Source organism: Aquarana catesbeiana, linkage group LG05 (assembly GCF_042186555.1).
Source record: "Aquarana catesbeiana isolate 2022-GZ linkage group LG05, ASM4218655v1, whole genome shotgun sequence".
Classification (NCBI taxonomy): Eukaryota; Metazoa; Chordata; class Amphibia; order Anura; family Ranidae; genus Aquarana; species Aquarana catesbeiana.
The window spans coordinates 367705955-367846906 of NC_133328.1; the positions used below are offsets into that span (position 1 = coordinate 367705955).

At 42.0% G+C, this 140952-nt stretch overlaps 2 protein-coding genes across 2 annotated transcripts; both read left to right on the forward strand.

Moving 5' to 3' along the window:
- Positions 1 to 33227: 33227 nt before the first annotated feature.
- On the forward strand, positions 33228 to 47710 carry LOC141144867 (serpin B6-like). The gene is made up of 4 exons (XM_073630954.1): positions 33228 to 33345; positions 35430 to 35572; positions 36887 to 37054; positions 46926 to 47710. The coding sequence occupies exons 2-4, from the start codon at positions 35552 to 35554 to the stop codon at positions 47328 to 47330; spliced, it is 594 nt and encodes a 197-aa protein (XP_073487055.1). The 5' UTR covers positions 33228 to 33345; positions 35430 to 35551; the 3' UTR covers positions 47331 to 47710.
- A 12331-nt stretch (positions 47711 to 60041) lies between these two features.
- Positions 60042 to 118421, forward strand: LOC141144868 (leukocyte elastase inhibitor-like). Its single transcript, XM_073630955.1, has 7 exons — positions 60042 to 60193; positions 62120 to 62295; positions 69265 to 69405; positions 87444 to 87561; positions 90181 to 90323; positions 111519 to 111686; positions 117938 to 118421. The coding sequence occupies exons 2-7, from the start codon at positions 62128 to 62130 to the stop codon at positions 118340 to 118342; spliced, it is 1143 nt and encodes a 380-aa protein (XP_073487056.1). The 5' UTR covers positions 60042 to 60193; positions 62120 to 62127; the 3' UTR covers positions 118343 to 118421.
- The last annotated feature ends 22531 nt before the right edge of the window (positions 118422 to 140952 follow it).

Consider the following 140952-nt stretch of genomic DNA (forward strand, 5'->3'; position numbering starts at 1 on the left):
TTTTTGATGATGAAGCAAAATGCCTAACGCTATTCATGTTTGGATATCCAATATTACTCCCTCCTGGATGAATGTTTTATTACGCTTAGGCATTGTTACTGTAATGCGCCTAACTGCTACTTGTTAACATTTCTACTTTATTAATGCTCTTTGGTATGGACATGATCAAAAATATCTTCAAGTTCTAACACTTCCTTGCACTACCGTGTCTGCCTGTGTTCCCTGATTGAAACAATTTTTTTCTTTATTTTTTGTCTTTAGAGGAAGTGAAAGAATATCTCCCTAATGGAAAGCAAAGGGCAATAAGAATCAAAAACTTAAAGTGAGAAACCGCACTAATGGTGGAACAAATCTTATCTTATATGAATGTTAGCTGTAAGCACGCTATGCGATATTTACCATAGCATACTAATCAGTAAACCATGTGCTGCGCTTTAAAGAGGAAGTAAACCTTCCTGTAAAATTTGTACCTATCGGTAAGCCTAGAAAAAGGCTTACCCATAGGTACTGTAAATATCTCCTACACGTGCACCTTTAGGAGATATCTACTGTATACTGCGCCGATGATGTCATCGGCGCATGCACTCTCAAGGAACAGCCACCCGTGCAGTTTCTTCAGAAGCGTGTGCCTTGACCGGCAGGTCATGCGCAGGAGTGACGTCAAGCGGCTCTGGCCAGTCACATAGCTGGGATCCATGGCCCCGGAAGTAAGACAGGCGAAGATGGATGCGGGAAAGACGCAGGCTTATTTTGCAGGTAAGTGTCACATAATGTGCTAGTATGCAATGCATACTAGCACATTATGCCTTTACTTTGCAAGGAAGAAAAAACAAACAGTCAGAGTTTACTTCCTCTTTAATTATTAAATATGAAAAACGCCACCGTGCTAGATAGCAGTGTAAAGAAAGTCCACATTACAAATCACAAAGATCCCAATGTATAAAATGTCCAAAAATTACAAAGTGCACTTGAAGACAAAGTGTATTCCATGCCAGTGAGTCTACTCCACTGCAGATATTTTGATAATCAGCCAAAGATCTGGGGATAAAGGTACAACATCCCAAGAATAAACAAAATATTTTTTAATTGCATGGATGGAATTTTTTTAAGGTGCCGAACGAAGCAATATACCAAGATATTGAAATTGTAAAATCACCAATTTTATTATAAGGCCATTTTGATCATAAAAACCATCATAATGAAATTCATGCGGTCGTAATGTGTGTACAGTAGTTTCCGCTCAACATGTTTCACCATTCAGTGGCTTCCTCAGGTGACTTTTGAAGCATTGTACAGAATATAATTTTACTACAAATAAATGGTGAAGTCGCCTTATAAATTGAACATATAAGTTGTATTTGAGATGCTTAAACACTAATGTACAAACGTTAGCACAATCAGCGTCATAATTAATAAGTTATCTGATAGGCCATCTTACCCCAGGTGCTCACCAAGATTAACCACTTGCCATCCGCCATATAGCAATATGACGTCGGCAAAGTGGTTGCGATATCCTGACCGGACGCCATATGACGTTCGCAAGATGTCAAGCCGCTGTGCGCCCCCGGGGGCCTGCATCGCGGCGATTGTTGCGGTGTCAGTCTGATCTAGGTAAAGAATCTCTGTCATGTGATCAGCCGTGCCCAATCATGGCTGATCACGGTGTACACAGGAAGAACCGTTGATCGGCTTTTAGTTACTCGCGTCTGACCGACGCGAGTAGAGGAGAGCCGATCGGCTGCTCTCCTGACGGGGGTCTCTGATTGTTTTATCAGTGCAGCCCCCCTCGGATGCCCGCCCAGGACAACCAGGATGCCGCTAGGACTACCAGGGATGGCCACCACACTGGACCACCAGGTATGCCACCCACCAGGGAAATGTCAATCAGTGCCCAGGCAGCTGCCAATCAGTGCCAGTGAAAAATGCCTGCTAGTACCACCAGTGATGCCTATCAGTGAAATCCAGTGCCAGCCATCAGTGCTGCCTTTCAGTGCCCAGCAGTGCTGTCTATCATCAGTGCCGTCTATCATTGCCACCCATAAGTAACCATCAGTGCCATCTCATTGGTGCCACCTCATCGGTGCCGCCTTATCAGTGCAGCTTATCCGTGCCCATCAGTGAAGGAAAAAACTTACTTATTTACAAAATTTTATAACAAAATTTTTTTTTTTAAATTCGTCTTTTTTTTATTCGTTTAGCAAAAAATAAAAACCACAGAGGTGATCAAATACCACCAAAATAAAGCTTTATTTTTGGGAACAAAATGATAAAAATTTAGTTTGGGTACAGTGTAGCATGACCCCGCAATTGTCATTTAAAAAGTGACAGCACTGAAAGCTGAAAATTGGTTTGGGCAGGAAGGTGCGAAAGTGCCCTGTATTAAAGTAGTTAATATACAATAAAATGATGGAACCGAAAAGATTGCAGTTAGGAATATCAGTTTGTCATAGGAGGAATACACCCACTGTGGGTTCCTGAAAAGAAGAATAACAATAAGCTAACGCAAAATTAAAAAGAAGAAAACGCTGAACCAACCTGTGAGGCCGCTTAAGGGACAACACAATGTTATATTTTTTTCTCTCACAAAATATTACAAACCCACCGTTTTTCTATCACATCTAATGATCTTCTGTATAGTGCTTCACAAGTCTCCTGAGGAAGCCACTGAATGGTGAAACGTGTTGAGCTGAAACTACTGTACACACATTACGACTTCATGAATTTTATTATGATGATTTTTATGATCAAAATTTCTTTTAACTTTGGTATATGTAAAATAAGATTTGATGTTACAATTTCAGAATCTTGGTATATTGCTTCATCTGGCACCTTAAAAATCCCATCCGTGTAATTAAAAAATACTCCACACAGTCTGTGACTGGCAGAAATCTGCCCACACCATGTTATTGCTAAAAAAAAATAACTTTTTTCATTTTAAATATATATTTGTATGACAATTTTTAAAATCCCATTTATTGATATTTTACTCTATATAACAAAAGCTATTTTTTTTTTTTAGAATTTACAGTGCAATTATCCATAGACAGAAAGAGAAGGGATACTGTAAATTAATCCCTGTGTATTTAGTATCACTTTAACATTTGAGTGTTGGGCCAGGTTATTTGTACCTCACATGCATGTATTTTTATATAATGCATATTTTGCTGAATCCAAAATCACTTTTTTTTTTTTAAACATCTAAATTGTGTCTTATTCCCTATAATCTAATCAGAACATGATTAGCTAATAAAGTGCAGGTACTGGTAATCGGTAGTATTTATTGTGGATCTGTAATCATAAGCATATAAAGAGGAGCTCCCTCCCAAAAAATTAAGTCAGCAGCTACAAGTACTGCACTTACCTGTCCAGGAAGCCAGCTGTGTCCTCACCCGAGCCAGTTTTTCAATCAGCTGTTAGATGCTGGTGTCCCCATTTTGACAAAAGGAAACTGGCAGTGAAACCTTACGGCTTCACAGCCAGTCTACTAGTGCGCATGTGAATGGGCTGGCTACGGGGGAAGGGGGGGTGGCGAACTGAGCTGGAAGTGGGAGCAATACCTGTCAAAACCAGGTGCCAAATGTGGCAGCAGACGGGGGGAGGCAGACAAGGGGAATGTCCTCTTTTTGGGTGGAGCTCCGCTTTAAGGAAAGTACTGTTTCATTAAAAGTTCATACGCTATTAAACAGAGCAAGTGTCACCATCAAAATGCTTGCATCTTAGGCTCCACGTACACGGGACGCTGAGGCAAAGTCCTCTGAACGATTTTTTTTTTTTTTTTACACCTTGAAACCTTGAAACCGGCGTTTAAAGAGCTCGTTTAGCCGCGTTTGCATGCTGCGCTTAGCCGTGTTTAATGGAGTTTTACCACGTTTGTGTCTAGAAAGGTTTAGTTAAGATAACATCATAAGACCCTCCCCAAGCTCCAAAAAAAAAAAAAATAGGGCACCTTTAAAAATGCTTATAAACGAAAAAATGCTGCTGGACGCCGTTATCGCCTTTAGCCATGTTTGGCATCTGAAACGTGGAAATCTTCGGCGTCTGAGCCCATTTTTTTCTTTTCAAAGAAACGCTGTTCAATGCAACTGCCTATAAAAAGGCAATAAACGAGACTGTGTCACATAGGATAACATTGAATGAGTTCAGGGGCAGTTGAAAAAAGTGTCCAACTGCCTCTGAACGTACGTTTAGCAGCATCCCGTGTACATGGGGCCTTAAGCAGAATGATTACTATTCCCTATCCTTTTGCAAAACATTGAGCAACTTTGAGTGACAAAGGGAAGTGAAAATCACACTCTAATTACGTTGCAGAGCTTTCTGTACAATAAATAACAGTAATTAATAGTTTTGGTGCACTCAAGCAACTCACCAGGATAACTCTCCTGCTGCAGCGAACCATATGAACTCCAGCAGTTTTCCAACATATCTGTACACTCTGCTAGAGGATACCTAGTGGAGAGTTCTATCAGAGCAATCTACAAGGGTCTCTAGATGTTCCTTACTCAATTAGCTGCATGCAGTGAAAGTAGATCATGGTGGTGGAATGTGAGCAGACAACAGAATAGCAGGATGGCAGCAGGGCTTTTCTCTAGTTTTGCAATCCAGAACAAATACACAAAGCAATAAAAGTGCAGCGCAAAAAACTTGAGAAAAAATAGAGTCCTTAAAAGGGCATATATTTCTCTTCTGTAAACTTTCTTCTTGTTAAAAGACAACCCACATACTTCAGCATTACTGAGCAAGTTGACTGCTTACCAGATGGAAAGTCAAAGTAGGCATAATTACCACCGATGCTGGGGATACTTGGATCAGCTGATCTGACAGTCTGAAATAATGTCCGGCAGCTTTTCCTCCAATGCGATAGGTGATACAGTCACTACAAGATGCGGTAAAGCAGGAAAAAAGGAAGGGACATCTAAGAGCGTTCCATATGACTCAATATATTTTATTAACTTAAATGGATCGGAATACAATCCATAAAAAAGGTAGCGCTATTTAAAAACATCCACGAGCGGAGATAAACCAGACTGTTCGCATCCGAACAGCTGTGAGATGACAGCGGGTGACGTGAGACTCCGCCCCCGTACGCGGCGTTACGTCCTATGGACTTCGTCAGCAGGGGTGGAGTCAGGCTGTCACCCGGGATCTTAAATACTCGCCGACTGTCAGCAAGAAGTGTATCTTAGAGCGGAAGCGGAAGCGCAATTCCAAATTTTCCTGAATGGAGACACTTGCTGGGAATGTAGCAGTAGATAAACTAACGCTAGATTACAAATAGATTGGTTACTAAAGGCATAAGTATACCGTTTAGCTATATAAATAGTAAAATATACTGGTCGAATTGGTTATCATACATTTATACCAAAGACATAGGTAAAACATTTGGCTATATATATAATAAACATACTGGTCGGAATAGTCACCCGCTGCCATCTCCTATACATTACAGCAACACTCAATGTACTATAACAACAATTGCATTAAGACAGCACACGGCGTTATTATAAAGTTACTTAAAAATTGCATATTACAAAACGTGCAATAAAACTAATAAATATAAATAGCAAAAGGATTTAAAAACTACACTCATTTATCAGAAATAAAACAATTAAGGTCGAACTCAACGTTCAACCCTCTAGGGACTCCCACTTTTGTTAAATGAATCCATAGAGACTCTCGGCGACTCAATTGCCTAATAAAATTTCCGCCCCTCCAATGTCTCGAAACTTTTTCTATACCCCAGAAATGCAATTTCCTCGGGTCCCTGTTGTGGCATAATCTAAAATGTTTCGATACATAATGTGACTTTAAACCTTTTTTAATATTGTTAACATGCTCCGCTATACGGACACCCATTGGTCGGGAAGTACGTCCTACATATTGCAGCCCACATTCGCACTGCAACATGTACACTACTCCCACCGTATCGCATGTAATTAAGTTCTTGATCTGATAGGTTCTATTGGTGGCGGTGGCATTAAATTCCTTTCTTTTCTTAACATTAAATTTGCATTGCCTACATGCTGGGCATTTACCACAAGCGTAGAATCCCGACATGAAGCCAAAGATTCTACTTTCTTTAATCACCGGAGGATCAACCACACTTGGGGCAATGATATCTCTCAAGGTAGGTGGTTTCCGATATACAAATCTGGGACGGTCAGGAAGGGTAGGACCTAAAACATTGTCCTTTTTCAGAATATTCCAATACTTAAGAATGATCTTTTCAACCTTCTTGTGTTGGATGTTATAGTCCAAAATTATTCTGTATTGAGGATTCTGTTGTTCTGTGTTCATAAGTTGACTCCTATCCGAGTTATTAACTAGGGAAGATCTATCCATACTACCCACTTTTTGGACTTCCTCTGCTATGAGAGACCTGGAATATCCCTTCTGTAGGAATTTTTCTGCCATATGGTTAGCTTGTGAAAAATAATCATCATCCAGATAGCAGTTTCGCCTTAGGCGAATAAACTGCCCTCTGGGGATGTTAAGCAGCCATGAGCTGTGGTGGCAGCTATCAAGGGGTATATACCCATTCCTATCCGTGGGTTTACAGTAGTTCTTGGTCCTAAAACCCCCCTCGTGTTTAAAAATCTCAAGGTCAAGGAAGGCTATGCTGGAAGCATCAGCCTTCCATGTGAGACAGATATTCTTAGTATTCCCGTTAAGCCGAGACATAAATAGCTGGAGACTAACCATGTCCCCCTCCCAAATCAAGAAAATATCATCTATATATCTTTGGTAGCAGACCAGTTGTGTCGGTCTGCTACCAAAGACAAAATCCTCCTCCCAGAGAGCCATAAAAATATTCGCGACGCTCGGGGCGAAACGAGCGCCCATGGCAACTCCGAGTATTTGCAAAAAGAATTTACTGCCGTACCAGAAATAGTTCCTGGCAAGGCAAAACTCCAAAGCATTCAGCAGAAAGTCCTTTAATTTAGCTGGCAGGTCAGATTTATCAAGAGCCCATTGTACTGATCTAATAGCATCGGCATGACCAATTATCGTGTAAAGTGAGCTGACATCAGCCGTCACTAATAAACTATTATCTTTACACGGTATCTTCTCAACCACTTGTATGATATGTTTGGTATCCTTTAGAAACGCTGTGGTGTTAGACACCAAAGGTTTCAAAAAATAATCAATATACTGACCCAAACGTGCCGAAACAGAGTCAATGCCGTTTACTATAGGCCTGCCTGGGGGTACTGAGGGATGTTTATGAATTTTAGGAAGGAAGTATATGATAGGTCTTCTACAAGCACTAGGGTTGAGGTAGGATGCCTCCTTTTTATTCAACACTCCCCTGGTTTTACCTAACGAGATGAGGGACTCCAACTCTTCTTTATATTGGGTAATAGGATCCCTAGTCAGAATTTTATATGTCTTCCCATCTGATAATAAACGTTCCATTTCTTCCTGATAATAAGCTTTACTCATAATTACTAGCCCCCCTCCTTTGTCTGCAGGCCGGATTACTACGTTCTTGTTTTTCTCCAAAGAACTGATACCTTTCTTCAAAAACGCAGGGTCTCCTACTTTTCTGATCTTCATTACCTCCAAGTCACTAATGACCATATTTTTAAAGACTTCCACATGTTTATGGTCATTTTTTGGAGGATTGAAGACCGATTTATTAGCGAGGTTAGAATGTATACTAGGGGGAACCATAGGACCTGTTAGGGCAGATCTCTCTCCAGGTTTAGATAAGAAATATCTCTTTATATTCAGTGTCCTCACAAACTTCTGCAAACTGATGTATGTTTTAAATTTATTAAGATTACATGCCGGAGCAAATTTTAAGCCCTTATCTAGGACTCTTAATTCTTCATCCGACATGTCTATGCCACTGATGTTAAAAATACCAGTCCCTAGTGGGATTTTTGTTTTTTGTGTTTTACGTCCTGCTCTTCTCCCTCTCTTTGTCTTCTCTTTCTCCCTTGTCTGTTTCCTGTTGGGGTATAATCCCCTCGATCTGACCATTGGGGTAGAGGGTTCTCTAAAAAATGATTCTGATGATACTCATCATCTCTCAACAGGGGAGCAAAACGATTATTCATAGGGATAGGAGTTCTATCATACTGGTAATCATAATACGAATTTTGTTCAGAGTGCGGATGATAACCTCTGTCTGACCAGTTATTATTATAATTGTTCCCACCCCTGGGGGTACGTGAGGGACCCGTATTATCACCTCTATAGCTTTGGTCCCGTGAAGGTGGGTGTGGTGGGTAGATCCCTCTATCTGTCCCTCTCCTGGGGGGGTAACCTTTAGATTTCTTCTTAAAGTTATTAAATCTCTTAGGGACAGCACCTTGAGGTACATAAGGTTGAGGTTGAGGGGATTGAAAAAGTCTAGGAGTACCTATTGGTAATGAGTTGGGGGCTGATTGTGTCAAGGTGGTGGGTATCGGTGCTGGAGATGGCAATTTAGATTGCCATTTAAACACTTCTCCCCTAGTAAAATCACCTGAATCTCTAATAAATTTACTCCTCTTTTTCTCCTGTGCCTCTTTATCCCATTTTATCATTTTATTTTTCAATTCTCCTGATAACCTAGGGAAATCTGAGTGATTCTGAGATGGTTCTAATATATTTTTGAGGTCAGTGATCTGTTGATCTAATAATCCCATTTTTTTACGTTTCCTAATCAAAAGGAACTCAATCAATTCTAATCCTTTGTTATTGAAAAACTGGTACCATTCCTGTGTGAAAATCTCATCAGTAAGACCGTCATTAGGGGGGAGATCCCACCGAAGCCTTCTGGGTACCATTTTAACCTTAAGATAATGTTCAAAAAACACTGTATCCCACCATGTTTTAATTTTTTTATCAAACAGGTAGCCTAATTTTCTAAAATTAGTTGCTAAATCATCTGATGTTTTGACAGGAACAGTGTTAGAGAATATCTCATCCAATTTTACCTCTCTCTGATCGAGAAAGGAAGATACCTCCATGAATGCAGCTGATAGGAAGGTGAAAAATGAATAGCTATAACCAAAGATATGTACAATCAGCGCAAACAAACAAAATCAATCTAATTGCAAGCTGAACACTAAAGGGTAAACACCAAGCCCAAATGACATAATATACAAAGCAATAAAAGTGCAGCGCAAAAAACTTGAGAAAAAATAGAGTCCTTAAAAGGGCATATATTTCTCTTCTGTAAACTTTCTTCTTGTTAAAAGACAACCCACATACTTCAGCATTACTGAGCAAGTTGACTGCTTACCAGATGGAAAGTCAAAGTAGGCATAATTACCACCGATGCTGGGGATACTTGGATCAGCTCACATCACCCGCTGTCATCTCACAGCTGTTCGGATGCGAACAGTCTGGTTTATCTCCGCTCGTGGATGTTTTTAAATAGCGCTACCTTTTTTATGGACTGTATTCCGATCCATTTAAGTTAATAAAATATATTGAGCCATATGGAACGCTCTTAGATGTCCCTTCCTTTTTTCCTGCTTTACCGCATCTTGTAGTGACTGTATCACCTATCGCATTGGAGGACAAGCTGCCGGACATTATTTCAGACTGTCAGATCAGCTGATCCAAGTATCCCCAGCATCGGTGGTAATTATGCCTACTTTGACTTTCCATCTGGTAAGCAGTCAACTTGCTCAGTAATGCTGAAGTATGTGGGTTGTCTTTTAACAAGAAGAAAGTTTACAGAAGAGAAATATATGCCCTTTTAAGGACTCTATTTTTTCTCAAGTTTTTTGCGCTGCACTTTTATTGCTTTGTATATTATGTCATTTGGGCTTGGTGTTTACCCTTTAGTGTTCAGCTTGCAATTAGATTGATTTTGTTTGTTTGCGCTGATTGTACATATCTTTGGTTATAGCAATCCAGAACAAATGCCTGGACAGGCTAAACTATAATGTCTTTAACGGGGCTCTGTCTTTCTTCCTTGCTTTGTTGCATTGTGTTGGGAGAAAATCCAGCAGTCCCACTCAGTAGAATAGTGTTTTTTTTTTTCATTCATTGAGTCAGCGCATTAATACATATTGCTGTGCCCTACTCCAGGCAGGCAAAAAAATGATCCTTGCATTGACACCCCCCCCCTCCCCACAAACAAGCGAGTATGGTCTAACTGTTTAGCTGTGGTTTGTTTTTGGGGTGTGTGTTTTTTGTGTTTTTTGCTCTTTTGTTTTTTCTAGTGCTTGTGTTGCGGCGCTGTCGAAGCACTTTGCACCATTCATTTCAATGGGCAGGACGTTTTGGGAACGGTGTGTACACCACTCCTGCCCTGCCCCAAAGATCCTGCTTGCGGGACTTTTTTTTTCCCATCCTGCAAGTGCACCTCCCCAGTGTGAAAACACGTGTCACTCTCCCCATTCACAGATTGTGTTGCATGCAGTGTAATCAATGCGTGGGCTTTTCGCAATTGAGGAGGGGTAATGCCTTATTCCTCATTCCAGCAGACTCCCTTCATCTGTGCAACTGGTTCCCCGATGCCTCTTCTCTAACACACTCCAGCCATGTGGTCACACTCTGACATTATCAAGTGCAGTGCAGGGCCAATAGTCTTGCATAATAGTTGTACATAAGGACAGTAAGGGCTTAGATCGGAGAGAAATGGAGAGGGCAGATATTTGGAATAAGGTAAGTAGGTATAGAAGAAAATCGGCCGCACACCACCAGGAGCTTGAATGAAGTATGATCCTTTATTCACGTATACCAAAAATAGACCGGATAAAAGGTAGACACATTTCACACGAACCCAATGCTTGTTCAACAAGCACGTTGGGTTTGTGTGAAATGCGTCTTCCTTTTATCCCATTGTATCCTGTCTACTCTTGGCATATGTGAATAAAGGATCTTCCTTCATTCAAGCTCCCGGTGGTGTGTGGCTGATTTTCTTCTATACCTGTATTTGCACGGTCGTGAGCCAGGGCCGGCACCCACATTGAGTAATCAGCCATCCATTCACCTGAGCGGTGTATAAACTCTGACATTTTAAGGTAAGTATTACACCGTGTTCCTTTATCCCAAGGGTAGATTTTTTTTTTTTTATAGGGGTTCCTGGAGTTCAGCTTTAAGGCCCAGTCAAAGTCACAGATATGCATACAAATATGCAGTCAGATAGAACTTGTACTAACAACCTTTTATGTAAAAAGTCTTGCCTCTGTTTTACTAAATATGACTGTGCAGCTCAACAGGCATCAGATATAGACCCACTGCGCTCACTGACAGACAAATTCTGATGCATGCCCTCTCTACAATGCAGGTCTGTGCTCTCACTCCTCTATGCCAGCAGAGAGCGCTTGGTAAGAGGAGCAGAAAGTAGCATTTTCAATGAGAGAAAGATGCAACAAGCAAGGAACCAGCCGTTAGAGTAAAAGCATGATAGACCTCATTTGGGTTCCTCAGCCCCTGACATGCCACATTTGGCATGTCATTTTTTTGGGGGGGGGTGTACCCTCTTTTTAGTGGGACTTCCTGTCCCACTTCCTCCTTCCTGTTCTCGTCCGCCTAGGGCGAGAGGAGGAGTCGCCTAGGCGGTCGAGAACCCTCCCTGCCAGCGATCTTCTGGGACACAGATCCTAGAAGATTGTCTGGCCAATAGCAGAGCGCAGCGCGACTCGCTCATGCCCAATGCGTGCCCGGTCATGAAGCCGTAAGCTGTCATGGCCGGGTGCCCACAGTTGCTATGACGGAAAGGAGGGGGAGAGGAGCGAGGCTCCGGGCGACCGCATCGCTGGATCGTGGGACAGGTGTCAGTTTATTAAAAATCAGCAGCTATGCTTTTTTAGCTGCTGACTTTTAATAAACTAAAAACCAGGTGGAACTCGCTTTAACCACTTCCCATCCTTAGTACGTTTATAAACAGCCTAAGGTTGAAGTGGTTATACTGGGATCATGACTGCTATGGTATTGTTTTTACCCCCAGCGATCTTTTTCCAGTAACAGTAATCCGAGAGGCTCTACAGCCGCTGGATTAATTTTACAGATGGAGGAAGGGTCCTCCCCTCCCCCACCGCCACCTTTTTACTGGTTTCTCCCATGTAATCAGAGTTTTGGTAAAGATGCCACTGGTGGCATCCGGTTCCGGGCACACAGTGAGAGGAACTGATGTTAAAGCATCAGATCAAACTGATCTCAATTTGATCTGATGCTTTGGAGGCCAAAAGAGATATCTGGTGTCTAACAGACCCAGATCACTCCATAAAGAGTACCTGGCACAGCCCATGCTATCACAAGGGATGTTGTTCATCCCTTATGATAGCAATAAAGTTGATCAAAAAAAATTTAAAGGTATAGTGTTAAGAAATCAAAATTGAAATAATCATACTGCGAACTTCAGAGCAATTCTAGCACCAGGCCCCTTGTGTAACTCTAAACTGGTAACCTGTAAGGGCTTTTAAAGCGTCACTTATGGAGATTTTTAGGTACTGTACTTTGGTTCACTGGGCATATGACATTTTAAAGCGTGACATGTTTGGTGTCTATTTACTTGGCGTAACATTGTCTTTTATATTTTACCAAACAATTGTGTATTATATTGTGTTTTTGCGCATAAAAATTCAAGTGTATCTTTTCCAAAACAATTGCGTTCGAAAAATGGCTGTGCAAATAGCATGTGACATAAAAATATGCAACACTCAACATTTTATTCTTTAGGGCCTCTGCTTAAAACAAATGTAGAATATTTGGGGGTTCTAAGTACATGGTTGATTTTTACATGTAGGAGAGAATGGTCATAATTGGCCCGGACTGGAAGTGGTTAAACGTGTGTCATTATTCACATGGTTGTTTAGTGAGTCAAGGCTTTTTCTCCGCAGTTGGAATTAAAATCTTATGGCTGAAGCCAATTATTATAGAATACACCAGGAAGTTTGTGTTTATTCTGTTTTGTGAAACGGGCATAAAATATTGATGCAAATAGCTTTTCATTGATTTTTCACTAATTCTGCAGGCTTGAAAAAATGGACTCTCTCAGTGTAGCAAATGGCTCCTTTGCTATTGATCTCTTTCGGAAGCTGAATGAAAAGGATAGAAAATTCAACTTGTTCTTCTCCCTGTTAAGCATCTCCTCAGCTCTGGCAATGATTCATTTGGGAGCCAAAGGAAATACTGCTGCTCAAATGTCAAAGGCCTGTGTATAATTATGCAAGAATATAGCCAATAAGTCTGTTACAGAGCACAGATACACACACGTACACTGACCACATAAGAGATAATTGCTCTGTGTAACTACAGTATAGGATTGTGTTTCTGGTTTTGCAAGGACACTTTCACACTGTTACTCAGTCTGGATCCATGTCAGTTTTTCAGATGGATCCATACTGAACCACAATGTATGTCTATGAGTGTGCAGATGTAAATGGACAAGCATGGCATATTTAAGAAAAAAATTACAATGCAAGGTACTGTTAAAATAGTAATACCATATATGAACTTTTATTACCTCAAAGTATGTGCACATGAACTTTCATCTTTATATTGTCAGTGTGCGCTTTTTTTTTTCCTTTTGTATACCATGCTATTAATGAATGAAAAATACAGATAAATTATAAAATGATATAGAAAACTTAAAAGCATGTTACACTCATATTTAGGGTGTAACATGTCAAATACTGCTATGCACCTGCCGTCAGAGTTGCCTTCTCTGAGACAGCTGGCAGGGGATCTTGTCCCTGCATCCAATGACACATTTTGAACATGGTGCTCTGCCTGCACAGCTGCATCATTCATTCACATTAATCTGTGACTGAATAAAAACTAAGTCCCATCAGCCACTGCTGCAGCCAGACTTGTAGTATCACTGAACTGCAAGCACGCTGATCAGCATGCTTGTGGTTGATTCACACTGCCTACAGCTCAGGAACTGTCTGTCTGTACAGAGGTATCGGCAGAGAGCTCTAGGCAGTGCCTGACCTAGCACCCACTGATCATGGGTGCAATACTCTGCAGACTCTATTGAAAAAAATATTACATTCAAATTTTTTTCCTGCAAAAATATGTCCATTTATTATTTTTTCCACATAGGTGAACTTTTAAAGGCTAAGGCTAAGTTCACATTTTTTTTTTCTAAAATCCAGCTCCCCTATGTACCAATATACCATTAATGCACCATTAATGCACCTCTGTTGCACAAAAATACAAGTTTTATTTTATTTTGAAGAAAAGGGCTTTCCTCATCCATGGCTATATTTCTCATATCACTTCAGAAACTCCTTGGTATACAGACACAGACAGACTAGCCAGTAAGACACAGGAAGGAGTCTACCAGCTGACCTCATTAACACACCTTCACCCATCATCTGTTTTCACAGCACCCCTGGCAATCCTCCATACATGCATTTGCCTGGCTTCCCCAGTGTCCCTTCAGACGGGCTCAGGCTGCATGCTAAATTCCCTGGAGCCACGTGAAGCCCACGGGATGCCCCTGATGTAGTGTAAGAGCCTGCCTGATTGGATACAGAGTGATTGGATTGATTGTGTGCCCTCCTATTGTATAGTTTTGGTAAATCTAAAGGAGATTGTGCAATCAGCTTGTATAGTGTATGGCCACATTTATACACCTAAAATTACCTAGTTGCGCTTTCAGTGTCGTTAACTGTTAACGACTCACCAAACACAGAAGCAAACACACATTTTGCCACAAACAGGTGACAAATGCAGTAAAAAAAAAATGCAAAAATGTCCCATGAGCTACTTTGCCAGGTGTAGCGCTGCCCCATTCGTGTCACTGGAAAAGTGAGCCAAAAAACATGCGCTCCCACTACTCTAGGTGTAAATGGGGCCTGAAAGTGAAATTGGTGCATTTACACAAGAACAATGACGCTCCGTTCACATCTGTGTGTTTCCAAACGCATGGCAAACTGCAAAAAAATTCATGCTTTGCCATGTGTTTCAGAAATGTTGCAAATGTGCATCGTGCTTGTGCTGTCATTACATGTTAAAGGCTCCCCAAGTTTGGAAAATGCACCAAAAACTGTTAACGCACCTTGCTTCACTCCAAAAAAAGTTCTGGAGCTTCTCTGGGGCAATTTTTGCGTGTAGAGCAGCCCAATCAAGTGAATGGGCTGCCCTATGCGTGACGAGTAGAAATGCTCCAAAACACCCAAAACAAACGCATACGGGAATATGAGTTTTCAGTACGTGGAGATTTGACCGTGGCCTGACAACTGAGTTTCTGTCCACTCCCTCCTATGCTTTATGCAATCTGTTTGCATAATCTCTGTAAAATTTTCTTTAGATTTACCAGAACTATGGAATAGAGGACACACACGAAAAATTAATTCAATTTGTATCAATTCAGACAGGCCCTCGCACTACATAGCTGATAAGAGATATAAAGGAGATTGTGCAATCAGATTGTATAGGGAGTATGCAGAAGGTAGTATTGTAATGAAGGAGGTGTGGTCCAGAGTGATGAACACACCCTATCACGCCCTCAACAAGGAATTGAAGCCTTCTGGGAGATGACCTAAAATGAAATGAATGCTGATAAAAGCTACAGGAAGTGATGGAATCTGAAAATCAGTTCAAAAATACAAATAAACTGAAACGATATTAAACCTGTGGATAAGGTAAGTGAGAGAAAAGCACATTGGAATGGCTGGGTCAGAAATGGCATTGGAAATCGCTTCTATTTATTCATGAAAAGTGAAATTCTTCCTGAAATGGTGAACTTCTCCTTTAAAGTAGAACTATAGGCATTTTTTTTCTATTGTTAGAGTAAGGGAGGGTTATAACCCACCCTTGTCAGTTTTTTTGCCATCTGCATCCCAATGGGGAGATTTACCTTCGCTTCCTGTGACTTTTTCCATTTCCGTTTACATTTAAGAGAACATTAATGCCCCGTACACACGGTCGGACATTGATCGGAAATTCCGACAACAAAATCCTAGGATTTTTTCCGACGGATGTTGGCTCAAACTTGTTTTGCGCACAAAGTTGTTGGAATTTCCGATCGCCAAGAACGCGGTGACGTCAAGCACGTACAACGAGACTAGAAAAGGCCAGTTCAGAACCAAGCGCGGCACCCTTTGGGCTCCTTTTGCTAATCTCGTGTTAGTAAAAGTTTGGTGAGAGACGATTCGCGCTTTTTCAGACTCGTGGCTTTCAGATCGTTTTCTGCCGTTCAGTTTGTGCTTGTGGGTTTGTATCTGCTCTTCAGTGCGTGCAAGCAAGTTCCGCGTGACTTAGTCATTGTGTTCTTGTTCGTTCGTTACTGTTTTTCAGGTCGCTCTTCACAGGCCTTGCTGTTCTTCAGTGCGTTCTGTTACTTCGTTCTGAGCAGCCGACCGTTTTCTAGCCATGTTGCGTATGCGTACTCCTCGTAGAGTTCGTGCTGTGCGGGGGCTTGGTGTTGGGGTCCTGACCTTGACACAAGTCCAGTCCATGAACAGGGTGGGGAGGAGTTCATGGTCCAAGAATTGGTTGCTTCAGCGTGACCAGTTCTCTCATATGCCTTTGCTCCGTGAGATCCGTGAGAATAATCCTGATGATTTCAGGAACTTTCTCAGGATGACAGACCCCGTGTTTCACCGTTTGTTGGCTTCGCTGACCCCTTATATTAGCAGGCAGGATATCTGCATGAGGCAAGCCATCACTCTGGAGCAGAGGCTCGTCGCTACCCTGCGGTATTTGGCGACAGGGAGAAGTCTGCAGGACTTGAAGTTCTCGACAGGCATCTCCCCCCAGGCTCTGGGTATCATTATCCCAGAGACCTGTTCTGCCATCATCCAGGTCCTGCAGAAGGAGTATATGAAGGTAAGATTTTTATCCTTTAATATCACATTTTATTGTATTTAATGTTTGCTAATATCTTGTATTTCTTTCCTCATTCCCTAATTACCATGATTGTAATATGTTGTGAATGTCCCCTTTGTCCTCATGCATGCTGGTTTTTTAGGTAATTAATTTTGTAGGTCCTTCATACAGATTGTCCTTCACTAACCTCCCCAACATGGTCTAAGGGCCCTATATTCACCTCATGTAGTCACTTAACAATGTATTTTATCAGCTCCATAGTAGTGCTTTACCCCAAACACCCCCTAAAATGCTTTGAAATGTAATTTGTGCTTTAAATTCAGGCAGAGTGCCTGAGGCTTTTTTTTTGTGGTGTCCCCAAATCATTTTTAGTAACCCTCCCTCCCCAACTGCTAAGTCACCTGATACCAATGCTCTATCTATCCTCAATCATCTATCTGCTGACTTTGCCAAACCCATACACACTATACCCATCTCTTTTGTGGTGAGATTTATGGATGAATTCCCCAAAGCATGTAGTGCAAGGGCCTGCCTATATACTTTCCAATGGTAGTGTTTAAACTTTTTAGATCCTATTATTATCTTGATAGGTAATAGCAGAATCTCCAAATGTGCTCAAATGTGTACAGTGTGTATTTATATCTTTGTATTATGACACTTCTTACCTGTCCAGTGGGCTGCCAATAGTGTAACTAAGGAGGGGCTGTTCCAAGTAATACCCTGTATTTAGGCATTCATCTCTCAATGAAGTGAAGAGGGTTACCTGTCCAAGAATTCCCCACCCCCCATAATGTTAGAAATGGCCCATGAGAGGGGGGGGAGGGGGAATATGATAGGTGCACCTTATACTTTGGTGTTGTTAAATTCCCCTTAATAAATGCTATCTGGAGGTTGCCCCAGAATGTTTGTGCCTAATCTGCTTGCCATGTTTCTGAGCAAAAATATTAATATTTATTTTTTTTCCTCAACAGTTTCCTTCCACGCCACAGGAATGGCAGACTGTGGCCTCCCACTTTGCCCAGCGGTGGGACTTTCCTAACTGCGGAGGGGCAATTGATGGGAAACACGTCCACATCATCCCACCACCCAACTCGGAGTCGTACTATTTCAACTATAAGGGTTTCAATAGTATTGTGATGTTGGCGGTGGTGTCGGCTAATTACGACTTCTTGTATGTGGACGTGGGGAAGAATGGCCGGATGTCCGATGGTGGAGTCATCCCCCAGACGGAGTTCTACAGGCGTCTCCAGAATGGCAGCTTGGACTTGCCAGCTCCAGAGGACAATGTGGAAGGACTCCCATTTGTGTTCGTTGCTGATGAAGCGTTTGCGCTGGGGGACCATCTTATGCGGCCATTCCCGATGAGGACCCTCACCCCAGAACAGAGGATTTTTAATTACCGGCTGGCCAGAGCCTGAAGAGTGGTGGAGAACACATTTTGAATCTTGGCCAGCCGGTTCCGCCTATTTCTGACACCTATCCATATGGCGGAGTATAAACTTAATCATATAATCATGGCGTGCTGTATTCTCCATAACTTTTTATGGAAACATTCGGCCAACTATGCTGGCTTAGTTGGGCCTGAGGCCGGAGTGATCCCTGAAACAACACTGACAGCGCTTGAAAGCGGCCGTCCTGGCTTGCCCTCCCTGAGTGCCCGTGATGTCCGGTTACGATACCTGGAGTTCTTTGCGGGTAGGGGGGCCATCAATATGCCTGCAAATTTGTGAAGCCTTTTTCAAATAAAAAAGCAAAAAAAAGAAATTCTTTGTGGACATTTACTGCTTGTGTTTGTTTTAGCTGAGCCTGACAGCAATGTGGGGAGTCCTGTAAATTGCATGATTGTGTAACCTTATACAAAGCACTGTTGGCTGTTATACACTAAAGGCGTATACACTTTTTATACTACAAGTGCTTTTGAAACTGCAATGAAAATGCTCTACGAAAACAGCAATTACATCACCACAAAAGTGTTGTAGCGTTGAGACAATAATCCACACATTCTTGATTAACAAACTTTTTAATACCTGCACAATCACATGTGCATTTAGAAACGGTTTTTAGAACAAACCAACATGTTTGTTGTATAACAATTTTTGGGGTGGCATTATCAAAAATAGAAATGTCCATTTACGATAAAACAGGCCTGTGTAAAACCAACAAGAAAGACAAAAAACTTGAACTTACAAAGTTCACATATGGTAAAACCTGAAGGCAATATCAGACATGAGTATTTAGGAACTGTGTTTGATATTGCGTTCAGATGGGGTCAAATCACCCCTTGAAAAGCCAAATTTGGAAGATGCACACCAATTTACGAATGTCAACATGTGCTAGCTGCCATCACGGGGGATCAAGGGACATGTTTTGGGGGAGCAAGCCCTTCCTCACCACTACTTTATTATTGAGGAAGGGGTTGCACCCCCAAAACGCGTCCATTGATCTCCCGTGATGGCAGATAGCACATGTTGGCACACTGTGTGCATCCTCCAAATTTGGCTTTTCGAAACATTTCAAAAATATTTTAAACATTGTACCAAACAAAAGTGATTTTGTAGGGTATTAAATTCGCCCCAAAACATCAATGATGTTATTATTTTTTTTAATCACATCATTGATTTTTGTCTTGATGTTCTCCAATTCTAAATTACACCCCATGATCTCCCCGATCAGGATCTGGGCACTTTCTGATGTGAAAGGATCTCGATCCCTAACAACGCGATCACCTAAAAAGAGAGAAACCAAACAAAAACAGGTATCAAAAATCTGCCAGCATCCATCTCTTACCTGAGTCTGTGGTCGCAGACACTCACCTGTTGTGGTGCCAATTTCAACCACATCTTCTTCCTCCTCCTGCTCCACTTGAGTTGGGGGTATTTCACCTTCTTCCACAGGTGGGGGGTCTCTGGTCTCCTCGGATGAGGGGTGTCCTCCGAGTCTTTTCTCCCCTATGTAAAACAAAAATGGTATAATTAGCACACAGTGATTTGATGGCAGAACTATAAATAGGAAACATTGCTTGGAAGTGGGGTACAATTGTCAATTTTAGCAGAGTTCCAAGATGTCGCTTGTTTATTGTCCTTTGTCAACCTGCAATACTTTACCTGTTTAGTACAAGCTTCACAGATGGAGACCCCCCTATAGTATACACTGGAGCACCTGTGTGCACCCCCTAATAAAAATGGTGTTCTTGTGTCCCACACTAGTGCTCCAGCGTCCAGATGTGAAAACAGCTGCTCAGTGTCCTCTCCTTACACAGAATCTAGTTTGCATTTCATTCTAGTAACAAACCCATCTACACAACCAAATATTTTGCATCCAAGTAGGCCCTAAAAAATGTAGGAAAATGCATATGGCCTAAACAATGGTGTTTTAGAGGGCGAAAAAAAAAATGTTTGATACGAACGAATAATGGGCCCATGAACATTAAAATTGACATTTTAAACTGTACAATTAAGAAAAGCATATGGAGCAGCACGAATGTAATAAAGACGAAAAGAATAGGAACACAGCACAACTACTTACTTTTTTGCAGCACTCTCCGGATCTTTCGGTACTGCTCGGGCTCTCTTAATTTTAGGTCCGACCACCGCTTCCTGAGCTGATCTTTCGATCGTCGTACCCCGAAATTCCTGTGCAGACTTTTGACCACTTTCGCCATGATCTTGGCCTTTCTGATATTGGGGTTGGGGTAAGGCCCATACTTCCCGTCATAGTCGGCCTTCTTCAGGATGTCCACCATCTCCAACATCTCCCCAAAGGACATATTTGTGGCCTTAAATCGTCTCCTTCTGGATCGGGACGTGTCCGGATCCGGGCTTTCCTCCTCCTCCTCCTCGTTGCTATAATTAGCACGCACCTGCTCTGACTCCACCATGTGCTCTTCACCCACTGCGCCGAACGAAAAGGGGCGGGGAATAGACTAGAAAGAACGTCAGGGGCGGGCGGAGTTACACGTACGTACGATCTGTGAGCGGACGAAGGAGCATTGGACGCGCCGATCGTAAGAACGAAGGTAAGAGACAAACTTGTGCCTATACTGCTTCTAGATTGAGGCCTATATTGTAACAAGATTAGGAGAGTTTTGTCTGACATTAGGCTTTGTCTTGTGTTGTGTCTTGCAGTGACCATGGATAACTTATTAAAAGATAATGACTTCATATCACTATTCATTGATATGTTAAGGGAGCTGCCATGTCGGTGGGAGATCAACAACCCACATTACAAGAACCAAACAAAGAGGAAGGCAGCACTGGATAAATTGTGGGAAATTGTGAAGCAGGTGATCCCCACGGCAGATATCACATTTTTGAAGATCTTAATTGGTGGCCTGAGGAGCACATATGTAAGGGAGCGCCAGAAAGTTCAAGATTTGCAGAGATCCGGAGCAGCAGATGACATCTATGTCCCCAGGATGTGGTACTATGACAGGCTGCATTTTCTGGCAGGCCAGACTGAACCCAGGCCATCCCTCTCCAGTCTTCCTTCCACGCTTCCTTCCCCTCCAGCTGAGGCTTCTGACGCCCAACCTGGGCCTTCCAGGCAACAACATGTGGAGGAGCCCAGATTGAGCCAGGTATAGCATTCCTCTAAATATTGCTGGTTGTCCAATCAATGATGTTAACTAGATGTTAGTTTGGAGTACTAATTTAGGATTGTGATTGATGATGCAAAAACTAAAACCATGTCCCTTTTTCGTACACAGGGAAGTATCAGCCAGGAGGTGGCCGGGCCGAGCCGCCTGCCTGATATGCCGGTCCCTCCCCAACACCTGGAAAGAGAAAGTGGCAGGAGGAGGAGTGCCCTAGAGGAGGCTGCCATAGGCCTCTTTTGGAGGGCTACAGAGGCCCTGGGAGCACCACACACCGTGGAGGAGGACATTGCTGCTATCATTGCCTCTAAAATGCAGAGGATGGAGGAGGGACAACAACTCATGTGTGAGTCGCTCATATTGGAGGCTCTTAATAAAGGTATGAGGGGCCAAATTACATCTCAGACACACCTTTGCGAACTCACAGATGGTCCTCCTCCTCCTCCTGCAGGTCCTCCTCCTCCTTCTCCTCCTCCTCCTCCAGGTCCTCCCAGTCCTCCTCCTCCTCCAGGTCCTACTCCTCCTCCTGCCACATCTCCAACAGCACAGCCACAGCCCGGAATGAAGCGTGGAAGGAAGACCACAAAGTGAGGACCCTGGATCCAGTCTGGTCGGCCAAAAGATGCAGCCTCTTGTGGTACCACAGCCTGGGGACACAGATGTCATCTGCTGCTTTCCGGGTCTCTGGGACTTCTGGACCAGACTGGCCTCCCTTACATATGGACTCCTCAGGCCACCAATTTTGATGTTCAAGAATTGATGTCTGCCCTGGGGGTCCAAGGCTTCGCTAATTTCTCATGTTTATCCAGTGTTGCCTCCCTCTTTGTTTGGTTCTGAGCCCTTAATAAAGGAATTTTGTTTTGAATTATACTTGCCTATGTGTGTTTGACTTCAAAAAGGACAGTTGGTTTGTGAGGATTCAGGTAAATTTCAAAAATACAATGTGAAATTAACAAGGGACACCAACAACAAACAATCTCCTTGAGATTAAATAATAAAAGATATCAATGGTGTTGTGGTAACTTGACACACAAAACACACACAAAAATAGTCTGTAGTAAAAATAAAAATAACATTAAACAAAGATCAGCCTTGGAAAAAATACAAACATAAAATCCAAACCAAAAATGGCTTTAAATCACAAAAAAAAGAAAAAAAAAAAAAAAAAGAAATTCTGTCAGATGTGACAAATAACAATATATTCCGGGAATCCCAAGAAAAAAACACAAAAATAAGTTTGTGAGAAGTGTGTGTGAATATGAGCAGCAAAACTACTTAATTCTTGTCACATTATAAAGAAGAAGAGCGTGTGCTGTATTAAACTATTTTTAACATTGCAGCGTGAGGAAAGTGCTGTATCCATTGCGAACGCTAAGTTTACCAGACCGAGCTGTTCCGTGTCGGAATTTCTTCTGAGCATGCGTGGCACTTTGTGCGTCGGAACAGGCCACACACGGTTGGAATTGACGCGATCGGATTTTGTTTTCGGAAAATTTTATCTCCTGCTCTCAAACTTTGTGTGTCGGAAAGTCCGATGGAAAATGTCCCATGGAGCCCACACACGGTCGGAATTTCCGACAACACGCTCCGATCGGACATTTTCCATCGGAAAATCCGACCGTGTGTACGGGGCATAAGTGTTGGGTGTACAGGTGAGAGAACAACCTTAGTAGAGGCAACTTGTAAAGGGTGTCTTGAGAATATAGGTGTGCTACAATTGTTATATAGACAGAGCTTCGTTTACCTTGGAAGATGCTCATTGGACCTCCAAAGAGTGTATTTAATAATTCCCAATAAATGCATTCCACATTTGCAAATATTGAGTAGCAAGGGATGCAGTCAATTTGAGATACCTCCTTGCTTCAACTGAGTGCAAGTACCATGCTCAGCAAAGACAAATTGTAACATTTTATATGAGAACGAGCCATTAGTCACCCTTCGCATCCCATAAGATGCTGAAATTGGAAAGCAGTGAAATATAGGGGGCTCCTTGAAATTTTTTAAATACCCCATTCAATTTCATGGGATGCAGTCCTGAATAAATTCATTAATATGTACGCCCAGATACTTAACCACTTCCCGCCCGACATAAAGCAATGGCTTCATAAGAAGTGATCATGATAACCCGCGATCGCGCACGCCGATGATTGATGTGGTGTGTCAGTCTGACACACCGCATCTCCGATCTGGGTAAAGAGCCTCTGACAGAGACTCTTTACCACGTGATCAGCTGTGTCCAATTGTTCAATCACAGCTGAACACAGTGTAAACAGGAAGAGACGTTTATCGGCTTTTCCTCCACTCGCGTCTGACAGACGCGAGTAGAGGAGAGCCGATCGGCTGCTCTCGTGACAGGGGGAGGGGGGGTGTCTGCACTGATTACCAGCGCAGCCCCCCCCAGTATGCCCACACAGGACCACCAGGGATGCCACCCATGGCCACCAGGGATGCTGACCATGGATGCCCACTAGGTATTAACTTTAAAGGTATCAGTCAGTGCCCATTCTAGATGCCAATCAGTGCCCAGCAGTAAAGCCTGCCAGTGCCTCATCAGTGCTGCCTATCAGAGCTATCTATCAGTGCCCCCTACGAGTACCCATCAGTGTGGCATATTAGTGCCACCTCACCAGTGCCCATCCATGCCACCTTATCAGTGCCTGTCAGCGCAGCTGCACATAAGCGCCCATCAGTGAAGGAGAAAAATTGCTTATTTACAAAATTTTATAACAAAAACAAAGAACTTTTTTTTTGTTTGTTTAGCAAAAAAAAAAAAAATCCCAGTGGTGATCATATACCACCAAAAGAAAGTTCTATTTGTGGGAACAAAATGATAAAAAATGTATTTGGGTACAACGCAGCATGACTGTGCAATTGTCATTCAAAGTGAGACAGCGCTGAAAGCTGAAAATTGGTCTGGGCAGGAAGGGGGGGAAGTGGCCAATATTGAAGTGGTTATCTTCTGAGATTACATTAACCCCTTGCCTACCGGCTCACGCCGATATACGTCGGCAGAAGGGCACGTACAGGCATATTAACATGCCTGTACGTTGCCCTTTAAGACGCGGCATTGTGGGCGCGCGCGCCCGCCACGAGTTCCATGAGTGTGATCGCGGGTCCCGCGGACTCGATGTCCACGGGGGTACCTGCGATCGTCTCACGGAGAGGATGAATGGGGAAATGCTGATGTAAACAAACATTTTCCCCATTCTTTCTAGTGACAGGACACTGATCACAGCTCCCTGTGTCACACGTAGCCCCCCCCCCCACAGTTAGAATCACTCCCTAGGGCACACTTAACCCCTGCAGCACCCCCTAGTGGTTAACACGTTCACTGCCAGTCACATTTACACAGTAATCAGTGCACTTTTAATCGCATTGATCGCTGTATAAATGTGAATGGTCCCAAAATAGCACCAAAAGTGTCCAATCTGGCAGTCATGATAAAAATCGCAGATCGTCGCCATTACTAGTAAAAAAAAATTATTAATAAAAATGCCATAAAACTATCCCCTATTTTGTAGACGCTATAACTTTTGCGCAAATCAATCAAACGCTTATTGCGATTTTTTTTTTTTTACCAAAAATATGTAGAAGAATATGTATCGGCCTAAACTGAGGAAAAAAAAAATTTATATTTTTTTGGGGAAGTTTATTATAGCAAAAAGTAAAAAATATTGCTTTTTTTTTTTTTTTAAATTGGAGCTTCCTTTTGGTGATATTTGATCACCTCTGCGGTTTTTATAGCGCAAAAAATAAAAACCGCAGAGGTAATCAAATACCACCAAAAGATAGCTCTATTTGTGGGGAAAAAAAGGTCATCAATTTTGTTTGGAAGCCACGTCGCATGACCGCTCACTTGTCAGTTAAGGCGACGCAGTGCTGAATTGCAAAAAATGCTCTGGTCTTTGGGCAGCCAAATGGTCCGGGGCTGAAGTGGTTCATATGGAACATATGATCATTTAGCTTGTCTGGCAGGGGATCTCTGGGAATAAGTACAGACTTATCCCAAATAATAGAGCTGAATATTGCCCAAACCCCTCAATTAGAGACCCTGCATGTTCTAGGGAAGATGGAGTATCTGTCAAAAATAAAAAAAGCTCATCACCGGCATGTATGACCACTTTGCCTTTTTTCACTAAACTGAACTATAGGGGAGAAAGGGGATATCCTTGGTGAGTGCGCCTGTGCAAAGCAAAAATAGTGGAATACATTCAATTCACTGTTAACGTACACCTGGGGAAGTGTGTGTGTATCAGAACCTTACCCACCTGAGATAATTGGGACCAAATCCAAATTTACCAAGAATTGCCCAGAGACAAATTCCACTGAATTCTACAAAAAATGCCTTTGCCACTTTTAGGGACAATGGGGCCCTGTTAACACCATTTTCCACAGGGAACGCTAAATTTATAAGACTCTATGAATCTTCTGGACAAGGGTGTTACTACCAGAGCCAACCTGGTGACTGAAGCCTAATATGTTGACATCTGTAAGAGGCAGTGAAATTGGGCGGTAGGGGTCAGCCAGTTGTCTTGGGCAGTCGGGCATGATAAGTGCGGCGGTGGGGGGGGACAGTTGCAACCACCGATCTCCCTCTATAGCTTTTAGTGAAGCAGCTGTATGGTCTTGCCCACAGTGCTGCACCTCAGTTTCAGGATCTTGGCAATCTTTTTATAGCCTAGGCCATCTTTATGTAGAGCAACAATTCTTTTTTTCAGATCCTCAGAGAGTTCTTTGCCATGAGGTACCATGTTAAACTTCCAGTGACCAGTATGAGAGAGTGAGAGCGATAAAACAAAATTTAACACACCTGCTCCCCATTAACACCTGAAACCTTGTAACGCTAATGAGTCGCATGACACGGGGGGGAAGGAAAATGGCTAATTGTGCCCAATTTGGACATTTTCACTTAGGGGTTACTCACTTTTGTTACCAGCGGTTTAGACATTAATGGCTGTGTGAGTTATTTTGAGGGAACAGCTAATTTACACTGTTATACAAGCTGTACACTCACTACTTTACATTGTAGCAGTGAAGTGTCATTTCTTCAGTGTTTCAATATGAAAAGATATAATAAAATATTTACAAAAATGTGAGGGGTGTACTCACTTTTGTGAGATACTGTAGGTTCTCTTATGATGTCAACATGCTATTTGGACCAACAAGCATCCTGTGCTGTCCCCTTGAATCAGTACTGTTTCTGGAAAAATTATTATGCACTTATTGGAGTGTTGGTGCCTCCAACTTCTTTTGAATTTGAGTACAGAGTACAAAGTAGAAGCTTATCACTGCTTAGATTTGGAAACGTATGCAGCTTCTGCGTTCAGTATTTTTTTTCTAGCAGTTGCATCCCCAACCCTGACAGTCCTGACTACACTTATGACGTATACCTCTATAATAAGACTTCATAGCATCCCACAAAATGCCAGCTGAGGCAGGGGGATTATTAAGAGAAAGAAATGTAGTTAACCAAGATACAATTAATTGGTCCATAACATTTAGCCACAATGAGTTTGTGTCATTAGTTCTTCAAGGGACATTTTTGAATATTCAGGTCTGCAGTATGAGTCAAATAGTCGGATAGGTCAGTTTGGTAAATTCAGTTTGGTCAATAGTACCTAAAGTGAGGTCTAGTCTCAACAGTTATAGGATTTTGAATAACAGGTGAACTGAGTTGTCATGGCTTCTCGTTCCTCGAAGAACGAGAAGCTGCCTTCAAAACTAAGCATCTTTGGCACTACATCTTCTGGATTGGCGCCCTGTTGCTGCTGTGGAGTTGCCCAGGAAGGAAGCTGGCGAGATTCCCTACAGAGTCTCTTATGGGACATCCCTTGAAGTCCATCTCACATTTCTCTCTACTAAGCCTGTTTTGACCCCCCTGAATAAGGGCGGTCGCAGGCTCTCTGGTAAGCCTTTACTACTTTATCACCAGGTGGTGGGCAGCACTGCCGGTGGATTATGGATCAAGATTTCCACATGGAATGATCTCTGGATTTCACCTACACCATATTTAGAACTTTTATTTGCCTTTATTGCATTTGTTTTTTATCACCTATGGACTTTGGATTGGTTGTTCATTTATCAGTCATTATTTATTGTCATTTATTATTGTTGTTTAGTTTACACGTAATTTTTTAATCAATTTTTTCACAATTCTTTTTCACTTGTAATACTTGTCCAGCGCTGCACTGTTTTTTCCTTAAATCCATTTCTTGTGCCCTTGTATTGGGGTTATAGTGTCCAGCAGCAGGACCTCCTTCACAGTTACTTTATTATATTTTAATTTCTCATGCATATAATCTTTTTGAGCACCTAGCGCAATTCTTTTTTCTTTTTTTCTTTTTTCCTAGTGTAGGACATGAACAAAGTATGGTACATAGCTTAATATCGGCGTTTAGCGAAAATGTTGCAGGTATCTGCACTAAGTTGCGTCTCCTGCAAGCAGCTCACAGAGGGACAGAAATGTTAGTGCTCAAATACAGTAGTGTTGTTGTTTTTTTTTTTTGTTTTTGTTTTTGTAACCTCATTCAACCCTTAACACTCCATGACAATAATCTAACCATAATAAACATCACACCAAGAGCACAATACAGATGAGAATTCTATCTGCCAAAACAGTGCATAGAAATCTCAAATTATATGACCACAGCCAGCAAGTATAGATTCAAAGCAAAAGTCAAATGGACAGAAGAAACAGAACAAACAAAATCAATATAGAAATGGCCAATCTCCCAGGGACCGGAATCTTCCAAACCCCAGTCAGCCAAAGAAACAGAATACATCACCATGCAGGAGTGGGGAGTGGGGGGGGGGGGGGGGGGGCTTTAATGCCTGACGACAGATCATATAGTCGATCATAACTGTATAATAGTCCAGACACTGAGCATGGCTGACATAGTTCCAAGAAACAGAGCTGTCCCACAGCCTGCAGTATTGCAGGGTTAGTAGAGACATGCACCATCTGATGCACAGAAGAAAGGAAATAAAACAATGGCATGGTATGGCACTCCCAAGATGGTAGATTAAAGAAAAAAAAATAAGTAATTTAACACTCCAAGTCAGATGCCACCATACTGACAGATGATCAGTGTAGAAATACATAGTCAAATAAAAATGCGAAAACCTTTTTCAGCAGTAACAAAAATTATTTTAAATGATATCTGTCTTAATAGGAATAGCACACCATAGTAGCCCCACAACATAAAAAAGTGGGAAATAGTAGGGAAAGCGCCCGTTTCCCCATACTTTCATAATTTTATTTACATTTCATACACATTCAGGGTATGCCCTCTTTTAGGCATACTGACCAGCTAGGCCAAGGCACACCTCAGGTCTTGGTAGTTAGGATTGTCTCATTTCCAAGTGAAGACTGTAACTACAAGCGTACAAAGACATTATGGATGTTTTTTCCTATCCAACCAAATTGAGTGTCCCCATTTGGAATTACTCTAAATTTCACAGGGCATTGCATAAAAATTACATATTAAATTTTTATTTTTTTTTAGAAGTTTAACACCTTGAAATTTTTTGTCCCTCTGTCGTTTCATATCTTGTGAAAAATTGGGAAAGAGCATGACCATGGAGTCATTAATAAAAATATTATTTTAATTTTCTGGCCCTTTGCAGTACAGCTTACTTGTCTCCATAATTTTACCACTTCAATACAAGGCACTTTCGCCCCTTCCTGCCCAGGACAATTTTGAGCTTTCAGTGCTGTCGCACTTTGAATGACAATTGCGCGGTCATACAACACTGTACCCAAACTAAATTTTTATCATTTTCTTCCCACAAATAGAGCTTTCTTTTGGTGGTATTTGATCACCTCTACAGTTTTTATTTTTGCTAAACAAACTAAAAAAGACCGACATTTTTGAAAAAAAATGAGGAGTCACTGATATGTAGAATTGATGGGCACTGACAGGCAGCACCGATGGGCACTAATAGATGGCACTGATTGGCCAGGTAATGACAGGTGTTAATGCTGGGCACTGATTGGCACTGTGATGGACACTGGCACTATGGTGGGCACTTTATTGGGCACTGGCAGGGGGTTATGATGGGGCACAGATTGGCAGCTTATTGGTACATTTGATGGGGGCTGTGCTGATAATCAGTGTGCTGGTTATCAGCACAGACCCCCCTCTCTGACCGATCGGCTGCTCTCCCTGTCAGCGCGATCCGAGGAATGCCGTTTACCAGCACTTCCTGGTTCACGAGATTATCAACTGTGATTGGTCACAGCTGATCACGTGGTAAGAAGCCTCTGTCAGAGGCTTCTTATCACGATCAGAGATGCGGCTTGTCAGACTGAAACGCTGCACTCGCGATCGCCGCGCTGCACACCGGCATGTTATCCTGCTGGACATCATATGACGCCCAGTCAGGATAACAGAACCACTTCCTGGGCGTCAATCTGTTCTAGGCTAGGCAGGAAGTGATTAAAGTATAACTAACTAAAGCCAAAAGATAAATTAGAACGCCTATTAGAATTTTATTTCTGTACGTGTCCCTGTTAGTGAGATTCACCCTCCTTCTATTTGTCCTATTTACTGTTATCATTGAAAGTGAAAGTAAAATAAATAAATTTTGGGTTGTCCCCAGAATAGTGTTAGAGGGAAAATCTTCCAATGGGGACACTAGTTCTGATGACCTGGGGGCCCCAAACTGACAGGGGTTATAACCCTCCCTTACTCTATCCAAAATGGGGGAAACAAAAGTTTTGTGTATAGTTCTACTTTATGAGCAGGACCAGGGCGGGTTCATGGGAGATTGCCAGGAGGAAGAAGACGCCCTGTGTACCCGTTCCACCAAAAAAAATGTAAGAGCTAGTGAGTCTCTGCCAATGGTATACAGTAGCCATTTGCCAAAGAACTCAGTAGGACAGGCACAAGCAATGTAGAGGGCTTGTAATCCTGTAACCCAGTAGCTGAAAAGAGCAATGCAGGGAAGCAATCAGTGATTTGGAGCTCAGGCAGATGACATCACAATGTATATGAGAGTGCAAAATGCCAGGGGTGGGGGTTTGAGGCAAACACCCCGGGGACTTTTAAGGTGCTTTTAAATGTATAGTAGACACAGAAGGTAAATGAATCTGTACAGTATATTTTATAAAAAATCTATAATTTTTATTAGAAATTTGTTTTTAAAACCATATGTCCTTACAGATAAGACATCATCATAAAAATTAATACAAAAGTGGACCAACAATTTAACCCAATCAAGGGCACATAAAGACTGAGCTACTTAATTCCATGACAATCTGCCGCTCGACATGTTTCTCTCTAATGTGAGCTTCTTCAGGAGTTTGTGGCAAAGATTGTAGTAAGCTCTAAACAGTAAATGGAAAAAATTATTATAAGAATTGATGTTATATCAATTAACAGTGCAGAGTGCTAAACCAATGAGGTTCAATAGGACAATAAATCAAACATGTACAGAATAAACAATCATATATTGTAGAGCAAAAACAAAAAACAAAATTGAGAGTCATTACGATTGATAAATCTTACCAGGCTGTCGTGTTCAGATAATGCATTAAACTTGAAATGGCTGAAAAACTGCTAAAGCATTTTCATAGTAATGGGCTCATAATATGGGTTCCCTTGTCTTGGTATGGCCACAGAGGGATATAAAGTTTTGTATAATCCTTAAACAATAGAATTGTCAAAAGTTAACCAAAACATAGATGCAATAGGCATTTTAATTAGCCTATAGCTCACGGGGAACTTATTACCTTGATAGAACCAAGAGATGATTGCTCAAAGTGAAAAACACCTGCCAGCAATTGATGGAGACAATAACCAAGATAGATTTATATGTAATAGGATGGGAATGGTGTTGGATAATGTAGACTGTGCAGAGAAAGAGATCCCTTCACTGCAACGGCTTCTAAGTAAAAACAGTAAAAGAAACAGCAGTTAGAAAGACTTCGTAAGTGCAGCTGCTGTCACACAGAGACAGGGCTGCAGATGAAGCACTTACTTGTGACTATCCGAAGGCAGATACGCTTAGGAGCAATCTGTACATTCCCTGTGATGTAATGCCTCTAGCAGAGCAGTGTGCGGTGTAACGAAACGCCTTTATAAGCCCCCCATCCTGGAGGCGTCTGACCTCACTGCCGGCATGCGGACGTCCATTGAGAATGCCTAGATCGCGGCTGATATGGGGAGCGCAGTGGCGTCGAATCGACGTCAGCTGCGTGCGTGATGACTAATGCGCATGCGCATATCGATGTTTACTCACGGAGCCTAAAGACGCCAACGGCACCATCTTGGAAAGGGGCAAAGTAGATGGCAAACACATCAGTGTCCATGCCAAAACGCTAGACATACTGGAGAGTGACTAAAAGTAATTTGATTTAATTTGATTTAGAATGTAGCCGGCCCAAAAGGTCCACACAGCAGCGGCATCAGACAGAAAAAATAAAATAAAATAAAAAAAAGTGTGTGTGTGTGTATGTATATGTATGTGTATATATATATATATATATATATATATATATATATATATATATATATATATATATATATTGCAGTTTCCCTCCTATGTTTGTTCAGACATTGTGCTATGGTTTACATCAGCGGTCCCCAATCTTTTTGGCACCAGGGACCAGTTTCATGAAAGACAAATTTTCCACAGACTGGGGGTGGGGTGGTTTGGCCAGTGGATGGGGTAGTATAGCCTGCCACCAGATGCAGTCACTTGCCTATCACTGACAGGGTTTTCATAGGAGTCTCTGCTAATGATCTGTATTTGCAGCCTCTGCCACTCCCCAGGGCTAGCATCACCACCTCAACTCCCCCTCAGGCACTAGTTTCTCATAAGGAGTGCGCTCTTATGAAAATCGAATACAGCCACTAATCTGACAGGAGGCAGAGCTCAGGCGGTAATGCAAGTGGCTGTAGGGGGTAATTCACACAGTTTGCAGCAACAGACATTTTGCTGCATTTTAAAACCTCTGTCACCACAAGGACACACAGCATACAATTGTTTGTCTCCCATTCACCCTGCAACGCAGCCTATGGCTACACTACAATGCAAGTATGATGCCTTTTATCGCAGTGCTGAATCTCATGGCAATGTGCTACTGTACATTGCCATGAATGAAGTGTACATTATGTACGCTTCGTATAAAGTTTGTACAAAGCAAAATAAAAAAAACACCTGGGTGGCATGTGATACGCTGAATCGTGCACCACACTGCCCCTTACCGCAGCTGGCAACAATTAAATTAATCAACAAATTTAACAATTTAACAAAGCACTCCGGCAGCTCTCCATTTCCTTGTGAATTCACGAATACAGATCAAGTCTCCTGCTGTGCAGCCCAATTCCTAACAGGCTGTGGCCCAAGGATTGGGGACTTCTGGTTTAGATAACGTGGAAAGTTTGTATTCTCTGTAAATAATCTTAAGAGATTAATACATATCTAGGGTTTTTTTTAATTATATAAATATATTGACTAGGCCCATATGCATTTTTTTCATAAGCTACATTTGAATAATCTTGATCTCTCGACTGCAGTACAGACAGAAATATTTCTTCGGTATTAGAGTATGGAAAATTTCAACCCCTGCCAACCTTTTTTGTGTCTCTGTTGTATATATTCCCTGACTTCTTGTCAGTAACACCATGGGTCACTGTGACAGTAAGTAAGGGGCAAACTCTCGAATGCAGCCTCAGATAGCAGTATAAACTGCGTTCTAAACATTCCTTGCTGTAGCCCAAAAAAATTCCCACTCAATATATATTTTTAAAGCCAAAGCATAACACCTTTTAACTATGTCACTGAAAAAGTTTGTCTTTTTGGTTAAGTGGTAACAGTAAATTTTATTCTTCCTAGCTTTGCCTGAACTAGAATACTTTATCTTCTTCTGCATTGTTGCAATTAATGATGTTTAATTTTTCAGGATTTTCTTGGATCAACTCAGAAACACTATCATGCAGATTCACAGGCTGTAGACTTTTCTGGAAAGGCAGAGGACTGTAGAAAAGAAATTAATACCTGGGTGGAACAAAAGACAGAAGGTGGCAAAAAATACTTTGGTTTATAATCATATTTATGTTTACAGATTATGTCCGCACAAACATTTTGCTCATAAAATATATATACGGTATGTAAAGTGGTAATAAACCTAAAGACAAAGATTTACTGTATTGAAGTTTACCAATCCCTAAATGTTTTGGCTGCATTAGTTTTCTTTTATAATTTTTTTTTTTTTTCTGTTTTATCATTTACTTACTGATCCGGTCAGAAAGTTTGTTCATTTTTAGATATTTTTAACGCCCTGCTTCTCAACTTTTTGGAGCATGCAATAAAAAAAGCCGGCATGATTTTTCAAATTGCGCCACACCAAAACGCATGGTACTGTTGTACTCTGCATTTTAGCGCATGTGCATTTGCTAGACGCGTGGGATGCCATTAGGAATTAATGTCACCAGTGCACGTCTGCCCCCCCCCATGTCCCCTGCTAGCACAGATCACCCACCTCCAAAATCCTTGCGCCTAGCACAAATAGCCCCCCAAACCCCCAAATACCTGCTCCTAGCACAAATTCCCCTCTCAAAAATCCCCTCCTAGCACAAACCCCCCTCCTAGCACAAATGTGGGCTGCGCTCTCCCTTCTGTATGTATATAGGAGATGACGAAGGAATGCTGTCAGATCAGAACTGTCCAGGGTTTGATTACCACCCCCTACACAGCCTGCACCTGCTCCCAGCACCCTCCTCTGTGCTTCTATTTGTAGTCCTGTTGGCAACCCAGTAAGCTGTGCGGATTCCTGACATGTCCTTAGCAGCCTATGATGTTATGGTTGGTGGGATGTGGGCAGGTGACCGGCACAGCTTTCTAGGTTGTTGACAGGAGTACAAGCAAAGAGGAGAGAGCTAGGAGGAGGTGCGGGCTATGTTCTCACTTCTGTCTGTATACAGGAGTTAAGACAGAACACACTCAGACCTGAATGTACAGTCAGCTTTTGTCCTTTTGACGTGGTCCTGAGGACTCTTCTTTAATAGTCCAAGCTGGGCTGCAAACGTGACAGAGGGTTGGAACAAACCATTTACCACTGACAAGGGCACTTAGAATGGTCAGCTTTTATTTATTGATGTAAAACCTTTATCCTAAAAGGAATAAAAAAAAAAAAAAAACAGCTGTAACTGCTTAAAAAGTGTTAGCTGGGGTTCAGTTTTAATTTGTTAGTCAAGTCTGACTAAATCTGCTAGTACATCTAATGCCACGTACACACGAGCGGAATGTCCGTCAGAAAAAGTCCGATGGGAGCTTTTCATCGTATTTTCTGACGGTGTGTATGCCCCATCAGACTTTTTCCGCCGAAAATTCAGACGGACTTAGATAGTGTTCTAAATTTTTCTGACTGAACTAATTACTATCAGGAAATCCGCTCGTCTGTTGCTGTTCCGGCGTACCAAAAACGACGCATGCTCTGAAGCAAGTACGAGACGGAAGCTATTGGCTACTGGCTATTGAATTTCCTTTTTCTAGTCCCGTTGTACGTCACCTCGTTCTGGACGGTCAGACTTTGGTGTGACCGTGTGTAGCCAAGACCGCTTGAGCGGAGTTCCATCGGAGAAACCTTCGGAGTTTATTCCGACGGCAAAACTGGTCATGTGTATGCGGCATAACACTACCCTCTCCCCAGACTGACAATGCTGCTGTCAAAAGGTGTCTTCTTTGCTCTTCTATCCAGAGTGGAAGTGTGTTACTGGCTGGATCACAAGGTGAAAATAAAGGGGGGCGTAAAAAGTAAACAAATGTAGCTATCACATTTTAAGAATAGGTAAGCTGCAGTATTTGTTATTTTTTCTTTTTCTTTTGCTTGTGTTTAATACCCTTTAAACTGATTTTATATTTATATAAAATGTATATATTTTTAAAGAAATGTGACGTTACCTGAGTATACATTAAAAACGCTATCCATGCTCTTTAAGAAGATGAATTCACTCATAGAATTTTTTGTGCTGTATTGTAGGTTTGCGTCCTTAAAAATTGGAAACACTTCACTAATTTTAATGAATATATTAAAATATATTGTATAAGCCTTCTCCTAACGTTCAGTAGTGATTTTGTTCTATAATTTTCAAATCTTATTTAGGTAAAATCCAGGACCTGTTACCCAGCGGCAGTGTGGATTCACTTACTAGACTTGTACTAGTGAATGCTATCTACTTCAAAGGAAATTGGGCCAACCAGTTTGACAAGCAGCGTACATCGGAAATGCCCTTTAAATTGAATAAGGTATGCACTTTAAGTATGAATCATAGATACTTTGTAACCCCAAGGTACTACTTGGAATGTCATTAATGAAAGCGGTTTAGGAAATCATTTTTTGTTCCCATATCACCAATGGATCTTTAGAGAATTAACTGGAAACTGAGGGGCCCATTTATAATGGAGAGTCCATATCACTATCCACTCTCTCTGCTATACACTGCATATTCATAAACTGCAGACCGCTGTGTGGCACCTGCGGTATGTCACGAGTTCTTCTAATTACATTATTGACAAGGCAAAGCCTTTTTTTTTAATCCTTTATTTAAATAGCACTCCAAATACTTCAGAGTCCTGAAGCCAGCAAAGCACTAAACGTGTTTGTAAAGCCCTTTTCCTGTCACCACAGTGAGGCCACACCACTATTTAATACATTGAATCCTGATTTGTTGCAGTGAGGTAAGACAGATTGCAAGACTTACATGTGTGAAAGAATCAGCTAGAGAGCGATCTACTCCCCAATGTATCCATCCACCTACCATATATGAATATACATGTACAGTATAATTTAACCCCCTAATAATCAGGCATCAGATTAACAGTCCAATCTCTATACCCTTTCAAAAGGCCATAGATCTTCTGCCTATTTTTGCACCAGTATCTCCACTTCGTTTTAGTTTTCCTCCAACCTGACATGGCTGTTATGCACAGCTGCATTACCAGAGATATTGGCCAGATGGGTGTGGAAAAGCAGTTTACTTTTTCTTTTACATAGTAGGAGACAGGCAAATCTAAGGTACAGTATTGTTTCACCATGTGGGCTAGAGGTAGGTTAGGTATGCATACATGTTTGGTATCTTGTAACTAGGACAGCTGGCAGAATATGTTAAGAACTGTAACTGGACAGAAAATGTTTTTAAATGTTTGCAGAAGAAATTGAAGGAGGTTTTTTATTTTTTTTTAATTGTTTCCATAAATAATACGCAGCAGTTACAACTGTTTTATATAGTAGATATTCTGCCAAAAGAAAACTGTAAATTTTGTGCAAATATGGAAAGCTGTATTAAATCTATTAGCTGAATCTGAACACTGTAAAATGGCAAGTATTATTCATGAGGGCATGAATTACCCCTGGTCATTAGAGTGTTGTATACACTATTATTCTGCAGTATAAGCACTGTAGTTTAAGAGGCCATTTATTAAACCTTGCCTGACGTGGTTTATTTTAGAAAGTTTTGCTTTGTTTTTTACTGGTCATTTTTCTTAGCTGTAGGAGTTCATTATGTTTTTCAAGATTATGCTGACATGAATTGTAATGTATTCTTGGGTTTCTGTTGTTAGAATGAAACCAAGCCTGTGCAGATGATGTTCAAAAAAGGCAAATTTCCAATGACCTACGTAGGAGATTTGTTCACAAAAGTTATTGAACTGCCCTATGTGAATAATGAGTTGAGTATGTTTATACTGCTCCCTGATGAAATTCAGGATGGAACCACTGGCTTGGAAAAGGTAAGAAACTTCTCCAGTGTAACCTCTGTTGAGGTGTTTGACTTTTTATGAAGGTTCAAGGTTCTAAGATCACTTTTTTAATTGGATGTTCTTAAAGGACTGATATTGTACAGGCTATAGTAGTTTAGCCTAAAGGTTCCATATTAAATGATGGGCTTGTAAAACAATAAAGACTGTTATTTGTATACATGTAAAACTCTGTATATCTTGCTTCCTTTAATGTATCTGGCTGTACTTTTTGTTTTATTGCTACAGTATATATTTGCGAAGTTTGCTTTATGTTATGTTCATTGTACTAGATACCTACTCTACCGATGTAATGACTCTAGCTTGCATAGACACTACTTTTTAAAAGTATGTAGACAATGTTTAAAATGGATATGATAAAGGATATGTGTGTATGATAGTAAATGTCAGGATTGTTATATGCAGAAGGAGCCACTCATAAGAACTTGCTGCCAACAGCAGTTTTGTGGTTAGCTAAGGATTATCCGGATGGTGGGATTTCCTCCATACATAGCTGATCACACATGGTTGAACAATTGTCAGGTTAGTAAGCTACTAAGATACAATTACAGTGTCTTCAAAACACAAGTTGTAGTTGCCTATAGCAACCAGTCAGCATTTATTCTGCTTAAAGTGGTTGTTAACCCACTTCTACTAAATTCTGTAATCCCCTCTGTACCATAATAAGCTCAGCTCCCGGTGCTCAGCTTACTTGTCAGCCATCTCTTCACTCCGCTTACATCAACCGGGGAGGAGGGGGGAAAGAGAGAGAGAGCTAACAGTCACCTGAGCACCGGGAGCCACTCTTTTTATATAGGTACAGATCGGCAGATATTTTACATAACACAGGGACACTTATTATGGTACAGGATTTAGTAGAAGTTATGAGAGCAGCAGGGGTGGGGGGTGGTGGTCACTGGTATGAGCAGACAGGGAGGGGAGGGGGAAGGAGGATAGAGGAGACACAGATGCAGGAGAGAAGGGCTGCGGATGACGGAGGCACAAAAACTGACCACGGTGTCACGGTGCTCAGCAGCCCTGATTATTCTGGTCAGTTTACAGAGGGGAGGGCATAGCCAGGCAGGATCAGCCAGGCATTTCAGGTGATATGGAGGGTCAAATGACACAGCACAAGCACTATGCTGTATAACCTGCTTTAAGGGGACAGGATCTGTTGGGTTTTGAGTATGAGAAGTGTTTATTAAATAAGAATGGAATTGTAATGAACACTGATTGTGATCGTGTAGGCCAATTAATGAAATCTATTAGACAATGCAGCTGGTGGTGATAGAGAAAAAAGTGTAAAAGAATACTTCCCACTTGCTTCACCTGGAGAAATTGCACACATCTAATCCTTGCTAAGTCATCATGGGCTATGCTGGACTTATCACATTTCAAAGGTCACCAAAAACTATTTTTTTAGTTGGTTGGAAAGCATGCAAATGTTTGCCCTTTTAGTTTTAATATTTTTCCATGTGTTTCATATGAATCCCTGAAACATGGTGCTTAGGATTACCATCCTCAACTTTAGCTGAGCCAAAGTCTGCAAAAATAGCCACTCTTTAGGCTGGGTTTCCAGTTTTGCAAATTGGATGTGGGTTTCCTCTGCATCCAATTCGCATGTCAGGAGATTGTGACCGGCTCTCTATGGAGCCCGTTTACACATCTCCAGAGTGGCTCCAGTGCAAATTGCACAGGAGTCCTGTGCTTCTTTTGGTCCGTTTTCAGGGACGAATTCAGCCCAAAAATTCAGCCCAAAATCCAGACTAAAATCGGACCTGAAACAGTGAACAGGGATGCATTGGGCCCCTGCTGTGAGCCTCTCCATGAGGCAGCATGAACTCCGCCTCAATGAAAATCAAAGTATCTTTAAAAGAGATCGTCAGGGGAGGTAAAGAGTCGCAAGCTCTCAGAATTCTAACCCTACATATGTGCTGCGCACCCATATTCAAGCTGGCCTGTAGGAGATCAAGAAATTATTTTAAAGAGGGGGAGAGATAAATGCAATGTTCTTCACATTATGGCATTTTGTATCACTGAAATCACAGTTTGCTTATGTGAAAGGCTTAGAGGTTATTATTATTATTCAGGATTTATATCTATTTACAAAATGAATGGAGACAATACAATTCAATACAGGAGGGTTAGAGTCTGTTCACACTGAGGCAGCACGACTTGCAGCGCGACTGCCTCAGACGACTTGAACACGACTGCAGCGGCGACTTGCAAAACGACTTCTATATAGAAGTCTATGCAAGTCGCCTCAAGTCGCCTCCAAAATAGTATAGGAACCTTTTTTCTAAGTCGGAGCGATTAGAACGGTTCCATTGTACAGAACGAGACGCTACTTGGCAGGCGGCTAAGTCGCCTGACAAGTCGTCCCAGTGTGAACCGGCTCTTAGGAGGGTCCTGCTCCTGGAAGCTTACAATATAATAGGTTGTTTAGTAGTGTACTGAATTATTTTTAAATTAATTGTTACAACATTTTGTTCTTTTCAGCTTGAAAAAGAGTTAACGTATAGTAAATTTTTGGAGTGGACAAACCCAGAAATGATGGACACAACAGAAATGGAGTTGTTTGTACCAAAGTTTAAGCTAGAAGACAGTTATGACCTGAAGTCTGTACTTAGTGACATGGGGATGGCTGATGCTTTTTACCAAGGCAAAGCGGACTTCTCGGGAATGTCTAGTAATAACGAACTAGTGCTTTCTAAAGTAGTCCACAAATCTTTTGTAGATGTAAACGAGGAGGGTACATAGGCAGCTGGTGCAACAGCAGGAATTATGACGATGCGTTGTATAATGATTGTTCCAAAGATATACTGTGACCATCCTTTTCTGTTCTTTATCACCCATAAGCAGAGCCGTAGCATTTTGTTTTGTGGCAGGTTCAGTTCACCTTGAACTGCATTTCAATCACTGAAATACTGTGCATGACTAAACCTAAACAACCCAATCTGGGTAATAAGGCTTCTTGCAATAATCACAAATGGGTTTGAAAAACATTAGTCATTGTAATTTAGGCTACACATATATTAATCATTGGTCGCCAGAGTTATGAAAGATCTTCTATACACATCAAAGTTTTGTTTTTGTTTTTTTTCCTAAAATACTTCTAATGGTGCTAGATAAAATGTAAACGATTCCACACAGGAAATGCATGTTTATATTGCTAGAAAGCATACGTTTATCTTGTGATGAAAAAAGACGTGATAAGACTGGTAGTCTTCAAAAGAACTTTCATAAACCAATCTTTAATCCATTTAGATCTTCGGACTGCTGTCTAAGGTCTATGTGTACACTTACTTTTATTAGTTCAGTCAAAGCAAGCGCCTCTGTAGAAACTAATTTTTTTTTTTTAGAGGTTCCTTTAAGAATTCACAATGAAATTACCCATAGCTACCAGTCAGAATTCAGCTTTAAATGATCTAACTTCATTAAGATGAGATCTGGTAGATATCTATGGGTTTCTGCACTTCAGATTTGCTCTGTGATGCCTTTCTGAATAAGCTTGTGTTTATGCTCTCAATTTTTCTATACTTCTGTAAATATTATGTTTTGCTTTTAAAGTGCCTTTTTAGGTTTAGTTTTCTTTGAAGAGCTTCTAACCAACTAAATATTTGCTGTTTCAAATAAGATATATATATATATATCAAACAATTATTCATTCTCAACAACCATCCTCAGACTAATAAAGAAAAGGTTCACATCTATATAGTTTGTTGTTTGTCCCACTGAGTTTTGTGCCTTATTTAAGTGTCCTTTCCAAATGGAAATTACTACTTACTTTTTGATTTCTAAACTGTATACCATATAATTTATCACAGGAAAAGGTACTTACAACACTATCTACAATGTGTAAATGGCTCAATATACTGTAGCTGCCTAGTACAAAATTATGATGGTAAATGCTTTAAAGTGGATATAAACCCAATTCATGAAATTTGGGTCTGTAGTGTTTTCTTATCTCTCTCTCCAAAGCTCTAAATCCCATGGCTTTCTCCTGCTTCTTAGCTCTGTTATCAGCCTGATAACTTCTGACAAGTTCTCCAACACAGGAGATAAAAGCAGCCTGAAATTTGTGTCCTGGGAGGTTGCTATAAATAGATTAGCAGACAGCTTGCCTTCCTACAGCACAGCTCTGCACATTCCTTCCTCCTTTTGCCAATGTGGAGTAGGGGTGTGTTCCTTTCCTCCAGTCAGCTGTCTTGGCTGTATGCTCAGACTTCACACTCAGTGCTGAACAGGAAGAGACAATCTGTAACAAGATTTGCATTTTCTAAAAGATATATAAAGCTGAAGACAGCAGATATACATGTAAAACTTATGTAGGGAGATTTGTTTCATCCCTGTGTATCATCTGAGGCTGTTCACTTTACTGGATATATGTGAGGGTTTACATCCACTTTAATGACCTTTTTTAGGGTACACTGTCAGAAGCGAATGTTTCACTTGCATAGCAAAGTTGGATGCTAATCCTGTGAATACTATTGTCAATAGTCATTAGGGTTGATTTACTAAACCCAAATAGGCTGTTCATTTTACATGGGCAGTTGAACTTTTCCATGGAATTTGCCCCAATGCTTAGTGAATGTGGTGGTATCATTTGCATAGATTATCCAATCGTGTACAAGCAAAATACAAAAAAAAACAAATGGTTTGCAGATTGTTGAATAATAGAAGTCAGCAGAGCTTCACCTCCTTTACCAAGCTCTGCTGCAAATTCCCTTAAAAAGAAAAGCTTAGTTGCCTTTGGTAAATCAACCCCATTGAAGCTGGTTAATCATGCTGCAGTAGCATGTAATGCCCAAAAGATGATCTTTCTGTGTTTCATACTGCAATCAATTTCTTTCTTCATTGCTGCTAGGGAAGGTAAGAAAATATAAAGTAGCTGACTGGTTGCTGTGGCGTAACACAGACCATTAATCTTGTATTATTCCCATATGTGAATGTTGATAGGTTTATTTCTCAGATATTATTGGTACTTTAATTCACTATGACCTTTTTAGACGTGGCATGTTCATAGTTGTATGTATCTTAAAGACATCGCACCTTTTTGTCTCGTGGAATAAAGCAACTGTTTCTGAAAAAAAGCAATGTCATGCTATGTTCATTATCATTATTCTATTTCATTTTATTAGAAAACATAAACTGAAAGTTTTCTATCACCAGTGCCCAAAGAGTCCCTTGAAATACATGTTTTTCAGATCTTTTCACAAAGGGAATAGATAATATTGTAGGCCATTTAAGTATGTATCTCAGACTATACCTGTGCTCATTGTGAAGACAGGAAAATATGCATTGTTTCAATGAGAGCATGGGTGCACTGGATATGGTACACGTGCAGCATTTTCTAGCGGTCCCAATGTTCAGACTAGTGGGTGGGGCCTGCTTCGTTAAGTAGTTAATAAATTACAGAGACCGTATTATCCACAGATGGCTGTAGACACTGTTAAAGTAGAATGAAAGGTTTTGTAGCTTTTTAAATAACAAATATGTTATACTTACCTGCTCTGTTCAATGGTTTTGCACAGAGCAGTCCTGATCCTCTTCTCGGTCCCCCACCGGTGATCCTGACTCCTCCCTTTTGACCAGTGCCTGCAATAGCAAACCACTTTTGATATGGGGGCACTGGTGCGTGCTCTCTCTTTAACCCTGCTCTATGCGTCCATAAGACACATAGAGCCGCGGCTCAGTCCCACCCCCTGTTCTTTCCTTATTGGCTCACTGGCTGTGATTGACAGCAGTGGGAGCCAATGGCTCCTGCTGCTATCTTAGCCAATGAGGAGTGCCGGGACAGCCGAGGCTCGTTGGATCGAGGGGGTCTCAAATGATTCTTAGGGGGGGCTGTGGGGGGAGCAGCACATAGGTTTTTTACCTTCATGAACAGAATGCATGAAGTTAAAAACCTTCAGCCTTTACAAACACCGGGCAGATTTTTTTTTACAGAGCACTAATCTTAGAAGCATTTATTTGGTTTCATAAAAAGCTTCTGTGCCAAGGTCGCTCAGAATGTACTAGGAATGCATGTCAATCTTTGCATTTGGGTGGCCCCAAAGACTGGAGCTGGGAAAGTGAGTTAGACTGGATTGAGATGGTGCAGATTTGTGATGTTTTCTAGGATTTGTGGGATTAATACGATCCCATGTGACTTGAGAGAACTATAAAGGTAGCCACCCCCCAATACAGTTTTTAAGTGAACAGGTCAAGGTAGTCATATGAACAATGCTAGTTTCAAACTCTAGGGCTGTCATCCTTCATCCTTGCTTTGCTGTTTCAGTCACTGACCCAACCTGGAAGCGAGCACTCATGAGTTACAGAACATATCCAGGTCAATAACTCAGTATTGAGAAAAGCAAAAGTATAGCACTCTACTCTGCTTTTTTCTTTGACGAACCAGGTTGTGAATGGAACCTCGCTGTTCTCACATATTGTTTGTAAAGATGTCACATTGGCGACCAGCTTTAGAGAAGAGGCTTTTGTTTTTTTTCTTTTCTTGTGCCTGAAATTGGACAACACGTAACCTCTGGGGCAGTTGCACCCTATCTGTGTATACCAAAATGCTTTTTCTCCTTGTCTACTAACAAATATTAACAAATTCTGTTTACATTATTGTGTATTAACATTATTTCTGGCACAAAGAAGAAATAAGGCTTTTACTAGGTAAGCATGTATTCTTTACATACATTTAAAGTAAACCTGGCAATAAAAATGGTGATAACAGCCTCCGGCACTATAATGTTGGCACTTTGCACCAAGTATTGCCTTCTTCTGTACCTTTTTACATGCACATCTCCATTCTATATGTTCCTGTTGGCCTGTTAGGTAACCTATCTAAGAGACTGACTAATAGAAACATGCAGAATGGGAGGATTAACACACAATGTTGCCAGGAAGTGTCAAAACTGGGCACCTGAGCTACAGAAGATTGCATCTAAATGTTTTCTAAAATTACTCCAGTGGTTTACCACTCCTTACTCCCTGAACTATGCTGTTGATTGGAGCAGTGTGCAGGCTGGGGTATCAGACTCTTGGCGGAATGGGCTGCTGCTTGTGTGAGACCTGTGATTCAACTCTCCAGTGTGTTGCTTGCACAGCACATTTTAAAGTGTTACTAAACCCAGGACTCTGCATTCACTATATCTGGTCTCCCATAGTACACAGAAATGCAATTATTTTAGTAAATATAAACTGCTAAATACCTTTTCTCATTAGCAGTAGCTCAGTCTTGTGAATATCAGTGTCCAGCTGAGCACTGGTTAAAGCTTGTAGGAGGAGTTTTCATTCTCTTCCAACTGTCCGGTGATGCTGCATGACCCTTGACCCTCTTTCTGGACAGTACTGATTGGCCCTGTGCCGATCACATGCACCCTCCCAAAAAAAAAAAAACTCTAGCTTTACAAACCAAACTGAACATGTGCAAAGTGCCTCAGCGCTCTGTACTATTAGGAGATGGATTGGGGACAGTGAAAGAAGGGGAGGATCAGAGAGGACAGAATCAAACAGCCTTTTTACACAATGCGGAGGATTAACCCCTAAGATTACACAGCGAGTATAACACGTATGCTTTACTGCATATACAGACTGATTTTACTGCTGTGGGTTTAGTAACACCTTAACCCTTGCTGAAGGACTTGGTATGTAAAATTACACATAAAAAAAGATTGTATTTGTTAGTATATATGCAGTCGGACTGCATGAACAGTGAAAAATGAGGATTCAATTAGACCCCTTTCACACTGAGGCGTTTTTCAGGCACTACAGTGCTAAAAATAGCGACTGCATAGCACCTGAAAAAAGCCTCAGCTGCAAACCCAGTGTGAAAGCCTGAGTGCATTCACACTGGGGCACTGCGCTGGCAGGACTTCACAAAAAGTCCTGCCAGAAGCTTCTTTGCAGCGGTGCCCATTGAAAACAGTGGGGCAGCGCTGCTATACCACCGGTAAAGCGCCGCCGCAGCAGCGTTTTGCGGGCAGATTTAACCCCTCTTCGGCCGCTAGCGGGGGTTAAAACCACCCCACTAGCAGCCGAATAGCGCCAGTGAAGTGGCGCTAAAGATAGCGCCGCTTTACCGCTGACGCCTGGGGCGGCTCAGTGTGAAAGGGGTCTTAGGTTTGGGATTTTGCATATCCAAACGAGGTGTTTCTCTTTAAATTTGCATGGTGTAAGCAATGACACCCATACTGTTTGAATCTTGTCACCTAACATACTCAGAGTTCATTTTTTAGAACCAGAAGATATTTGCTTTCTCTAGAAATGGTAAGATTTTTCATACAGGATTTATTTTCCTTTTCTTTTTTACAGATTTTGGCCTAATCACCAATAATTTTGCTAATGATCTCACCTTCTTTTTAATTTAGTAAATCATTTCTAAAATTTAAATTGTGTTAAATAATTATTGAAATCATTTTGCAATAATCTTTCTCTCTAGGAATGTGATCCTGTCTGTTATATACTATTTGATTCTGAATATGTGAATTTTAAATAAGTGTTCTGTTTCCCAAAGGCGAAAATGTCACTACGGTGGCAATCTTTTATGCTGGTCGCTCATAATATGATCTGATTGTAAAATATCTGTAAAATCCTATTATGAATATTACCACAGTATGTGTTAGCTGGCAAACTTTAGGATCACAACAAATGTAATAATTGTGCAGTGAAACATTTAGGGATATGTTTTGAAAGGGAAGTTACACTGTTCTAAAAATGTACTTACGTTAAAGTATATTTGTGGGGGGGGGCAGGTGAGGTATAAAACTGAACATACTTCAAATATATTTTTAGAAATAGTATAAACTGCATTTTATTGTGGGTGTGCTAATTTTCTTAAAAGTTGATCCCACAGTTAAAATATGCCTAAAAACAAGAAGACATTGGGGCTGTTTTCTCACCTGAGCAGACCGTATTTAAAGTGATTTTTCAGTGTTTTATTTTTAGTTTTGGCACCCGTATACAGAAATGTTTCAAGCATTTTTCTAAGCTTTAGGTGTTTTTTCTCTTGCCCAATGAAAATTTACAATCATCTGTGACATCAGCTTCCTTGTATCTAGCTTCTTTGTGTGTTGTGGTGTCTTGTTCTTCATTTGGGGCTCAGCATGTTGGCTTACAACCCCGCAAAATGTTTTAAAAAAAAAATATGCACGCATACATACATACCTTTGCAAAAAAGTGTTTTTATTATGTAAATATGGTCTGGAAGCACCCAAAGTCGCTTTTTTTTTTTTTTTTTTTTTTTTTTAAACCCCATAAAAAAATAGGTATGTATACATCTTGAAAAAAAAGCCCATGGAGTAGCAAAACTGACCTGGGACAGGAAGTGCTGTTTGGCTGGCTTCTGTCGAAGGGGCATGATCGAAAAAGGTCTACCGATTAGCACTTTTAGCCAATGGCTGAAAGCGCTGACCGGAACGTTCTGGCGGGGGCCGTCCCCCCTGTCAGAACACGATAGAACATAAGGGGAGATCACTGCACTAACATTGGAGAGTTAGTACAGTTCCTCAGTCTGAGCTGTAATTTTTTTCATTCAGCCCTGCTGGGTTGAACAACAAAAAAAAAAGTTTACCAGGCTTTACAGTGCATGAGTTATGTTAATGCAGTCAGCTTGGATGCAAATAGTGCTTAGCAGAGTTCTAGGCATCTTTTTTTTAACCCTGTCTGTTCACATTAGCCAAGTTGACACCACATGACAGAGGAAAATCTAGTATTATTTTATCAGATTATGTCCATACAGCAGGTTTTTAGATATGTCGACATTAGGAATACATCTGCATTCCAATGAGGAACAATTCTCACTTGTGCTTGATCTGTTGAAATGTATGTTTGTCTCCTGATCAGCTTCTGATGCCATCAATCTGTTTGCTTCCAGCTTGAACAGGAACTAACCTATGAGAAGTTTGCTGACATGATAAATCCATCTAATTTGGATAGAACAGAAGTGGAAATCTTCTTGCCAAAATTCAAGTTAGAAAACTTCTTTGACCTGGAGTCTGTACTGGGCAGTCTTGGGATGACTGATGTCTTTGATATCGGCAGATGTGATCTCTCTGGCATGTCTGGAGATCGTGACCTAGTTTTATCTAAAGTCGTACACAAATCATTTGTAGAGGTGAATGAGGAAGGTACTGAAGCGACAGCAGCCACCGGTGCTGTAATTATGCTTCGTTGTGCACGCTTTGTACCAAGATTTGTTTGTGATCATCCATTTCTCTTCTTCATCGTACACAAACAGAGCTGCAGTGTCTTGTTCTTTGGCAGATTTACTTCACCATAACATGCACCAAAAAAAACCCTGCACCCTACATTTTGATTATTTCAGCACTAAAAATATAGCATCTTAGGACATAAAATAATGGTAACACTCAAAATAAACCAGGCAGATATTAAAGATTTTTACTCCTTTACTTTCTTAAAATTCAGCCATGTGGATTTAGAGCTCATGTGTACATATTTTGTTAAACTATAGCGTCATGATTTAAATTCTTGGGAATCCTGTCATTAACATTGAATGTATAATGCTGCAGATATAGTGATTGGCAGCAAACAATTGGAAGCAATGCAACACGTTGGGATAGGTCCAAGTTCTAGAATTGCTTTATATTCAGCTAAATTAAACACCCATTTACACTACAGGAGTACTACAGAGTCAATGAACTCTAAAGGTAGCATTGGAGTGGTCTGCTCTAGCTGTATTTGAGTATAGAACAGTTAAAACACCCGTCAGTCTCTTTTTGCGGTCTGTGTCCCCCTGAGATTTCCTGGCCTGGAGGACCCAACCTAAAGTGAGAGGGAAAACTCTCCAAACTGAGGGAAAGTCCCACCTTTAGACCATTTTTTACAGGAACAGTTGTCCCCATTGGAAGCCTTTTTCCTCTACTCCTGTTCTGGAAACAGTTGTAAAAATTCAGGATTTTCCATTTCTTCAAATCCTTCCTTACTCTATCAAACATTTTAAAAATAAATCAAATGTAGTCTGTACCAGCAATTGTAGGTAAATTCTTCATAAGAGAAATACAGGACTGCTGTTTCTGACCTCAGTCTAAAAATGTGGATTTCCTGGCTGTTATGCCAAGTCACCTGGTTATGGACTCAGAGCATGTATAGTGATGAGGAAAAGCAGGTAAAGTCAGGAGTTCTTATCTGCATGTTTGTTCCAGGTGTTTTGGCTTACAATACTAAAGCAAGACTATAGACATAATAGCCAAGTAACCAGCACTTTAGAGGACAGCAATGGTTTCTTTCATGACAGATTTCCTTTAAGTGCAGCTTGCGAACAGCATTTGATAAATAATTCATGGCTACCGTTTTCTTGAAATATCATGGTTTTCTACATCTTTGTAATAGTTTAATAGTCAAATTTTCTTATTCATAACATTTTTTAATGCATACATTACTACTTTGCTTTTAAAATCGGAAAACCTCAATATTATATTTCATAACTTTAGCAATATATTCTTTTCAAGAATTTCTACAGATGTAGAATTTAAATTTTACTGATTTGAAATATAATTCTCTGTTGGGAAAAGTTTTTTAGCTTCATCTTTTATACCTTAGTCAAATTACATAAATTAAACAAAGTTTTTTGTTCTTTAAAGGTCAAATTTACTTTTGAAACATGTTGCATGCTACACCTGTATTTAGGGAGGAACATGTAACCTGTTCCATATCATTTTGCACTGCAGCAGACAGGCTTGTAGTTTCACTGGGATGCTAATGAGTGCTCTGACCTTTCCGTCAGCTTTCACACAGAAAGCCATTACAGAGGACATGTCTGCAGGAGCAGGCTTCAGGTACATTGCTTTCCAGGCTATTGCAGGAAAAGATAATCAATTTTACTTTTTTTTCTCCAACAAGCCTCTTGCACAACTACTACTCTTCATTCAGCTGGGAGTGTGAGCATTGCTAATTGGAGAGCAGTAATTTTGTCCTTGCTGGGGAAGGGACATATGGGGTGATGCTGAAGTGCTTTTAAAGAACAAAAAAGTAAGACTTTATAAAAGAATAAAGTATATGTATAGTCATTTTTTTTTTTAATTTGTACAGATTGGGGAAATGTTACAAGCAAGGTTTGTGTTACATTCTGTGTCCTTGTTGTGTATTTGTCCCCATGACTGTTAGCAGTAAGATAAAGTTGTGCAAATGGGACATTTTTAAAAGTTGTCACCAGAACAAGGAGTAAGGAAAAATCTTCTGAGGACACATGTTCTGGTGACAACTGTCAAGAGCAAAATTCCCCCACTTTGCAAAGATTTCCTCTCATTTCTTGTTGATTCTTCAAGACACAGACAGCAAAAAATAAACTGACAGCAGTTGAACCCTTCCCTGTTCTATCAAAATTAAAAAGAACATTTTTGGCTATACGTACACTTTAATTTTTTATCTGTCATGGGGAAAAAGCTGATGGTACAACATGGTACTAATAGGTTTCAAATATTGCATAATAGCTGATTTTATTTGTAAAGAGCAACTGATTTAAGCTATCATACCAAAGTAAGAACAAGTTGGAGTGTATTTGTTACAATGCCTTTGAGGAATATGTTACATGCTGCCTAGTGATAGTTCAAGTAATGCATGCTGCTAGCATTTTAAGAAATATAGTTCTATCAGTATATGCACTATGATTAAATTAAAAAGTGAATGCTTCCTGACTGAGGGACCTATAGTAGCACATCTTGTGTATTCACAAATATGGATGTAAAGTTTTTTTTTAATACCTATGGAAACCTGTACTTTTACTTCATATTGTATTCATTCTTGTTTAATAATCAAATGCTTGCAGTTTTGCCTTAAACTCTACATATTCATGTGAAATGTGCCTTTCTGTAAACTCATTTTAATTGACTGATTTATAATTGGAACACTCATGAATTATTGTCTACAGACAAAAAGTAAATCACTTTACATGTATATTTGTGATTTTTCTAAAACCAAAGGAAAATTGTATAATGTATGGCCAACCTAACTCTTCACTCCAGACCAAGCTCTGGCACACAGCTCTGCAATATGTGCCTTTCTATAGGTCAAGAAGGTGCAGGCATCACATTTATGGGATACAGGAGTGTGCCTGAGCACTACAGGGATACTCTGAATAAGTTAAGAAAAATAAAAATTTATCAAGCTTGCTTGCATTTGGCCAGTCATGTTTCTTTGCTAGGCTTGACTATAAGACATGGTTAATTTAGAGAACTTTGATTAAAGTAATAAAACATATCTTCTAGTTTTTGTTCTGTGCCTATACCGATGATGTCTTGATTACAATAAAAAAATAATAAAGTGACAATATGAAACAAACAATTCTCTTTTTTTTTTTTTTAACATCAAACAAAGTCTTATTAATCAACTGGTGCATACATGTGATGTTTGCTTTAACATATAAACTTGGTAACTAGTACATTGATTGTTATAAAATCTGTACATATGCTAGTTAATACATTGTGCTTATTCTGTGAGAATATTCTATATGTATACATGTAATGCCCCGTACACAGGGTCGGATTTTCCGATGGAAAATGTGTGATATGACCTTGTTGTCGGAAATTCTGACCGTGTGTAGGCTCCATCACACATTTTCCATTGGATTTTCCGACACACAAAGTTTGAGAGCAGGTTATAAAATTTTCTGACAACAAAATCCATTGTCGGAAATTCCGATCGTGTGTACACAAATCCGACGGACAAAGTGCCACGCATGCTCAGAATAAATAAAGAGATGAAAGCTATTGGCCACTGCCCCATTTATAGTCCCAACGTACGTGTTTTACGTCACCGCGTTTAGAACGATCGGATTTTCCCACAACTTTGTGTGACCGTGTGTATGCAAGACAAGTTTGAGCCAACATCCGTCGGAAAAAATCCTAGGATTTTGTTGTCGGAATGTTCGAACAAAGTCCGACCGTGTGTATGGGGCATAACACTTAGAAACCACTCGAGGTGCGCACTCAAGAAATCAGTCCATACTAAATTGGTTTTATTATACACAGGTATCAGACTCTTGGAGCCAACGATCCCATATCTTATTGTACTTGGCAGGGCAACCTCTATTAATATATATGCATTTCTTATACGGCAAGGTATTATTCACCTCCACCTTCCATTACACTAGTTTAGGAGACGCTTGTCTCATCCATTTTTTGGCTTTAACCTTTCTTGCTGCAAAGAGTGTTTCGTGGAGAAATGTTTTTGTGTATTTGTCAATTGTGTCTGGAATTATACCCAAGAGGCATTGTTTTGGATCTAGAGCTAGGGGTGAGCCCATTGTATCGTGCAGGAATGTCACAATTTGTTCCCACAGACCCTGAATTTTAGGACATGTCCATATCAAATGAAAAAAGGTGCCTGTCTCTTTCCCACACATCAGGCATGTGGTAGATTGTGTGCATTTGTATCTTGCCACTCTAAGGGGTGTGAGGTATGCCCTATGAAGAATGTAAAGCTGCGACAGACGGTCTGATAATTTGGGGGACACAGCTCTACAGGACTCGAGTGCCTCTCCCCACTCTTCATCCTCTATTGGTCCCACTTCTCTTTTCCATCTTGGTTTGCGATCATATGCTATTCTAGTAGAAACGGGGGTTGAGAGCATGTTGTAGAAAGCTGAAATCAGTTTATGGAGGTCCGTGTTCTTAATTACTGCCATAAGGACATTAGGTGTAGGGTTTGGGAGGGAATCAGGAAATTGCGATTGTGCCGCATGATGGATTTGTAGAAATCTAAAGAACATTTGATTCTGAATTGTAAATTCTGCTTTGAGTAAATCAAGTTTTTAGATGCCCATCTTTTAGTAAGTGATGCAGATAAAATATTCCCTGCATGGACCATAGAAATGTGTCATGTATTTTATTGAATTCAGGAAGATTCTTGTGCCATACCGGCGTGTAATCATTGAACTGTGGGATTTCAAGTTTAGAAGTAGCTAAGTCCCATATTTTCCTGTAGTGATATAACATGGTATATCTATTTTCCCCTAGTTTCATCCCCCCCCCGTGCCCGATGCTATTGTATACATCGAGTCCTTGGTGTGTTGTGCCCACTTTGAACATAGGAGCGTGAGAAACCTCTCACTGTCCGTTTTATCCAAGTGGAAAAGTTGTGACAGCTGTGATGCAATGTAATATAGGATAAAGTCCGGAAGAGCTGTGCCACCAAGGTCAGTCGGGTTCTTAAGAGTTTGCCATGCCAGTTTGTGTCTGTTGGTGCCCCACACAAATGGCTTGAGAAGGGATTCTAAAGATTTGAAATGTTTCAGGGGTAAGTAAACTGGAGTGTGCCAGAGAACATACAGCATTTTAGGGAGTAAGATCATTTTAACTAAATTTATGCGGCCCCAGGTCCCAAGTGGGAGTTTGGACCAAACCCGTACTAATTTTTAACCATGGAAATGAGAGGGTCTATATTGAGGGATACGTAATCTGCAGGGGATCTAGATATATGGATCCCTAGATATTTAATAACATCAACTCTCTGAAGCGGTAGTCTGGCTTGGGATTCTGGGGGTGGGAAGCTATCGATTGGTAGAATTTGGGACTTATCCCAATTGATTTTCAGTCCTGAAAATGTTCCGAATTGTTCGATCGTGTGGAGTGCGGTACATAGAGATGGGCCCGAGTCCGCTAAATATAGCAGCGTGTCAACAATTCTTTTTTTATTTTTATTTTTTATTCTTTTCTTGTGACTTTAATCTGTCAAAAAGTGTCTTCGCCTTTAGAAATGTGAAGTTGCTCTTTCCTAATAGCTTTTAGTGGATATCGCTAACATATTATAGTAGTTTTATAGTTTACAAAACTTGGGAACAGCAAAGCAAATTGGCCTTAAAATACCAACGCTATGTTTAGGGTCCAACCTGGTTTCTGAATTCAGCAGTATTTTATACACCACATTTAAAAAAAGATAAGCTCGTTCTGAGTTTTATTTTTATTTTTTTAATCATTTTTTATTTTTGAAAAATTGTAATATAACAGGTTACAAACAAAACAAATATTAAACAAGAAAAACAAAAACCAAGAACACCCGACAAAAAATTAAACAATAAACACTTTATTTTCCTTTCCTTCTTCCTTCCATTTAAGCAAAAACATCAGCATCAGCAATATTATTTTTTTAATTAATTTATCATCCACTCCCTCGAGATATATTCACGAGAGGGAAGAAAGAAAAACATCCCAGAGAGAAAAAAAAACAAAAGGGATGAGAAAAAAAAAAGAAAGAGAATTCCCTTCTTTCTCTTCCCCTCCCCCATATCATCCAGCATTAAGTCCTGGAATACTAATATGTTAAGTTAACGTGGGGTTCCACCCAAAAAACAAAAATACCTGGAAAAATTCTAAAAAAAAAAAACAAAAAAACATTTGGATATTTTTTTTTTCACTTACCTCTAAAATGCCTGTTGCTAGGTGGTCCCTCGTAGTCTGCCTGTTCCTTTGCCTGGGCTGGTGACATCACTTCCCCCCAGGCACAGGAAGAGCTCCGCTCTGCTCCCTCCCTCCTGTCAATCATCTGGGACCCATTACAGGTCCCAGGTGATTGAGCGGCCAATCACGGCGCGCGGCGCCGCTCGTGCATGCGCAGTGGGTGCCAGGCTGTGAAGCCACAGCCCGGCGCCCACAGTTGAAATGCCGGCGCCGACGAGCGGAGGGGGGGGACGAGCGAGGCTTCGATCCCCCGCATCGCTGGACCCAGGGACAGGTAAGTGTCCAATTAAAAGTCAGCAGCTGCAGTATTTGTAGCTGCTGACTTTTAATTTTTTTTTTTTTTTTGACGGCCCCCCTGGGTGGAACTCCCCTTTAAGTTATCTATTGAGAGGCTATTAATTTACACGCCAAAAAAAGCATTCTCATTATGGCCACTGTCTCATCATATACTAAATTATTGGCGTTTATATACCCGAGGAGACATAGGACAGGATCAGGAGTAAGTGAGATGTCATATATGGAATTTATCGTATCTATCACATCTTGCCATTACCAATGCAATTTTGGGCATCTCCAAAACAAATGAATAAAAGAGCTTGAACGTTTCACACATCTTGGACATTCAGAATTCTCCGTTCTACCTACCTATGCAACAGCTCTGGGGTACGATACGCCCTGTACAAAATCAAAAGTTGGGTCATTCTATGTGTTGGATTTATCGAGACAAGCTGAACATTCTTCATTTGGTCCTATATACCCTCTAGATCCACATCAATATCCATCTCCCATTTTTGTCTACATGGAATCTGAAATTTAAGGAGCAGTTCAGATAGTAATTTCATATATACTTTAGAGACAAGTCCTTTTGTGTTGTTTGCTTGGACTACGCTGTCCAAAACAGGGATTTTGAGTTTAGTAGATACGGCATGGTCATATAGAGGTTTATTTACTAAAGCTGTAGAGGGCATAATTGGTTACAATTCTGCAGAGAAACCGGCTTACAGGTTTTATTGCTAAAGCTTAATTAAACAAGCTGAGGTTAAAAGCTGATTGGTTTCTCTGCAGAATTGTGACTAATTTTGCCCTCTCTAGCTTTAGTAAATAAACACCTCTGACTCCCAGGTTGTGTATACTGGCTCCAAGGCACTGACATCAATTGCAGTACAGCTGAGAAAGGAAAATGGTGGGATCTAAGTGAGACAAAAGTGTCTAAGAGAAATTCTGGCAATTAAAACCAGACCTCAGAGTTTTTAAATTTAGAAATTTTCAAATGGCTGCAATAACATTACAGTTTATGGCTCAGAAGAGTGCAGATGCTGTTTAAAGCACTGTGCAAGCACTGACTCATTTCAGCGATAATGTTTTGGCTTTTGATGTGGTAAAGTAGTTAATAGAGATGAGCAAAACATTGTTTCTTTGCTATCGTGTTGGATTTTGCAAAACTTACTTCACATTAATGAATAACGCTTGGGAAAAAAATGCTGCTCCAGGTGCTGCATGTTTGCTTTATTTTCTAAGAATTCCCTTACCTTCATGAAAGAATCGGCACATTTACGGATGTTCTGCATGTACTTGTGGTATGGCGAGAGAGCCTGTAATATAAGTCAACTATAAAGAGCACCAAGGTATAATCAGTTTCAGGAAAACAGAAGAGGGCTTAGTAAAAACCTGTTATTCAAAAATGGTCAATCTTGCATGCATGAGGGTCCAGTCAAGAAAGACAAAGGCATGCAGCATTTTTTTATTGTGCTAAATTTGCACATAGCTGTCACATGTATAAACCTACAGTGTTGTGTCCCTTTGTAGAAAATGGAGAAAAAAAATGAACTTTTGTACTTAACATAAGATCATTTTCTCTAATGTTTATTAAGGGACACTGCTTTGTCCCTTCTATTGATTTTGTCTTGGATGGCTTGTTGCTGTTATCTATTTAGTTGTACATTTTGGGAATGCTATCACCTTCTGCCACTTTTCCTATTTTATTACTGCTTGCTACAAGTGGCTATACAGCAGATGCAGGTGTATAGCCAATAAAGGATTTTGAGTCTTTTTTATATTTTCCTTAGTGATCAATCCTCCATGTAGATGGTGATATACCTACATGTATATGAATCTGTGGTGCCACATCCCTCAATCAATATTAGAACTTTTATCCTTTGAATCTGTACATCAGTTGTATGAAAATTATATTATTGATTTACAGTGTTTTATGTAAGGGTCAATTCATAAAAATGATGGCACAGGTTATTGTACTTTTAAAATTAATGCTATCTTCCTATTGACATGTATTGCGAGATTCTGTGTGCAGTGTTAAAAAATGCAGAAAACTTGGCTATTTGAGCTAAAATTAATACTTCATGAGACATAAAGCCTTCTAATAACTGAATGCGTTGACTTTCTTAATACTTCTCCACTTTGAACAATTCCACATTGTGTAGTACTACATCCTACAATTAAAATAGATTTATTTGTGATTATTTTTTTTTTTGTCACTGATCTACACAAATTAGTATATACAAAGTATTCATAATTATTTGCAAATGTAAGCCTTAGAAATTTGCATAAGTAGTCGCCCCTTATTTATTTTTTCTAACTCAGTTCTAGTGAAATTAAATGTTTCCAGATATCAAATAGTTGAATGGAACCCACCCCCTCCTTCACCACTGTCTGACCACACTGCTCTGTAGGAAACAAATCTCTAATGAGTGCTAAATGACAGCAAGCAGAGGGGCGGTGACAGAGTTTCTCTGGCAGCATTCTAGACACAAGCCACCATATTGTATAGCAGATTAGCAGGTCTTCTCTGTGTCTTGATCTCATGTCTACTCCATCACTGCCTACCAGAGTCTGTCGCTCTCTGTCCTCCACCGCTTCACGTCCTGGTGTAGTACCTTCAAGATCTAGCTACCTTCTTCCTCCTGATGGAAGCTGAAAACCAGCCTCTCTGCCTGGATAAATCATGTCTCTAGTAGGGGAAGAACCAGTATGGTGCTGTGCCTAATACAGCCACCCCCTTTAGGTGCAAATCTCCCGCTCTCTACACCCCTGCACATGTATATAGTGCTGTCTACTAATCTGATTCATTTTCAGTCTGGCTAATTGCTGGCAAGAGGGAAGGGGCACAAAGAATACAGGACCTTTTGAACTGGTGCTGTACGGGCTTAGGGGTTGAGAATGAAAACGGGGCAGTGACTTCAGTGCTGGCTGTAGCTTACTCATATAAGTGCCCATAAACCCAAAATTTATACAATTAATTTTATTTCCAAACAACATGAATCTGAATGGTACCAAGTGCTACATGCACTTGGCACCCTGGGGGATTAAGCAAGGATATTCAAATTCTGATGACATTTCTTCTTTGAGAAAGAGCTCTATGAAAACTGAGTGACCAGATGTGAAGGATGAGGGTTAAAGATAACTCTGAAGGAGTTGTCAAGCTGAGATAGGAGAAACCGTCCAGTATAATTATAACCCATATGCTCAGCAATGCCTAGATTTATGGAAAAATAACAAAAAGTAAGCCATTGCAAAGACAAAAAAACCTACATGAAATACCACTTGGACTTTGCCAAAAGGTATCTGGGAGACTTGGTACATATGGAGGGAAAAAGTTCTCTAAACAAATTAGACCAAAATGTACATTTCTGGTCTTAGAACAAAATGCTGTGGGGTGCACTCAAACTCGGAGTGTTTTAAGTGAACCCTGCTTAGGTCCATTCGTCCCTCCTCCCTACTCCCTTGCTGATTTGCTCACACACTTTTTAATGAAGTGTTCCCGAGCACACTTCCCTGCAAACCAAACCAGTGATCCGTTTCACTACACCGTTCTCTATGGACCGGCATGGTTTGCTCTCACACTAGAATAAACTGTCCCGGATTGCAAGTGAACCGCACAAAGGACCACCTGTTCCAAGTGTGTGGTTCAGAGCACTCACACTACAAAAATGAACTGGCCCAAAGGGCCAAACAGCGCTGGGACCAGTTAAAAGTGCTAGTGTGAGCGCAACCTCTGAAACGAGAGGTATTCACCCAGAGAGCACCATACACTCAAAACTGAGTGCAATAGAGCAGTGGTTCTCAACCTCAGTTCTCAAGTACCCCCAACAGACCATGTTTGTAGGTGTTCCTTTATCTTGCACAGATGCTTTAAATCAGAGTCAATGGCTTGGTATTTTGGACAGCTATTTTATCTAAGATTCCCAAAATGTGACCTGTTGGGGGTACTTGAGGACTGAGGTTGAGAACCACTGCAATAGAGAGCAATGCTGGAAGAAAACATGTTTTAGCCTGCAAGTTCTTTCATCAGGGCATTGAACACAAAGCTACATTGGTTTAAACCAATAACTTTTATCCACTGTGTTGTGAAGCAATATTTGAAGATGCAGAACATTTTGCCTGCAAATGACTTCTGATTGACTGGTAGCGGCTGCCAATCATAGCCAATTGTAATGTTGAGGAAATAAAAAAGGAGCAGGAGACCTGGAGGCAGACTCCCCTCACGCCAGCCTGTACACTCTGCCTTTCCTGATCTGCATGCTTGCTAAATTAAGTATAATAGTTGGGCAACTATCATTTCTTAAAGGATGGCAGCCTCTAATTATAGGTTTCCTTTAACTCAAGACAAAGCTTTCTCATTTGTTTCACCTAGCCTAAAAAAACATCCTAGCGCTTGACCTGTTTTATTTTTTTTAACATCTAAAACTATACTATAAAGCAGGTTTTCATTTTTTGTTTGACTCAAAGCAGACCTTGCTGCCATGGAAAGATTAGAGTAAGTGTCGGTTCACACTGAGGCAGCACGACTTGCAGTGTGACTGCCTCAGGCGACCTGGACATGACAGGAGAGGCGACTTGCAAAACGATTTCTGTATAGAAGTCAATGCAAGTTGCCCCCAAAGTCGTACAGGAACCTTTTTCTAAGTCGGAGCGACTTACGTCGCTCCGATTAGAACGGTTTCATTGTACACAACGGGACGCTACTTGTCAGGCGGCTAGGTCATCTGACAAGTCGTCCTAGTGTGAACCGGCACTAACAGAATGGGTGAAACACTTCTGTATAATGAAGAAAGTGCTGCTCCAGACTGCTTTTAATTTTGGACACATACCTGAACACTGATATTCCCTTTCATCGGTGATCACTTTATGAAGGGCCAGTTAGTTGAAACTTGTTTCAAAAGTGTAGCTGAACTTTAAAGGAGAAGTGCGAGGTTTAAAAAAACAAAACAAAAAAAAAAACAAACAGCCATAAACCCCTATTTAGATGCAGAATCAGTCTGATACTGCATCTGTCCCCTGCCACCTCTAAGACTGAGAACTGAGAGATCAAAGACTGCTGATTGCTCAGTTCTCGGTCTTCAATAAGCAGAGTCGGTGACTGTCAGTCACCGGCTCTCTGCTCTGTCCCTCCAGTACTCACTGGAGTGCTGGGCTTTGGAGGGGGCAGTAGTGGCTCACTCAGGCTCTCAGCAACATGCTGAGAGGCTGAGCCAGCTGCTGCTCAGGCATCTGGGTGGATCCCGACATTAAAGTCAGGATCACTCCAGATCCTGGACTGCCTGTGGGATGTCGGCTGACAGTGGATTTTGGCCTGCCGTCTGCTGAATACAGGTCACAGGAGTGCAGAACTCCTGTGACCCTCAGGAGAAGTAGGGCAAAAAGAGCTTGGCCCTACGTCTCCTTAAAAGTATATTTAAGCCCCAGCAATATATATTTTTTGTTGAACTGCAATTTATTACATTTTTATTATTGGGTTTTGGAACACATTTTGAGGACGTGTTCAGGTAAATGGTGAACTGTATCTTACTTTGCACTTCCTGAATGATCAAACTTTACTTACAAATGGTAAACTTTAATTATGTTTGCATGGAATTATTCAAACAGCAGTGTTATTTACAAGTCAAACAATAGCCAATGCAGGGACACATCACTCTGAATTTCTTGACTGCCAAGGTCTTGGTGCCAGCCCTTAACCCTGAAGTGTATAAATGATGGCTCCATTTATCTACAAAGAAGAACTGTGTAGGTTATTTGAGCACTTAGGGAAGTTTGAAAAACTGGTGGCCCACAAAAGCAAAATGTGGTGGTGTAGTGAAGTACTGCATATCTTATGTTTCAGTGTATGTGTGTATAGACACGTTCACATGTATCAAGCAAGGAATGTTTGGGGGGGGGGGGGGGGAATGAGCAAGCACTTACTGGGCGCCACCCGAATGAAGAGGCTTGATAGGGGACAGGAGAGCAGCATTTGCTGTCACATCTAATATATCAGGACATTTTGCAGTACAGATGGAATCACAGGCAGTCCAGCAGGATTCAGGTCATTTGACAGCTACCTCTGTAGCACAAGAATAATACCAGCTATATGAAAAGTGAAGGGGTTAATTGTCAGCCTATAGTGGCAATAGGACTCAGTAACCATCTTGTTTTGAAAGTGCCATTTAATACAAATCTTTTACAGTCCGTCCTTCTTCTTTTTTTTGCATTCATAAATGTCCTTAAATTTTATACAGCTACATAATTTGCATTTTCAGTTGGATTTGACTTAAGAAATCCTGTGTACTGGTCATGTCTCTCTAGCTGTAATCCCTCCCCTTTCTTCTTCCTCCTCTTACACTGTCTTGTTACAGTTTCACAATCTGTGGGAAAAGGCTGCAGCAACAACCCGTCACCGCCCAGCTCTGTGAAATATACAGCTGAAAGCTTTTCAGAGGCCTGGAAAAAAATACAAAGGGTAAGGCATATCAGTTTAAAATCTTGTTTGCAAAAAGTGTCAGAGCAGGCTAGAACAAAGTATTATTTCTATGACTGCCTAACATGGAACACCACCCAAAAATGCTTTCTTTAGTTTTTGAATGAATTGATTGAGTTTGATGTCTCGGTTAGTGCTCACCCTAACCGCACAGCATAACAGTAAAAAATGTTAATGTATGTTTGCTTAAGAACCAGAATGGGATCGACATATTGCTGTTGCTTCAAACCGCATTGTATGTAAGATTTGTGTTCAGGTTTACATTTTGTATGGTCCCATATAGAAATGTACCATGCCACAACTTATGGCTTCGTTTGTATGCTTCTATGGTACTGAAATGTAAGGCTAAATTGCTTTGTGAGCCCTACACATGTGTGTAAAAGGTAGTTGTATACATACATGCAGCATTCTTTCTGTTGCTGACCAGATCACCAGAAATAAGGTGCCTATTAATATACTGCAGTTCAACATATACACAGGTAGCAATAAGGCTTCTTTTACATGAACCTAGCTGCTGACCTGTGATCCATGGTGGGTCATGTTGTCAGCAGTGGCTGGCCCGCTATTACCAGGAAATCAGAAGATGTGCCACCTCCCACATGCTTGTTCAAAGAGGGATTTCCCACTGACGTTCCTCTTCACTGTGCCACAATCAAGTCCATTGTATGCATTTGCAGTGTGGCCCTATTCACCTCTATGGGACACGGTGGCGGGCTGTATCACCTGCTGAACACAACATATTCTATTTCTTTTTTTGCTGGACCACGTAGTACAGATTTGAAGCCACAGCAATGCATATGGGGCTGTCTGGCAGCCTGAGTTTGACAGGAGGCTAAGGCAAGTTAAAAATGTGCCTCAACCACCTGTTTTTTCTACACTGACAATGCCCATGTGAAGGGGGCCTAAGTTGTTTTATTTACATACACATTACGCTTTAATAAACTCGTTTGTGCCTATTTTCAGAAAATGCTGGTCTGGCTGTTATGCAGATCTTCTGGTTTACATACTTTAAGTCTCTAAAATGAGAAATGTGCAGATAAGGATCAGCTATGACTAAGCACCATATCTGGCATGAAACGCGTCAGCAGCTGTGCAGTTTCTGTATTGCCCTGTGATGCTTTGATATCTATTTTTTGATAAAGGTGAACTTTTTTGGAGTGCGGGTTTCCAGTGTTCTATTTCTTCCATGTGCAGATAAAGAGTCAAAATAAAGCTTGAAGTCATTAGCTGCATATTTATTCTGGGTCACTAACTTAAAGTGCTGAATCAAGATGGTTAGCATGACAGCCAGGCAACTAGCATTTTCAGAGTAAACTGTCAGCACTGGTTGCCTCCATTGTCGTCCTCTCATTACCAGCTTTCTTTAAGGTAAAGTCATATAAAAGTTTTTAGTGTATGTGGCCCCCTAATGATGGAAAGCATTTAAGCATTTGTCATCATGCAGATATTTTGAAACTTTATTTCAGTTTGCTTTATTTTCAAGATAAGTCAGCTTCCAGTGCTGAGAAATTGGATTTTTGAGGCAGATGGATTTTCTACCCTAAGGGCCACCATACACCCTGCCTGAAAACCTTAACACTAACCCTCTCTGTAAGCTTAATGGTAACCCTAACTTTAAGTAAACACAACCCTTCCATACTCCAATGCCAGCGTAAGAACCCTCACCATAATTTTCAAGTACTCAAATATTTCCTAGATCAGTCCTTACTCTTTCCTCCTGGCTTAATTATTAAAGTAAATTACAGCCTTACCAATTAATTGCAAATATGACAGAGCAAACGAACGTAATTACTTCTTATTACTTAAAGGCTAAAAAAATCATTTTGACCGGAGTCCACCAATGGTTTTAGTACATTTGACTTTACAGATAATACATAAACTAATCATATTGCTATATTGTCTTTACAGGAACCAAAATGGATGCACTGACTTCCGCTAACACTACCTTTTCACTTGATTTATTCAAAAAATTAAGTGAATATAACCCCACAGGGAATATTTTCTTCTCTCCATTAAGTATCTCCGCTGCATTGGCCATGATTTCCATGGGGGCTAAAGGTAAAACAGCCGAACAAGTATCAAAGGTGAGTATTAAGAGCCTGATTAAGAATACCAGTAGTTCATTTATGTAATGGCATTCATTTTATATGAAATCTCAAACTATGCTAAATGTTTTAGAGGTTATTTATAATATTAACAATCACACGTTGCACTAACCCCAACCACAAAATAATGTGAAAATATTCAAATTAATCATTGATAATAATTATAATGACAAACAATTCATAAGTCCAATGTGAAAAAATCCAAGTTAAAAAGAATAAGTGAAGAGTGATCCATAAAATGTGATATGGAAGATATCGTTAACGTACCTGTACGTTGCCCTTAAGAAGCGGTTTGCCCGCACGCCCGCCGCGACCTCCGTGAGTGTGATCGTGGGTCCCGTGGACCCAATGTCATCTCACGGAGAGGAAGAATGGGAAAATGCTTGTGTAAACAAGCATTTCCCCGTTCTGCCTAGTGACAGGATACTGATGACAGCTCTCTGTAATCGGGAGCAGTGATCATTGTCATGTCACACATAGCCACACCCCCCCCACAGTTAGAATCACTCCCTAGGACACACTTAATCCCTTCACTGCCCCCTAGTGGTTAACCCCTTCACTACCAGTCACATTTACACAGTAATCAATGCATTTTTAATTGCACTGATCGCTGTGTAAATGTGAATGGTCCCAAAATCACGCCAAAAGTGTACGATCTGTCCACCATAATGTTGCAGTCACGATAAAAATCGCTGATAGTCGCCATTACTAGTAAAAAAAAAAAAAAAATATTAATAAAAATGCCATAAAACTATCCCCTATTTTGTAGACGCTATAACTTTTGCGCAAACCAATCAATAAACGCTTATTGCGATTTTTTTTTTTTTTTTTACCAAAAATACGTAGAAGAATACTTAACGGCCTAAACTGAGAAAAAAAATGTTTTTTTATATATTTTTTGGGGATATTTATTATAGCAAAAAGTAAAAAATTTGTTTGTTTTTTTTTAATTGTCGCAATTTTTTTTGTTTATAGCGCAAAAAATAAAAACCACAGAGGTGATCAAATACCACCAAAAGAAAGCTCTATTTGTGGGGAAAAAAGGACGTCAATTTTGTTTGGGAGCCACGTTGCATGACCGCACGATTGTCAGTCAAAGCGACATAGTGCCGAATTGCAAAAAGTGCTCTGGTCTTTGGGCAGCCAAATGGTCCGGAGCTGAAGTGGTTAATGCACACAATACCCAGCAGCAAATACCCCCCACCTTTCCTTCATTCCCCACCACTACACTACATTCAGCTGCCATGAGTAAGGAAAGGAAGCTGTGTGAAATCTTACATAGGGGGGAAGCCCCTTTCACCGCACATGAGAGGAAGGGACATAATTCATACACCTTTTCTGCTGCTTTGCACTGCATGTTTAAAGCACAGGCTTGCTGTAAGTATATTTTGAAAGGCTGGGTTAATTAACATCAGAGTTATCAAAGAGCCATAGATCAGTCTACTGGCCGAATACCAATGAAATTAGATAATTTCTTTCAAACATATCATACTTTTTTTTTTAAACACGATAACGGCAAGATCTGTATCAAGTTACAATTGCAGGCTGCCATCGCTGACTTCTGAAAATGCTAGCTGCGGTACTGCTTCTTCCCTAATACTTTCAGTTACAGACCCAGTATAAGTATGCAGTCAATGAGGGCAGGGTGAAGTCCTGCAACTGGCATTTTCTAAAAGGTGATGATGACAACCTGCATATTTATTTTAGTATAGGGTTCTCTTAATCAGTATTCTTACATAAATAGTAGGGTATCAGTATCGGCACCGATACCGAGCATTTGCCCAAGTACTTGTACTCGGGCAAATGCTCCCGATGCTTCCCCTGATACCTAGAGACAGCTGTGATCGGCGCGTGGGGGAGTTACAAGATTCTCCCCCAACGGCTTTCAGCGGCTTTAGTGACATACATCGGTGATCGGTCACCGCTGACTGTCACTGCATCCTCCTCCATGCCCCCTCCTTTCCTCTGTCCCCCTCCGCTGTCCCCCTCCGTTCCGCCGTTCCTCTCTCCTTCTCTGTGCCTCTCCGCTGTCCCCCTCCGTTCCGCCGTTCCCCTCTCCTTCTCTGTCCCCCTCCGCTGTCCCCCTCCGTTCCGCCGTTCCCCTCTCCTTCTCTGTCCCCCTCCGCTGTCCCCCTCCGTTCCGCCGTTCCCCTCTCCTTCTCTGTCCCCCTCCGCTGTCCCCCTCCGTTCCGCCGTTCCCCTCTCCTTCTCTGTCCCCCTCCGCTGTCCCCCTCCGTTCTGCCGTTCCCCTCTCCTTCTCTGTCCCCCTCCGCTCTCCCCCTCCGTTCCGCCGTTCCCCTCTCCTTCTCTGTCCCCCTCCGCTCTCCCCCTCCGTTGTGCTGTCCTCCTCCTCCTTCCTTTGTGAATGGATAGAGTCAGCGGACTCTGTCCATTCACATAACTGAAACATTGTAATCTCCTGTGATTACGATGTGTCAGTTTATGAATGGAGAGGAGCCGCTGTCTTCTCTCCATTCATTTTCAGTGCAGCTGAGGTTGCAGAGAAAGGGACTGGGGAATCTCTATCCTCTGTCTCTTTCTCTGTCTCAAGGGGGAGATATCAGAGGTCTGTTAAGACCCCTGATATCTCACCAAAGCCCCCCAACAGGGCTGATTAAAAAAAAAAAAAAATCACATATTGCAATAAAGAATAAAAAAAATATTATTGTAAAAAATAAAAATTGTAAATAAAAAAAAAAACACACACACATACACCGTTCACCCCCCCCCCCCCCCCCCCCAAAAAAAAGAAAGCACTGTTAAAAAAAAAAAAAAAAAAACACTGTCACGTGACATTAAAAAAAAAGTATTGGTAATCGGTATCGGTGGTACTTGTACTCGGTCCTAAAAAAGTGGTATCGGGACAACCCTAATAAATAGCTTATGTGAATAGTAGATTGTCCATACAGTTTAACAGAATACAAGCAACAATACCTGATTAAACTTTACATATTTGCACAATTGTTGGCTCTTATTGCTAAATTTGATGTTGTCATAGGTCAAGTACCTCTGACAATCCAAACTACCAAGAAGATAATTGGTCTTATCAGTATGGGAAGGTCCTAGACCGGTCACTATATAAAAATGAATGTCAGGGTAATCCTTACTGCAGGCATATGTACTTTTTTACCGTTGTAAAGTTATTATGCCAGGTGTTCTTTGTACTTGGCTACGATTGCTAACAGAACAAGTTTGTATTATATAGATATGCACATCAAAGGTGAATTTGGCTTGGCTTCCTAACACTGCAGGCATTCCAAAATAAATAGCAATTTTTGCTGTAGGGAGTGTTTACCAAAAGATAGTCACTTCCAGGCTGCGCCCTTTCCGGCCACCTTGCCTAGATCATAGTTTATGAAATTTTGCAGTTGAGTTGACCTGTAGAGACACCCAAGTTGTTTAGACACTGCCCGGCCACATAACTGGGGTGCTCAGTCCTGCAATCAGATCTTTTCTAATCAATGAAATACTAATACAATTCAACCCAATTTGTATTCTAGATCTGTTTTGTAAAATGCTTGAGGTTCAATTATTTACTTGTAGTATTCCCCTGAGTGTCGAACTGTAAGGTTATTCTATCTCCTGCTTGAATTTGGTGCTCTTAACAGACATCTGAAAACTGTCATTTAACGATGGGACTGCCAGGATTAAATAAAAGAAAAAAAGTTTTTTGTGAATTTACAATTTTACCTAGTCCCTGGAAAGTCTGTCACTTATCAACCCAAAGCTCAGGCAGGAGACAGGTCAGCCTCCATGGAAGCCTTGCAGACTGTATTTGGGCTGACGTTTCTGCTCTGAAAAGAATAGAATTCAAGTGTGTAACAAAGTGCACACCTATTCTTAAGAGGTGTGGGGTGTGCTATTATAGCTGCTTTAAGCATATGTCAAGTGACAACAGTCCCACCGGTTACTCTTGTATACTCCAACAGCAAAATAGACAAGAATAAATGGCTTTCCTTTAGCAGAGTAGGGGAAGACTACTGACCCTGGTGGATTTTTAATATTATCTGTGTACCTGTTGCATATTTCCTCTTCCTTCCTATTTGATAAAACGGTTTAATCATGACAGGAAATATAACCAATAGTCCTGGATAGCAGTAAAAACCAGACAGGGATCCTTTCCCGCTCCATCTAAAACTAGATAAAAATTGTTTTTGCTGGACTTACACTTTAAGGTTACAAATTTGGATTTTTACAAATGTCCAATTCTGACTGGATAGTCATAACTTTATTTGTAAAACATAGCTCTTTTAAAGTTTGCCTTTAAGAAAAAATAATATATGCACATATTTTACAGGAAACAAAATGTGCATTTATTATTTTTTTCTACAGGAGCTTGCAAAGCATTGCACCCACGATCAGGGGATCAGGGGTACAATGTCGAGCTCCTGCAAACAATTCCTTTAGCTCTTGTTCCAGTTAGAAAGTGGAAGGAAGTGTCAATTGACTATGAGTGCACTTATCGGCGCACTCCTAGTCCATTGAGAACTGCAAGTCTGTCTGCCACGGTGGGAGATGGGACTTGTAGTTCATTCCATCACAGATCTTGGTGAATGAATTATGCAGTGATGTGGGCAGTGGGTCAATTTTAAATGTGACAGTGGCTATGGGGGAGAGGAAACTCAACCCGATGTCACAGGGGGTGGCACTCTGTAGACTGAATGTAAACAATGCAATGCTAATGTTGGCCTAGATATCTGATAACAGAAGTCCAGGCCAATGTGAGGGTGCTCAGGAACATGTAACCTGTTCCTAAATGTGAACTTAGGAACATTCAGCGATACCAAGCAACACTGGATCCCATTGCCATCACTTTTTTTTCTGTCATCAGTTGTTCAGGAAAAGGTAACATTGTATTGTTTACAATCAGTCAATCTACAACCTGCACTGTAACTGCAGACTAAGTCAGACATCTATTCTTCATTCCCTTTTGATTCCTGTGATGACAACTCTAGAAACACAAAGAAAAACAAGAGGCAAGCATCTATATTTGCAAGATTTCTAGGTGTGCCTGGATATACTATAAAAGCCATTTTTTTTTTAGAAGTGCAGTCATCCTTTTAAATGTAACCTGTACATGAGGGCTGCCATTGTTGAGCTCACTCTCCTTTATGTGAGTTTGTGCTTTGCCCCAGAAACATTGCTCCACACAGCAGAATGGGGCAGTGAAAGCGTGAATGAAAGATGAGTATATTCTGTTGGAGGGATGAGCCTTAATGCAAACCTGTTCCACTGCCTTTTTGAATTTGTGTGTTTTTTTGTTTATTTTTTGTGGCAAAAGCTTGGACCCTAATTCCATCCTCTTAGAATATGCATGCACTGAATATGCACTATACTATACTGGCTGCCTGGCTATCAATTTCACCATCTTTCTTAAGTACTCTGAGTCACTGACCTCTGTGACTTTCCAGCTAACACTGTGGAATCAGAAAATAATCTATCCTGCAGATCAGTGCAATGTTGCCCAATTTAATTAAACATGCATGTGACTAAACTGTATACTCATCTCATATTATATTATAACATAATTTTATTAGATAGTCAATATTGCATTAACATTCTACAAAACTGCCAAACTAAAAGTCAGCCTTTTCAAGTGCACCTAAAATAAATTTGATACAAATGACAAATTACCCTTTTGCACTGTGTGTTAGATGTCAGAGGGTCAAAAAGCTCATCACCAATAGAGGTAAGTACAGCGGGGACCAGGGAGTGGGAAGGATGTATGGTGTTCATCTTTTCATTTTTTCTGATTAGGTGAACTAACCCTTTAACCTTTCAAGACCAGCAAAACATTGAGACAGAAGCTTGTACATTCAAGAGACTAAACAAGCAAACACAAGGAACGCAGCTTAAAGCGGAACTTCAGTCATTTTTTCAACCTTCCATCTATCAAATCCTCTGCCCTTGTTGTTTTAAATTTGGATAATAAAACGTTTTTTTTTTATCTGTGAGTAAATACCTCATACAGCCCACTTTCTGTTTCTAGTCTGGTAAATAGCCTAGGCTTATGACATCATGCATAGCACTCTCTCTCACTCTCCTGAAAGTTTGCCAGGAAGGGAGGGATGAGTCATAAGAGGGCCAATGAGAGCTGGAGGTGTGTGTCTGTGTAAATCCAGGAAGTGAACAGGCAGCAGCTTCAGCTGCCCACAGTTAAAATGTCTGCAGCCAGACTCAGCGGAGGGAGATTTCTGCAGCATATTTGGCAAGTACAGAATCACAGTGTATATAAAATAATACACAGTGGTTGGAGGGAAGCTTCAGAAAGGTAAAGATGTTTTTATTACAAATTATGTGAGCAGACTGCAGTTCCTTTTTAATATAACACAACCAGAACAACCATCCTTAACCACTTCCCACCAAACCACTGTACATAAACGGCCGGTGGGACAAGCACTGTTCTGAGTGGACGTACCCGTACATTCTATCAGAACTGCATTTATGTGTGCCCCCAGGGGCACGCATCAGTGTGACCACTGAGTCATGGACACAGCGGATCACCGATCTGTGTCCTGATTGGCGGTGCTCCACCTTGGTACCATGTGATCATTGTGACCAATCTCAGCAATCACATGACCAGTAGTAAAGATGGCTGCTATTGATGCAGCCATTTTGAACTACTGGGAGCTCTGTGATTGGTCAGTGTGATCACAGGATACAAGGCCAAGCACTGCCTCCCTGTACCATGTGATCAGCTGTAGCCAATCACAGCTGATCAGTGTTCTCATGGCTGAAGGTATGCAGCCGAGATCTGTCAGAAATGATTGTTTATACAGCCATCACAAAAAAAACTCCCTGATAGAAAATCTTTATTATGAAGTCCTTTTTAAGGACAGCTGGTAGTCTTTGCATACATGTCTGTTTCTTATGAAATGTGATTGTTTTACCAGATAAATTAACTTTAATGGTTCAGTTATCATTTTTATTTGTTCTTTTCATATATAGGTTTTACATTTTGACGCTGTTAAAGATGTCCATTCCAATTTCCAAACACTGAATGCTCAGATTAATAAGAAAGCTGGTTCTTCATATACACTGAATCTTGCTAACAGACTATTTGGTGAAAAGACATTTGACTTCTTATCTGTGAGTATTCTCTTTCCCTAGATAACAATGAAATGAGTATTTGTAATTATTAGTTTATACTTTAATTGGACTGTGAGTCAATCTTTTATCATAATACCAGCAGACTATCACCGTAAAAGAGAAAAAGCACAATTCAGTTGCCCATAGGAACCAAACAAGTGTGATTTAGCACTGCTCTAGCTGAAATGTGATCGGTTGGCAAAGACTACTGCAAATATTTGCTTGTTACATCATGCTTGTAAAGAAGATGGGTATCTGTTAGATCCTATCACAGACTTGATTTTCCTGGTAGCGTTTCTAAACATGTTACTGTTTTAGTGTAGGTGGTACGGGAATTTCAGTATTACAAACCACCTGTTGTATGAACTTGTCACCTTGGCCGGTTCAGTTGAAAGAGAGGAAGAAAAGCCTCTAAAGTCTCCATGGGGCCTTGATGAGTAAGACCAATGGCACTTAAGCTACAGCTGTTGTTACTGAGTGAGCATAAGGGGCAAAAATCTCACATTTTAACCTATCTGGGTTTTTCTGACAAGTAACACAAACTGCATTTAAATAGACAGCTGTGAACTGTACCAGGGTTGCTAAAAAAATATGCCCCTGGGGAATAATTCCATATGATACTAGCAGAATTAGTTGTCGGTGTTGAAAGTATTGTTGCAAGGGCTGTATATGTCCATAAAGTATTTACGTAAACCATGTTATATGCAGCTGCATCACAAGTAGCCCATTGCATGCAGCAGTTAGCTTACAAAAAAAATTGCAACATCAGAACCCCAAATCTGCCATTTATCCATAAGAAAACTTGTAAAGGTAAGTCAGTGTTTTCTGTCACTGGGCCATTTATGTATTTGTACACAGTGATCATAGCCCACCCTGTTTTTTGCAGGCAGAAATATAATTCAGTTAAAACCCAGCTCCACTGACCATAGTAAGCAGCCAAGCTGATCCCCAACATGACAGCGACCTTCTGGGCAATACAGGACTTTTCCCAGCAACTTTCCCAATGTGAGAGTGGTGGGATGACTCTAATCCATCCTCCTGACTGTGTGCTTCATCCACTTCATTCCCATGGGGTTCCAGACACTGGGCACCTTCTTCAGGCTTGACAGCCAGGGACATCAGCAGAACTCACACTCTCCCAAGCAGCATGCTTACCAAATAAGGGCACCACATGGATGGATATGTCCTTTACTGAAGCCGCCATCAATCATGACTTTCATAGGACAACTCCATTCAATGCAAATGGACTCTTGTACCAGGCCTTTCAGGTGGCGGCTCACTTCCTTGCAGTTAGATGGGCCCATACTCCTCCTGGCCCTGGAATGGGGGAACAGAGGGACATACCAGCTTAATGGCTCTCTCTCTTCTCTCTCCTGGAACTAGGATGGGGAACCCCCGGGCACCCTGCCCTCCCCCAGGAGGGGGGAGAGCAAGAGAACGCTTATGATGTTGCCTGTTCCTCTTTGTCTGCAGTCAGATCCAGCTCTCCTCCTAGGTCCTTCCTAATATCCCAGCCTACTCCCAGGGGGAGGAGACACCTTAAAGGGGACCCCACTCTACCACCTGCCCACAAGTGTATTGTGCATCAATCACTTTACTCCTCAGTCTTGATTGCAAACACCTTTTCCTAAGCCATCCCACAGTGTATGATTCAAAGTCAGTTTCCTCTATGAGCTCAGCTAATTTCTTGCCCCAGGGAGCAGGCAATTTTCCCTGCTTGTTATCTTCTTGGGTACTGGTTCCCTCCCCACCCAGTGAGTTCTCCTGCCTTTGGAGCCTATGAGCTAATACCTCATGTACACTCAGTAAACAGCCAATCCTTTCAGTACACAAAAAGTGTAAACAAATGATGAGGTCAGGCCAGGTAACATGCAGACTTAATCAATATGGTCTTACTAAGCATGCATGTTTGGAAAAAAAAGCAGAACTGGGACAGGAGGCGGAGCCTAGCGGAGCAGACATGCATTGTTAGAGCTCCACACCGCTGAGGAGAGAAGAGAAGGACAAAGTGAAGCTTGCAGGCTCAAAAGGTATCCATTTGAACCTTTTTGCCCCAGGGAACAAACTGTGAAAGTTTGGGCAGGAAATATGGTACTGGGAGAAAGCCGTGGCAGAAATAAAAATCACCTCACAAAGAGCTCACAGGCACTCACTGCAACTAAAGCAGCTCCAGTCACCTCACAATATACAGCATCAGGGCGCTCTCACAGACAGAAAATGTCACAGCAAGACTCTCCATTTGAGTCAGATACAGAACAAATGCTCTCACAAACTTCTCCACAAGCCTCCTCAGCATCCCCAGTAATATTATTACAATTTGAAAAGATGCTTCATAAGCCTTTAAAACAAACCTCAGACCAAATAACAAACAGCCTAACCAAAGAAATAAGAGAGCTGGGAAACCGCACCGCAGCCTTAGAAATAAAAATTGATGAAATTGAAATTACAACCCAAGAAAATATAACAGAATTGGAACAATTAAAAGAAGAAAATTTAATACTTCAAACTAAGCTCGAAGATTACGAAAATAGAGCCAGACGTTCAAACTTGCGCATAAGGGGAATACCTGAAACTGTGACAGACCTGCAATCTACTATTACTGCTCTATTACAAGAACTAAAGCCAGATATCCCTATTGAACGTTTAGAACTGGACAGAGTACACAGAGCCCTCACAGCCAAAAAGAAAGACGGACCCCCACGTGATATAATCATAAAATTTCATTATTACAGAACGAAAGAACAAATACTAATTGCTGCAAGAGAAAAAAAGGAACTTAATTTTCAAGGACACAATTATCAAATTTTTGCTGACCTATCCCAACTTACTATTACTAAAAGACAATCCATGAAACCCCAACTAATGGAACTGCAACGCCACAACATTATGTATCAATGGGGCTTCCCCTTTTCAGTCAGATTTAATTACCAAGGTACAATTTACAGAAGCAGATCAGCAGATGAACTACAACAAACCCTTTTAAAATTAAATCTGACAGAACCCACAAGCAGCAACACCCCCACATGCAGAAGAATGGCATCATCTTCACCTTCAGGCAGCACCCAGAAAATTTCAGAACAAAATGGGAATCATCATTCTCACAAAAGAGGCCGTTATGCCACATCATCCATGGACCAAGAAGATTCAATGGACTGACATCCTAATTCCTGATATCTCTTCATTTATTATACTAAGAGATGGTTCCCTATAAAAAACCTGTATTTATAACTGAATGTAACTGCATTCTGATAGTCACACACTGCATGGGATCAAGTTACATTCCAGTTATATTTCTTATTACTTCTGATTCATATAGCCTTAGAATATATAAGTGAAATAAGGAAATTCTTATTCAGTTATATATTTTCAGGTAATAACAATAGATTTATTACTTTTTAGGACAAATATGTTCAATAAACCAGAAGTAATGGAAGCTTTTTCTTTCTTTTCTTAAAACAAATATATTAGTACCTAACTAGTTCCTAGAACTATGTTTTTGTTTATTCTAATCTGAAGCAATACAACCTCAATTTTATGAGTTAACATATCTAAACAGTTACATATGAATAAAATATGTAATTGTTTACTCTAAAAGGGTTAAAATCCCAAAATAATTCAAACTATCTTCATCAATACCAAAGTTATTAACAGTACCTTTCTAACTGAATTATTTAGCCTAGGGCAAGACTAACCATATACAACCACCCTGGAATAAATAATTTCAACAACTATATTCTGCACTCCAATTAATGAATCATCATTTTGATGTCTTTTGACATAGCACTTCTCTCCTGTAAGCGGAAGATCCGTGTACCCCCATTAGCCCTCCTCATTCTCCCAAACCATATTATGTGGGAGTGTGACGAAGGCACTTATTCCCCTGAGAGAGATATTTATTCTCTTTCACGGGTAAATTGTGATTACTTGCAAAAAATAATTTATACAATGTATCATCTAATCTCATATGTTTTTTGTTTACTCTTTACTCCAGAATTCACTGGTTTCTTTTCTATCTTTTCATCTCTTCAGTCCACACAGGTTGATCTGCGCAGTCAGCTCTGCATAACAAAAAGTAAGTCAAAACTATTTGATCTGTTGCCATGGCACCACTGAATATACTTTCCCTGAATGTTCAGGGAATAAATGTCCCTCAAAAAAGGACCAAAGCCTTCCGTACTTTCCATAACAAGAAGGCTCACATAGTATGCCTCCAAGAAACACACTTCACCAAAGATTCTACTCCAAAATATATTTCTCCTTTTTATCAACAAATTTACACGGCTTCTGCCTGTACCAAACAAAGGGGTACTCTAATTGCATTTCACCGATCCACACCATTCACCTTATCATCAGAAATTAAAGACCCAGAAGGTAGATACCTGATACTCATGGGTTATATAATGGATACAGCAATCACGGTGATTTCCTACTACGCTCTTAACAAACAACCTACACCATTCCTCTCACATATATTACAAGTGATTAATACACACAAAATAGGAACAGTGATAATGTGCGGGGATTCGAACCAGGTCCTCCTCCCATTTCTAGATAAATCACCTTTTACACCATCCAAAATAACCTCTAGATTACCTTTTTCTCAACTTCTTTCCAAATACAATCTGGTAGATTCGTGGAGAGAAAGTAACCCAATGAAAAAGAAATTCACTTATTTCTCGCACCCTCATCAAACCTTCACCAGAATAGATCATATTTTTCTAACAATAGGAATGATACCAGAAATGATTGCATCAGATATAATTCCGATTCCGTGGTCTGACCATAATGCAGTATACACTACTATAGCCTCAGCCATACCAAAAGCGCATGACCCAACGTGGTACTTACCGGACATAATGCTCAAACACCCACTACATCAGATGGCCATTGAACAAGCTTTAAAGGAATACATATCAATTAATAATACAACAGACATTTCCCCAATAACACTGTGGGAAGCTCATAAGCCTGTCTTGCATGGTACAATACAAAGACAAATGGCACTATTTAAACGGGAACGCAAAAATCCAGCAAAAAAACTAGAACTCAATTTTAATGCAGCCTACATATCATTCCAAGATAATCCATCTCAGAGTACAAAATCTCATCTGGAAAAATCTAGATTGGAATACGATCTATTTCTCACTGAGTCAGTTGATAAATCCCTCAAACGCTCCAAACACAATTTCTACATGAATACAAACAAACCAGGTACATATTTGGCTCGGGCATTAAATTCAACTAACAAATCTTTCAAACCAATACGTTTGAAATTATCAAAAAATGTTTATACTTGTAATCCAGTTAAAATAGTCCATAAATTTCACTCACATCTCGCAACTTTGTACAAGACAAACAATGAATTTAATCCTACAGAGGCTGAATCCTTCTTCTCAAAAATAACCTTACCTGAGTTGTCTCAGAATCAAAAAAGCAGTTTGGATGAGCCTATAACTATAGATGAAGTTGCTAACGCCATAAAAGACCTAAAACTTAACAAAAGACCAGGCCCAGACGGCTACTCGGCTTTATACTATAAAACATTCTCAGAAATACTCTCTCCCATTCTCACTGAAACGTTTAACAAACTTCTAGAAGGACATTCTTTTCGGCAAGAAACACTAATGGCAATTGTTTGTATGATCCCAAAACCCCTTTCTGATGATACTTCCTGTGTGAATTATCGGCCTATCTCTCTGTTAAAACTTGATATTAAATTATTAGCAAAAATAATAGCAAAACGCCTCAATAGCATTATAGGAAAATTAATACATAGAGATCAAGTAGGCTTCATGCCAAATAGACAGGCAGGCGATAATATACGCAAGGCAGTGTTATTGGCACATATTGCTAAAAAACGGAAAATCCCTTTATGTTTTCTATCTCTCGATATTAAGAGGGCATTTGACACAGTATCCTGGCAATATATGCAATATTCATTACAAAAATGGGGTTTTGGACCCCACTTTTTAACATGGATCAAAGCATTATATAATAAACCCAAAGCCTATATAAAATACGCTGGATACAAATCTGATGCCTTTAATATCGAAAGAGGTACCCGACAGGGTTGCCCATTATCTCCCTTATTATTTGCCCTTATACTCGAACCCATGGCCCAATACATCAGAACAAACCAAACTATAACTGGCATTGAAGTAGGAGGTATTACACACAAATTATGTATATTTGCAGACGATATATTACTTTTTCTATCATCACCACAGGTCTCTGGTCCTAACTTAATACCAGCTCTTGATGGATTTGCAGCCCTATCTGGCCTTATGATTAATCCTAAGAAATGCCTAGTGCTTAATATTTCGCTCACAAACATGGAATTGATCCCGGCTAGGGCTGCACTCCCATTCACATGGGCAGAAAAATCAATCCCATATCTTGGAATTCATTTAACAGCATCTCATTCTGACTTATTCTCAACCAATTATCCTCCTGTATTAAGACAGATCACAAATCTAATAAAACAATGGTCGCAACTTCCTTTATCCTGGATAGGGAAGATTAATGCAATCAAAATGACTATTCTACCCAAATTGCTTTATCTATTCAGAGTCCTCCCTATTCCAATTCCTTCCTATTTTTTGAGAATAGTACAAAAAAGAGCAACTTCATTTATATGGGGCTCTTCTAAACCACGTATACCTATACACACACTACATCTTCCCAAAAGTAAAGGAGGCCTGGGATACCCTAATTTTACTAACTACTACAGAGCAGCACATTTGGCCAGTCTGTCCAAATACCATGTAAAACAGGAAATCCCATTATGGGTATTTATAGAGGCTTCAGAAAATGACCCTCTATTAATATCAAACTTGTTATGGCTTGATCCTAAAGACCGCTTTAAAATTCATAATCCCATAACTAAACACTTCTTATCTCTCTGGGATAAACTAAAAACCAAATATCAGTTACAATCTCCACACAATCCTCTCCTTTCTTTTATCAGAAATCCGGCCTTTTATCCGGCATGGATCTACCCAAATTCTTTTAAAGCTTGGACAACATCAGGCATTCAGACACTAAATGACTTCATAGCATCTAAATCATTCCTTTCATTCTCATCGCTTAGAGAAAAATATGATCTACCAAACTCTGAGATATTTAGATATCTCCAAATCAAAAATTTCTATACACCATTCCTAAAGGGGGATACACCATTATCCCAATTATCCATTTTTGAATCAATCTGTACAAAAGATCCATTTGCTAAAGGTACAATTTCATCACTTTATAATCAATTATATGGAGTAGTAAATCTTAATAGACCCTCTTGCGTTCAGAGGTGGGAGGAGGACCTGGGACGAACTTTAGAAGACACGGACTGGTTTAACATATGGCTCACATCTAAGTCATCCTCACCCAACATCTTAGCACTGGAGACAAATTATAAAGTCCTAACTCGCTGGTACCTTGTACCCGCTAGAGTGGCAAAATATTCACCTAATACCTCAGCTCTTTTTTTTCGAGGATGCCCAGAAATAGGCACACATTTACACATATGGTGGACGTGCCCAGTAATCCAAACCTTCTGGAAGGAAGTCTTCGTGATTGCATCTAAAATATTTAAAAAAATAATACAACCAGATCCATATATAACTTTACTTAATCTAAAACCGGAATGGTTAACACTCTCTCAATTCAAACTTATGATCCAACTAATAACGGCTGCAAAACAAACAGTGGCCAAAGCATGGAAATCTCCTACGTTGGTACTAGCAGAAACAATTCACAGAATGAATAATACAATGTCCCATGCTAAGATGGTAGCCATCGATCAAAATCAAATTCCAAAATTTGAAAAACTTTGGCATCCTTGGATAAAACAACAGTTCCTGTCAAATTTCAATGACTCTGTCCTGTTGCCATGGTAACAGATTAAATGACTTACAGAGACACCCATTCTAAGGCTTCAAAGAGAACTAAAAAGAATAATAAACTGACGAGCGGGACAACCTTGTGGACCATACCTCTGCCTTTCTACCCTTTTTCTTCTTTCTCTTTCCTTTTCTGCACCTTACGATTAAAGCTCATTATCAGAATTTATTTGACCTATATACGCTCTACCTGTAAACAATATATATAGTAGGTATAAATCATTTAAATACCTACAAAAGTAACTAAGGAAATGATATATATCTTTAATTTAGGTTTACGTGAACCCAATGTTTAATATTTGAAATTTCATGATATTTAGCTATATAATCCCTACTGTAAAACAATGAGCTTACTTTATAGATCCTTGTAAACTTACTTTATGTATCTTTATAATATTGTATACTCAATAAACTTCTTTTGACAAGGAAAAAAAAGCAGAACTATATATTTATCATCCAGCAAATACAGTTTGAGGAAGAAGGAAAGAAGACGCTGCATGACTCTTTTGGGAAGGAGAGAAAGAAAAGAGGCAGCATGAACATATTGGGGAGGAGATGGATAGAAAAGGAAATCAGACTGATTTATGGAGTAGGAAGAGAGTAGAGGCATCATTACTGCATTGAGGAGATGGAGTGAGTCTGGATTGGGGAGAGAGAGAAAAGGCAGCATGACCAGACTGGAAAGGAGGGTGAGAGAAGTATCAACAAGACTAAAATGAGCAGGAGGGAGAGAAAAGAGGCAACAAGACAAGGGTGGGGAAGAGGGAGAGAAGAGAAAGCATGGTCCAATTGTGGGACGGAGAAAAAAAGAGAAAGCAAGATCTATTTTTGGGGTCGGGTTAGAGGATAGGAGGCAGCATGACAACACTGGGGAGGAGGAAGAAAAAAAAGGTTTAACAGGACAGAAGTAGAGATGGGGAGGACGGGAAAAAAGGGGGCAGAGTAACTGGATGGGGGAGGAGGTGAGAGAAGAGCCGGTGAGACCCAATTGTGGGAGAGAGAAGATCATGACCAGGGGCTCATGATAGGAGGCTGAAAAAGTCAGCAACAATAGAGAGGGATGGAAAGAGGCAATGAAACTGAGAGACCAGAGCTGAGACGCAGTGGAAGTTAGTGATAGACTTTACCCACTGCCCGATGCTTGCCTTGTTACTTGACCCCAGTACCTGCACATATCTACAGTCATTGTGGGTGACAGGAGCGAGTTATCAACTGTAGGTGCTGGGAGAGCGCCCCCACACACACCAGCCCAGTTGGAAAACGTCTGCCTGTTCCCCTGCCCTCAGAGTAGTTAACAGAGCTGAATCATAGTGCAGGAGGTAACAGAGGCAGCAGTGATTTCAGAGCTCAATGCCCCTTCACATTTAACACAAAAACATGGTGCATGAGGCACTGCCTTCAGTCCTAGTATAGTCACGACATGATGGCAGGCTTTGTGGAAGTTAGAAGGTAGCTATTCTCTCCCTAGACGCAGCCAAAGCATTCGACTGTGTCGAGTGGACACATTTATGGGAGGTTCTAGAGAAGTTTTAGTTGGGTAGAGGATTCGTAAAGTGGATTAGATTAATGTATTCAGCTCCACGAGCATGTATACAGATAAATGGCTCATTATCAGAATATTTCTCTCTGTCCAGAGGTACTAGGCAGGGGTGCCCACTATCACCGATGCTGTTCGCATTGGCTATAGAACCACTGGCAATAGCAATTAGACAAATAACCACTGTCAGGGGATTTGAGAGATGCGGAAGAGCGGACAAAATGTCCTTGTACGCAGATGATGCTTTACTATTCCTGGGAGATACAGAAACTGATTGAATGTCATGGAACGTCCCACACTCCGCTTGAGTGCTTCCATCAGTATACTGCTTCCTAAGTTCTGGGACACGAGTCGAATGGATCTGGCTATAGGAACCCCCAAGAACTAGACAACACCAGTCTTGGAGTACATCAGGACTAACTCTTTATTTGAGATCTCACACACATTTATTAAAGTCTCCAGAACTTCCTAGAACATTGCAAAAACAATCCATTTGGGATAGAATTCACTCATGTTCTAGATGAGAAATGTCTGGTCTTTCTACATTTGGAATTACAGAGTGACCAAGATGGTAACATCTTTTCCAAAACTCATTTCAAACACAGCGGGGGTAATTCATACTTACACGCTAAAAGTAACCACCATCCCAGGTGGATACAGAATGTCCCCTTTGGCCAATTTTGCCGCCTCAGAAGGACGTGTACCAAGAAAGATGATTATCTAGAACAGAGCAAACTCCTTATGCAGAAGTTTAGTGAGAAAGGTTATGAAGCCAACCACATAGAATCAGCCTTTTCTAAGTATCTGGCCCTCTACGACGATCCACCTAGTGGTGATTCGAACAACACAAAATCTCGACACCAGACTACCCCTGATATCCAACAGGCCTGCTTCTCTACCCAATATACGAGTAAAGCGTTCGAAATCCAGAGTGTTATCAGAAAGAATTGGAATATTCTGAAGCACGACCCCGTTTTGGGTAAGACACTCCCCGATCACCCTAATATAGTTTTCCGGAAAGCCCGAGACCTTAGGAGCCTGATAGCCCCAAGTAGGGTAAAAACACGTACCAGCAAACCAACTAATAGCTGGACAACAATTTTTGACCAAAAAGGATGCTACAAATGCGGTATTAAGAACTGTGGCACATGCATGTACATGTGGCATAGGAAAAAAACTGTAGTAGGGAGAGACGGGAGAATTCACCAAATTAAGCAATTCATAAACTGTGGAACAGAGTATGTGATCTACGGTATAGTATGTCCATGCGGGCGTCTATACGTAGGCCGTACACAACGCCCAATGCGAGTTAGAATTGGTGAGCATCATCATAAATTTAAGAGACAAATATCCAGTCCCTCGACACTTTGTAGAGGCCCATCAAGGGGACCCCGCAGGCATGAAAGTATTTGGGATCGAGTCTATTGGAAGGGAGCTGGATACAGGAAGGAGACACCAGAGGCTTTGCAAAAGAGAAGCCTTCTGGATTTTTACCCTTGGTAGTCTCGCTCCAGGAGGTCTAAATGAAGACCCAGAAGTACATAAAATAGTATAATGCTGGCACTAAGCCACTGTGGAGGGCTAATCTTTTAATTAATTAACTAATTAATTTTTTAATTTTTTATATTTATATTTATTCTATTCTATGTGTATTCAATTGATTAAATCTATTGCTGTGACAGTCATATATTACCTGGCCCTATATATCACTCTTTTCATAGAGGTTTTAAGGTATCATTATTACATTTTCATTGTCTAAGGCATATCCTATTAGATCTTGCATTCCAAATACAAGTGACAATGGAGATAAAAATAAAAATAAAGTAAAAATATACATTTAACCTATGACTAGAACACAGCATATATAGGTCCTCCATGTGGTAGTGTATATATGTGTACACCCACATGTACATACACGTGTAATCATAGGTTGTATGTGTATGTGGTCTGCAGGCAGTGGCTCTATCTAATATATATTATATTCATATTCATTTTTATCGACTGACTCTTTTTCTTTTTAAAGTATACGTAATCTATTTTCCATTATTATTCAATATCATATTTAATACATCCTAAATACAATCTCCATTTGTACTTTTGTTTTCATTGTTATTTTTATTTTTATTTTCATTTCTATATATTAATTTTTGTTTTTTTTTTGGTTTTTTTTTGTTTTTTTTTTTTATATATATTATCCCTTTCGCTGATGTCTACTAAGTAACCTCTGGGTTACCCGAAATAATGTATAAAACCACTATATGTAATTTATATATGAGGTTACAACAAAAAAAACCCCTTTTTTATATCATACTGGCAAAGTACACAGATCTTTGTACTTTTATACGGATTTAATTTTAACAATATTGTTTTTTTAAAAAATTACTGTATGCACATATATGTATATGAGATGGATGTGTATAGGGTTTTCTTTTCTATATATATATATATATATATATTTTTTTTTTTTTTTATACAATGTATATTATATGTATTTTATATTATTACTTTTTATTATTATTAATTCTAGTGTATCTCCTGCTGGCTTCTAAATACATATGTTCGGAATATCGCCACCTTCTAGCTACTGTTCTAGAGCTGAATTTATAACAGCCCCTTTTTCCACCTAGTCTCTTTTTAGACTACCATGTCAAGCATTGGGCCATCTAGTTTATCCTCTCCTCCCCTGGTCCCTTTCAATTCCCTTATTATTATTATATTATTATTTTCTTAATATTTTTTCATGTATTATATACATATATCCATTTTTATCAGTCTATCCCCTTCTAGCCTAAAGTCAGACGGTTTCTGTCTGACTTTGGCCTCTATCTATGCCCACAGCAAAATGGAGGCCACTGTTTACCATATTGAGTCAATCTCGTGCGCCGAAGGGCGCACGGGATATGACGTCACGACCGCACTTCCGCCCTGTGGACCGCAACCCGGAAGTAAAGTAGCGGCGTGCGTTCCACCAGGTCCTACAGGGCACAGGAACGTGCTACTGGCCAGGACCTGTCAGCAATGGAAGCCCACACAGTCACAGCCCCCACAGAGACAACGTACTCGAGCAGAGGAGATGCCATCTGATCCATACACCATAAGGTACATCCCTGATTCTAAACTCCTAAACATTGTCCAGCGTTCTCTGTTATTTGTAATGTATTGATGAGAGGGGAGATGAGCAGATCCTCTGGGATGCCTTGGCTCATCTATAGATAACCATTGGTATGACCCTTTCAGCCTATGATCTGTTTGTACTTCAGATCATACACATGCATATATATAAAAATATTTGAGAAGTCAAGAAATCAAAAACTTAAAAATTAAAATTTAATTTCAATTTCAATTTCAATTTTAAATTAATACTAGAGCTAGAATTAGGAACTAGAAATTACAATTATAACCCAAATTCTATTATACATAACAAAATTCATCAACAATAATAATAATAAAAATCAATTAAATAAATAAATAAATTAATATACTATGGCCCTTTAATAATGACAACCAAGCCAAGACCCACCCTCCCTAGAGGACCGCCCATTAATTAAGGGAGGAGCCCTAGAACCAACCCGACCAGTCTGGTTTAGTTTGACATGTGTATAAAAAGCCAGCATGAGACCAACACTACTAAGGCTCTGATGAAGAAGGGTAACCTTCGAAACGCGTTAGCCTGCAGTAGTCTGTATGCCTCCTTCCTGGGACCTGGAAAACTGCTACCACTGGAATAATTGCCTCTGTGCCATATACTATGCGATTTTTTTCTTCGACCTTTGTGAGTAGTTTTTTATCTTGTTTTTAATTAATAAATCTGTCAAGGATAATGCACTAGGCTGGTGCGCTCTTTTTCTTCTTTTCATTTAACACTAGGACAATCCCATCCTTGAGAGCAGCAAGGCCGAAATCCATAGTCCTTCTTGAACCCTTGGGACTTTTTAGCCAATACACCTGTGCGCAAGAGTATTTTTTGCTTCTTTTTACACATTTATACACCAGGCTGACTCAAAGCTAACCTAATTAACATGAGCTAATTTACTAAAACATTTACCCAGACCAGATGACAGACTTGTGGGATACCGAGCTTCACACAGTAGTATAAACACAATAGCTGGAGCTAATTACAATTAACAATACAAACAAAACCTAATTAACCTAATTAACATGAGCTCCAATAGGAGTCGTCCCGTCTCCTACATTGTATAGAGGACAATGTGATCAGCTCATTCAATTAACATACATTACCATAAACATCAACACAGGGTTAATTAGAACAAACAACAATGAGTTGAATACCCTTAGAACCTAGACTAAACTTATTTACATTAAACACATTATAGCTGACATCAGACAAGTGAGTGGAGTTGATGACATTAGCATCTCCTCACAGGATGTGTCCCAACAGTATAATTCAGTCTTATCATTCTAATATGGCATATAACGGGTTCCAGAGTCTGTGTGTTTTGGGGGGACATAGAGCTGAATCCAAAGTAACACCAACCCCAGGGTCCCCAGGCATACAGCTCACAGAGAGCACCATTCCCCCAAATGCTAGGGCCCATAATCGGTGTGCAAGAGGCTTGCGTTCAGTCCCCTCCAATAGCCTCTGTCCCGGGTGAGTCTGTCACACTGATTAAGACCTTTGGTAGTTTCTCGGGGTTTATTATAAATTGGGAAAAATCAGTGATATTGCCAGTTGATGATTTAACACCCAGCCCAGATGGAGAAAAAAATACAGGTTGTTACATCCTTTAAATACCTGGGAATAAGGGTTTCCTCTAGCATAAGGGAATATATAAATTATGACTGGGTCCCTATATTTGATAAATTTAAGGTGAAGAGTAGAGTATAGACTAAATTAACTTTATCGGTGGTAGGGCGTGTAAATTTAATGAAAATGCCCCACATTTACTTTAATGATCTGGATACCACTTAAATAGTTTAAAAAAATAGATTCCCTGTTTCAAACCTTGTTATGGAAAGGGCAAAATGCTAGAATTAAGCTAACCACACTACAACTCCCTAAAGATAAGGGGGGTTTAGCCGTTCCAAATGCTAAAATGTACTTTTTAGCAGCACAACTCCAACAGGTTGCAGGATGGGGAGTGATCGACTGGACAGATCCTATCCAATCGATACTTCTGAGTAGATCTTCACAATTTCATTTGATAGCTCAATTAGAATCAAGTAATTTTTCTTACACGTCACAGGGCTCTACCCTGGGACTCATACATAAAGTATGGCAGGAAATGAGATGTATTCTGCAATATAGTAATATTTCAGTCTATTCTCCCCTATGGGGAAATAAAAACTATGAGGAATTAGGCAGACCAAAAGGGTTTGGAATATGGAGAGAAAAGGGGATAAAATATATTGCACACCTTTATACAGATAATATACTAAAAACATTTCAAGATTTGCAGAAAAAATACTTAATGCCCTCCCACACCTTTTATCAATATCTACAACTGCGCCATGTGCTAGAGAGTCAGTTTAAAGATAACAAAGTTAAGATACAAAATATGCCACTTATGGATTTACTTGTAAATATACAGGTTAAGAGGGGTCTTATTTCCACTCTGTATATGGCCGGCCGTTTGACTGAGCAATCACAGAAGATAAACAGCTAAGTTTAAGCCAGAAGGGGATGGGAAAGACCTTGGAAAATTGACAGATGAAACATGGCAGTGTATACTGGAACATGTACAGTCCATATCCATCTCACCACAGCAATGCATAACCCAATTATATATATATAGAGTTTACAGGACACTAGCTAAATTATACCAATGGGGGAGGCAGAATATGTCGGAATGCCCGAGATGTTCAAGAGCATCTGCTGACCTAATGCATATGCTTTGGAAATGCCCTAAACTGTTCAGGTTTTGGCAAAATGTGGTAGAGACTATTATTTAGGCGTATCAAACACAGGTACAGGTAGATTCAAGAATATGCTTAATGGGCCCATTAGATAAAAAAATATACACTCCAGTAACTAGGATACCCATTAACCATCTCAATACAGTGCACTTTCACCCCCTTCCTGCCCAAGCCATTTTTCAGCTTTCAGCGCTGTCACACTTTGAATGACAACTGCGCGGTTATGCTACACTGTACCCAAATTCAATTTTTATTATTTTTTCCCCACAAATAGAGCTTTCTTTTAGTGGTATTTGATCACCTCTGCGGTTTTTATTTTTTTTTTGCGCTATAAACAAAAGAAGAGTGACAAGTTTGAAAAAAACACAATATTTTTTATTTTTTGCTATAATAAATATCCAATTTTTTTTTTTTTAAACAAATTTTTTCCTCAGCTTATCGCAATAAGCGTATATTGATTTGTTTGCGCACCACTTCAGCCCCGGAAGATTTTACCCCCTTAATGACCAGAGCATTTTTTGCGATTCGGCACTGCATCGCTTTAACTGATAATTGCGTGGTCGTGCAACGTTGTACCCAAACAAAATTGATGTCCTTTTTTTCCCACAAATAGAACTTTCATTTGGTGGCATTTGATCACCTCTGTGGTTTTAATTTTTTGCGCTATAAACAAAAAAAATACTGACAATTTTTTTAAAAAAGCAATATTTTTTACTTTTTGCTATAATATATATCCCCAAAAATATATATAAACAAATTTATTTCTCAGTTTAGGCCGATATGTATTCTACATAAAAATATCGCAATGAGTGTATATGGATTGGTTTGCTCTACAAAATAGGAGATAGATTTATGGCATTTTTAAAATTTTTTTTTTTAGTAGTAATGTCGGTGATCTGCGATTTTTAATGTGGCTGCGACATTGCGGCGGACAGATCGGACACTTTTGACACTATTTTGGGAGCATTGACATTTATACAGTGATCGGAGCTAAAAATAGCCACTGATTACTGTGTAAATGTCACTGGCAGGGAAGGGATTAAACACTTGGGGGCGATCAAGGGGTTATTAATATTATACAGGATTTATATAGCGCCAACAGTTTACGTAGCGCTTTACGACTTGAGGGTAGACAGTACAAATACAATACACTTTAATACAGTAGGAATCAGAGGGCCCTGCTCCTTAGAGCTTACAATCTAAGAGGGAAGGTCAAGAGATACAAGAGGTAATAACTGTGGGGGATGTGCTGATTGAGAAGATAAATGTACAGTTGTTAGGTGGGGGCCAGATAGGCTTCTCTGAAGAGATGAGTTTTCAGGGATCGTCTGAAAGTGGATAAAGTAGGAGAAAATCGGACGGATTGGGGTAGAGCATTCCAGAGGATGGGGGAGGCTCTGGAGAAGTCCTGAAGGCGAGCATGAGATGAGGTGACAAGGGAGTTTCTTGGGAGGAGCGAAGAGAACGATTAGGTTGGTATTTTGTGACTAGGTTCGAGATGTAACTGGGGGCCAGGTTGTGGATGGCTTTGTAAGTTATAGTTAGTATCTTGAATTTAAGTCGGTGACTGAGTGGCAGCCAATGGAGGGATTGGCAGAGGGGTGTAGCAGACGCTGAGCGCTGTGTGAGGTGGATGAGCCTGGCAGCAGCGTTCATGATGGACTGAAGTGGGGATAGCCTATTTAGAGGTAAACCAATGAGGAGGGAGTTGCAGTAGTCGAGGCGGGCGATGACCAAGGAGTGGATTAGAAGCTTTGTGGTGACATTGGTTAGGAAGGGGCGTATCTTGGAGATGTTGCGGAGATTGAGGCGGCAAGTTTTGGATAGTGATAGAATGTGGGGTCGAAAGGTTAGTTCAGAGTCCAGGATTACACCTAGGACCTTGGCGTGGGGAGATGGGTTGATAGTTGAGCCGTTGATATTGACAGGGAAATCAGGGGAAGGGTTAAATGTGTTCCCTCACCATGTTCTAACTGTAGGGGATGGGCTACCTAGGACATGACAGAGATCACTGCTCCCGATGACAGGGAGCAGTAGATCCCTATCATGTCACTAGGCAGAACAGGGAAATGCCTTGTTTTTTTTTTAACAGAAGAAATGCCTTGTTTACATTTACATTTCCCCATTCTGCCTCTCATCGTCACGATCGCAGGCCACTGGCGGACAACAAGCTTGCAGAACCCGCGGGCACGCTCCCCACGATGCACGGCAGGCACGCGCCCACTAGCCCGGTATTACGAAGGGATGTACGGGTACGCCCTTATGCACACCTGTGCCATTCTGCCGACATATGTCGGCGTGTTCGCTCAGGAAGCAGTTAAAAGATAGTTTCCTACCTTAACTAAAGAAAAATTATATAGTTAGATAATTTCAGAATAGGTGTCACAAGAAATAAACAGTGACAGAGTCTAAGTAGTGAAGTAAAGAGAGAAAAGACTTTGCCAGAGACTGTACTTCAAATAGGCCAGCAATGGCAGCTTCCATAATTCTATTCAGGTTCCTTTAAGCGAGCTTTTGGAATTGGAGCTCCTAAATGTTTACCAATGTAATGAAGGTAAATTGTGTTCTCAGTCCAGAGCAGTGTCTTGCCAGAAAATGGAGTCCTCTGTATCAATAAAAGAAAAAAATGTTTTGTGCTTTGCTTTACATCATCTAGTACATTCTATTATAGTCATTGATCATATGACATGCATGAATAGAGTTTAACATAATAAATTACTGTTTCCTACCAGGGATTTTTATCTTCGCTGCAAAGTCTGTATCAGGCAAAACTAGGCACCGTTGACTTTTTAACTGCACATGAAGCTGCTAGAAAAGAAATCAATGCTTGGGTTTCAGAACAAACAAAAGGTTAGTATGAGTTTTAAAAACTGCATTGAAAATTAAGTACTGTCCGTAATACTTTTTTAATTTTTTTATATGCACTAACATATCATTTTTCATGGACGAGCTTTCGGGATGTGTCCCCTTCTTCAAGGTCCAAGCAGTACTGATTCACAAAAGTTTTAACAAAAAGTAAAATGTTAAAACAAAACAAACAAAAAAATCTCTGAGGGAAAGGAAAAAGAAAAACAAACACATACAAATCAATAGTATGGCAATGGCAATAAAGCTATCAGCAAGTGAGATAAGACAGAGGGAAACCTATAGACTGGAGGGGGGTGGGGGGTGATAGTCACAGAGGGGGGTCATAAAACTGTAGTATAGTGGGTGAGGAAACCAATATCTAAATTTAGGCCATTGTTTTTTGTGTCAAAAAGAAGTATCATTCTTAGCTCAAATGCTTTCCTTTACTGGATAGTTCTGCAATTCCCTTTAAGAACTAATACATTGCAGTCTTCTATAGTGTTGTGAGAAATGATGTCCCACAGGTGTGCGGAAACTGTCTTCCTTATGTTCCTTGATGGTATACCTGTGCAAATTGGTGCAAACATGCGCAGTAAAGTCATTGATGCAGTGAAAGCACAATAGCTGTCATGCAACAGAATGCTGGGGCACAATGGCACCAAATTTAAACAACTGGCTTTATAGCTGCAAAATACCATTTAAATTGTCATAAACTGCAGCCAAGGCATTGGAGCACCCAGGGAGAGAGAAGGGGTCACTAAACCCTACCATGACAAATGTCTTTATACTATGAGCAGAATGTTAAAGCGGTAGTAAACCGCTGTCTTTTTTTTTCTTAAACCAGGTCGCATACTAGCGCATTATTTTATTTATTTATTTCAGGTACTTATATAGCGCCATCAATTTACACAGCGCTTTGCATATACATTGTACATTCACATCAGTCCCTACCGTCAAGGAGCTTACAATCTAAGGTCCCTAACTCACACTGATCTTAGAACGAAGCCCTCCAGTGTGACGCGTTGTCAATGCTGAAGGTGCATCCATCTTCACCCGGTATTCCTTATGGGTTTGCAGACTCCGGCTCTGTGAATGGCCAGAGCCACGATGACGCCACTCCCGCACATGTGCGCAGGAGTAGTTGTTTGAGGCAAAGGACAGGTATGCCGTTCCTTCAAAGTGTATGTATCGGTGACGCCACCGGCTGTATCTAAAGTAAATATCTCCGAAACGGTGCAAAAAAATGCCATTTTCCCTGCAAGCTGCCTTTATTTTGCTCAGCAACAGCTGGGGAGCCAGTGTGTATGATGAGGCCACAATGTAGTGCACTGGGAACAAGATTAGAGATTTTTTTGGATACATTCTGGTGTCACTTTGACTTTGGATAGAAGTAACGGGTGCAGAAAAATTGGTCTTTGGATGTCAGTGGTGCCTTCCCACCATAACCTTATAGAGGTACTGTTGATGAAAGCAAGAATTGGCCTTGCATCCCTAGATTCAGAACTTGGGCTTCCAGGGAAACAACATGCTTACATTTTGCGCAGCAGAATTTGCCCTTGATCGGAGGATCAAGGAACCCATACATGGAGCAAGAGGTACACCGAGTCGCATCTCCACACCAGCTGGGCATCATACCTACTAATTTAATGGGGATTTAGGAATTATGCTCTGTCCAATTAACTAACAACTAGCTTCCCGACACTAATATTTAACAATACAATACACAGGTACTCACAGCACACGTGCACTAACAACACTTGGGCACTCACAGTACCCGTGAATCTCTATTGTAAAAGAACACCCCCACATACTATAAAGTGCCATATGGAATGATTCTGCCCATGGTGTCTCTATTTCTTATCATTCTGCTTGTTGCATCTTTTATTTTTATTTTTTCCCACAATATTTTATTAGTAGAAAAAAGAGTGTAGGTTTACAATATTGTTGAACAGAGTGTTGGTGAAACATGTTGATAGTTACAATCAATGGTAAAATATTTGTGATCAGAACAAACACGAGTATATAACTATGGCGAAAGTGAAGTCTAAAAGTCGACAGAACAAGTATTAATTAAGACATAGGGGGTTATTTACGAAAGGCAAATCCACTTTGCAAACTACAAGTGCAAAGTGCACTTGAAATTGCACTGAAAGTGTACTTGGAAGTGCAGTCGCTGTAAATCTGAGGGGTAGATCTGAAATGAGGGGAAGCTCTGCTGATTTTATTATCCAATCATGTGCAAGCTAAATGCTGTTTTTTATTTCCCCTGCATGTCCCCCTCAGATCTACAGCGACTGCACTTCCAAGTGCAATTTCAAGTGCACTTTGCACTTGTAGTTTGCACTTGTAGTGCAAAGTGGATTTGCCTTTCATAAATAACCCCCCATAGTGTCTGGTTGTGTTGGATCCGTTAACGTTCATTACTAATTATAAAAACAAGAGAGAAAAGGTGTTGCATCTTTATTTTACTGAAAGTTTGTATATTTGCTTCATGGTATTAACGCACAAACCAACAATAGCCAATTATATATCCACTGCTCATGTTATGCATTGGGTCTGTTTGCATAATATTGTTCTGATTGTATAAAACTTATGTATATATATATAATTGTATTTGTTTAGGAAAGATTCCAGAAGTGTTGTCTCAAGGAACCGTGTCTACAACGACCAAATTAGTGCTAGTGAATGCTTTATATTTCAAGGGTGACTGGGCTGAAAAATTTAATAGTGAACAAACAACTGAAGCTCCATTCAGGCTAAGCAAGGTAATGTCAAGTTACCATATGTGTCATAGATACTGCTACTGTTAGCATTTTAATCATCTCTTTCAAATAATGCCAGGAATTGCAAAGATAAACACTGGTTTGCATTAACCATTGTCAACCATTTGAATTGTACCTTAAAGCACTAGGCACAATGAGAGCCAGCTGCTCAGTGGCTATTTGGTATAGATTGCCGCACTTCATGTTTATTGTTGTTTTAGTCCTTGAGAGTTAACCATTTTCTGAAGTACAATGTTTTTTTTACTTTAATGCGGCCTATATGGCTTGCTATGGGGGCACATGCAGACCGTGCCGGCGGGGGACTCCATAAGAGGTAGAGGGTCGTTCTCTGAAATATCATTACACAGTGCAGGCAAGTATAAACCTCTTTTTTTAATTTAATTAATTAAAAAAAAGATTACAATCACTTTAATGATGTATCAATCATTAATGTATAAGTTTTTTTTTTTTTTATTTCCAAGATGAAAAGTGATTCCTTTAGAATTTTTCCTTGGTTTTATTCATAATTTGTGTTTTTTGTTTTTTTTTTTAAACTACAAAAAATGTTTTCTTGATTTCTGACACAATATTTCTTTTAGAAGAGGTTGTAACCCTAAAAAAAAAAAAAAAAAAAAAAAAAGAGAGAGATCCTGTTCCTTTAAAGCGGGTTAAACAGCATAGTGCTGTCTAATCTGTCCCTTTCAATGCTGTCAAAAAACCTGGTTGATCCTGCCTGTTCCTGTGGCCCCTATATAAACTGACCGCAGTAATTATGTCTGCTGATCCACGATACCATGGTCAGTTTATGTGCCTCCATCACCCCACAGTGTCTCCTCCTCTCTCCCTCCCTCCCTCCCTCCCTGTCAGCTGTTGTGTGTGAGCGATCTCCTCCCTGCCCCTCCCCTCCCGCCCTGCTGCTATTAGTAGCTGGCAGTATGGTCAGAGTAGGATTACTGCCAGCCCATTTGTTATACCAAGGTATACTACACAAAATGATGCTGTTAAATACCTTCTTTCAGATTGCATCTGTGCGGTCACGTGACCTCCTGCGACTCTCCTCCCCCGATCTAAGGGCTACGGCGAGAGGGGCTGATAGGACAGCACATTGGTCACATGACCTCCTGGCTGATGTCAGAGGGGAATCTCAGCCCCTCTCGCTGTAGCTCATAGATCGTGGGAGGAGAGCAGTGGGAGGTCACGTGACTGCACAGAGCCGATCTGAAAGGTGTTTAGCGACATAATTTTAAACAAACATTAACACTGTGTAGTATACCTTGGTATAACAGAGGGTCTGGCAGTAATCCTACTCTGACTTTACAACCACTTTAACACCCCTGCATAAGAAAAACATCCCCACAATAGTGGGAATCTGTAAAACCTCCTTGCTGTTAAAACCACTGTTAAAAGAAATCTTAAAGTGGAACTTCACTCTCTCTCAATCATTGACCATTTTTAAGCTGCTAGCATTAGTAAATAGATAGGAGCATATACTATAGTTACTTGTTTTAAACTTTTCTTTACATTTCTTCAGTTACTTCCTGGTTTTCAGGCCCAGGCAAATGATGTCATACATTCTAGGAGGCTTCAGGAGGGGAGGAGGGGTTTTCTCAGCTAAGCACATCTGCTGCCTGATGCCTGGGCCAAGGGCATATGGGTTCCAGGAAGTAAATGCTGCCTGCCCTTACTCAAGATTAGGGATGAGCTATGAGTTCGAGTCAAACCCATGTTCGACTCGAACATCGCATGTTCGACCGTTCGTCAAATTTCAAACGTTATGGGCCGTTCGTGGCAAATTCGAGTGGCGCGTCACGGCCCATAATTCACTGCGGCATCGCAGTGCATTGCTGGCTGATGATTGGCCAAGCATGCGCTATGACCCACATGCTTGGCAATCACAGTGCCGTCTGTACAGAGAGCCGAAATTGGCCAAAGCCAGGGTGGCTTTGGCCAATTGTGGCTCAGGGGGTTTAGTACATGCCCCACACTATATAAGGCCGCCTGCGTGGCAGCCTTGTGTAGTGTGTTGCGGCAACAGCGGAGAGATAGGCAGAGAGACAGTGTCATTTGATTTAAGTTAGAGTAGGCAGGCGAGTCAGTTAGATGGTATGACGCCATCACGCTCTGCATAGCGTGCGCACAGATTCGGCCCACCAGCCCTGGGGACTCCACCAGTACTGCAGTGAGGTTTTTTCAAACAGGCTCGGGAACAGGGCATCGGAGTACGATTCACACCGCACAACGGCGGTACTCTCCAGCCTCACATCATTGCTCCCGATTGTCTCTATACGCCTCCTTCTCATGTTACCTCACAAGTGGATGGAAGCTTACCAGTTAAGCTGTTTGGAGACGGCACGAGAGGAACACTGCAACTTCATCTGATCGTTATCACATTTCCGGTGTCTACAGAGGGGTGAGATCTAATCTGATATTGCCTGTATGGGATGGTTACACTTACCTTCTAGCAATTTTCTCCCCCTAGCAATGATGTTGTGACCGATTCAGCTATACATCCCTGCATATTTCAGCCTCTAATTAATCTACAGCACTCCACTCAGCACACCATCCCTATCGTTCCGCCTACACACTTCATCATTTCACCTATAGTGAACTGTATTACCTCTTGCTAGTAGCCCTGAACGTTCTATATATCAGCAGATATTTCCAAATCCTCGGTGCTATTATCCACATGGTGGATGTAAATTACCCAGGGCCGCACGACCATTCACTTCCTTCATATCAGCTACTTACCTGCATACTTCTCAACTCACAAGGATTACTATTTGTTATATGTAGCTGCATTATTAAACCACTATTCCCTGAGTTAGTTGTAAGGAGTGCAAGTATGTATGTATGCATGTGGTGGCCATCTGTGCTCTGTTTTTAGACAACGTTGTCTATTTTTAAATTGGTGATGGTATCTGGTCTTCAATCACTTTTTTTGATTGGTGTTAAAGTGAATTATTCTCAATAAAATTTATATTTTTGGTATCTTGCTAGTTCCTCCTTGATGAATTGCTTTCTCTTGTTTTTTGATATGCGTGGTTAATTCAGAGGAACGCACCCACTTCCACGCCAGAGTGCTCTGGGTATAAGCAATTGGCTTGGTCAACACAGGTGAAGTAAATATTCAATCTTCACTTGTTGTTAATTGTATTGAATAAACAAAGCTGCACAGTTCATTTTTCTGTTTTTTTGTTTTCATATGGCTTTGGCCAATTGTGGCTTAGGGGGTTTAGTACACGCCCCACACTATATAAGGCTGCCTGCGTGGCGGCCTTGTGTAGTGTGTTGCGGCGACGGCGGAGAGATAGGCAGAGAGACAGTGTCACTTGATTTAAGTTAGAGTAGGCAGGCGAGTCAGTTAGCTGCACTTACAGTGTATTGTGTATATATATGCATCCTAGGTGTGTGTGTGTGTGTGTATATATATATATATGTATTCAGTTTAGCTAGATCCGTTCCTGTTATTCTCTTCCTACTGACAGGCAGGCAGGTGTTTTTACAGTATTTACAGCTACCTGAAGAAAATTGCTGGTGTTCTTCTGATCCTATTAGTCCTATTAGCTACAGTATTTACAGTTAGTGTAGTGCGTCCTCTGCACAGTGCGCACCTAAAGCTACCTGAAGAAAATTGGTGGTGTTCTTCTGATCCTATTAGTACTGCAGGCAGCTGCAGTATTTACAGTTAGTGTGGTGTGTCCTCTGCACAGTGTGCACCTAAAGCTACCTGAATAAAATTGGTGGCGTTCTTCTGATCCTATTAGCACCGCAGGCAGCTACAGTATTTACAGTTGGTGTACGGCGTCCTCTGCACAGTGTGCACCTAAAGCTACCTGAAGACAATTGCTGTTGTTCTGATCCTATTAATACCACAGGCAGGCAGCTATAGTATTTACAGTTAGTGTACTGTGTCCTCTGCACAGTGTGCACCTAAAGCTACCTGAAGAAAATTTGGTGGTGTTCTTCTGATCCTATAGTACTACAGGCAGGCAGCTGCAGTATTTACAGTTAGTGTACTGCGTCCTCTGCACAGTGTACACCTAAAGCTACCTAAAGACAATTTCTGGTGTTCTCATACTAATAATACTACAGGCAGTTGATTCTGCTAGCTGCAGTATCAGTATATATATACATCCCAGCTTTGTGCAGCTACATCTCACTGCTGGCCATTAGTATGTCTGGAAGGCCAACAAGGAGAGGCAGACAGTCACAAGCCAATAAAAGAGGGCAAGTAGGCTCTGTGTCTAGAGGCAACAGTGCTGGTCGTGGAGACGGTGCATTCTTATCAGCACGTGGCCGTGGGGCACGTTTGTCCTTTTTTTCGGCAGCTGGCCGTGTTGAGCTGCAACATGCGGAAGACTTGGTAGAGTGGATTACCAAGCCATCATCATCCTCCTCATCCTCTCTCACCCAGGCTCAGGGTACTTTGTCTGGCAAAGCAGTTGCCAACGCGGCCTCTTCCCTCGGCTCAATGGCATCAGTCACTGCTTCCCTAGCCCCACCATGTCCTCCTGAGAAGTCCCCCGAACTGTTTGACCACAGTGTTTGACAGTGTTTGGTACATGCTCCAGGAGGTTTCCTAGCGTTTTGAAGGCTCCGATGATGGTACCCAGCAAGGGGAAGGCAGTAATGTGAGCCCAGAGAAAGGGGGTGCCCAAGAAGGACAGCAGTCATGTTCCCCCAGCTGCAGCATATTGCCAGCTGGGCACATCTCCAACGAGGCAGGATGCCCTCCAGGGGCCAGCTTAAGGGCAGCACACCGACTGCATCACACCGCAGAGCTCCGCATGTGCAGGGCGCTGCTGTCTCTGCGTGTTATTCCAAAAGTTCTTTGGTGTGGGCCTTTTTTGAGACGAATGCATCAGATCCCACCGCTGCTTTTTGCAACATATGTCTCAAGCATATCTCGCGTGGCCAAAACATCACCTGCTTGGACACCACATGCTTGACCAGACATATGTCGACCTGCCATGCAGTTCATTGGCAAGTGTACCTAAAAGACCCACACCAAAGAACAAAGCGGACCTCTCCTTGCTCCTCATCAGCTGGGATCTCCAACCCCTCTATACCTTCATTCCTCTCTGAAACCTGCACTGAGAGGAATGAAGGTGTAGAATTAGGTGTGTCACAGCCAAGTACTTGAGGGCAATCTGCTATCGGTACACCAACGTCAGATTGTACCAGGCAAATTTCCATGCCCCAGCTGCTGCACCGCCGAAAGAAGTTCGCTCCCAGCCATCCACATGCCCAGCAGTTGAATGCTAGCTTGGCTAAATTGCTAGCACTTCAACTGCTGCCTTTTCAGTTGGTAGACTCTGCCCCCTTCCGTGAGTTTGTGGAATGTGTGGTTCCTAAGTGGCAGGTTCCCAAATGCCACTTTTTCTCACAGAAGGCGATTCCGGCTCTACCGGCATGTGGAAGGCAATGTCTTGGCCTCGCTGGACAGGGCGGTCAGCGGTAAGGTGCATATTACCGCTGACTCATGGTCCAGCAGGCATGGACAGGGACGTTGCCTATCTTTCACCGCGCACTGGGTGACTCTTCTGGCAGCTGGGAAGGATGCAGGACAGGGTGCAGTAGTGTTGAAGGTTGCTCCGCCACCACGCCTCCAAAATTCTACTAGTGGTGATTCTGCCAGACCTCTCTCCTCCACCCACTCCTCTTCTTCTTCCTCCATGGCCTCTTCCTGTGCTGATTTGTCCTTGGAACCAGCGGTGCTCCGTAGGCATTCAAGGGGCTACGCAAGCACGCAGGCAAAAAGATGCCATGCGGTGCTTGAGCTGGTGTGCTTGGGGGACAGGAGCCACACTGGGGCAGAGATTCTGTCAGCTCTGCAGGGGCAGGTTCAGAGGTGGTTGACGCCACACCAGCTTAAGCCAGGTATGGTGGTTTGCGACAATGGCACCGACCTCCTCTCCGCCCTCCGACAGGGACAACTGACCCATGTCCCCTGTTTGGCTCACATCCTTAACTTGGTGGTGCAGCGGTTCTTGGGCAGGTACCCGGGCTTACAGGATGTCCTGAGGCAGGCCAGGAAAGTCTGTGTGCATTTCCGCAGGTCATATAATGCCAGTGCTGGGCTGGCTGACCTCCAAAAGGAATTTAACCTGCCCAAGAACCGCCTAACCTGTGACATGCCCACCAGGTGGAACTCAACCTGGGCCATGCTGCAGTGGCTGCACATGCAGCAGAGGGCCATCAATGAGTACCTATGTGACTATGGCACCAGGACAGGGTCAGGGGACCTTGTTTTTTTTTCCCCACACCAGTGGACTATAATCAGGGATGCATGCACTGTCCTGTCACCATTTGAGGAGGCCACGAGGATGGTGAGCAGTGACAGTGCATGCATCAGTGACACTGTCCCTCTTGTCCACCTGTTGGAGCACACTCTGTGTGAAATAATGGACAGGGCACTTGAGGCAGAACAGAGGGAGGAAGAGGGAGGACTTCCTTAGCTCTCAAGGCCCCCTTGTCCAGACAGTGTTCCTGTGTGCCCGCCGATCACACAGGAAGAGGAGGAGGAGGATTGTGTCAGCATGGATATGGAGCCTGGCACTCAGCATCAGCAGCAGTCTTCAAATGATCATTTACAGTCTGAAGAAACCCATGGACTTGTACGTGGCTGGGAGGAGGTGGCTGCGGATCATGTTGTCCTTTGTGACCCAGAGGACTCTGGACCGAATGCCTCAGCAAACCTACGCTGCATGACCTCCCTGATCCTGCAAAGCCTGCGGAAGGATCCTTGTATTCGTGGTATCAAGGGGAGGGATGATTACTGGCTGGCAACCCTCCTTGATCCACGTTACAAGGGTAAGGTTACGGACCTTATCTTGCCGTCACAGAGGGAGCAGAGGATGAAACATCTTCAGGAGGCCTTGCAGAAAGGTTTGTGTAACGCGTTTCCAGAGTTTACAATTTCCTGGTCCTCCTGGACAACATTTTTGCTGAGGCTTCGGTCAGTCACAGAAGGAGCGGTGGAGAAGGTGGCCGTCTGACCGATGCGTTCAGACAATTTTTTAGTCCGCAGCCCCAAGGTCTGATCGGTTCCAGCAACCATCGTCGGCGTCTGATTCACATGGTGCTGGATTACCTAGGGGCAAGATCAGACTTGGACACTTTTCCCACCGAAAATCCTCTGGGTTACTGGGTCTTGAGGATGGATCAGTGGCCAGAGCTTGCACAGTTTGCAATTGAGCTACTGGCCTGTCCTGCATCCAGCGTTCTTTCAGAACGCACATTCAGTACTGCTGGAGGCTTTGTAACCGATCACAGGGTGCGCCTGTCCACCGAATCGGTCGATTGGCTGACCTTCATAAAAATGAATCAGTCTTGGATCACCAGCTACCAAGCACCTGATGCTGATGTAAGCGATTGATTTTTAATGTGAGATCTCTTCAAGACTGCCTATGCTGATGCTGAATGACTATCCTGTTATGCTGAGTCACAATCCTCTTCATCTTCAATTTTCATGCAGATAGCTTGTAAGAACATTTTTGGTTCTGGGCACCGCCACCAGTGGCCAAGGCCCAATTCTTCTGCCCCTGTTTAACAGGGGCGTATAATTACAATTTTTGATGCAATACTTTGCAGCATTGCTCATTCCTGCGCTCCAACTATAGCATCTGTGAGGGGTTGCAGTGTTGTGGCAATTTTTCTGCCCCTGTTTAACAGGGGCGTGTAATTACAATTTTTGATGCAATACTTTGCAGCAGGGCTCATTCCTGCGCTCCAACTAGAGTATCTGTGAGGGGTTGCAGTGTTGTGGCACCACCACCACCAAAGGCCCAATTTTTCTACTACTGTTCAACAATGGCATGTAATTACAATTTTTGATCTAATATTTCTCAGCACGGTCAACTGTGAGGGCTTACAGTGTTGTGGCAACCTAAGGCCCCAATTTCTGCAGAGTATATAGGACAGGCCCCTACTTTCAAACATCCAACTTACAAACGACTCCTACTTGCAAACGGAAGGAGACAACAGAAAGTGAGATGAAATCTACCCCTACGAAGGGAAATTCTCTCCTGTAAGAGTTAATATGGGAAAAACGTGTCTCCTCTTCACTGATGCTTTATCACCCATCCTTGTTTCACTAAAAAACCCCAAATTTTCAAAAAACATTTGTCATTGGGACAGAAAGTGAGGTGAAATCTTCTGAAGAGGTGCACAGACAGCAAAACAAATGTTACAAGGGTGGTAACCCTTCCCTATGTTTTCCAAAAAGCTTAAAAATAGATTTTTTGGCTGGAGCTACACTTTACAAATGTAGCAGTTCAAAATTACAAACAAATTCTACTTAACAACAAACCTACAGTCCCTGTCTTGTTTGCACCGCCTGTATACTGCTGTTCAGAGTATATGGGGCCTGGGGGCCCCACGCCTTTCCTTTTTTTAATTTGGGTGCGGGGTTCCCCTTAATATCCATACAAGACCCAAAGGGCCTGGTAATGGAATGGGGGGTGGGGGGTACCCATGCCGTTTGTCTCACTGATTTTCATCCATATTGCCAGGACCCGACATTACATTAAAGCCGCAAGCAGTTTTAAATGACTTTTATTCCTTTAAAAATGTAATTTTGTGCAGGGACTGTTCTAAGCACGGGAAACACGCGCCACTTTACAGGCATACTTTAGACACCCCCCAGGTACAATATTTAAAGGAATATTTCACTTTTTTTTTTTTTCACTTTACGCATCATTAAAATCACTGCTCCCGAAAAAACGGCCATTTTTAAAACTTATTTTTGCATTGATACATGTCCCCTGGGACAGGACCCGGGTCCCCAAACCCTTTTTAGGACAATAACTTGCATATTAGCCTTTAAAATTAGCACTTTTGATTTCAAACGTTCGAGTTCCATAGATTTTAATAGGGTTCTAAAGTTCGCGCGAACTTTCGGTCCGTTCGCAGGTTCTGGTGCGAACCAAACCAGGGGTTGTTTGGCTCATCCCTACTGGCTCCTATCCATCTGTACATTCCTACTGAACTGACTTTGCTGTTACATATTTTTGGTAATTGTCTCCTATCCATCTGTATATCCCTACTGAACGGACTTTGCTGTTACATATTTTTGGTAATGGTCTCCTATCCATCTGTACATCCCTACTGAACTGACTTTGCTGTTACATATTTTTGGTAATGGTCTCCTATCCATCTGTACATCCCTACTGAACTGACTTTGCTGTTACATATTTTTGGTAATTGTCTCCTATCCATCTGTACATCCCTACTGAACTGACTTTGCTGACTTTGCTGTTACATATTTTTGGTAATTGTCTCCTGCTGCCATATCTTTAAACTTCCATATTTACTGCTAGCTCTATAACAAACACACTGCAATAGCAATATTACTGGTGATTGATTCTCAACTCCATGTGGCTTGAGTGATCAAGAGAGGTAATTAGCTTTACGACCCTAGCCTGTGTCAGTAGCTGTTCTGGCACTGGCCATCTCCTTCCCATATTCAGGTGTCTCACATCAGACCCAATAATGACCAACTGAGAAATGCATCCCAGCTTAGTCTCCCTATAAATTTATGGCAGCTTATGGGGTGGCGCAGACAGGGGCAAGGCGCAGACATCATGGCTCTGTCCTGAGTGATGCGCAGTTTCACCGACGCAGTTTAACTAAAGTAGGATAACTAAAGCTGCATGAACAACAACAACAAGAACTCTGCTCCACTCTGCAAGACAGCAAGCAAACCAGCTTTGACAATTATTATATATTAGGTTAGTTTCCCACTCGTTATCCACTAATATGCTCCTTATTCTCTTCCTTCTCACATTGGTGTCTTCTATCCTCAAATTATCTTTACTCTACCCCTCCTCTCTTCCCTGCAGCATGCACATATCACCCTCACTCCTACCCTCTCCCTACTATGGCACCCATCATCTCCTGCATTTGCTGCACCCACATGCTGACATAAACACCAGGGCCACTAGACACATGCGCTCATGCACATCCCACTCCCACCTTGCCTTCCTCGCCCTCCTCCTTCTCCTATTCTCAGGTGACATTTCTCCTAATCCTGGTCCGCCACTTTCCAAATGCAAGCCACATATCCAATACCCCTCCCCCTCTGGCAACCACCACAATCCACTCAGTTTAATTTCTATCCCCCTGCTTCCTCAAAGCACCCCACCAATCTCATGCGCCCTTTGGAACGCCCGCTCCATCTGTAACAAGCTAACATCTGTACATGACCTCTTCATCTCTCATGGCTTGAACATACTCGCCATAACAGAAACCTGGCTTCAAAATTTTGACTCAGCTTCTCCTGCTGCCCTCTTCCATGGTGGTCTCCATTGGACTCACTCCCCCAGACCCAACAGACAGAAAGGAGGTGGAGATGGCTTCCTTCTATCCCCACAAAGCACCTTCCAAGTCCTTCCTGTCCCTCCCTCTCTATCCCTCTCTTCTTTCGAGATGCACTGTATTCGTCTGTTTTCTCCCATTTCTCTGAGGATTGCAGCAATTTATAGGCCTCCAGGACCGGTATCGTGCTTTCTTGATGACTTTGCTGCCTGGCTACCCTACTTTCTCTCCTTTGAAATACCCACCATTATTCTTGGTGACTTTAACATTCCTGTCAATGTTAACAGCCCAACTACAGCTAAACTTCTCGACTTAACCTCATCTTTTGACCTAACCCAATGGACACATACTTCCACTCACTCCAATGGTAATACCCTTGACCTTGTATTCTTCCATCTCTGCAACCCTGGCAACCTCACCAACACCCCCTTTCCTCTCTCTGATCACAACCTCATTACTTTCTCTGTATGCTTGCCTCCAACCACCCATCCCTCCAAGCAGCAAACAATTACTTGTAGAAACCTTCGCCACTTTAACCCTTCTCTTCTCTATTCTGCTACTGACCACCTGTATGACATAATCTCTCCCCTGTCCTGTCCTGACCTGGCCACCTCTGTCTACAACAGTTCACTTTCATCATCACTAGATGCACTTGCTCCTCTAACCACACGCAGAATCAGGCCCCGACCGTTACAACCCTGGCAAACTGACAACACTAGAAATCTCAAGAGATATTGCCGTGCTCTTGAACGACTGTGGCGTAAAACCAAATGCCTGAAAGATTTCACCCTATATAAATCTGCCCTTCTAAAATACAATTCATGTCTCCATGCTACCAAACAAGCCTACTTTGTCTCTCTTATTCATTCCTTGTCATCCAGTCCCCGTCGGCTCTTCTCAACCTTTAAATCTCTGCTTCGTCCACCACCCCCTCTACCCACTAACTCACTCACTGCCCAAGAGATTGCCAATCACTTCAAAGACAAGATCGATGCAATTCGTGAGGACATCTCCACTGTGCGTATGTCTTCCCCACCCAACATACCTTGCCTAGCAGCACATTCAACACTCTCCTCTTTTGAATTGGCTACTACGGAAGAGGTTACAAAAATTTTCTCGGATGCCCACCTAACCAATTGTCCCTTGTATCCTGTTCCCTCACAACTACTACGGTCACCCTCTTCTTCTATCCTATGCTCCCTCACCCACATCTTCAATCTCTCCCTCTCTAGTGGCATCTTCCCCTCCCCTCTAAAACATGCGCAGATCACTCCCATTCTTAAAAAGCACTCACTGGACCCTACCGACCTGAACAACTTAAGACCCATCTCATTGCTCCCATTCACCTCTAAACTTCTAGAACGCTTATTCTACAACCGTCTTAGCTCCTACCTCAATGAAAATAACCTTCTTGACCCCTTACAGTCTGGATTTCGCTCGCAGCACTCCACGGAAACTGCCTTACTAAAACTCACTAACGATTTACTAACTGCTAAAACCAACAGCCAGTACTCCATACTCCAGCTACTTGACCTCTCTGCGGCCTTTGATACTGTTGACCACCCGCTCCTTCTCAATAAACTACATTCCCTTGGCCTCCGAGATTCTGCTCTATCCTGGTTCTCTGCCTATTTATCACAGCACTCCTTCAGTGTCACCTAAAACTCTGTCTCCTCCTCTCCATTGCCCCTTTCTGTGGGGTCCCCCAAGGCTCGGTTCTTGGACCCCTTCGCTTCTCTATCTACACTTCCTCCCTTGGTCACTTAAGAACTGCCCACGGCTTCCAATACCACTTATACGCTGATGGCACCCAAATCTATCTGTCTACTCCTCACCTCACTCCTTCAGTCTCCTCTCGCATTACTAACTTACTAACTGACATATCAGCATGGATGTCGCACCACTTCCTTAAACTAAATCTCTCTAAAACTGAGCTATTAATATTCCCCCCCGCCCGTGCCCCACTCCATGACTTTTCCATCAAAATCAACAATGCAACCATCAGTCCCTCCCCTCACTAGGTGTAATCCTAGAATCTGACTTGTCATTTCAGCCTCAAATCCAATCGTTGTCAAAAGTTTGTAGAATTCACCTCCGTAACATCTCTAAAATTTGCCCCTTTTTAACAAATGAAACCACCAAGCTCCTCATTCACTCCCTTGTTATCTCTCGCCTTGACTATTGCAACTCCCTTCTCATTGGCTTACCTCTCCATAGGCTATCCCCTCTTCAGTCTATCATGAATGCTGCTGCCAGACTTATCTACCTTACCAACCGCTCTACTCCAATCCCTACACTGGCTCCCAATCACCCAGTGAATTCAATTCAAAATTCTAACCACAACATACAAAGCCATTCACAACTCTGCCCCGAGCTACATTACTAATCTTGTCTTCAAATATTACCCAAATTGACCTCTCCGCTCTTCTCAAGACCTCCTGCTTTCAAGCTCTCTCATCTCCTCCTCCCATGCTCGTCTCCAGGATTTCTCCAGAGCCTCTCCCATCCTCTGGAACGCGCTACCTCCATCTATCCGGCTATCCCCTACTCTTGCTACCTTCAGGCGATCCCTGAAAACTCATCTCTTCAGGAAAGCCTATCACGTCTCCAACCAATCTCCTACCACTTCCACCAGCTCATTCCCCACAGTTACAACCTTTTGTACCACCTGCCCCACCCTATTAGATTGTTAGCTCTTCTGAGCAGGGCCCTCTTAATCCTCGTGTATTTTATTGTATTATAACTGTATTGTCTCCCTTTTATATTGTAAAGCGCTGCGTAAACTGTTGGCGCTATATAAACCCTGAATAATAATAATACTCAAGATGGCCACAGACAGAATTGCTAGGGTTTTTTTTTTACAAAGTAATTTCTCATCAATATAAAGCCTCTAGACATGGACGGAAGGGTCAGTTTTCTCTGAATATTAAAAATGCATTAAATAGCATTTTTTTGTTGGTGGTGCTCAGATGCAGTGTAGCTCTGCTTTAAGCCCTTCTCAACATTTCAAGCCAATAACGGTTCAGGTCGGCAAAGCTGTTGACTTGAACTTTTGAGAAGCGCTTAAGATTTCTTTTCACAGTTTTAACAATAAAAAGGTCGTATAGATTCAAACTATTGTGAGCATGTTTATTTCTCTTATCCATATATGGTGGTCATAACTGTGAGCCAGGGTTTCAACATCTGATGTGCCAAGGAGGAGTTGTGCTGGATGGCTAATGCAAACAGGCTTATCATAACCACTCTAATCGGGGGTGTGGTTTGGGGTAAGGCCGTTTCCATTGGGGCTTACTTCATATTTGGAGTGAGGACTGCTTAGAATGATCTTTTGCTGGATTGTTATTTTCACAGAAGTGGTGGACATTTTTTGTCACAATTTGGACTTTGCTATGTATGTTCACTTTCTTCTTTTTTTAAGCTATATTGTCCTATGTGTGTTGTTTGTCACTACAATAGGTTGCACCTTATGCACTGTTGATATTGCAATTTGAACTTGAAAATTTCCACATTTTGTCATGTTACAACCAAAAACGTAAATGTATTTTATTGGGATTTTATGTGATAGACCAACACAAAGTGGCACATAATTGTGTAGTGGAAGGAAAATGATAAATGGTTTTCAATTTTTTTTACAAATAAATATGTGAAAAGTGTGGCATGCATTTGTATTCAGAGCCCCTGTATGTAGAATCACGTTTTTCTGCAGTTACAGCTGCAAGTCTTTTTGGGGAGGTCTCCACCAGTTTTGTACATCTAGAGAGTGAGAGTTTTTGCCCATTCTTCTTTGCAAAATAGCTCAAGCTTTGTTAGATTGGATGGAGAGCGTCTGTGAAAAGCAATTTTCAAGTCTTGCCACAGATTCTCAATTAGATTCAGGTCTGGACTTTGACTGGGCCATTCTAACACATAATTATGCTTTGATCTAAACCATTCCATTGTAGCCCTGGCTGTATGTTTACGGTTGTTGTCCTGCTGGAAGGTGAACCTCCGCCCCAGTCTCGAGTCTTTTGCAGACTCTAACAGGTTTTCTTCTAAGATTGCCATGCATTTTGCTCCATCCATCTTCCCATCAACTCTGACCAGCTTTTCTGTCCCTGCTGATGAAAAGCATCCCCACAACATGATGATGCCACCACCATGTTTCGCGGTGGGAATGATGTGTTCAGTATGATGTGCAGTGTTTGTTTTCTGCCACACATAGCATTTTGCTTTTAGGCGAAAAAGTTCAATTTTCATCTCACCTTCTTTCACATGTTTACTGTGTCAACAACATGGCTTCTTGCAAACTGCAAATGGGACTTCTTATGGCTTCCTTTCAACAATGCCTTTCTTTTTTGCCAAAATTATATAGCGCGTCCTGTGAGCCTCCACTAACAATAATAAACCAATAAATCCTCTTTGAATCAGCTGCAAGCGGTAAACATGTCTCATAAACCATGTAAAAGTACTAAAATCGCATTAAAAACGCTGCACTATCAAAGGTTTAAGCAAAAAGCCTCTGAACTGGTAAAAATATATCCTCTACACAGTGGTAATAATAATGTATAAAATATATCATGAAAAATATATAAAATGACACGTGCTTAATAGCTGCAAGCGGTAAACATGCCTCATAAACCATGTAAAAATACTAAAATCGCATTAAAAACGAAGCGCTATCAAAGGTATAAGCAAAAAGCCTCTGAACTGGAAAAAATATATCCTCTACACCATGGTAATAATAATGTATAAAATATATAATGAAAAATATATAAAATTACACGTGCTTAATAGCCAAATAATAAAGTGACAATGTGCATTCATATAGTGATTAAAAAAAAATTTTAAGCAAATAAGTCCATGGAAATTTAGAAAGATCCAAATACTGGAATTATAAAAGCGCTTAAGTGCACTGTGCAAAGTTCAAATTGATCCAATTTACAGGTGCTCCACACTCCATGCGATTCAGTATGCTGTTAAAGTGATGCGATAATCAGACCATGTTTTCTCACTCAGGTGCTCCCCCCCATGTAATGAAGGCTCACCTTAAGTTGTGTGACCCTGCTGTTAAGCTTGGTCAATACATGCTTTGGAACCACTACAGGGTTCAACAGTGCGTCGGGGATCCTGGATCAATCGCCAATGTGCCTCAGTAAATCAATTGCGCATATATATGTATATGTGTATATATATATATATATATATATATATATATATATATATACTACATCTATACATAAAAAAGGATATATATATATGCGCAAACTCATACTCCATAAGGAGGTGTCATTATACTTAATGGCGAATAAATGAATCATTGTGAACAATACCCTCCACACACCTACAGTGGAGACGGAAAGTATTCAGATCCCCTTAAATTTTTCACTCTTTGTTATATTGCAGCCATTTGCTAAAATCATTTAAGTTCATTTTTTTCCCCATTAATGTACACACAGCACCCCATATTGACAGAAAAACACAGAATTGTTGACATTTTTGCAGATTTATTAAAAAAAAAAACTGAAATATCACATGATCCTAAGTATTCAGACCCTTTGCTGTGACACTCATAATTTTAACTCAGGTGCTGTCCATTTCTTCTGATCATCCTTGAGATGGTTCTACACCTTCATTTGAGTCCAGCTGTGTTTGATTATACTGATTGGACTTGATTAGGAAAGCCACACACCTGTCTATATAAGACCTTACAGCTCACAGTGCATGTCAGAGCAAATGAGAATCATGAGGTCAAAGGAACTGCCTGAAGAGCTCAGAGACAGAATTGTGGCAAGGCACAGATCTGGCCAAGGTTACAAAAAAATTTCTGCTGCACTTAAGGTTCCTAAGAGCACAGTGGCCTCCATAATCCTTAAATGGAAGATGTTTGGGATGACCAGAACCCTTCCTAGAGCTGGCCATCCGGCCAAACTGAGCTATCGGGGGAGAAGAGCCTTGGTGAGAGAGGTAAAGAAGAACCCAAAGATCACCTTGGCTGAGCTCCAGAGATGCAGTCGGGAGATGGGAGAAAGTTGTAGAAAGTCAACCATCACTGCAGCCCTCCACCAGTCGGGGCTTTATGGCAGAGTGGCCCGACGGAAACCTCTCCTCAGTGCAAGACACATGAAAGTCCGCATGGAGTTTGCTAAAAAAACATCTGAAGGATTCTCTGGTCTGAGGAGACCAAGATAGAACTTTTTGGCCTTAATTCTAAGCAGTATGTGTGGAGAAAACCAGGCACTGCTCATCACCAATACAGTCCCAACAGTGAAGCATGGTGGTGGTAGCATCATGCTGTGGGGGTGTTTTTCAGCTGCAGGGACAGGACAACTGGTTGCAATTGAGGGAAAGAGGAATGCGGCCAAGTACAGGTATATCCTGGACGAAAACCTTTTCCAGAGTGCTCAGGACCTCAGACTGGGCCGAAGGTTTACCTTCCAACAAGACAATGACCCTAAGTACACAGCTAAAATAATGAAGGAGTGGCTTCACAACAACTCCGTGACTGTTCTTGAATGGCCCAGCCAGAGCCCTGACTTACACCCAATTGAGCATCTCTGGAGAAACCTAAAAATGGCTGTCCACCAACGTTTACCATCCAACCTGACAGAACTGGAGAGGATCTGCAAGGAGGAATGGCAGAGGATCCCCAAATTCAGGTGTGAAAAACTTGTTGCATCTTTCCCAAAAAGACTCGTGGCTTTATTAGATCAAAAGGGTGCTTCTACTAAATACTGAGCAAAGGGTCTGAATACTTAGGACCATGTGATATTTCAGTTTTTCTTTTTTAATAAATCTGCAAAAGTGTTTTTCTTTCAATATGGGGTGCTGTGTGTACATTAATGAGGAAAAAAATTAACTTAAATGATTTTAGAAAATGGCTGCAATATAACAAAGAGTGAAAAATGTAGGGGGGTCTGAATACTTTCCGTCCCCACTGTATGTCAATAATATTAAAATCTAATAATTACTTAAAAAACACTTTAGGTCGAATTCTTTATTCAACCCCCCAGGGGCGAGAGAACCTAACTGGTGTATCCACCATGATTCTCACTTACTGATGTCCCTCACATAATTTGATCCTCTCCAGTGGCGTTTGGGTGCCTCAATGCCCCAAAATTGCATACCATTTGTGCTTTTGTTATGTACATCCCTAAAATGCACAGATAAAAAGTGCTTATCAAACCCCTTCCCAATATTCCTCACATGTTCCTCTAAACGTTCTTTCAATGCCCTTATATTTGTTCCCACATAGATCAAATTGCATGGACATTCAACTGCGTAAACTACACCCACAGTGTCACACGAAATTAAGTCCCTAATGGTGTACACTTGATTATTTTGTAGATTAGCAATTTCTTTTACTTTCCTGGTATTCTAGTGCAACTGTAACAGCGTCCGCAACTGTGGAAACCCTTAATGTCCCAAAACATTTTGGGTTTAGGGGGAGGTGGTTCCACCACATTATGCACCAGTCTATCCCTTAAGTTGGGTGCTCTTTTATATACAATATTGGGTGTTTCTGACAGGTTCCCTTTGAGATGAACATCTTGTTTCAGTACATTCCAATATTTAGAGATAATTTTCTCTACTTCCTCTGCAGATTAAAATCCAGGACAATACATGTGCCCATGTCTTTGTTGGAGCTAATATTTCTGGTACTATCCTTAAGAAGATCTCCTCTATTCATACTTTTGATTTTATTTCTCTCTTTTTCTAGGAAGTCATCTCGATATCCCTTTTGTTTGAACATGTTGGTCAGCTGTTGTGATTGTAGCTCAAAGTCTGCTTCTTGTGTACAATTTTTCTTTATTCTCATATATTGGCCATGTAGGATGTTATCCAACCAAGGTCTAAAATGGCAGCTCATGGTGGGGATATAAGAGTTATGGTCGGTCGCCTTGAAATATGTTCTTGTCTCTATACCTTGTGGAGTATTACAAATTTCCAGATCTAAAAAGTGTATCATATCTTTATTGATGTTCCATGTCAGGTTGATATTCTGATCATTATCATTCATTTTCTGTAATATCTCTTCCAAAGAAACCACGTTGCCCTTCCAAATAATTAACAGGTCATCAATTAAACGTCTGTATAATAAAATGCCAGGATCCCTATTATACAGGATACCCTCGGCCTCCCATTTAGCCATATACAGATTAGCAACACTTCTTTTTGCCACTCTTCCATAAAGGCCAGATTTGTGGAGTATACGACTAATAGTTGTCCTGTGGACATATTCTCCCACCTGAGGTTTGGATCTCTGCAGCTCCTCCAGAGTTACCATGGGCCTCTGCTGCTTGGCTGCTTTTCTGATCAATGCTATCCTTGCCCGGCCATGTCTTGTTAGGTTTGCAGTTGTTCCATACTCTTTCCATTTTTGGATCATGGATTGAACAGTGCTCTGTGAGATGTGGAAAGCTTGGGATATTTTTTTTATAACCTAACTGTGCTTTAAACTTCTCCCCAATTTTATCCTTGACCTGTCTGGTGTTACTTGGCCTTCATGATGCTGTTTGTTTCACTAAGGTTCTCTAAAAAAAACTCTCGGGTTTCACAGAACAGCTGTATTTATACTGAGATGAAATTGCACACAATACATTGCACACCCTTAAGTTGGGTGCTCTTTTATATACAATATTGGGTGTTTCTGACAGGTTCCCTTTGAGATGAACATCTTGTTTCAGTACATTCCAATATTTAGAGATAATTTTCTCTACTTCCTCTGCAGATTAAAATCCAGGACAATACATGTGCCCATGTCTTTGTTGGAGCTAATATTTCTGGTACTATCCTTAAGAAGATCTCCTCTATTCATACTTTTGATTTTATTTCTCTCTTTTTCTAGGAAGTCATCTCGATATCCCTTTTGTTTGAACATGTTGGTCAGCTGTTGTGATTGTAGCTCAAAGTCTGCTTCTTGTGTACAATTTTTCTTTATTCTCATATATTGGCCATGTAGGATGTTATCCAACCAAGGTCTAAAATGGCAGCTCATGGTGGGGATATAAGAGTTATGGTCGGTCGCCTTGAAATATGTTCTTGTCTCTATACCTTGTGGAGTATTACAAATTTCCAGATCTAAAAAGTGTATCATATCTTTATTGATGTTCCATGTCAGGTTGATATTCTGATCATTATCATTCATTTTCTGTAATATCTCTTCCAAAGAAACCACGTTGCCCTTCCAAATAATTAACAGGTCATCAATTAAACGTCTGTATAATAAAATGCCAGGATCCCTATTATACAGGATACCCTCGGCCTCCCATTTAGCCATATACAGATTAGCAACACTTCTTTTTGCCACTCTTCCATAAAGGCCAGATTTGTGGAGTATACGACTAATAGTTGTCCTGTGGACATATTCTCCCACCTGAGGTTTGGATCTCTGCAGCTCCTCCAGAGTTACCATGGGCCTCTGCTGCTTGGCTGCTTTTCTGATCAATGCTATCCTTGCCCGGCCATGTCTTGTTAGGTTTGCAGTTGTTCCATACTCTTTCCATTTTTGGATCATGGATTGAACAGTGCTCTGTGAGATGTGGAAAGCTTGGGATATTTTTTTTATAACCTAACTGTGCTTTAAACTTCTCCCCAATTTTATCCTTGACCTGTCTGGTGTTACTTGGCCTTCATGATGCTGTTTGTTTCACTAAGGTTCTCTAAAAAAAACTCTCGGGTTTCACAGAACAGCTGTATTTATACTGAGATGAAATTGCACACAATACAAATGCATGCCACACTTTTCACATATTTATTTGTAAAAAAAATTGAAAAACATTTATCATTTTCCTTCCAATACAATTATGTGCCACTTTCTGTTGGTCTATCACATAAAATCCCAATAAAATACATTTATGTTTTTGGTTGTAACATGACAAAATGTGTAAAATTTCAAGGGGTATGAATACTTTTTCAAGGCACTGTACATGCATTGCACTAAACGCATGACACATTGGATCATTGGATTTATTTATTTTTATATATTTTTTTAGTTATATTTGCACATGTGCACTGTTTGATATTATCATTGGTTGCACTTTATGCACAAATATTTAGTGTATATGTATGTAAATGTGTAGTATGGAACCCATGAATTGCTTATGACATATAGGATTTATTTCATATAATTTGTAATTAATTTATAATTTGTTTTATGTTATGTTGTTTATCAAAACTAATGGCACGAGGCTCTGCCTCCTGTTAGTTTTCTTGTTGTGAGCGCAGTCCTTTTTTACTTCTTTTTTTTAATACACTGCTAAACAATCCTTGGATTAATTGGAAGCCACAAATATGCATATCTGAAAATGTTATATTTTATTTTTTCATGAAATAACTTTTATTGTAACTAGAATCAAATCCCTTCTTATATACCAGCACACACATACATATACAGTATACTGTATATCTATATATCCTTATTTAAATAGAAAACATCTTCCATATTTGCTTCATCACAGCATGTACTGTATGTCACAAACATATCCAAAATAATAGCTCAATGTAGGTCTTTTCCATTTCACATATCTACTTGCATAGTATCAATAGATGCATTTGTCCGAGTCACTCTAGATGTGTTGATTTCCGTTTTGACTTTCGCTCCCTTCATCAAGTAAACTTGCAGGACCCCACTTATCAGTTTACATGGGATGACATCAATACAGGTCCAATTAAGGCCTATAAGACTTAGTTATACCGGGGAAGATGGCAAGTAGTGGCTGTGCAAATGCGTCGTATCAGTGTTTTAGAGGGGGGTGGAGGATAAAGTGAGTAATGAATTTTGATGTTTTAGATAACATTAATTTTTCCATATACTTCTGGTTTTAAAATACTTATTTGCGTTCAAAATTAGTTCCTAGTGTTTTAATGAATAACATTATTATATATTTTATTTCTTTCCCCTAGAATGAGCAGAAGACAGTAAAAATGATGTATCAGAAGAAAAAGTTTCCCTTCAACTATGTCCCAGAAATTAACTGTCGTATCGTAGAGCTTCCATATGTGGATGATGAACTCAGTATGATTATTATATTGCCTGACAGCATTGATGACGATACCACTGGGTTACAAAAGGTAAATATACTCATAAGTAACTATATCAATTGTTTTGGTAGATAGTTGGCCAGTTAATGGTGGAAAAAGAATGCAAATTATAATTCTGCAAAACTAAAGACTTAAAAAATGATCCAGTGGGTTAAAAACTTCAGATCATTTCCCTTTAGTTCTGTGCATGGGTTTGGTTTAATTATATTCTTCCACCAGTCCATAGAAAGCTTCACAAAATGTAAATTTAGGATAAAAGAGCAAAGCGCCCAACAAGCATTAACATAAGGAATAGGCCATCCATATTACTAGATAATCGTTTTTTATTCTGCTACAGTCTAAAAGAAACCTGTCAGGAAAAAAAAGATGAGAACAAAGAAGTATAGGAACTATCAATTCTGACTTTCTTTAGCAAACTCAAAGGTTGTTATCCTTCCTTTACTACTTGTTGAGCCACTCACCCAGAACAAGTATGTGTATATTAGGTGTTGAGTCAATGAATATGCATATACTCATTTGGTGTCAATGACTCAATAGTAAAGGAAAAATAAATACAACAGCCCTGAACAAAGCTTCAAGAAGGGAACAACTTTGTGTACACTATCTTAAGACAGGAGGATTGAAATAAGCAGAAATACTTATTCCTTGCTTTGTAGGGTTTCCTTCTTGCTGACCCCCAAAGCCACTCCTTTTTGACACTCAACTGGTCACTACCACTCCAACATCTTTGGGTACAATGCAGAACAATCAGTATATGAGGGTGTCAAGGGCCTATCCACTTAACATGAGCATCAGAAAGAGAAGTGGCTGCCAGAAGAGTGAAAAATATGTTAGGTATTGTTCTTATTTCAATCTCCCTAGAGAAACAAGCCATAAATCCTTGCAAAGTGTGTGTGGGGAAGGGGGGGGGGGCGTGGTGTCTTACTTTAATGTGCATGTTGAGAGATTCCTGGGGTTAAGTTCTGATCCGCATGCCTCTGCATGCAGCTACCCCTCAGCCCCCCAAATATATACCTGAGCCCGATCTCGATCCAGTGATGCTCATGAGAGCTGAGGCTCCCTCAGCTTTCTTGCACCTCATTGGATCAGATACAGCCATTGGCTCCTGCTGCTGTCAATCAGAGCCAGTGACAAGAGAGTGGGGCTGAGCCATGGTCTGTGTGTCTTTTGGAGCAGGGCTTGGGAGCAAGCATGCATGAGTGCCCCCATAGCAAGCAGTTTGCTAAGGGGCTGTCGGCGGAAAGGATGAGCCAGGAGCGCTGGCGGGGGGTCGGGGTGCTCTGTACACAACCATTGCACAGAGCAGTTAAGGTTGACATATTTATTATTTTAATCTAAAAAAAAAAAAAAACACTAAGCTTTACAATCACTTTAAAAAGCAGTCCATGATCTTTGGTCAAGTGATTTTCCCTAGGCTTGAAAGTTTCAGAAGGCTGGCAGGAAAGCAGAAGGAACGATTTCCCAGAGAATTCCAAGGCATTCACACTATTGCTTGGCATCATGATTTATATGATTGTCATCCCTGGACCAGCGTCTCAGTCCAATAAATAAACGAAGACTCCTGATGATGCTTGGCAAAGATGGTGCTGTCCTTCCTGAGAGAGGGGAAGATGAAGGCACTGTCAGCAGGAGTACTGTGATCATAAATACCTATAAGTATTGTGCTTACACATTAAGCATGCACTTACTGTAAAATAAAAATAAAAAGAATGTATCTGTATCAGGTCTGCTTTAAGCAGGCAAAATGAGACACATACCAGAAGATTTCCATGGATTAATTTTTGGATGGCTTGCAGCAGGGGCGTTGCTAGGTCTACAAAAGATCTAGGGCTAGAGCCCATAGCAGCGTAGTAAAGAAAGTCATACGCTTGGTTGGGCATACACATGTATATACAGTAATATATGTGTGTGTGTGTGTGTATATATCTCCAGAGAGCCCCCTACTTACATCAGGGTCCCCAGAGAGCCCCCCCTTACATCAGGGTCCCCAGAGAGCCCCCCTATACATCAGGGTCCCCGGAGAGCCCCCCTTACATCAGGGTCCCCAGAGAGCCTCCTCCTTACATCTGAGTCCCCAGAGAGCCTCCCCCTTGCATCAGGGTCCCCAGAGAGCCCCCCACTTACATCAGGGTTCCCAGAGAGCCCCCCCTTACATCAGGGTCCCCGGAGAGCCCCCCTTACATCAGTGTGTGTGTGTGTATATATCTCCAGAGAGCCCCCTACTTACATCAGGGTCCCCAGAGAGCCCCCCCCTTACATTAGGGTCCCCGGAGAGCCCCCCTTACATTAGGGTCCCCCAGAGAGCCTTCGCCTTGCATCAGGGTCCCCCGAGAGCCCCCCCTTACATTATGGTCCCCAGAGAGCCTCCCTCTTGCATCAGGGTCCCCAGAGAGCCTCCCCCTTGCTTTAGGGTCCCCAGAGAGCCCTCCCACTTACATCAGGGTCCCCAGAGAGCCTCCCCTCCCCTTGGGGACCCCTGCAGAGACTCGGGGCTATGGGCCCCAGATTCGGGGCTATAGCCCCAAAAGCCATCCCCTAGCAACGCCACTGGCTTGCAGTAATAAGAGAGTAATACTAATAGTAGTGTTACACCATCAAAACAAAAGATTTATGATTGGATATATAAAGATAGTAACTGATTCTGTAGTAAAAATTCATCTGCAACTAGGCGAATATGACCAGGGTTAGGTGCTGTGTTTTTTGTTCACAAATTTCACATCGTATTCTGTTTAGATAAGTAATGCTTATGTCCCCATTGCAAAAATGTCTCAACACAGCTTGTCCCTGTGACCTTTTGTCTTCAAAACAGGAAAGGAAGGTCATTTTCCTCACTAGGGCACAGATAGCACTGAAGAACATGGCAGAAATTTGTACTTATCTTGAATTTGTATTCCAGCACAGTGCTTAAGTGGTTAGCACTTCTGCCCAGCAGCACTAGGGTGGTTGGTTGGAATCCCAACCACGACACTATCTGCCTTGAGTTCGCATATTCTCCCTGTGTGGGTTTTGTCTGGGTAGTCCGGTTTTCTCCCACACTCCAAAGGCATGCTGGTAGGTTATTTGGCCCCTGTCTAATTGGCCCTAGTATGTGTATATGATATAGGGACCTTAGAGTGTAAGCTCCTTGCAGGCAGGGACTGATGTGAATGGACAATATACAGTATCTCACAAAAGTGAGTACACCCCTCACATTTTTGTAAATATTTTATTACATCTTTACATGTGACAACACTGAAGAAATGACACTTTTCCACAATGTAGTGAGTGTACAGTTTGTATAACAGTGTAAATTTGCTGTCCCCTCAAAATAACTTAACACACAGCTATTAATGTCTAAGCCGCTGGCAACAAAAGTGAGTACACCCCTAAGTGTAAATGTCCAAATTGGGCCCAAAGTGTCAATATTTTGTGTGGCCACCATTATTTTGCAGCACTGCCTTAACCCTCTTGGGCATGGGGTTCACCAGAGCTTCACAGGTTGCCACTGGAGTCCTCTTCCACTCCTCCATGACGACATCACAGAACTGGTAGATGTTAGAGACCTTGCGCTCCTCCACCTTCCGTTTGAGGATGCCCCACAGATGCTCAATAGGGTTTAGATCTGCAGACATGCTTGGCCAGTTCATCGCCTTTACCCTTAGCTTCTTTAGCAAGGCAGTGGTCATCTTGGAGGTGTGTTTGGGGTCCTTATCTTGTTGGAATACAGCCCTGCGGCCCAGTCTCCAAAGGGAGGGGATCATGCTCTGCTTCAATATGTCACAGTATATGTTGGCATACATGGTTCCCTCAATGAACTGTAGCTCCCCAGTGCCGGCAGCACTCATGCAGCCCCAGACCATGACACTCCCACCACCATGCTTGACTATAGGCAAGACACACTTGTCTTTGTACTCCTTACCTGGTTGCTGCCACACACTATTGACATCATCTGAACCAAATAAGTTTATCTTGGTCTCATCAGACCATAAGACATGGTTCCAGTAATCCATGTCTCTAGTCTGCTTGTCTTTAGCAAACTGTGTGTGGGTTATCTTGTGCATCATCTTTAGAAGAGACTTGCTTCTGGGACGACAGCCATGCAGACCAATTTGATGCAGTGTGTGGCGTATGGTCTGAGCACTGACAGACTGACCCCCCACCCCTTCAACCTCTGCAGCAATGCTGGCAGCACTCGTACGTCTATATCCAACCTCACGTCATATCCAACCTCTGGATATGACGCTGAGCATGTGCACTCAACTTCTTTGGTCGACCAAGGCGAGGCCTGTTGTTAGTGGAACCTGTCCTGTTAAACCACTGTATGGTCTTGGCCACCGTGCTGCAGCTCAGTTTCAGGGTCTTGGCAATCTTCTTATAGCCTAGACTATCTAGCAACAATTATTTTTTTCAGATCCTCAGAGAGATCTTTGCCATGAGGTGCCATGTTGAACTCCCAGTGACTAGTATGAGAAAGTGAGAATGATAACACCAAATTTAACACACCTGCACCCCATTCACACCTAAGACCTGATAACACTAACGAGTCACATGACACCGGGGAGGGAAAATAGCTAATGAGTCCAATTTGGACATTTTCACTTAGGGGTGTACTCACTTGTGTTGCCAGCGGTTTAGAAATTCATGGCTGTGTGTTGAGCTATTTTGAGGGGACGGCAAATTTACAATGTTATACAAGCTGTACACTCACTACTTTATATTGTAGCAAAGTGTAATTTCTTCAGCGTTGTCACATGAAACGATATAATAAAATATTTACAAAAATGTGAGGGATGTACTCACTTTTGTGAGATACTGTATATACACTTCTCCTACCTCCAGCACAATCTTGCTTAAAGAACTAAAACTCCCAGAACCAGCTGGCACTGTTTGGTTGATCCAACAAAGGCTCAGTTAGATCTGTAGCAAATGCCCTCTACAGGCAGGGACCACGAGCCCCTTTGCTCGTGTAGGAAAAAAAGAAGTCCCAGTGCTCAGCTGTCCTACGCCTGTGGCTGCTGGTCCCAGCACCACCTCTTCAAGCACTACCAGCCCACCTGGCTGCATCTGCCCCATTTGCTAGCTCTCCTGACTAAGACTCCACAGTCGGTGAACAGGTTGTGACTAGAGCAGTATAAGACACCGCTGAGCCAGGCAACAGATGTCTCCTGCCTGCCTATGCAGTGTGAAACAGGTGCATAACTCACAAGACTGTCTAAACAGAATTAGAAATCTTTTGAGTGACAAAATATGTACTCCTATATAATAAACGTCTGTTTAGTTAATGGCCTGTAGTTCCACTTTAAAATTCAACGGGGAGATTGAAACCCCTTTTAATAGTACTGAATGGTGGGCAGACCTTAGAATTTAGAAGCCATATGTTCTAAGAGAAATAACTAGTGGGTAAGTTAAACTGTTGACATAACGTTTGGTTGACTGACCCTTTAATGAGGATACCAAGAAAGATTGCATGCTTTCATAAAAAAAACCTATCCTTGGCCTCACTTTACAATATATGTGAATGTACAAAATATGTACAATCTTTTAAACATCGAAAAAGTTTAGTAGAACAGTCTATTTAAATCCTAGTTGGCCTTTGCACTATCCGGTTGTTGGTAAATATAAAAGATTGTACAATACAGATTTTAATGTGTATGGTCAGTTAAAGCGGGGTTCCACCCAAATTTTGAACAATATCTGTATGTATTCTCTTCCTTGCCTAGATGCTGACATGCCGTTTAAAAAAATTTAAATCGCCGTAATTACCTTTTATTTTTCTATTCTTCTTTGCACTTCCTGGTTCTCCTCCCGTGGGAGTAGGCGTGTTTCTAGCCTCTCCCAGACTCCTGGGAGCTAGTCTCAGGCTTCCCAGGATGCCACTGAGCATGTGCGGGAACGAGCGGTGAATGCTGGGAGCACAGCATTCACCACATCCAGGAAATAAATGCTTGTGGGCTTCAAATGCCCACAATGAAGATGGAAACCGCCTGCAGTGAATAATATAAGTTATTCTTTCTGACGAAATCTGGCACAGGCGGACATATTACACACAATATGTGAGTATGTAATGCTGAGAAGAAAAGTTTGTGAATGAACTCAAAAAAAAAAAAAACGATAGATAGGTGGACCCCCACTTTAGGTACACAACAGACATGGTAATTATCTTACTACACCAGCATTCTCTGGCTTCACATATTGATTATATTTACTGGTGACATGCTTATTTTTATATTTTAAATTATAGTAGTTGTCATTTTTATTGGAAACCCAGATCTTCTATTGTTACACAAATTTGTATTTTGTAGCTTGAAAGGGAGCTGACTGTTGAAAAGTTCCAGGAGTGGACACAACCAGAACATATGAGTCGTATTGATGTCCATGTACACCTGCCAAAGTTCAAGCTGGAAGATGAGTACAAGCTGAAACCGGTATTATCTACACTAGGAATGGTGGATATCTTTAATGCAGGAAGTGCAGACCTCTCAGGAATGTCAGGATCCCAAAATCTTTTCTTGTCTGAGGTTGTCCACAAGACATTTGTGGAGGTGAATGAAGAAGGCACAGAGGCAGCTGCTGCTACTGCTAGCATGATCGAGATGATGTGCCTGCGACCCGAAGAGGAATTCAAAGCTGATCACCCTTTTCTCTTCTTCATTCGTCATAATATTACTAGGAACATACTTTTTGCTGGCAGATATTCTTCCCCTTAAAATTGCAATTACAAATTTTAAGTGTGCTTGTGTTTGTCCTGTCATAAATTACAGAAGTCTATAAAGACAGTCACCCATTGTTCTTGGATCAATATTTTACTTTGTTCATTCTGCGAAACAAGTCATAAATCATGTATCAGATGTTTAGATAGGTGTGACGTATAAGCATATTATTTTGGTAAACCTTTAACAGGGAAAAAAAATTGACGTGTGAATAGTCATACTATTGTATTGGATGGAATTAGACAAATCCATGGTGGTGTTTAATAGTAAGCTGGTCAATAAGTGCTACTTAAAGGGATTCTCTCACCTCCCTCAAAATCAATAGCTCCCTACAATAGAAGACTCTGTATACTTACTATATCTCTTTGGCGGGTGCAGATTCTAAACTGCTCTTGCATTGGGCGCTGCAGCCTCTGGGAAAATCTTCAGTGTTCAACATTTCCAAGACAAGATTATCTAGTGCCCAGGGCAAAGATGCCAAACTGTGTTCCCAACCCCCCCCCCCCCAAAAAAAAAATAAATCCTGGCTCTTTCATTCTGTTCTGTTTGTCTTGACACTTCCAGCACTAACCTGACAGGAGTAGTGATGCTGCTGTTGCTATTCCTGTCAGCTTGTACTGGCAGAAACTCACCTCCCCCACCTCATATAATACTGCTGCGTCCAGGGAAGCTACAACATCCTGCCCCTGCTTCCAGGAGTGTTAAATGCTTGGTCCCGTGCCTTGCACTCTTGCTCTTTCCCCCTTATGTCACTTCAGGACTCAGCAGTGATGTAGGAGCTTGTGGGAGGAACCACAGCATGTAGAGGGAGACACAGGCATTCAACAGTCCTGGAAAAGTCAGATGTTAAAGTTTTTGCAGAAAGGTTGCAGCACTGGAAGACATAGGAGTCAAATCGCATGCCCACCGAAGTGGTAAGTATTCAAGTATGGTAAGTATTCATAATCATGAAGGGAACCATTGTTTAGATGGTTAGTGAGAAGCAGTAGAGTCATTATAATTTCCCTTTTGCACTATAATGCTGCGTACACACGAGCGGACTTTTTGACCGGCAGACAATTCGACTATGTGTGGGCTTCATTGGACTTGCAGCAGACTTTTTCGATCGAAAATCTGACGGACTTTAGATTTGGAACATGTTTCAAATCTAAAGTCCGTCAGATGTTTCAAATCTTTACATCGGAACTCCGCCGGACCCAGTTCCTATCAAAGTCCGCTCGTCTGTATGCTAGTCCGACGGACGAAAACCGACACTAGGGCGGCTATTGGCTACTGGCTGTCAACTTCCTTATTTTAGTCCAGTCGTACGTCATCACATACAAATCCGTCAGACTTTGGTGTGATCGTGTGTAGCCAAGTCCGTTCGTTGGGAAAGTCCGTAGGACCAGGCCGGTTGAAAAGTCCGCTCATGTGTACACGGCATAACAGTAACCAAGTTTTGTAGCTGGGACACATACTGACACACATTTCCAGATTTATTTAGACTATTAGAGCAGTGGTCTCCAAACTGCAGGCCGGGGTCCGAATGTGGCCCATTGCTTGTCTTTATCTGGCCCTTGGGGCACTGTTCCACCAACTGACACCAATGATGGGGCACCATTCCTCCTGACACCATCAGTGGGGCACTATTCTTCCTGTTGATACCAACAAAGGAGCACTATTTCTCCCATTAAATCAATGATGTGGCACTGATGCCGGGGCAATTTCGACTCCCACTGGCCATAGTCTGGCCCCCCTAAAGCCTGAAGGACAGTAAAGTGGTCCTTTGCTTAGAACATTTGGAGACCCCTGTATTTGAGAAACGTACACTTCGGCTAAGAAAAATATAGGGGGCTGTCATTGCTGACCTCCTTCTGAAAATGCTAATTGCCTGGCGGTTTATTGATACACTGGCTTCTTGAACTTATTATTATTATTATAAAGGATTTTTATAGTGCCAACAGTTTGTGCAGCACTTTACAAGATGAGGGCAGACAGTACAGTTACAATTCATTACAGGAGGAATCAGAGAGCCCTGCTTGCTAGTTCAAGTATGTCTAAAAGGGAAGTCCAAAAAAGTCAGATGTTCTTATTGCCATGGTCATTCAGGGATTGATACTAAAAGTTCTGAAGCAAAAGGATCAGCATAATCTCCACACAAGAAGCATTTGCAGAAGGAGAAATCCGTAGTGCCAGCAACCTCCCTTTTGGGAAATTTTCCCTTAAAGTGAAAATCTTTGGCTTTTGATCTAGATTTCTTAGAGAAGCAAGTATGTTTTTTCCCTGATTCTTCTATCTATCACATCACTCACAATTCAGGGAAGTACAAGCCACAAAGTTGGATGAGCAGGCTGCTTTAAGCAGCGAGTTCAGTGGAACTAGCAATCTATAATTTACTGTTGACATCAATGGTTCAGTGGCTGTGACATGTTTCCATGCATATTATAGTTATAATGCATGCTATAAGGAGAGGCAGAACAAATTATAAACCAAAAAAATGAAATTAGGAAAGTATTCCTACTCATACAATCAAATTCAAGATTATATTAATAAAAAAATAGCGGCGCTTTACCGCCGACGGCCCTGACGCCCCAGTGTGAAAGGGGTCTTAGAAATAGAGTACCGCTGTAGACATGCAAGCACGATTTGTCCGCACAGCATGCTGATGTCCTCAGCCACCAGCAGTGTTTCAATGACATAAGGAAGATGGGTGGGCCAGGATTTGTAACAGCCTAAAGGCCCGTACACACGATTGGACTTTTTGACAACAAACATGCAAATGAGCTGTTTTGGAGCAACATCCGACCATGTGAACGCTCCATCGGACAAACTTTTTCTGTTTCCATCGGACTTTTGTTGGCTGTGCGAACGGACAAACTTTCCGGCAACAAAAGTCCGATGGAGCAAAGTCCGATTGTGTGTACACAAAACCATCGGACTTTTGTACAAACTACAGTACGCGGCCGCGAGAATGTTGCCAGCGCAAACCTATAGCGCTGGTTCTCAGCGACAGGGTACTGTACATCTTGCGCTGGCTGCAAGAAAAAAAACACATTTTCCTACTGCGGCGAGCGCGAGAGGGAATTCCCCTTTGGGGGCAGGCCAGGCCCTTAGGTCTGGTATGGATTTTAAGAGGAACCCCCTACGCCGAAAAAATGGCGTGGGGGTCCCCCCCAAATCCATACCAGACCCTTATCCGAGCACGCAGCCCGGCCAGTCAGGAAAGGGGGTGGGGACGAGCGAGAGCCCCCCCCCCCCCCGAGCCGTACCAGGCTGCATGCCCTCAACATGGGGGGTGGGTGCTTTGGGGCAAGGGGGCGTCCTTCGGCCCCCCCACCCCAAAGCACCTTGTCCCCATGTTGATGAGGACAAGGGCCTCTTCCCGACAACCCTGGTCATCGGCTGTTGGGGTCTGCGGGCGGGGGGCTTATCGGAATCCGGGAGCCCCCCTTAATAAGGGAGCCCCCAGATCCTGGCCCCCCACCCTATGTGACAGGGTACTGTACATCTTGCGCTGGCTGCAATAGGAAAAACACATTTTCCTACTGCGGCGAGCGCGAGAGGGAATTCCCCTCTGGGGGCAGGCCAGGCCCTTAGGTCTGGTATGGATTTTAAGGGGAACCCCCTACGCCGAAAAAATGGCGTGGGGGCCCCCCCCAAATCCATACCAGACCCTTATCCGAGCACGCAGCCCGGCCGGTCAGGAAAGGAGGTGGGGACGAGCGAGCGCCCCCCCCCCCCGAGCCGTACCAGGCTGCATGCCCTCAACATGGGGGGTGGGTGCTTTGGGGCAAGGGGGCGTCCTTCGGCCCCCCACCCCAAAGCACCTTGTCCCCATGTTGATGAGGACAAGGGCCTCTTCCCGACAACCCTGGTCATCGGCTGTTGGGGTCTGCGGGCGGGGGGCTTATCGGAAACCGGGAGCCCCCCTTAATAAGGGAGCCCCCAGATCCTGGCCCCCCACCCTATGTGAATGAGTATGGGGTACAGCGTACTTCTACCCATTCACCTAGGGAAAAAAGTGTCAATAAATAAAACACACTACATAGGTTTTAAAATTAATTTATTAGGCAGCTCCGGGGTCTTCTTCTGACTTCGGGGTCTTCTTCCGACTTCGGGGGTCTCTCCAGCGTCGTCTCCGCGCTCTCTGGTTCTTCTCCGGTGCCTTCTTCCTTCTGCCGGGCTCCTCCGCAATCTTCTTCTCTCTTGCTGCTCTTTTGCTAGCAGAGGAGCTCGGACATCTGGATCGTCTTCTTCCCTCTTCTCTTCCAGAGATATTGACACGACGGTCTCTCCGGGTGTAATGCTGTCTGTACGCTCTGCTATGACTTATATAGGTGGTGACCCCCCATGACATCACAGTCCCGGGGCATGCTGGGACTGTGAGGTCATAAGGGGGCGTGGTCATGTCATCCTAGGGTCTGGTATGGATTTGGGGGGACCCCCACGCCGTTTTTTCGGCATAGGGGGTTCCCCTTAAAATTCAAACCAGACCTAAGGGCCTGGTATGCCCCTGGAGGGGAACCCATGCCGGTTTTTTATTTAAAATTTGGCGTGGAGTTCCCCCTCAAGATTCATACCAAACACAGTGCCTGGCATTGGTGGGGATCCAAGTCGGATCCCGCACCAGTGTGAACCCGGCTCGCAAGGTGTCAATCTCGCCAATAAAAGTGGCGAGTTTGACTCAATATCAGACAACAATACAGAAGTTGACCAAAGGATGGTGGTAAAGAGCTGAAAAACCACGTGATTTGGTGAAAGTTGGCTGGAAAAGTCCCGTCGTCTGTATGCAAGACAAACTTCTGGCCAACTCTCTTTGTACAAAAATCCAAGGGAAAGTTTGTACAAAGTCCTATCGTGTGTATGGGGCTTAAGTGAGCTGTGAATTACAGTCAGTGACACAGAGTGCCAGCTTGGGCAAGAATGCCACGGGATTCACTGATTTTCAGGACAAAACCACCATAAAACTATCACCTTTTACACATTTCATGCTTTACAATTTGTAGTTATAGCTATCACATTTACACAAAAGGTGCACATGTAAAAACATTTCACCCAAAACATCCCCTATACTTCCAGCAATCTTAAAGTGGAACTTCAGTCATTTTTTCATCTTTCTATCTATTAAATCCTCTGCCCTTGTTGTTTTAACTTTGGATAGTAAACATTTTTTTTTCTGCCAGTAAATACCTTATACAGCCCACTTCCTGTTTCTTGTCTGGTCATTAGCTTAGGCTTATGACATCATGCACAGCTCTCTCTCTCTCGTGAGAATTTGCCAGGAAGGGAGGGGGGATGGGTCATAAGAGGGCAAATGAGGGCTGCAGAGCTGGAGGTGTGTGTCTGTGTAAATCCAGGAAGTGAACAGGCGGCAGCTTCAGCTGCTCACAGTAAAAATGGATGCAGCCAGACTTAATGGAGGGAGATTTCTGCAGCATATTTGACAAGTACAGAATCACAGTATATATAAAATAATATGTAAAGTGGTTGGAGGGAAGCTTCAGAATGCCAAAGATATTTTTATTACAAATTATGTGAGCAGACTGCAGTTCCTCTTTAAGTTCTGAAGGTCTTCACAGTATCAATAGGCATAAAATACAGCATTTGATAATCATTCCATAACATAGTAAGGCGATATAATGCCAGGAAGACAACTTTGGAGGATGCACCTTAACAAACAGGTCAGTAATTGCAGCCCGCACAATTCTGTCCTTACATGTGTCCTTTAAGCACAGTTGGCTAAGATGACAAATCATTCTTACTTTTATTATCTAACACCAATCAACATTTACAGCCAGAAATTCAAAATTCTACATAATTATACACCTCCAAACACCTAAATTATTGCCAAGTTAAAATTCCCACTCCAGTCTCTGCTGACATTGAAGATGATTTACTAAAGTCAATTGGGCTGTTCACTTTACACTGGAATCTTCACACACATTTGGGTTTTCTTTACCAAGTACATTTTTACTGCATTCACTAATTTAAAGGAAAATACCCTTGCAAAGTAAACAGCCTATTTGACTTTAGTAAATCATCCCCACTGTGTATTCGTGGCTTAAAAAATGCAGATGCTCCTGATAAGTCAATTTACTAAATGTTTATATTGAAACATAAATGAACTGCATGAGCATGTAGTGTATGCTAAGGATGATTCTAGCTTGCCAAAATAGTAGATAGGTGAAGGATTTCCATGCTGCATATTGAAGATAACTACAACAATCACTGCATGCATTTCCTTAATGAAGATGAGCACACCATAACATTTTAATGTCCTGTAATCACAGTAGAGATACGGCTCTGTTAGATATATTTGGCACTGTCAGTGGAGACAAAAGATTTTTTTATGCACTACAGTTGGTCAGCAGTTTGTGGCGGCTTAGGGAAATTACAATACAAAACAAATAAACAGCTGACCTTTACACACTTCTGTGCTTTATTCTGCTAAGCATCTCAACCCTTCTCTTTTTCATGTCACTTTGTTTTGATGTGCTTATGTTCAGTTCACAAAAAAATAGTGTCATTAGACAACAATATTCATGGGGTAGAGTGAACACAACATCACTTTGTCTCGTACTTTTCCGAATGAAGGGACTTTTTTTAAGCCCATCAATGTGACTAGCATTAGACAGTGACCAAAAATACAATGAAATTCATTAACCCTGCTGATACTCTAAGAACTGGGTATTAGGGAAAATGTGACTACAGTTTGTATGAGAGAGAAATATAAAAGAAAATCTAGTTAAAGTTTTTTTTTTCTAACAGAGGTGAAGCAATAGTATAATTTTTTAGTCACTAAACATTTCTGGCACTCACTGGGGGGAATATTGGAGGTCAGCCAATACAATGTAATCTGCTAGCTATATACTGTATCACAGTTTCCTGAACTGCGCACTGGTTATATATTACATGGCTGCCAATTCATTATAGGAAAAGCACAAAAAGAAATTATAGTGCAGTTGTTACAATACATTACCACATTAAAACTAGGTTTATTTAAACTGCACAGACAAGAGGCCTGTCAGACTGACTTCTCAGCACCCAGCTTGGGTGCTTCTGTCAGTATACAGCTTCCTCCAGTCTGGAACCAGGAACCAGGTATTATAGCTGAGCACCCAAAAACTAGACGACCCTAGCTTAGGTGCAAACTGAAACTGCCTTTGTTGTAAATTCACACAGAATATGTACCATGCAAGATCAGGTAAGAGCTTGATCACATTATCCTAGACAATTAGCACGTCTAAAGGAACAGCAAACATAAACATACACGGTATGCTAATTAACAAGCCTTGATTAGTCAGGGGGTGCCAAGACAGTCCAGCAACAAGCCCACAACCCTGGATACACAAAGTACATTGCACAGTATCATAAGTATAAACACATAAACATCCCACAATGGTTTGATAACAAGGTAAAGTAGATGAGACTATTCCCATCATGTAGGAACCTCAATGAGGATTGGCCAACAGACAGAAACAATAGGTGACTCAATTGACAATGGGAATTCACACCTAGAAGGCACACAATGGAGAAATAAAACCATGGGAGAAAGACACCTTAGTAAACAGATTAAAGAAGTAAAACCCAGCATCAGGTTGTTTTGAGCTGATTATATTAACTTCTGCTCTGAATCTCACAGTCTAAAGCAATCATTGCTGGTTTGGGCAGAAAGTCCCCAAATCTGTATTTGGGTCCTAGGTTTCCAGAGTCTGTGTGTTTTGGGTAGACATGACTTGAATCTGAAGCAAGACCACTCCAAGGGACCCCCAGGCACACACCTCCCAAGAATAGAGCCCCCTCAAAAGCTAGGGCCCATAGTCAGTAGGCAAGAGGCTACCCTGCAGTCCCCTCCAAAAGCCCCTGTCCCCGTTGGGTCTGTCACAGCCTGTAACATACTTTTGAACACTAAAGTAAGTAATTTATACGTCTTAAAAATGCCTCATGAAAATTTCAGCTCACCCTAATTAATATGAGTTAATAGGGATGAGCCGAACACCCCCTGGTTCGGTTCGCACCAGAAAATACGAACAGACAAAAAATTTGTGCGAACATGCGAACACCGTTAGAGTCTATGGGACAAGAACGTGAAAAATCAAGTGTTCATTTTAAAGGCTTATATGCAAGGTTTTGCCACACAGATTGTTTGGGGACCCGGTCACTGCCCCAGGGAACATGTATCAATGCAAAAAAAAGTTTTTAAAATGGTTGTTTTTTCAGGAGAAGTGATTTTAATGCTTAAAGTGAAACAATAAAAATGAACTATTCCTTTAAATATCGTGCCTGGGGGGGTCCCCTTAGTTTGCTTGTAAATTGGCGCATCTTTCTCGTCTTTTACTGTGCCGCAGCAAAATGAAAATTCCAAAGGTCATTAAAAATTGCTGATGGCTGTAATGTATTGCCAGATCCTGGCAATATAGATAAAAATCAATGAAAAAATTGGAGTGGGTCCCCCCAGTCCATACCAGGCCCTTCGGGTCTGGTATGGATTTTAAGGGGAACTCCACGCCAAATTTTTTTTTAAAATGGCGTGGTGCCCCCCCAAAATTCATACCAGACCCTTATCCGAGCAAGCAGCCATGGCAGGCCAGGAAAGGGAGGGGGACGAGCGAGCGCCCCCCCTCCTGAACCATACCAGGCCGCTTGACCTCAACATGGGGAGGGTGCTTTGGGATCCCCCCCAAAGCACCTTTTCCCCATGTTGATGGGTACAAGGCCCTCATCCCTGCAAAAGTTGCCCAGAGGTTGTTGGGGTCTGCGGGCGGGGGGCTTATCGGAATCTGAAATCCCCCTTTAACAAGGTGGCCCCCAGATCCCGACCCCCTATGTGAATGGGTATGGGGTACATACTCCTACCCATTCACCAAAAAAGATGTGTCAAAAAAAGTAAAAACCCCAAAAATATATAAGAAAAAAAAAACACTGCCTCGATGGGTGACGTCCCGCAGACTGCTGTCTCTTGGCTTTGACAGCTGTTATAGGCAAGGGTGGAGCCACCCGCTGACATAACCGGATGACCCCGCCCCCCCCTGAGGGCACATGGCGGTCACTCAGTTACGTCACCGGGTGGCCCTGCCCTTGCCCATATAACAGCTGTCGCAGCTAAGAGACAGCAGTCGGCGGGACGCCTCCCATTGAGGTGGAGGTTTTTTCTATTTTTTGGGTCTGTCAGTGCCGTGATTGAAGATGGATTGACATCGCGGGCCATTCCCCCCACCCTATCCTGGCCTGCCAGGCTGCTTGCTCAGATAAGGGTCTGGTATGGATTTTAGGGGGACCCCACCCCAATTTTTTAAAACAATTTTGGTGTGGAGTTCACCTTAAAATCTATGCCAGACCCAAAGGGCCTGGTATGGACGGGGGGGGGACCCATGTCGTTTTTTTCCTTAATTCTGCCATTGGGTTCCCCTTAAACACTTTGATACACTATATTATATACTGTGCACTGCACTATATACCCTGCACTGTATTATATCTACTACACTGACTGCACTATATACTCTGAACTTCAATATATATACTATTGGGCAGTACAGTGGTGTAGTGGTTAGCACTCTCGCCTAGCAGTAAAAAGGGTTGCTGGTTTGAATCTCAACCACAACACTACCTGCCTGGAGTTTGCAAGTCCTTTCTTTCTGTCCAAAATTGGCCCTAGTATGTATGAATGTGAATTGGGGACCTTGGATTGTGGGCTCCTTGAGGGTAGGGGCCGATGTCAGTGGGCGATGTTTGTGTGGAGCTCTGCATAAATTGATGGCGCTATATGGGTACTTTAAATAAGAATAGGGATAATTGTAGACACTCACTCAGGTTGAACTGGATGGACTGGTGTCTTTATTCAACCTTACTAAATATGTAACTATGTATGTACTATACGGACTTCATTATATACTCTGCAGAAAAATTGTGCCATAGGTGATGGTGCCAGAATACTGTAACTCGTCATCACAGTTACTCTTGTTGGGCACAGGAATGGGCCCTGCTGTTAAATAGTAAAAAAACATTGTAATTACATGCCCCTGTTAAACAGGGACAGAAAAACTGGGCCTTTGGATTTGGTGGTGTCAGAACACTGTGACCCCTCACAATTACTCTTGTTTGGTGCAGGAACGGGAACTGCTGTTAAATATTTTTTTTTTAAATTGTAATTACATGCCCAAGTCAAACAGGTGCAGAAAAATTGGGCCTTTGGTTTTGGTGGTGCCAGAGCACTGTAACTCCTCCTCACAGTTATTCTTGTTGGGCGCAGGAATGGGCCCTGCTGTTAAATCTTATTTAAAAAATTGTAAAAATTGTAATTACATGCCCCTGTTAAACAGGGGCAGAAAAATTGGGCCTTAGGTGTTGGTGGTGCCAGAACACTAACTCCTCACAGTTACTCTTGTTGGGCACAGGAATGGGCCATGCTGTTAAATATTATTTCAAAAATTGTAATTACACGCCCCTGTTAAACAGGGGCAGAAAAATTGGGCCTTAGGTGTTGATGGTGCCAAAACAATGTAACTCTTCCTCACAGTTACTCTTGTTGGGCGTAGGAACTGGCCCTGCTGTTAAATATTATATCAAAAATTGTAATTACATGCCCCTGTTAAACGGGCAGAAAAATTGAGCCTTATGCCGCGTACACACGAGCGGACTTTCTATCCTACTTGGTCCGGCACACTTTCCGACGGACTTTGTCCGCCAGGTGCGCCGGACTTTAAAACGAACGGACTTGCCCACACACGCCGGGATTTTCCGGCGGGCTAAGTCCGCCCGTCTTTCCGACGGACTTTCGCCGGAGTTCCGGCGGACTTTCAGAATGAACGGACTTGCCCACACACGGACAAGTCCGTTCATTTTGAACGTGACTCAGGTGCGACGGGACTAGAAAAGGATGTCAATCTTGCCGCTTTTATCGGCTAGATTGACACCTTGCGAGCCCCGTCGCGGGGCATACCAGGCCCTTAGGTCTGGTATGGATTATAAAGGGGAACCCCGCTACGCCGAAAAAACGGCGTGGGGTCCCCCCTAAAATCCATACCAGACCCCGATCCGAGCACGCAGCCTGGCCGGTCAGGAAAGGGGGTGGGGACGAGCGAGCGCCCCCCCCCCCTCCTGAACCGTACCAGGCCGCATGCCCTCAACATGGGGGGTGGGTGCTTTGGGGGAGGGGGGCGCCCTGCGCCCCCCCCCCCAAAGCACCTTGTCCCCATGTTGATGAGGACAAGGGCCTCTTCCCGACAACCCTGGCCGTTGGTTGTCGGGGTCTGCGGGCGGGGGCTTATCGGAATCTGGGAGCCCCCTTTAATAAGGGGGCCCCCAGATCCCGGCCCCCCACCCTATGTAAATGAGTATGGGGTACATGGTACCCCTACCCATTTACCTAGGAAAAAAGTGTAAGTAATAAAACACACCACACAGGTTTTTAAAATATTTTATTAAACAGCTCCGGGGGGGGGGTCTTCTTCCGGCTTCGGGGGTCCCTCCGCTTCATCTTCTCCCGGCGTCCGGTTGGTTCTTCTCCGCTCTCCGGCCTCTTCTCCCGGTGTCGCAGGTCTTCGGCCGGCCCCTCCGCTCTCTTCATGTAGCTCTATTGCGAGCGGAGGTCCGGACTTCTGGGCTTCTTGGCTTCTTGGCTTCTTGGCTTCTTGGCTTCTCTTCTCTTCTCTTCCCCCAGATGTTGACACGACGCTCTCTCCGGCTGGACTGGTCTCTGAGGGCTGCGTTGTGACTTATATAGGCGGAGACCCCGCCCCCATATGATGTCACAGTCCCTGGGCATGCTGGGACTGTGACGTTTTAGGGGGCGTGGTCGGGGGGCGTGGTCGACCACGCCCCTAAAACGTCACAGTCCCAGCATGCCCAGGGACTGTGACATCATATGGGGGCGGGGTCTCCGCCTATATAAGTCACAACGCAGCCCTCAGAAACCAGTCCAGCCGGAGAGAGCGTCGTGTCAACATCTGGGGGAAGAGAAGAGAAGAGAAGCCAAGCCAAGAAGCCAAGAAGCCCGGACCTCCGCTCGCAATAGAGCTACATGAAGAGAGCGGAGGGGCCGGCCGAAGACCTGCGACACCGGGAGAAGATGAAGCGGAGGGACCCCCGAAGCCGGAAGAAGACCCCCGAAGCCGGAGGAAGATCCCCCCCCGGAGCTGTTTAATAAAATATTTTAAAAACCTGTGTAGTGTGTTTTATTACTTACACTTTTTTCCTAGGTAAATGGGTAGGGGTACCATGTACCCCATACTCATTTACATAGGGTGGGGGGCCGGGATCTGGGGGCCCCCTTATTAAAGGGGGCTCCCAGATTCCGATAAGCCCCCGCCCGCAGACCCCGACAACCAACGGCCAGGGTTGTCGGGAAGAGGCCCTTGTCCTCATCAACATGGGGACAAGGTGCTTTGGGGGGGGGGGCGCAGGGCGCCCCCCTCCCCCAAAGCACCCACCCCCCATGTTGAGGGCATGCGGCCTGGTACGGTTCAGGAGGGGGGGGGGCGCTCGCTCGTCCCCACCCCCTTTCCTGACCGGCCAGGCTGCGTGCTCGGATCGGGGTCTGGTATGGATTTTAGGGGGACCCCACGCCGTTTTTTCGGCGTAGCGGGGTTCCCCTTTATAATCCATACCAGACCTAAGGGCCTGGTATGCCCCGCGCTCGCCGCAATAGGAAGATTTGTTTTTCCTATTGCAGCGAGCGCGAGATGCAATACCATCCCCTCGTGTCGCATTTGGTCTGTCGGACCAGCCTACACACGAGCGGGCTTTCCGTCGGACCAGCACACACACGAGCGGACTTTCCGCCCGAAACTGAGTCCGACGGAAAGATTTCAAACATGTTTGAAATCTAGGTCCGGCGGGCTTTTGGGAAGAAGTCCGCCGGAAAAGTCCGCCGCCGCCCACACACGGGCGGATTGTCCGGCACACTCTGGTCCGCCGGACCAAGTATGCCGGAAAGTCCGACCGTGTGTACGCGGCATTAGGTGTTGGTGGTTGAAAGGTAAAGGCAGAAACTACACACAGGAAGATATGCGGTTAATTATTGAGGGTGTTGTAGGGACAGGTACAGATTGGGATTGGACCAAGGTCGGAACTATATCTACTGTAGAACCGGCGGGTACAGCTGCAACCGATTACAAGCTTAACACAGAACAAGGGAGAGATGATATGTGGATTGAATTACAAACTCACATGTTAGAGATTTTTAAACCAAAATCTTCATTGCCCACTGCCATAGCATGCAAACAAAAGACAGGAGAATCAGTTCTTGAATTTTGGAAAAGATTCAATGATGTGTGGACACAGAAAGCCGGTTTGGGTATTCAGCCAGATATGGATCCATTATTATCCAGACTTTCCTGAGTAATCTCAAACCCCATTTAGTGGTCCCAGTCAAACAGATGATTACTGAATGGTCAACCCTTTCTAGAACTGACTTTGGCAAAGCACTTTCACAGAAAGATGCAGTAGGTTGTTTTGATATACCAAAACCATCACCTGTCTCCACACAACATTTCCAAGGAAATATGAAGGGAAACTTTAGAGGAAGAGGCAGGTTTAGAGGCAGAAATGGAAGAGGGATGAGTCGCCCTAGAAACAATGGATGTTTCAACTGTGGTGCCGAGGATCACTGGGTGAGTCATTGTCCTCACCCCACCTCTCCATGGACTCCCGACTCCAGCTCTTCCCCTAACCAGACACAACAACCACAGGCATCCACTCAACAAGGTCCAACATTTCCAATCAAATAGAGAAATCGACAACAATGATGGGGCCCGGAGGGTAGTGTCCCAGTTTTTCCTTTTGTCTCAAATCATTTCACTGACAGTCCAATAGTTGTTATTTCAGTAAATGGGAGACCCCTCCCCTATCTCGTTGATAGCGGGGCTACTAGGAGTACTGTTTGTGAAGATCATTTCAAAGGCAAATGGGAACCAGCAGAACCCTCTTTGGGAATTAATGGGATACTGACAAAAACATATAGGACCCCACCCCTACCAATGGAGGATCATAAAGGTTACACCATATGCACACACTCTTTTAGGATAATACCAAGGTGCATTTCCTATCTATCACAAACAATATCCACTCTCTAAGGAAAAGATGGATGGCATAGTGCCAATGGTGAAAACGTTTCTGCAGGATGGGATCCTGGAAGAAATTATTTCTCCATACAACACACCTGTTAACCCTGTAAAGAAGCCGGATTGCTCCTTCAGGTTTGTACAGAACTTGAGGGTCATAAATGACCTCATAGTCCCAATAGCACCCATTGTACCTGATGTCTCATCACTCCTGTCCTCCATTCCAGCAACAGCCAAATGTTTTACTGTGATTGATTTAAAGAATGCTTTTTTTCTCCGTCCCTGTAGACGAGGAGACACGGCCACTCTTTGCTTTTACTGTGTCGATTGACCAACACAATCGCCAGTTTACCTGGTGTAGAATGCACCAGGGTTACATAGACTCACCTGTGATCTATTCTATAGTACTCCAAGCCACCCTCAGGCCTTGGACTGCCCCTCATGGTTCTGTACTATTGCAATATGTTGATGATCTTTTGATTTGTAGTTCTTCAGAGTAGGACTGCCAAGCTGATAGCCTATCCTTACTGAAATGGTTACGTGTATGTGGTCACAAAGTGTCTAAGAAAAAGTTACAATGGTGTAAACAGGAGGTTGAGTACCTAGGGTTTGTGCTGTCTCCGGGAGTTAGGAAAGTCAGTCACAAAAGAGCTGCGGCTCTTGTGGGTCTGCCCCACCCACTTACCAAGAAGGACATGCTTACCTTTCTTGGAATGATTGGTTACTGCCGCCAATGGATACCTGACTGTTCTTTTTATGACAATATATTAACCACTTCAGGCCCGGAAGGATTTACCCCCTTCCTGACCAGAGCACTTTTTACAATTTGGCACTGCGTCGCTTTAACTGCTAATTGCGTGGTCATGCAATGCTGTACCCAAACGAAATTTGCGTCCTTTTCTTCCCACAAATAGAGCTTTCTTTTGATGGTATTTGATCACCTCTGCGGTTTTTATTTTTTGCGCTATAAACGGAAAAAGACCGAAAATTTTGAAAAAAATGATATTTTCTAATTTTTGTTATAAAAAAATCCAATAAACTCAATTTTAGTCATACATTTAGGCCAAAATGTATTCAGCCACATGTCTTTGGTAAAAAAAATGTCAATAAGCGTATATTTATTGTTTTGCGCAAAAGTTATAGCGTCTACAAGCTAGGGTACATTTTCTGGAATTTACAAAGCTTTTAGTTTATGACTGCCTATGTCATTTTTTGAGGTGCTAAAATGGCAGGGCAGTACAAACCCCCCCAAAATGACCCCATTTTGGAAAGTAGACACCCCAAGGAAATTGCTGAGAGGCATGTTGAGCCCATTGAATATTAATTTTTTGTCCCAAGTGATTAAATACTGACCAAAAAAAAAAAAAAATTACAAAAAGTTGTCACTAAATGATATATTGCTCACACAGGCCATGGGCATATGTGGAATTGCACCCCAAAATACATTTAGCTGCTTCTCCTGAGTATGGGGATACCACATGTGTGGGACCTTTTGTGAGTCTAGCCCCGTACGGGGCCCCGAAAACCAATCACCGCCTTCAGGATTTCTAAGGGTGTAAATTTTTGATTTCACTCTTCACTGCCTATCACAGTTTAGGAGGCCATGGAATTCCCAGGTGGCACAAACCCCCCCAAATGACCCCATTTTGGAAAATAGACACCCCAAGCTATTTGCTGAGAGGCATGGTGAGTATTTTGCAGCTCTCAATTGTTTTTGAAAATGAAGAAAGACAAGAAAAAACATTTTTTTTTTTTCATTTTTCAATTTTCAAAACTTTGTGACAAAAAGTGAGGTCTGCAAAATACTCACTATACCTCTCAGCAAATAGCTTGGGGTGTCTACTTTCCAAAATAGGGTCATTTGGGGGGGTTTTGTGCCACCTGGGCATTCCACGGCCTCCGAAACTGTGATAGGCAGTGAAGAGTGAAATCAAAAATTTACGCCCTTAGAAAGCCTGAAGGCGGTGCTTGGTTTTCGCGGTCCCGTACGCGGCTAGGCTCCCAAAAATTCTCACACATGTGGTATCCCTGTACTCAGGAGAAGCAACAGAATGTATTTTGGGGTGTAATTTCACATATTCCCATGGCATGTTTGAGCAATATATCATTTAGTGACAACTTTGTGCAAAAAAAAAAAAATGTGTCTCGTTCCCACAACTTGTGTCACAATATAAAATATTCCATGGACTCAACATGCCTCTCAACAAATAGCTTGGGGTGTCTACTTTCCAAAATGGGGTCATTTGGGGGGTTTTGAACTGTCCTGGCATTTTATGCACAACATTTAGAAGCTTATGTCACACATCACCCACTCTTCTAACCACTTGAAGACAAAGCCCTTTCTGACACTTTTTGTTTACATGAAAAAATTATTTTTTTTTGCAAGAAAATTACTTCGAACCCCCAAACATTATATATTTTTTTAAAGCAAATGCCCTACAGATTAAAATGGTGGGTGTTTCATTTTTTTTTTCGCACAGTATTTGCACTGCGATTTTTTCAAACGCATTCTTTGGGGAAAAAACACACTTTTTTAAAATTTTAATGCACTAAAACACACTATATTGCCCAAATGTTTGATGGAATAAAAAAGATGATCTTAGGCCGAGTACATGGATACCAAACATGACATGCTTTAAAATTGCGCACAAACGTGCAGTGGCAACAAAATAAATACATTTTTAAAAGCCTTTAAAAGCCTTTACAGGTTACCATTTTAGATTTACAGAGGAGGTCTACTGCTAAAATTACTGCCCTCGATCTGACCTTTGCGGTGATACCTCACATGCATGGTGCAATTGCTGTTTATATTTGATGCCAGACCAGGGGGGGACAGGGGTGCTTTTTTTTTTTTTTTTTTTTTTCTTTATTATTTTTTTGCTTTTTTATCTTATTTTTAAACTGTTCCTTTCATTTTTTTATTTTTTTAATCATTTTTTATTGTTATCTCAGGGAATGTAAATATCCCCTATGATAGCAATAGGTAGTGACAGGTACTCTTTTTTTTGAAAAAATTGGGGTCTATTAGACCCTAGATCTCTCCTCTGCCCTCAAAGCATCTGACCACACCCAGATCGGTGTGATAAAATGCTTTCCCAATTTCCCAATGGTGCTGTTTACATCCGGTGAAGTCATGAAATGCTCGTAGCTTCCGGTTTCTTAGGCCATAGAGATGTTTGGAGCCACTCTGGTCTCTGATCAGCTCTATGGTCAGCTGGCAGAATCACCGGCTGCATTCTTAGGTTCCCTGTTGAGACAGGAGAGCCAGAAAAAACACGAAAGACGGTGGGGGGGGGAGCATTCCCTCCCACTGCTTGTAAAAGCAGTCTAGAGGCTAATTAGCCCCTAGGATTGCTTTTACATGAAAGCCGACCGCTGGCTGAAAAGAATGATACCAAGATGATACCTAAACCTGCAGGCATCATTCTGGTATAACCACTCAAAGTCGTGAATGGCGTACCTGAAGACAAAAAAATGGTTAACAATAAAACACAGTAAACGGTAAAGTATAAAAAATTGCATACCTGAAAAGCAAACATGATAAAACATAATAACAATAAAACATTGCAGAATAGAATACAGTAAAAAAGAGCAGAACAATCGAGAGAGAATAGAGAAAGAAAGAACAATAAAACAACAATTTTTTTTATTTTATATATTTTTTTTTTTTTTTACACTTTTTTTTGTAACTAACTTTTATAACTGTAACCGGTTCCAGGTTCGGGTCTCTCAAAATGCGATGGCATCTTGGGAGACCCTGTGAAAGTGTGCCTAGTCTGTGCAATGCTGTACCCTATGCTAATACTCAACTAGTGAATGGTAGCGTTCAAAACATTCACGAATGCAAAGACCAGGATTGTCAGGACAGGAGGGACAATAATAGCGGGTGTCACACCTATATCCGCGCTTGCTGCAGACACAACATCTTTTTTGGGGGGGTTCGTTGGGTAGGGGTACTCGGGAGGACATAAAGAAAATGCCTCTCATGCAGCCGACTGCATTTGGTTGGGGATGTGAATGGGGGAAGTACGGGCGCTGCAGAAGTGGTGGGTTCCCAATTAGGATTGGTGAATGCAGCAGGAAGGGCACTATGGGCACGACGGGCCTGTGTTTGTCTTCTTCTTGGTGGCAGCTTGACACTACTTGTGCTTGCCACCTCACCAGCTTGAACTGCACTTATGGGACTCGCCACATCACCAAGTGTTACTGCAGTGCTGGTTTGACTACGACCGGGGTGTACTAGGCCGCCGGTGTTTGCCAGCTCACCAAAACGCTACCAAAAAAACTGTTAGCGATCGCAGGGATCAGGCCTGACTCTGCGAACGCTGCAGTAATGTGTTTAGTGTTTTGTAAGTGACAGTGATCGATCGATATTGCACTTGGGTGGGCTGGGCTGGGCCGGGCGGAGGGGCAAAACGCAGGTGCTAGCAGGTATCTGGGCTGATCCCCCTAACACTGCGTTTCTGAGAACCCTAAACTGCTGGGGACACTAGTATAGATCTGATCAGATCAGATATTGATTCTTTCAGATACTATACCACTAAGGGAGGTGTACGGTGCATGCGTGGGTGTTAGCGGTACTGGCGCTAACCTGACGCTGCCTGGGGCTGGTGCTTGCCAGTTCACCAAAATGCTAACAAAAAACTGTTAGCGATCGCAGGGATCAAGCCTGACTCTGCGAACGCTGCAGTTATGCGTTTAGTGTAAGTGACAGTGATCTATCAATACTACACTTGGGTGGGCTGGGCTGGGCCGGGTGGAGGGGCAAAACGCAGGTGCTAGCAGGTATCTGGGCTGATCCCGCTAACACTGCGTTTTTGAGAACCCTAAACTGTTGGGGATGCTAGTATAGATCTGATCGGATCAGATATTGATCCGTTCAGATACTATACCACTAAGGGAGGCGTATGCTGCGTGCCTAGGTGTTAGCGGTACTGTCTCTAACCTGACGCTGCCTGGGGCAACGCATATCACCGCCGGGCAATCAGGGGGTTAAACCATTATTAGGTAATAAACGGCGGGTGCCCTGACACTATAAAAAATAAACGAACTAACCAGCGTTACCCATAACGGTTATACGGTGATCAGTGGTGAAAGGGTTAACTAGGGGGCAATCAAGGGGTTAAAACATTTATTAGGTAGTATATGGGGGTCCCTGTCGCTATAAAACGCTGATGGCGAACTTAAATATTTACCTCCCTAACTAGCGTCACCAGTGACACTAATACAGCGATCAGAAAAATGATCGCTTAGCGACACTGGCGACGGGGGGTGATCAAGGGGTTAAAACTTTATTAGGGGGGGTTAGGGGGGTACCCTAGACCTAAAGGGGGCTAACACTAACTGCCCTACCACACTAACTGTCACAAACTGACACCAATGCAGTAATCAGAAAAAAAAAAACTGCTTGGTGTCAGTGTGACAGGGGGGGGGGAGTGATTGGGGGGTGATCGGGGGGGGGATCGGGGGGTAAAGGGGGGTGTATTGTGTGCCTGGCATGTTCTACTGTGATGTGTGGTGTTGTGCACTCACATTGCAGTCTTCTCTCCTCGGCGTCGGAACGGAAAATACCGAGCCGAGGAGAGATGACATCATTTCCTCTGCCTCTGTGTACTATACAGAGGCAGGGGAATGATCTGATTGGCGAATGGATGGCCCCCCACTCACCTCCGATCGCCGGGGGACAAACGCCGACCGACCGCCTCAGGCACTGGGGGGGGTCCGTTAGGACCCCCCGCCCGCGGGAGGCAGATCACGTGCAGGTACGTGATTCTGCCTGCCCGTGCCATTCTGCTGACGTATATCAGCGTGAGGCGGTCGGCAAGTGGTTAAGACAAGCAACCCTCTCTGAAATGTCTGATTATGTAAAATGGTCTGATGAAATGCTTTTGCCATGTTGAAATGTGCAATGGTTACCAGCCCGAGTCTCGGCCTCCCTGAATTTGGCAAAATGTTTCACTTGTTTGCCAGGGAAAATTGCAGAACCATGGCGGGAGTACTGGCCCAGAAACATGGTGGGAGACTGCACCCTGTAGCTTTTTTCTCAAAGGTGGTTCCAGTACAGGTACAGGGCATGTGCCCGTGTGTCTCAGAGCGCTGGCTTCTTGTGCAATGGTTTGGTTGTAGAGATGGCAACACCTTTTACCTTGGGTCATAACACTGCCTTACATACTACACACAATGTCACCACACTCCTCAAAACTTTACATATGCAGCATATGTCAGCACAAAGATTGAGTGGGTATGAAGTCATCCTCCTGTCCAAGCCAAACTAAAAGTTCAAACATAAACTCTGGCCCAGCTCCAATTTTGAATGCCTTATTAGGTCTTAAAGGAGAACAGGATGATTTACCACCACCTCATGACTGTACACAATAAATACATCAGGACACTTCACCTAGAGCAGATATGCTTTCAGTACCAATCCCTACTGCACAAACAGTTTTTGTTGATAGCTCTTGCAGCAGACCAAGTGATAATGTCTATCACGCAGGATATGCTGTGGTCCAACTGCCGGATACTGTCCTCGAGGCCAATCCAATACCCTATCAGTCTGCACAGGCTGCTGAATTGATAGCATTAACCCGTGCATGCCAGCGGTTTGCAGGAAGAGAGGTAAACATTTACACCGATTCCAGATATGCTCATGGTGTGGTGTGGGACCATGGTGTAATATGGCTTCGCAGAGGATATGTAGCAGCAGATGGAAAGAGCATCTCACATTCTGACTTAGTCACATCATTACTAGATGCGATTCAGTTGCCTTCAAAACTAGCTATCATGCACTGTAATGCCCCGTACACACGGTCGGATTTTCCGATGGACATTGTCCGATCGGAGCGTGTTGTCGGAAATTCCGACCGTGTGTGGGCTCCATTGGACATTTTCCATCGGATTTTCCGACACACAAAGTTGGACAGCAGGAGATAAAATTTTCCGACAACAAAATCCGATCGCGTCAATTCCGACCGTGTGTGGCCTGTTCCGGCGCACAAAGTGCCACGCATGCTCAGAAGAAATTCCGACACGGGACAGCTCGTTCTGGTAAACGTAGCGTTCGGAATGGATACAGCACTTTCGTCACGCTGCAATGTTCAAAATGGTTTAATACAGCGCACTCTCTTCTTCTTTATAATGTGACAAGAATTAAGTAGTTTTGATGCTCATATTCACACACACTTCTCACAAACTTATTTCGTTACTATTTATCGGGATTCCCTCAATATATTTAGATTTCTCACATCTAACAACAAAATTTTTTTTTATTTTTGGACTTTAATGTAGATTCTTTTTTTGTGTTTCTCTTTTTTATTTTTTTTTTTGGGTGATTTTGATTTGTACTCCCGAAAATGTTTGTGTGTGTTTTTGGTGACAAGTTCCTACAACACCACTAATATGTTGTTCTATTTAATCTGTAGGAGATTGTTTCGTGTTGTTGTCCCTTGTTAATTTCACATTGTACTTTAGAAATGTACCTGAATCATCACCAACAAACTGTCCTTTTTGGATGAAAACACACACAGGAGAGTAGAATTTCCCTAAAAAAATTTTATTAAGGGCTCACAACTATAAACAAAGAGGGAGGCAACGCTGGAGAAACTGCAGAAGTGGGCGAAGCCTTGGACCCCCAGGGCAGACATCAATTATTTAAAAGCAAAATTGGTGGCCTGAGGAGTCCTTATCTAAGGGAGGGCAGTCTGGTCCAGAAGTCCCAGAGATCCGGAAAGCAGCAGATGACATCTGTGTCCCCAGGCTGTGGTCATACAAGAGACTGCATCTTCTGTCAGACCAGACTGAACCCAGGGCCATCACTCTTTGGTCTTCTTTCCACGCTTCCTTACAGGCTTTGGCTGTGGTGGTGGAGTTGTGGCAGCAGGAGGAGGAGGAGGATCGTCCCTCTCAATGACATCCGTCTTGTGTGTCAGTTCCCCACTCAACCCCTTACGAAGGACTTTATAAATCAGGTCCTCAGAGATCTTGCGTTGACCCTCCTGCATGCCCTGCAATTTTGTGGCAGCCATGCAGGCAAAGGCCTCTTCAGGACTGGGGAAGGCTCGGAGGGACGCCGAAGCCTCCTGGATCAGCCTGTACGCTGAATCCTGCACAGGACTCGGAGTGGCCTTCCTGGCTCGTTTATATGGCAGGCGGAGGGGAGGGACCTGAGACTCAGTCAGGCTGCGACTTGTCCCTGGCTTCTCTTGGCTGACACTTAGCCCCGCCTCCTCCTGGCTGCCACTAATCCCCGCCTCCTCCTGACTGCCACATTCCACAGCCTCCTCCTGGCTGAGGTCTTCCTGTGTATGAAAAAGGGACATAGTTTTAGTATTTTTTACATCAATCACACACAATTTTCACCTCCTGACTGCTGCAAATTGAATGTTAACAAATATAACAGACTATGCTTCTGAGCCCAGCAGTTTTCATTCTTGTCCCAATTTTGGGTGCCCACTACTGTCTATTGATATGTAAAGCACTTTTTTTAATCAGCAATTAGTGATCAATAATAACATCTAATAAACATCATTTATTTATTGACCAGAAATCTGTAGAAGAATGCTATACCTGACT

Excerpts from the sequence above, each read along its gene's own strand:
- LOC141144868 (XM_073630955.1), top strand. The coding sequence starts at position 62,128 with ATGGATGCACTGACTTCCGCTAACACTACCTTTTCACTTGATTTATTC. Across the intron at positions 62,296-69,264 it reads CAGCCGAACAAGTATCAAAG|GTTTTACATTTTGACGCTGT; the intron begins GTGAGTATTAAG and ends TTTCATATATAG. Across the intron at positions 90,324-111,518 it reads CTCCATTCAGGCTAAGCAAG|AATGAGCAGAAGACAGTAAA; the intron begins GTAATGTCAAGT and ends TCTTTCCCCTAG.
- LOC141144867 (XM_073630954.1), top strand. The coding sequence starts at position 35,552 with ATGCCCTTTAAATTGAATAAG. Across the intron at positions 35,573-36,886 it reads TGCCCTTTAAATTGAATAAG|AATGAAACCAAGCCTGTGCA; the intron begins GTATGCACTTTA and ends TTCTGTTGTTAG. Across the intron at positions 37,055-46,925 it reads GAACCACTGGCTTGGAAAAG|CTTGAACAGGAACTAACCTA; the intron begins GTAAGAAACTTC and ends GTTTGCTTCCAG.